Source organism: Agelaius phoeniceus, chromosome 1 (assembly GCF_051311805.1).
Source record: "Agelaius phoeniceus isolate bAgePho1 chromosome 1, bAgePho1.hap1, whole genome shotgun sequence".
Classification (NCBI taxonomy): Eukaryota; Metazoa; Chordata; class Aves; order Passeriformes; family Icteridae; genus Agelaius; species Agelaius phoeniceus.
In genome coordinates this window covers 1,257,642-1,400,503 of record NC_135265.1, presented here as the reverse complement: position 1 = coordinate 1,400,503, position 142,862 = coordinate 1,257,642, and the positions used below count along the sequence as shown (strand labels likewise).

General features: G+C 49.2%; 1 protein-coding gene across 1 annotated transcript; it reads left to right on the top strand.

The window, feature by feature from the left end:
* The first annotated feature begins 26,380 nt into the window (after positions 1–26,380).
* On the top strand, positions 26,381–117,963 carry PTH1R (parathyroid hormone 1 receptor). Its single transcript, XM_054643637.2, has 13 exons — positions 26,381–26,844; positions 68,455–68,560; positions 80,610–80,720; positions 81,330–81,448; positions 91,414–91,508; positions 93,954–94,140; positions 97,489–97,642; positions 104,556–104,616; positions 106,509–106,575; positions 109,827–109,921; positions 112,463–112,604; positions 113,055–113,096; positions 114,451–117,963. Exons 1-13 carry the CDS (start codon positions 26,770–26,772, stop codon positions 114,811–114,813), a joined length of 1,617 nt encoding a protein of 538 aa, XP_054499612.2. The 5' UTR covers positions 26,381–26,769; the 3' UTR covers positions 114,814–117,963.
* Positions 117,964–142,862: the final 24,899 nt, after the last annotated feature.

Below are 142,862 nucleotides of genomic sequence, written 5' to 3'. Positions count from 1 at the left end.
TCCCAGGCTATGAACCAGCTGTAAAAGGGAGCAGTGAAGAGTTAACCTTTGGAGGTGTCAAATCCGTGATTCCCAGAAAGGAGGCTTCCTGTTCCCGATGACAAAAACCCTTTTGCTCCCAGATGAGATCATTCCTGGGAGTTGCAGGGATTGCAGGATAAGGGCTCATAAGGATTGACATTTATCATTTAAAGTCCTGGGATGTCACGGACACTTTGGGGCTGGGATAAAAGCTGGAATCTGGCTGAGAGGAGCAACACTGAATTACTCACAAGGGCTTCTCCCAGGGCGGGAATTGTCTGTTCCTCCCTGGAATTCGCTGCCCTCTCCTTGATGTGGTTGGAGGGGAGGATTATCCGTAGGAATATTACAAATCCTTGCTGGCTTTAAGGAAAGGAAACATTTACATTGGCTCCGTGTCTGGGATAATAAATCCCAAATTCAGCAATCCATTAAAACAATGGCCGTAGGAACTGGAGGCGGATTTTGGGACACAATTCTGAGCTCCTGTTGGAGGGAAATGATGGAATAGGAGGGTGGGGAATTTGGGATACCTCTGGTGTTGTTTAAAAGTCATCTTTGGACGGACACAAAGGATTTTCCCTCCCTGTGAGTGGGTGTGGAGTTGTTTCATCAATTCCGTCACCTGCTGCGTCCTTATCCCACAAAACCACAGGGATGAGACCTCCCAAATGGCAGAGCCTCCTGCCCCCTCTTCCACACTCTTCCCACAGTAGCTGGATCCAGGAAAAGCCAGGAGAACAGGGAATTCCAATCCTGTAGGATCATGGAATGGTATCCACCAAAACCACAGGGATGAGACCCCAGGATGGCAGAGTTTCCTTTCCGCTTTTCCATGTTCTTCTCACTGCAGCGGGATCCAGGAAAAGCCAGGAACACAGGGAATTTGGATCCTATAGGATCATGGAATGGTATCCACCAAAACCACAGGGATGAGACCCCAAAATGGGAGAGCCTCCTTTCCCCTCTTCCATGTTCTTCCCACTGCAGCAGGATCCAGGAAAAGCCAGGAACACAGGGAATTTGGATCCTGTAGGATCATGGAATGGTATCCACCAAAACCACAGGGATGAGACCCCAAAATGGGAGAGCCTCCTTTCCCCTCTTCCATGTTCTTCCCACTGCAGCAGGATCCAGGAAAAGCCAGGAGAACAGGGAATTCCGATCCTGTGGGACCATGGAATGGTGTCCACCCAGCCCAAAGGATTCAAGGAATACACCAGGGAGATTTTGGCCCAGCAGGGAGATCTCCCAAATATTGTGAGGGAAACGGATCTGAGATGGAGGGAAAGGAATCCCACATTCCCGACAGGTGATCGGATAAAATCCAGCATGTGCCAAAATTCCCAGCCAAGGGAATTGGGAATTCCAGAGAGGATCCCTTCCCTCCCATCCAGCTGTGGAGAGAGAGAAGAAGATGAACCAAAAATTGTCCAAACCCTCAAACCACCCTCAAAACCATCTGAGAGGGGACAGTGGCACTGGAGACTTTTTCCATTGGAATTCTGGCCTTAGGAATGATCTGGGATGAGCCAGGATCAGTTTTCCACCTCCAGCCAGGATTTCAGGCTCCAGGACGGCCGTGACGGATCTGCTGGAACCTCTCCTGGTCCTTATTTTTAGATCATCTTGTGCAGTCCTTCCCTCAGGATGAGTCACTTGGAATCAGCTGCTCCAGGAGTTACACAGAAAAGTTTTATTTTCTCCCAAAATTCTGGCAAGGGACAGAGCTGAGCACTGTCAGCATTCCTGGCTGGAAGTGATAACTCAGCTCCAGCTGCCAGGAGGAAAACTCATCCTGAAAATGCTCCCGGGGGAAGAGAAGAGCTTTGAAAACTTGTGGAGGCTGGAAATAAATGGGGTTTTTCAGCTGATCTGGGGCTCCAGAGATTCAAAAAAATTTCAGCTGATCAGGAGCTCCAGGGCCTTCCAAAATTTCAACTGATTAGGCTGACAGGAGCTCCAGAGATTCCTGAAATTTCGGCTGATCAAGAACTCTAAAGAGTCTCAAAATTTCAGCTAATTGGGATGAGAGGAGCTCCAGAGATTCCAAAAAATTTCAGCTGATTGGGAGCTCCAGAGATTCCCGAAATTTCAGCTAACTGAGATGACAGGAGCTCTGGAGATTCCCAAAATTTCAGCTGATCAGGAGCTCCAGAGATTCCCAAAATTTCAGCTAATTGGGCTGACAGGAGCTCCAGGGATTCCCAAAATTTCAGCTGATCAGGAGCGCCAGGGATTCCCAAAATTTCAGCTGATCAGGAGCTCCAGAGATTCCCAGAATTCCAGATGATCAGGAGCTCCAGGGATTCCCAAAAATTTCAGCTGATCAGGAGCTCCAGAGATTCCCAGAATTCCAGATGATCAGGAGCTCCAGGGATTCCCGAAATTCCAGAGGATCAGGAGCTCCAGGGATTCCCAAACTGATTGGTCCTGGGGAAAGAAACCCAAGTCCAGGTTCAGGATAAAATTCTGATTCTGAGTTAAAATCCGTGAGAGATCCAGGAAGGAAACGGTTCCACCCATTATAACGTGGATAACGGGACTGATAAGGGGCCAGCTCTTATCTCCTCCCTTAAGGGGGGGCCTTATCAAAACAGATCCAAGCCACTGAGGAAAAACTTGGGAATGTTTTAGATGAAGGTTGAGGTTTTCCTAACTCCCTGTGGAATGTCACCAGGAGAGCGATGCTTTGTGAAGGGTTTTCCTGTTGCGCTGCCCTTCTGAAACGGGGCACAGGGACAAAATCCATGGAATTCAGCAGGATCGTGGATTGAAATTCCCGGAATGTCAGCCTTTGGATCGGTCCTGCAGCTCTCAGATAGATTTTATGGAGAATTTTTTTAACGTTATTTTTTATATTTTTTCCCCCCTTCCATAGGAAACCTGCCCTGATTTCGGCATCTTGGAGGCACAAGAAATCAGGGAATGGAGGGAAAAAGAGAGGGGAAAAAAGGGGGAGAAACCTCCCAGTTCTTCATCCCATTGGAATCTGGCTTTCCAGCTGCTATGTTGGAAGTGTGAAATTCCTTCTGGAGATAAAAACATCTGGATCTGAGGCATCTCTGTCTCATCTGAGGCTGGGCCTCATTTCCAGCTTCCCAAGAATATCCCTATGGAATTCTCCTTCTCCTGTTTGCAGGTGACAACGCTAAAGAAATGAAGGAATAAATCAATCCCTGGGATCAGTTACCTGTTCAGGGATTCCAGGATCCTGCTTCAACCGGCTCAAGTATTTTATCCAAATATCCACATCTATCCAAATATTCCCTTTAAACCAATATCCAGCTGAAAATCCAGATGTTTTATTCCCTTTATCCCAATATCCAGCTGAAAATCCATATGGTTTATTCCCTTTATCCCAATATCCAGCTAGAAGTCCAAATGTTTTATTCCCCTTATCCCAATATCCAGCTAGGAGTCCGAATGTTTTGTTCCCTTGATCCCAATATCCAGCTGGAAATTGGGATGGTTTATTCCCTTTATGCCAATATCCAGCTGGAAATCCAAATATTTTGTTCCCTTTATCCCAATATCTAGCTGGAAATTGGGATATATTATTCCCTCGATCCCAGTATCCAGCTGCAAATCCTGAAGTCCATCAGAAAACGAAGGCAATAAATAAGGAAGCATCCCATGGGATTTTTCCCTGTTCCCTGTGCAATGCACATCCTGCTTTCCAGGGCCTCTGGGATCCCATTGGGAATCCCATTTGGGATTCTCTTTATCATGGAATCATGGAATGGTTTGGATTGGGAGGAACATTTAAAGATTTAAGGTTCAGCCCTTTCCCATGGCAGGGACACCTTCCACTATCCCAGAGAGCTCCAAGCTCCATCCAAGCATCCAAGCTGGCCTTGGACAATTCCAGGGATGGGGATTAAGGCAGGAAAAGACTTCTAGGATCATTGAGTCCAACTTCAAATATCCTTGAGGGGCACCTTGGCCCCAGAGGGACTTTTAAGGAATTTTTCTCCGTTTGGATGTGGATGAACAACTCGGACACTCCCAGGCGTGAACCTCCTGCCCTCTGCGCCTTCCCAATTTCCATGGAAAGAGATAAAAATAACTCCATGGAAAAGCTCCGTGGGCAGGGATGGCCTCATTTGTCAGGGGTGATTAACGCCATGAATAAATTATCTCCCAGTGCATTAATTAACGTCCTGTTCTTTCCATTCCGAGGGGCATGGATTGAACCTTGGGATTGAGCTCCCAGCCAAAAAAATGGTTAATCCCAAAAAATGGGCAGGAGCGGGAGCCAAGGACACAACCTTTGTTTTGCCAACAGATCCAGCAAAACAAGTGTGGGGCAGGAAGAGAAATCCATGGAAGAATTCCCAGTGGGAAAGGAGTTACTCATTTATCCTGAAGGTCGTTGTTGGCACTGGAAGAGGAGTTAAAGATTGACCCGGTCTGAGCTGAGGTTGGAAAACAGGAGGGGAATTCAGGATTGGAGCCTGATCCCAGGCTAGGTGATCCCAAGCCACGGGAATAACTTCCTACATTTCCAACAGGATCCTGGGAGCACTTGGATAACACCTGGAGCAGGGACAGGCACTCCCGGAGAATCTGGAGAGCAACAGCCTGCCTGCAGCTCCCTGGTGACTCTGGAATCCCAGATTCCTGGAGTCCCAGAATCCCAATATCCCAGAATCACAGAACCCCAGAACCCCAGAATCACAGAATTCCAGAGTCCTGATATCCCAATATCACAGAATCACAGAACCACCGATTCCAGGAATCTCGGAATCCTAAATCACAGGGTTCCAGAATCCCAATATCCCAGAGTACCAGAATCCCAATATCCCAGAATCATAGAATCACAGAACCACAGACTCCAGGAATCTCAGAATCTCAAATCACAAGGTTTCAGAATCCCAAAATCCCAGAATCCCAGAATCCCAAAATCCCAGAATCACAGAATCCCAATATCCCAGAATCACAGAATTCCAGAGTCCCAATATCCCAGAATTCCAGGATCCCCATATCCCAGAATCACAGAATCCCAATATCCCAGAATCACAGAATCCCAGAATCCCAGGATTCCACAATCCCACAATCCCAGAACCCTGGAATCCATATCCCAGAATCACAGAATTCCAGAATCCCAGGATTCCACAATCCCAGAACCCCAGAATCCACCATGGGAACAGCTGGAAGGGAGCACGGTAGAACCCAAACTCTGATCCAAGCTCCCTGCTCCAGCAGGACCGTATTTTTCCCATCCCTCCCAACTTTTCCAGCTGCGATTCCTCACAGCTCACTTCCAGAGGATCAGCTGGGATCAGCTCCAGATCCACGTCTCATATTCAGGGCTCTCTGTCCCATATTTCACTGGCAGGGGTGGGAATTGTCCCAAAAATACCAAAATCTGGTGGACCTGGAAGTGCTGGTTTATGGCTGGACTCAGTTCTAGAGGTCTTTTCCTCAATAATTTCCTTAATAATTCCCTGATTCCACAATTTTTTATCTAATTTATGGGATAAAAGATGCAGAAACCACTTCAAACCCTCGCAGGACTCATGTGGGGATGGCGGCATTCCCAGAAAACAGCTGAGAAATTTGGAATGTTCTGCTTGGAAAATTTTCTCAGTAATCCTTTCCAAAATGATGGAATTTTGAAGTGTGAGGATGAGGAATTGGAGAAAGGGCAGAACTTGAACTCCCCACCCACAGGAATTTGGGATGTATTTCATATTCCTGCCAGGAATGGGCAGGATTGGGATCCTGGGGCTGCTTCCATAGGAATTCCTGACTGGGATTTCCCTTGCCTGTATATCCCACTTATAACTCAATTTAAAAAATTGAAATTTTAGCTGCTTTCCACTCCCCCAAATCCTTTCCAATGAGGTTTTTACTTTGAAAGCTGCAAGGAGAGTTAAACTTGAGCCGGGCAAGAGAGCTGAGCCCAGCTCAGCCGTGAAAAGCCAGGCCTAAAATTAAACTCAGGCAATAAATTCCTTTTTAAAGTTGGACTTTGAGTTGAGGTGAGGCAATTCCCATAGAGGGGCTTTTATTGGGAACTCTATGGGTGGCTTAGAAGGTTTTGATCCATTTCTGTTCTGCTTTAGGTTGGAATTCCCTGATTTTGGAAAAGAGCTTTTTCCTGAGGTTTCTGAGTGTCCAGCAGCAGGGACTGGAATTCTGTCCAAGGACTGAGGGCACGGATCACGCCCAGAATCACCTGGATATGAGCCCCAGCACCTCCACAGCCTCCCTGCCCTTTCCTGATGATGCAAACACTCCCATTCCAACAAATATTTCCAGGGATTCGAGGACAGGGATCCTAAAGCCCTTCCCAGAATTCCGGGATGAGGACACAGCCGTAGGATTGCAAATTCCCTTTCAGCCAGGCCCAGCCACACCTGCTCTTGGGAAAAGCTGCAGCAGTCAAAGTTGCTGGTGTTGGCCTGGAAAATCCTGATTTGTCTCTTTATCCAGAGGGGATAAAGATGGGATTTGTTGGACCTTCCTGTCCGAATGGAATGTTCCACATCCCGTTATCCACGAACTTTGCGCTCTTCTCAGTCCCACCAAACTTTTCCAAGCGCTGGGAAACTGAATTTTCCTCATTGGCTAAAAAAATTGGCAATCTCTGTTTCAGCAGAAGCACACCTGGGATTCTCCGTGGGTTTTGTTTTGAAATGGAAATATCCAGGTCTGAGCTGCTCCAGGGATGATATTCCCTGATATTCCCTCTGTTTCCCAGCCCTTGCCGAACTGTGAATTCCCAGATTTGTAGCTCTTGTGTGAAAATCTTCACCCAAGAAGGTTTTCCTGGAGCTTTTCCTGTCCAAAATTGAATTTCAGTCCAATGCAGGATCATTGAAAGGGAAATTCCCCCATTTCAGCTCCCTTCCATTCGTTTTCCTCATTCCTGTAAAAGCCTGAATGCTTCCAAGTGCTTGGAATGCTTCTTTATTCCCATTTTTTGCAAATCAAAAGGCAAATCCAATGTTGCAAGATGAATATAAAAAAATGTTTGGAATTCTTCTTTATTCCCATTTCCTACAAATCAAAAGTTCCCATTTCCTACAAATCAAAAGTTCCCATTTCCTACAAATCAAAATGCAAACTCAATGTTCCAGGATGTATTTAAGTGTTTTCAATTCTTCTTTTTTCCCACTTTTGCAAATCAAAAGGCAAAAGCAATGTTCCAGGATGTACTTAAATGTTTTCAATTCTTCTTTATTCCCATTTTTTTTGCAAATCAAAAGGCAAATCCAATGTTGCAGGATGAATATAAATGTTTGGAATTCTTCTTTATTCCCATTTTTGGCAAATCAAAAGGCAAATCCAATATTCCAGCATCTATTTAAGCTTCCCCACTGCAGCTGATGGAAATTTGAGAAGTTTTAACATTTTCAGTGACTTTCTCAGGGCACAACTTTCATCCAAGAGCTGCCAAGGATTGTGCAGGACCCTGAATTCCACGTGGATTTGCTCATCCCAGAAGGAAAACTCAGATATCACAGACAGCTGGAATTCCATCTTCAGCCTGAACAGATCTGGAGACTTTTCTTTTAAACACCAGTTTTTAAGCTCAGTTTTATCTCTCATGATCAATTTCTGAGCTGTTTGAACCAAAACTTGATCCCTAATTCTCAGTTTAATCTCCTCCAAGTGCTTTGGGCTGTCCCAGCACCTCTTGGAGCTCCCCCATCCCAAGCCCCCAAATCCCAAGCTGCTGTTCCCAGCCCTAGGGAATAATTCTTGGAGTCAGCTGGGATTCCCCAGAGAGCCAAATACTCACGGAAAAACTGGAATTTGTTAAACTTCCAAAATACTGAAGGAGGAGTTGGACTTTTATTGTCCTTGTGCGTCCCTTCCAAGCCTGGATATTCAATGGGTCTATGATTCCACATATTTGGAATCTCACTTTTCCCAAAATTTTTCACTTTTTCTGCTGCCCAACAGGTCCCATTGCCTTTCAGGGAAAGTTTGGAATCCATGGATGCACTGAGCTGCAGATGACCCCAGGAACTCCTTTCTCCCTTCTCCATCTCTCTCCATATTCTCTGAGCAATTTCTAAAAAAGTCCCAACTTTACATGAGTTAAAATTAATTAAATTAATCCCATCCTTGCTTCCCAAGCCCAGAGCAACTCCATGAAGTTCAAACAGCAAAAATTGTCACTGATTCCCTCAGATTCCAATTCAAATTTCCATGAAAACAAAGAGGAGCCACATCTGGCCACAAGAAGAATAAAAGCTGTTGATGAAGCAAATCCTTGATTATCCTGGAAAAAGCAAAGCCTGGGCACAAGGCTGAAATAAATCAAATCAGCACATCCTGCCTGGAAAAAGCAAAAGCTGGGATACACAAGATCTGATCCTGAGCTGGATTAGCATTCCCTGGAAAAATGGGAAAGGAGATGGAATTTAAATCTCTTTCAAATGGGGCTTCTACTGATGCCTTGTGCAGGCTGCCCTAGAACAGAGGCTGGACAGAGCTAAAGAATAAAGCAGGGATTTATTCAAAGGCCTCCATGGATGCACCTTGGGCAGCACAAGAGCCCAGCCAGGGCTGCACCCAAGATGAACCAAAATGGCCCCAAAATGCACCAGCGCTCCCGGGCTCTCTCCCTGGGATCAGTTCTGCTCCATTTGCATCTTGCAGTTCATTGTCCCATTCCAGCTTTAGCCCCTGCAGTCCCACCCTGCTTGTTTTTCTCTCTCCAGCCCACGGGGTTTGTGCTCTGGGGCTGAGATTTGGATCATTTGTCCTTGGTGCCCAGCTGGAGCAGGAATTGTTTTGTCTTCCTGCTCTGTGCACAGAGCTCAGCATGCCCTGATGTGAAGCTCAGACCCACACAATAAAGCAGCGCAGAATCTGAAAATATAAAAGAACAGAATAAAATATTTTTAAAAAAAAGAACAGAATCTGAAAAATATAAAAGCTAAAATATAAAAGCTAAAACCTGAGGCATCACCAGTGCTCACATCCCTCAGCACTCCCTGGATCCCAACCCAGGCACTGCTTGAGTGTTCCTGCTTTAATTCCTGATCCTTAGATCATTCTGTTGACTCTGGTTTTGTGTGTGGCCGAGAACAGACCCAGCCTAAAGTCTTCGGAAAAATTTCCTGAGCAGCTGGTTCTGCCTCCAAAAAAATGGGGGGGATTAATTCCCAAGGAATAGGAAATGTTCAATTGTAGACAAGACCAGTGGAGCACTTTAGCCTAGACTGCTTAGGCCTGCTCTGGGCTGCTCAGGTCTGCTCTGGGCTTCTCAGGTCTGGTCTGGGCTACTTAGGCTTGGTCTGGGCTTTTCAGGTCTAGTCTGGGCTACTCAGGCCTCGTCTGGGCCACTCAAGTTTGATCTGGAATTCTTAGGTCTGGTCTGGCCTACTCAGGTCTGGTCTTGGCTTCTCAGGCTTATTTTGGCCTTCTCAGGCCTAGTCTGGGCTACTCAGGCCTGCTTTGGGCTACTCAAGTTTGGTCTGAAATTCTCAGGCCTAGTCTGGGCTACTCAGACTTGGTCTGGGCTACTCAAGTTTGGTCTGGAATTCTTAGGTCTGGTCTGGCCTACTCAGGTCTGTTTTGGGCTTCTTAGGTCTGCTCTGGGCTTCTCAGCCTGATCTGGGCTACTCAAGTCTGGCCTGAACTTCTCAGATCTGGTCTGGACTACTCAGGCCTGGGCTGGGCTACTTGGGCATGGTCAGGCCATCTCTGGGGCTCTGGCCATCTCTGGCCATCTCTGGCCATCTCTGGCCATCTCTGCCCATCTCTGGGCCCAGCAGTTTTCCTCTCTCTCCCCATGTCCCCAGACCATTCCTGGCTGTTTTGCTGAGCTTGCAGCTCGCTCCGGGTCCGGCTGACCCCGGGCTGGCTCATCCCGAAGGAATTGGAAAATTCTCCCTCTCAGGTGTTCATTACCCGCCCTGGGTGAGCTTTGGGTAAATCATCAATTTCCAGCTGGATTTTAACCTCAAGTTTGCTGAGGTTTGTGTCGGTGGGGGTTGATTCTTAAAGAAACCTTTCCACAGGCAGGGAGGAAGAAATCGTGGAATTATGGAATGGTTTGGGATGGATGGGACCTTAAATCCCATCCCAGGGTGCTCCAAGCCCCAATGTCCATCCTGGCTTTGGACACTTCCAGGGATCCAGGGGCAGCCACAGCTGCTCTGGGAATTCAGTGCCAGTGACCAATCTGGAAATATTTTTTAGGTTAATCCCCCAAAGGTGTTCTTAATAAACTTCTGGAAATTAATACATAAAAATATTAATATAAAAATAATATATAAAAATATTACTCTAAAAAGAATATATAAAATATTAATACATAAAATAATAACTTATAAAATAATAAATATATAACCTAACAAATATATTAATTATTGAGATAGAAATAATAAATATATAAATTAATAATATATACTATATAATAATATACTAATAATCTAATATATATAATATAATATGATATGATATAATATAATATAATATAATATAATATAATATAATATAATATTATATTATATTATATTATATTATATTATATTATATTATATTATATTATATTATATTATATTATATTATATTAATATATACTATATAATATATATAGTGATAAATATATAAACTAATTAATGTAAAGATAATTAATATGTAAAATAATAAACATTAGATTAATAATCTATAAAAGAATTAATAAGACTAAATAGATTAATAGATAAATTTTTTAAAAAACATTAAAATATAAATATAGAAAAGGAGCCCTTAGCAGAATCATGACTTGGAAGAAAGGAACCCACACAATTAATTCTGGAAAAAGAAATAAACAGTAGGAGCTTTTTATACAATAATGGGATTTTATTTGCTCTATAAATGGGAATTAAGAGCAATCGGAATTTTGGCTGTGCCAGGATCATTGGAACAGCACAAAATCTCTGTTTATGTTTTGATAAAGCTGGAAAAACTCGGAAGGGATCAACAATAACTTCAGTTTTTTGAGCCGCCCTTGTTTTGGCAGCCAATTCCCAAACTTTGCCCATGGCAAAGTGCAACAGGACACCAGGAGCAGCAGGATGGCTTCTAATAAAGCCTGGATTAATTAAACTCAGCCTTTGCAGAGTGTGGGCTGAGTGACCAGAGAGCAGCTGAGCCCAGACATTCTCAGAATCCAAACAGAGGCACAATCCTTGTTTTTCCACAGCCACTTCCACTGCTTTGCTCCTTGCCTTTGTTCTGCAGCTGATTTTATCAATTAGGCTGTAATTAACGTGATTAATTAATTAATGCAATTAATTTATGCAGCGCTGAGGAGCTGCTGAGGTTTGCAGCAGCCAAACCCTGCAGGTTTGGCTGACAACACGAGAAGTTTCCCTTCGGTGCTGGGAGAACGAGGAGCTGAACCTTTCCTTCTTCACCTTCCTGGATTTGGCACCTCCAGAACTGACAGGAAACTCCCCAAAATCCTGCTACCCCAGTTCCAATGGTTTTTTGGGATGCTCACAAGGATAAAAGTGAATAATCCCAAAGGTGATCAGAGGTTTTCTTGTGTCCCAAACACTGAGATTTAGTCCAGCTGGAATTTTGCATTAAGCAAAACCAAACCCCCAAAAATGAGGAATGTTGGTGACTCTGGCTGGGAAAACACATCCCAGCCTGGCCCATCCCGATGGATGAGAGGCTGGATGTGACCCAGCTGCATGTGACAGCAGCCCAGAGATCCAGTCATGTCCTGGGCTCATCCAAAGGGATGTGGGGAGAAGGTCCAGGGAGGGAATTCTGCCCCTGAGCCCCTGTCCCAGGTGAGGCCCCACCTGGAGCTGCTGCAGAGAGCCCAGGGGAGGCTCCAGGGTGATCCCAGGGATGGAGCAGCTCTGCTGGGAGGGAAGGCTGGGAGAGCTGGGAATGTTCCCCTGGAGAGGAGAAGCTCTGGGGTGAGCTCAGTGTGACCTTCTGAAGGATCTGCAGGAAATGTGGAGAAAGACAATTTCCAAGGGATGGAGGGACAGGACACAGGGAATGGCTCCCACTGACAGAGGGCAGGGATGGATGGGAGATGGGGAAGGAATTCCTGGCTGGGAGGGTGGGGAGGGGCTGGGATGGAATTCCCAGAGCAGCTGTGGCTGCCCCTGGATCCCTGGAAGTGTCCAAGGTCAGTTTGGAGCAGCCTGGGACAGTGGGAGGTGTCCCTGCCCTGGAATGGGGTGGGAATGGATGATCCACAGTGAGGACACCCCAAAGCTTCTCTTCTCCAAGCAGAGCATTCCCAACTCTCCCAGCCTTTTAACATCCCTAAATACTACACACAAATAAACTCTCCCCTTCATCTCATGCCAAGGAAACCACCAAGGGATTTCATTTGAGATCCAGGACCTCTGGGCTCTGACCAGGGCTCCCGACCCACCCGACATGTTTTGGGCCTCGATTTCACTGAGGCCTTAGCGTTTCCCAAATTATCCCAGGCTGACAAATCCTGGGAATTCTCCTGCTGGTGCTGCTGTTCTCACAGCACTCTGGCATTCCAGGACTCTGGGATCTGTTTTCCAATGACCTTCCCAGTGAAGATTCCCGGAAATCCAGCTCCAGACGGGTTTGTCTGGGACCTCTGCCACCCTTGAACTCAGCGAACCGAGGTGGTGGAGGAGCAGGTTCTTCTTATCACCTTCCCATGTTTGTCCTGCCAACCTCCTGGAATTCCATCGGAATTGCAGGGGAGGCAGGAATGGGGCGAGAAGGGCCAAGGGTTGCTGCCATAAAGTCACGTGGGAATTCTGCTCCTGCATTCCAGAAAAAGAACAAAACAAATCCTGAGAAAAACTCACACTGGAAGGTCTAAACCAGCCCTGTGTTGAGATATCCCAGGAATATTCCATTTTTTTTCTCTCCAGGCTCTGCTTTCCTCTCTTTTCAGCAATCGTGGATGAGGTTTGGGTGTTTTCCTGGGATTTTTCCATGAGGAAAGTCACCAAACAACTGGTGACTTTCCTCATGGAAAGTCATCTTTCCATGCTGCCTCTAAGTCAGCAAAAATTCCTTATGTTGACAAAATTAAAATCTCCGTTAACAAAGAAAAGTCAAAAAATTCCAAAGGGAAATCTTTCAAAATTTCAAAGGGAAATTTGGGACAAAGTAGTGAAATCACCATCCCTGGAATTTTTTAAAAACAGTGGATATGGCACTTTAGGATATGGTTTAGTGGGAATTTGGTTGAAGGTTGGAATTGATGTTCCTGGAGGTCTTTTCCAACCTTCATGATTCCATGGTTGGCTGAAACCTAGAAAAATCCTACAGGAGAGGGAAAATAATCCAAATATTTCCTTCCAGTTAAGGAGTGCTGACTTTGGAATAACGATCTCAGGAATAATTGGATTTAGGGAATAATTAGGGAAGAAGTGGGACAGACCCAGCCCTGCAGCTCCAGGAGAAGAATGGAAGCTCTTCCCTTCCTGATTCCTGGATATTCACAGGGAGGAGGGTAGGGTGAAGGAAGAAAATTCCTTTTTCCAGGTTTTTGTGTTTGGTCTTGGGTTAAACATTTCCATGATCCAAATATTTGCACTGGAGCCCAACACCAGGCTGCAGCTCCTCTCCCAGTTGGATCATGGGCACGGATATTTTATTGGCATTGCTCCCCAGCCTGTGGAAGTGGGAAATTCCTGCTCATTCCTGAATTCCCATAGAAATTTCCCCCACATTGGCTGGGTCAAGGAATTTCTGGAGTTAGAACCAACCCCAAATCAATGGAATTTGTTTTATTCTGGATGAGTTTTCCTGCTGGTCCAGTAGGATTGTGCTGGTCCAAACATGAATTGGAGGGAGCAGGAATTCAGAATTAATAGGGAATATTCAACATATATTTATTAATTTTATATCATTTATTTATTTAAAGATGTATTTATTAATTTATGTATTTTATTTACTTAAATATGTATTTATATATTTAATATCCCTTTATTATATATATTTCCCATATATATTTATTTAATATCTGTTTATTCATTTAAAACATATTTATTTAAATAATTTATATTTATTTTATTTATTTAATTAAGAGATAGTTATATTAATTATGAGGAATCTCATCCTAGGATATCTATTAGGAAATTAATAATTCAGCTGGGTTTAAATTGGAAATTTATCTTTCCATAAAATGTCCATCATGGAATTATTTATAAAAAGGGCTCGTGCTGGGGCAGGAAATCCCTTCAAGGCAAATTTCCATGTTCCTTTTCCTTTTCCCATTGTCCAAATCCTTGTTTCCAGTCATGGCAGAGGGATCACTCCGAGCTGGGTATTCCCACCTGAGGATGGATATCAAACCAAACCTCTGGAGCTCCAACTGCTCCTTGATTCGGGAAAAAGGAACCCAGGTCATGGATTTCCCCTGGACACTCCCCTTCCATCAGGAGAAAAATCATGGGCAGCCTCATTTGAAGTCACCAGGCAAGGATTTATGGGATTTGGGATCAACTCCCAGCTCTATAATTCCATTTTTTATGATCCCATGCCATCGCTCCATTCTTGGGTGACTCTGTTCACCATCTGGGAACGAGACATTTTTCCTTGACTCATCCATGAAATTCTTGGAGCAGGAGCCATAAATCTTCCCATAAATGCAGCCCTGAGCCAAACACATTGTCCTGGCTGAGGAGTGCTGGGATTCCTGCTCAGCTTTCCTGGGATTTTCTCTACCCTTTGGGAATTCTCCTTCTCCTTCTCCTTCTCCTCCTCCTCGTCCTTTTCCATCTCATCCTCATCCTCACCCTCTCTTCTTCCTCTTTTCTTTTTCTCCTTCCTTTCCCTTTCCCTTTCCCTTTCCCTTTCCCTTTCCCTTTCCCTTTCCCTTTCCCTTTCCCTTTCCCTTTCCCTTTCCCTTTCCCTTTCCCTTTCCCTTTCCCTCTTTATCCCTTGCATTTCCATCCCATAATTTTGGTGACTGATTTTCCACTGCAGCCTCTCGTTTAGGAGGATTTTTTTCCCCCTGGAATTTTCCCTCCACTCTCACAATTGATTTTGACAGAATTTACACAAAATATTTACGGGACTTTCATCCTTCTGGGAAATTTATTTAAAATTGAGCAACAGGGTCAAAAGTTCCTGGGGCAGGGACTGGGAGGCCTGGAAACCCCAGGGATAAAACACATGGAATAAAATAATTCAATTTCATATTAAAAATAACCGGGATGGACTTGATGGTGTTGATGAGGGATCTGGGAATGTTCATCCTGGAGAAAAGGAACTCCAGGGGCACCTTCTGGGACAGGAGGGGGCAGCCAGAGGGAATTGGGATCTGCTCCCAGGGAACAGGGACAGGAGGAGAGGGAATGGCCTGAGGTTGTTCCAGGGAAGGGTTGGATTGGATATTTGGGATCATTTCCCCATGGAAAGCGTGGTGAGGCATTGAAACTGCCCAGGGAGGTTTGGATTCCCCACCCCTGGAGGTGTCCCAGGAATTCCCGGATGTGGCACTGGAGGCTCTCGTGGGATCAGGCACAGCTTGGAGTCGATGATCCCGGAGATCTTTCCCAGCCTCAGTGATTTTAGGATTCTCTGGATGCAAAAGCTGATTCTCCCAGCTCCATTCCTCCTCCACACCCTCCAGGCCCTCCCTCGGCCCTGCCAAAACTCTCCAGCTGAATTGAGGAACTCCAGGAGAGGATTTGCCTGGGGTTTAATCCCAAACCCCTCAGGATTTTTGGGAAGCAATCCACTCCCAGTTCCAGTACATCTGAGGGAGGCTCAGGTTGGACACCAGCAGGAATTTCCCCATGGAAAGGGGGCTCAGGCCTTGGCAGGGGCTGCCCAGGGAGGTTTGGAGTCCCCACCCCTGGAGGTGTCCCAGGAATTCCTGGATGTGGCACTGGAGGCTCCGGTGGGATCAGGCACAGCTTGGACTCGATGATCCCGGAGATCTTTCCCAGCCTCCTGGATCCTGGAATTCCGTAATTCCATCCCCACCTGCATCTCTCCTAACCCTCAACATGGAAATTGATCCATCCACTTTAATCCGTGGATTTATTCTTTTCCCAGTCCTACACATGGAGAGGAATCCCAAAGCATCCAAAGTCATCCCTGCAAAGACATTTTGGATGCAAAGATCCAAATTTTTTCCCTAGATAAGACCTTGTTTCTGACTACCTGGATGCTGAAATAAAAATTCCTGAGCTGGGAACTTTATTATCATCCCAAATTTCCTTTGCCACCCATTCCCGCTAAAGCAGCACCGTTTAAAACTAAGGATTTTACTGGACAAGTTGGAAAACATTCCTGCAGTGAAAATTCCTGAAATCCTGGCAAAAAGCAAATGTTCCAAAGGCTGGGGTGGATTTTTTTTCTTCCTTTCTCCTTTTTTTTTTTATTCCCATTCTGCTCCTTTATCCTTTTGCTTGGCTGAGTTGTTGGAACGTGCAGGAGCCAACTTCCAGCTTTTCCTTAGGCAGCAAAAAATTTTATGGAGTGAAACCATCCCAGATCCCAGAGTATTTTATAGATGGCCTTTCCACAGTTCATGGAAGTGTGGAAGCGCAGGGATCCCTCTAAATTCCATCTGGAGTTTAAGAAAAATCCCAATTCCCAGTTGCCATGGGCGGAAAAAATGGGAATATAAAAATATATATTAAAAGGAAATATCAGAATGATTTAAAATTATTTAAAAATATTTCCATTCCTGTAAAAAGAAGGAAAAATTAATTATTTTCTATTAAAGCCTGTTTTCACCCCAAAAAAAATTTAGGAATTGCAGCTTCTTTTTCATACAAATCCTTAAAAGAGTGGAAAATGTAAAAATAGGAATATAAGAGCAGCAGGGAATGCTGAATAATTTAATTCCATTTTAATAGGATATAATAAAATAAATCTTTTCTCCCCCAACTCTTGACTTCGAAAAGTTGGGAAGTGACGGATACTTGGAACCTCTTGAGGCTCCTAAATTTCTACAAATCCTTGATAGGAGTTGGTTTGGAGCTTTCCTAGAAAAACCTGTGGAGTTTCTTGGTTAAAAATAGACTTTTAAGCTATAAATGGGAGGAACCTGCTCAAATAAATCAGTTTGGAGGAGCTGGAAGATGGACGGAGAGGACATTTAAACTGGAATCATGGATTTTATCCCTGATAAAATGAATTGTGGGATGCTCAGGCTCAAACCTCTGCTGAAGGAAAAATCACGGATTGAAGCCGTAGCCCTCTTTGGGGTTTGGAGTTTTCCTTGATTTTTCCCAGCTCATCCTTGGCTCTGTATATGGAAAATGAGATTCACGGCCATGGACGCACAGCCGGATATTCCCACTGTCTTATGTGGGCATCTGAACTTCCACGGATCTGGGAAAAGGAGAGCAGAATGGCCTGAAGGACACAGGGAATGGCTCCCACTGCCAGAGGGATGGATGGGATCTTGGGAATTGGGAATTCCTGGCTGGGATGGAATTCCCAGAGCAGCTGTGGCTGCCCCTGGATCCCTGGAAGTGTCCAAGGCCAGGCTGGACAGACTTGGAGAAATTTGGAATAGTGGGAGGTGTCCCTGCCCGTTCCAGAGGGGTTGGATGGGATGAGCTTCAAATTGTTCTGTCCCACTCCAAGAGGGAAATCTGGGATAATCAGGAGATCCTCCAGCAACCTAACCCAGCTCCATGAATCCCAGAACACCTGGAAAAACCATCCCAAGGATTTGTGGAGAATTTAACGCTGAGATTTCCAGAGCCAGGTTCAGACTGATCCCGCCAAACAACTGGGAGAGAAAACAGAGGGATGAGCCCTGGTATTTTAATATTTCCAGGATATTCCACCTCTGGGAGCCCTGAATTCCCAGGAAAGCAGCCAGTGGGACCCACAGGGACTGTGGATGCTCCATGGGCTTGGAAAATCAGGAGCATTCCCTGCTCACAGTTCTGGAATTTCATAGAGGACTGAGCTTGGCCGGGGGGAGTTTTCTACCCGGAAAATCCCTTTTTTCCTGATTTGTTTTTGTTTTACCCCAGAACTGCTGATCCATCTCGGATGGAAATTCCACCCTCTGGAATCTCCTGTCTCCAGCAGCACTGGTGATGGACAACAAGGGAACAACGGGCTGGTAACTCCTGGAAGTCACGACCATGAGAACAGTGGGAACATCCGATGTTTTTCCATGAAATTCCCCAGCCTCCCCAACAACTCCAAACTCAGGGACCTCCCAGGGCACAGACATTTCACCAGGTTTTGAAAGCCTGGAATGTTTTTCTCCCCAACTAATCCCAGTCGGAATCCACACAAACAAAATCCTGCGCAAGGAGCTCCTCGGCTCCAGCACCCACCTGGGAGGAGCCGCCTCCTCCTTGTGCTTCCCACTCTTGGAATTTTCAGTGTGCTGGGTTTCCAACCCTTTATCAGGAAAAGTCCCAAATCCCCATTTCCCTGTGGCGTTTTCCATGAAAATCATTTTTCCACGATTTTCACAGGTCCTTTTCCAGCTTGAAAAGCTTTCCCCAAACCAGGACGGAACCCGACAACCCAAAACCACCCAGGGCTGGCCATGCCTTCTCCAGGACTGATTTTTCCAGGGTTGGAGAAGCAGATCTGCCAGGACAGAGGTTGTGGATCTTCGTGGAATGTTTGGGAATGGGATGAAGCTGCCATCCCACGCTCCAGCCCCATAAAGGGCCCTCGTTGGCCCCGGTAGCCCCGGCAGGTTTGGGGCCGTCCCCTTGGAATGCTTATCGGAGCTCCGGCGGACTCTGAACTCCCGGGAAAACTGCCCTGGAAGCGGCTCGGGACGCGCCTCACGTGCTCCCCACAGGCTCAGCCCAACGGATAAGCGCAGCTTTATCAGGGCCAGGCAGTAAATCCCGGTTTATGATCCCAGGGAACAGGTTCCGAGCTCAAACGGTGAAGAATAAATCCCGTCCCTCGTCATCCCCTGATCGGAGTCAGCGGTTGGGGCGGGGGTGATTCCAGCTGCTTCCATCCTGCTTTTCCTCCTGGATCGGAGCATTCCCAGCCCCTGGGAGCTCATCCTTGTGTCTGGGATTGAAAAAAATCAGGATCCGCCATCAAAAAATTGGGATTTGTCGTCAAAAAATGGGGATTGCTCATAAAAAAATTGGGATTACTTGTCAAAAAATTGGGATTGCTCGTTTAAAATTTGGATTGCTTGTTGAAAAATTGGGATTGATGGTCAAAAGATTTGGATTAGTCATCAAAAAATTGGGATTGTTGATCAAAAAATTGGGATTGCTCATCAGAAAATTGGGATTGATGGTCAAAAGATTTGGATTAGTCATCAAAAAATTGGGATTGCTCATTGAAAAATTGGGATTGATGGTCAAAAAATTTGGATTAGTCATCAAAAAATTGGTGTTGCTCATCAGAAAATTGGGATTGATGGTCAAAAAATTTGGATTAGTCATCAAAAAATTGGGATTGCTCATCAGAAAATTGGGATTGCTGATCAGAAAATTGGGATTGCTCGTCAAAACATGGGGATTGCTTATCAAAAAAATTGGGATGCCTCATTGAAAAATTGGGATTGATCATCAAAAAATTGGTGTTGCTCATCAGAAAATTGGGATTGCCCATGAAAAAAATGGGGATTTCTCGCAAAGGAGCAACTGGACACAGCCAAAGTGTCCCGGCAGCTCCCAAGGCTGCGTTTGGTGCTGTTGGAATGGGAAAACCTGGCCCATCCCAGAGAATCCCCATTCCCAGATTCCCAGAGAAGTCTGGAGTCAGATCCCCGGCTCTCTACAGGCTTCTCCAGCTGTTTGAGCTCCAGGATGATCCTGCTGAGGCTCTATCCCACTTTTTTCCAAGCCTGATTCCCGGGCAGGCAGGAAAGGGCTCCTTGGCTGGGACCAACCTCGCTCCAGGGATAATCCCCTAATCAGAGCTTCTCCCACTGGAAAAACGCTCCCATTCCTTCATCCCAGGCTGGCACTCGGCTCCTGAGGAGTTTTCCCAAATTGTTTCAGTTCCTGACAATTCCCAAGGGGTTTTCCTGCTCACCTCTGGAGTTTTTCTGTGGATCCCGGCCAGAGTTTGGGAAAAGGGAAAGAAGAATAATTTGAGTGAGGACAGGGACATCGAAGCAGGGGAGGGGGAAAGGGAAAATAATTTTAAAAAGAGGGAATAAAAGACTTTTCCAGTCTGGAGAAAAATGTGGAGGCTCCGGGCATTCCTTTTCTTATTAGGTTGTGGAGAAATCCCTGGAATGGAGAAACTGGGATGAGCAGTAGGGACAGCAACAATGGGGAAGGGTAAAACCTCGCAGCTCACGGTGCTGCAAATTCCCGAGAAATTGGATAAATTATTCCAATGAAATGGATGAATTCCAACTGTTTTGGAAGATGGAGCCGGAAAATCAAAGAAGGAAGGAAGCAGGGAGGAAGGAATGATCCACTGGAAGTGGCCCAGGCCAGGCTGGACAGGGCTCGGAGCAACCTGGGATAGTGGGAGGTGTCCCTGCCCATGGAATGGGATCATCCTTAAGGCCCATTCCCACCCAAACCATTCCATGATTCCAGAAGATGATCCCTGACCTCAAACCCTCCTCAACCCCACATTCCTCAGGTTTCTCTTCTCCCAGTCCAGACAACAAAAATGCTGGAAAGCAAAGGCAACTCTGGGAAGGGTTTTAGGAGTTTGAATTCCCACTCCACCTCTCCAGGAGGATTCACTGGAAGTTTTCCCAGGCTGGATGAGAAACACACGGGAATTTCCTTCATCCTGCCCCATTTTTGCAGGGAATTCCCTGTTCCCAGAGTCAGGAATGCTGTTGGTGAAAGTCAGAGTGAGGACCAGCAAGGAAATGACAACGGAACCAGAAAAGGGGAATTTTTCCCATATTTTGGGTGATTTCCCAGTGGTTGGAGCTGTGAGACAAGGGAAGGGGAGCAGGGATGGAATTTTTCATCCTTGGATCTCTTCTCCACCAAGATGAGGAAGTTCTGTTTGCCATGGAATTCCGGAAAGTTTGGGATGGAAGGGAACTTAAGGATGATCCTAATCCACCCCTGCCATGAGCATCTTCCACAATCCCAGGGTGCCCCAAGCCCTTGGACAAGATCCAGCCTTTCCTTGGACACTCCCAGGGATCCAGGGGCAGCCACAGTTTCTCTGGGAATTCCATCCCAGTCCTTCTCCAGCCTCCCAGCTGGACTCAGTCTCTAAGTAATAAATTATTTAGGAATTGCTTCCCAATATCCCCTCTCTCCCTGCCCTTTGTCACTTTGGTGACCAGGAGAGAGAGGACAGAAGATGTTTTTATCCAGAACGGGAATTTCAACTCCCACAGGAGGCAAATGCTCCCCCAGCTGGAAAACAATTTAAAAATCCATGGAAAGGAGAATTTTATCCTTAAATTGCATAAAAATTCTGCCCAGTACGGAGCTGATTCCTAAAAGTGACCATTCCTGGCCCACATTCCAGCAGTTTAAATGGATCATCCCCTTTTTCCTTTTTTTCTCAGGATACTGGTTTCCAACAGTGGAAGCATCCAAACATTTGGAAAGGTTCATTTGAAGCTGTTGGAGAAACATTCCAAGCCCTGCCATTCCCAAGGGGCTCCATAAAACAACAGCGTTACAAACGCTCCTTTTATCCCACATTCCTGCCCACTCCCTTAGATCCCTGCTCATGGATACAATCAGAAAGGGAAGCAAAACAAAAGGGTCTGAACTCCCTCTGAGAGGGATGCAAGGCTCGGACAGGGAATGGAGCTCTCCAGAGGGAAGAATTCCAGGGAAAGACCTCCCACACTTGGCTGCATCATCCCAAACAAAACTGGGATGCACTGAAGAATTCCCTTTGCCCTCCAAAGGCTGCAGAGAGGGAAAAATCCCTCTTGGAAGCAGCTTTGGGATGATGGGAGGAGCCAGAATCCTTGGAGCATCCCAAATTCCAGCAGTGGGGGCTGGGGCTGCTCCTGGAATAAATCTGAGTTTCCAAGGGAAAGTTTCTGGGTGCGGGGCCGGAATTTCTGCCCCTCGTGATCCTTTGATGTGGGGAAAAGCCGGAGAGGCTCTTTGGGATCATGTGGATGTGGAGACGCTCACGTGGCCCCTCTGGAACTGGGATGGGATTCCCTGGGATTATAGGGAAGCTCTCAGCCCCTCCCCAGGCCTGGGCCTGCATTCCCGCTCTTCCCAAAGCACAGGGAATGGGATGAGCAGGGTGGATCCTTCCTCTGGATCTGAGCTCATCCCCAGCACTGGCAGAAGTCCACAGGAATGATGCAGATCTGGGAATCAAACCCTAATTCCCAAGGATCCAAGAGAACAGTGGGAATTGTCCACCCTCCCTCACTCTTGGTGTTTGGGAAAAGGATTCCCTGCAAGAATCCATTTGGCGGGACTGGATTTGAAGCTCATCCCACTCCAGGCCCTGCAATTCCCATTTTTCCAGGAGGAAATGGGGAATTAATCATTCCCTGGCTGCTGGATCTGGCAGGAGGGGACTTTGGATCTAAGGAGCCTGAGGAGTGAGTTTGGATTTTTGTGGATAAAAGGGATCCGGAATTTCTCAGTCTTGGAGTCAGGGGCAGATATCCCAGGAGAGCTTCTGGTGCCAGCATTAAAATGGGAAAAATTCCCTTTTTTGTCAAGGTTAAACTGGGAAAATTCCCTTCTTGTGCAAGGGTTAAATGGGGAAAATGTCCAGTTTTATGCCAGGGTTAAACTGGGAAAATTTCCCAGTTTTTTGCCAGGTTTAAACTGGGAAAAATTCTCTTTTTTGCCAGGGTTAAATTAGGAAAATTCCCAGTTTCATGCCAGGATTAAACTGGGAAAATTTCCCGTTTTCACCAGGGTTAAACTGGGAAAAATTCCCTTCTTGTGCGAGGGTTAAGCTGGGGGAAAATTCCCTCCTTATGCCAGGGTTAAACAGGAAAAATTCCCAGTTTTATGCCAGGGTTAAACTGGGAAAAATTCCCAGTTTTATGCCAGGGTTAAACTGGGAAAATTCCCAGTTTTATGCCAGGGTTAAACTGGGAAAATTCCCAGCTTTATGCCAGGGTTAAACTGGGAAAATTCCCAGCTTTATGCCAGGGTTAAACTGGGAAAATTCCCAGTTTTATGCCAGGGTTAAACTGGAAAAATTCCCAGTTTTATGCCAGGGTTAAACTGGGAAAATTCCCTTCTTGCGGAAGGGTTAAGCTGGGAACCATTTCCTTGTGCAGCTCCAGCAGTTCAGGGTTATCTCCCTTTAATCCCTTGAATATGGGGTGGCAATAAAACAAATGTAAATGTGGAAATAATAAAGGAAGTTTAAATAAATAAATTCGAAAGAAATAACTTGTAAAGGAATAAATTTGAAACAGATAAAGCATAAATAAATAATAAAAATAAATGGCAAGTAAGCATATAAACAAACAAATAAATCAATAAATAAATAATAAAGTGTCTCTAAAAAATAAATTTTCTCTAAATTAGAAAATATGTAGAAAACCAAACAGGATCAGAGGCATTCCTGGATCAAGCCCTGGACACCAGGAACTGGACACGGACAGAACACCACAAACCTGGATGTGGCCATTCCCAAACCACCCCAGATCCCACTTAATTCCCATCCTCTCCTGGCACTGGAATCTCTGGACAAGGCCCCTATAAAATCCTCATTTTTAATGTCTGTAAACCTGAAAATGAGATTTTCCCTGCTTTCCCCCTCTCCAAGGAAGCTTCCACCACAGAGCCCCTGGAATGCTGCAGGGGAGATTTCCCCTCCTTTTCCCAAGGCCCGTGGATCCCTGTGTCCCTAAACCCACGAGATCCTGGGAATCCCTGGCAAGGATTTCCCCAATCCCAGGTCTCCCTCAGTGGGAAAAGCAGCCAGATCCCACAAAATCTCCAGCTGAGGTGGGAATAGCGGCCCAGAAATTCCCAAATTCCCCTCAACCTCCCCCGCTCTCCCTAATGAATAACGTTGGAATTGTTATTTTCCAAACCTGGAAAAGCAGGTTTGGGATCCAGCTGGAATGGGAATGGGGTGGGAGGAGTGTGGGGGCACTGCTCTGAAATCCCTCTGAAATGGGATGGGATGGGATCCATGGGATGGGATGGGATCCATGGGATGGAATGGGATGGGATGCGATGGGATGGGATGCAATGGGATGGGATGCAATGGGATGGGATGGGATGGGATGGGATGAGATGGGATGGGATGGGATGGGATGGGATGGGATGGGATGGGATGGGATGGGATGGGATGCAATGGGATGCAATGGGATGCAATGGGATGCAATGGGATGGGGTCCATGGGATGGCATGGGATGCAATGGGATGCAATGGGATCCATGGGATGGGATGGGGTGGGATGGGATCCATGGGATGCAATGGGATGCAGTGGGATAGAATGGGATGGGATGGGATGGGATAGGATGGGATGGGATGCAATGGGATGGGATCCATGGGATGAGATGCAATGGAATACAGTGGGATGCAGTGGGATGGGATCCATGGGATGGGATCCATGGGATGGGATGCCATGGGATGCAATGGGATGGGATCCATGGGATGCCATGGGATGGGATGCCATGGGATGCAGTGGGATGGGATCCATGGGATCCATGGGATGCGATAGGGTGAATTCAGAGCCCCTCCCCCCTTCATTCCCAGCCCCTGTGCCCTGGATCCTCTGCAATCCCCATCGGGAATTGGGGGCTTCACCCCGGCGCGATCCCCCCGCAGCCCGGGAGATCCTTTGGGATTCCGGGCCCGGGGAAGGCGGAGCAGGAGGCGGAGGAAGAGGAGGAGGCAGGGATCGCACCAAGAGCGGCCCTTTTTTTATCCCTTCCCCTCGCTCCCTCTCACAGGAAGCCCAACTCTACCTTCGCTTGGAAAGAGCCTTTCATAAACCCAGCTCAAGGCTCCCATTCACGGCCATGGAGCTGGGGAAAAAAAAAAAAAAACGGGAATTAAAAAAAAAAAAAAACCCAACCCGAGCAAGCAGAGAGTTTGGGGTTTCTTTTTATTTTTTTTTTAATTTTTTTTTTTCGCTCTCTGTCGCTTTTCTTTTTTTTTTTTTTTCGGCTCTCCAAAAAAAAAAAAAAAAAAAAAATAACCCAGAAAATGCTCGCAGCGAAATTTTGATGTTTTTACCGTCTGCTCCCCGAGAGAGGAGAGATCGGAATTTTTCGCTCCTCAGCTCCTAAATATCGGCGAGAAAAAAGCGGGAAATAAAGGGGAGGAAAAGGGTGGGGGGGAGGGGAAAAAACAAAACAAAACACGACAACAAAAAAGATCCCTCCGAGTTTGATTTTTGAAGCGGAGTGAGTCAGCCCCGAGCCCGGCGCCTCTCTGTGCTTGCCCGCGTGGTGCATCCCTGGCAGGGTCTGTAACCCTTTCCCAGCCTCGCTTCTCCTCCTCCCAGCGGGGAAAAACGAGCCGGGAACGCTGGATCCCGCCGCAATTCCCAAATAATTCCCCCCCCGCCCCATTCCACAGCTCGCTCTGGGGGAAGAGCGGGTGGGTTGGAATTTCTTAATTTTTTTTTAATTTTTTTTTTCCCGCAGCGGAGTTTTATGAATGAAAGCTCCCGGCTGAGCTGGGAGTGATATCCCAGCCCTGGAAGTTGGGAATGCTGGAGAAATCCAGGCTGGGAGAAGGCGGGAGCAGCGGGATGGGATCGGGGGAGGCTCAGCTTGGGCCAATCCCGGCAGCTCCAAAGCCTTTTCCCGGTTTTCAGGGATCCTGGGATCTCCCGGAGAACTCTGCGCCCATGTGGGTGGAAAAAAAAAAAAAAATCATTCCCAAAATAAAAATAACCCCAAATCCCGAGGATTTCAGGGAATTTCGGAGTGAGGGCAAAGCGCTTTTGCTCCGGGGGGGATAAATTTTTAAAAAAAACTCCAAAACCCCTAAAATAAATGACGGGAAAGGGGTGGAAGGAGGGGACGGGAATTTTCAGCCCCACGTTTGCAATCGGCTTTTCCAAACTGCAGCTCCTTGGAGGCAGAGAGAGGGAGAGAGAAGCCCAAAATTCCCGATTTTTTTCCCTAATTCCGTGTCTGGCAGAACCAGCTTTGCGGGACAGCCAAGCAAAACCCCCCCAGCGCCGCCGCTGCCCCAAAGGCAACTGCGCAGGGAAAACATTCCCAACTTTTGGGGCTTTGGGGAAATTTGGGATTTGTTTGCGTGCGGCAGAGACAAGGAGAGGCAAAAAAAAAAAAAGAAAAAAAAGAAAAAAAAAGGACAAAAAAAGCGCAAACTCCCCCCAAAAAAATAAAAGAGACGGAGAGCGTGAGGGGGAGAGTTTGGGGTTTTTTGTCCCCTCGGCGAGCGAAAAGATAAAATTACTGCGGCTAAAAATAAAGCGGTGGTTAAAGGTTCCCCCTCCCTCTGGCATCTCCCACCCCTTCCAGCCCTCTCCCTGCTCCCTCCCTCCTTCCCTCCCTCCTTCCCTCCTTCCCTCCCTCTCCCGCTGCCCTCTCCGTGTTTGCGTTTGACAAAGAAATGATTTGAACTTCCCGGAGCCGCGGCGAGCCGGGATCGCGAGGCGCAGCCGGGCCCGTATGGATGCGATTCCCCAGCCCTGTCCCAGATGATCCCGCGGCACCGGGAGCCGCGGCGCTGAGCGCCCCCGCCGCCTCTCCCCATCCATGGGCTCCGCCGCGGGATTTCGGGAGCTGCCCGCCACTCCAGCCATGAGAAAACGAGGAAAAGCCCCGGGATCTCTCGTCATGTGCCTCTCGGGCTGAAAAGCTGGGGAGCCGGAGGAACAAATTCCCTTTCGCGGATCCGGGAGGGCGAGGAGAAACCCGCGCCGCTGGAATTCCGAGCTCGCCTCCTCCTCCCGCTTCCCTGCGCGGGGCTGGATGCTGGAAGCAGCCCCTTGGATATGGGATCATATCTGGTGTATCCCAGCCTGGGTTTGATCCTCTGCTGCTCCGTGCTCAGCTCCGTCTACGCGCTGGTGAGTCCCCCTTTTTTCCTTTATTTTTCCGTCTTTTTCTTTTCCCCGTGGTTTTTTCCCGGAGGATCCGCTCGGATCCTGCCGCCAGGAGGGATAAACGAGGGGGTGAAGGATTAAAAAGCTGTTTTGGGGGTGTTGGGATCCGCTGGCGCCGCAGTGAAAATGTCTGTGCTGCTTCCCGGGAGTTGGGATCGCTTGGGAAGCTGCGGGCAGGACGTGCGAGCTTTGACAGGGATCTGGGACAGCGTCTGGGGCAGGATTCGGGATCTGCCTGTGGAGAAAGAACAACTTGGCTTCCTTTTTCACATTTTTATTTCTTTTTTTTTTTCTTTTTTAATTTTTATTCTGCTTTTATTTTTTTTTAATTTCTCTTTCATTTTTTCTCTTTTTCTTTTCTTATTTTTCCCTATTCCTTTTCCTTTCATTTTTTTCCTTTTCATTTCTTCCTTTTCCTTTCCCTTCACTTTTTCCCTTCCCTTTCCCTTCCTCTTTCCCTTCCCTTTCCCTTCCTCTTTCCCTTCCCTTTTCCCCTCTCCTCCACCTTTCCCTTTTGCTTCCCTTCCTCTTTTCCTTCTTCCTTTCCCTTTCCCTTCCTCTTCTCCCTCTTCCTCCTCCCTTTCCCTTCCCTCCCTCTCCACCCCCTCCAAGCCAATTTCATTCCCAATTCTCCTTTCCCTGCAAATCCCAATGAAACTGAGCCTCTCCTTCGGAATTAAATTTGGGAAAAACAGAGAACTTGTAGGAACCCTTTGCTCCTTGGCACTTTCCACCCCTTCCTGCACACACCAGGATTTCCAGGGCTGGAAAACTGGGATAAATCCATCCAAACTGGATGGAAATGGTGTGAGACCTGCAGCTCCAAAAGCTCCAGGAAGCAGGGAAGGGACATTTCCTCAGGAATCAGCCCCTGGATGTGGAGCCAGTGCTGGGATTCCCTGTGACAGGAGCTCTCCTGGCTTTCCCCATCCCTGGGATCCTCCCTGCTGCTCCCATTTCCCAGCGTTTTCCAGGAGGGAGCCAGGACACCCATGGGAAGTGGGATCTGCTCTCCAGGAGGGATGGAAATGGGATTTGGGATTTGGGATTTGGGATCAGGATCGCTCTGTCTCCAGTCAGGTCCTTCCCGACCCTCCAGGATCCACCAGCCTGGGCCTTATCCCTGGATTTGGTAGTTTGGAATCTTGTGCAGAGCTGGGGGGGTTTTCCAGCTTTTCCAGAGGGGAAATTTCTCCTCACTAAATGAGACGGAACAGCCCCTTGGAAAACCATCCCTGTGTGAGCCCATCCCTGCTCAATGTCTGGTGAAACCTCCCAAAATCCAAAGAAAATTGGGGAAATCAGGAGAACCGCTTGGAGATTTGTTGGGATTCCAGGGATGGATGAGGCTTTTCCCAAACTCCAGGGCTGGATCAGCATCTCCTGACTCTGGGGCTGTGTCCAGGTCCTGCAGCACCTGCTGCCCCCTGCTCCAGGATTCCTGCAATTCCTGCTGCTCTGGGACTGGGAAAATCAGGATTGGGAACCAGCCAGGCTGGAGCTGGGGAAATTTCAGGATGCAAAAAAACCCTGGGCAAGGCTGCATCTCCCAGTTCCATTATTCCCATTATTCCCATTATTCTCATTCCTGTTCCCATTCCCATTATTCCCATTATTCCCATTATTCTCATTCCTGTTCCCATTCCCATTCCCATTATTCCTGTTCCTGTTCCCATTCCCACTATTCCCACTCCCATTATTCCCATTCCCATTACTCCCATTCCTGTTCCCATTCCCATTATTCCCATTATTCCCATTACTTCCATTACTCCCATTATTCCCATTCCCATTCCTCTTCCCATTCCTGTTCCTATTCCCTTCTTCCCAATCTTCCCATTCTTCCCATTCCTGTTCCCATTCCTATTCCCCTTATTCCCATTCCCATTATTCCCATTATTCCCATTCCCAGCTCACTCCCCTCTCCCAGTATCTCCCAGTATCAGGAATTCACGGTGGGATTTCTTTGGGATCCCCCATCCCAAGAGATCCGTTCCATCCCAAGGGATGAGCTGGGAGGTGCCCCCATGTCCCCAGCACCAGCTCAGGGCGAGCTGGACCTGGCAAAAATTGGGAATGAGCTCTTCCCAAATCCCAGAGTGCTGAGAAATCCATGGGATTTGCTGGGAAAGCACAAGAGATTCCCTAAAGCCCCTCCTGGACCTGGATTTGCTGATCCCATGGATCCTTCCCAACTCGGAGTTTTGCTGCTTTCAGGTCCTGCCGCTCCAAACCCTGCTTGGTTTAGTTAGGCCAGGCTTAAATCCCTGTTTTAGACCCTTCCCTTGCTTTCCCAACTGCTCTTGACAGCAAAAGGAATTCCCAGGGGGTTCCTGAATCCATCCTGGCAGTCCGGGAGCTGCAGAGATCCCGAGTGTCCCCCCCAGGCAGGACAATGTCAGCCCTGTCCAGGAATCCCCTAAAGCCTGGGTTCTGCTGGACTCGTCGCTTCTTTTCCCAGCTAAATGGAATTTTAAAGGGACTTTGGAAAGAGGGGTTGGGATCCAGGGTGGACAGCAGGGAGAGATTTTACGGATTTGTTCTAAAATTGGTTATTATTATTTATTACTATAAAAAGCGTTATTAATATTTATTATAAATGTTGTTGTTATTTATTACAAAGTGCATTGTTGTTGCTGTTGTTGTTTATGGGAGGGCCATAAACATGTTTGATACTCGGCTCTGAGGGAGCTGCCGCCGTAAATTTTCCCTTTCCTAGGAGCAGCGAGGAAAAACCCAAGGATGGATGGGGATGCAGGGGTTTAATCCAGGCTCTGGGCTGAGCTTAAAGCGCTCCCGAGCTTTTCCCGCGGGCACAGCAGAGCCGGGCTCAGCCGCGGGCTTGGATCGGGAGATTCCCGCAGCCAGAGGCGGCTCCAGGGCACAATTCCCGGCTGAGCCTTGGGAATGCGGGCCGGGATCGCCGGGATCTCTGCAGCTCCGGGGTGCCCGGGTGGGGCAGAGCCAGGATTGTCCCAAAGCCGGCGCTGGCATTCCCGGAATTCCCCTTGGAGCCGGCAGGAATCGTGCCCAAGGCGCTTTTTGAGGGAATTGTTCTGGAGCGGGGCTGGGAAATAATTTCTGGGATATCCCAGGACTGGGATATGGGTCTGATCCTTGGGATATCCCAGGATTGGGAGCTGAGCTCTGGGATATCCCAGGACTGGGATCTGGATCCCTGGGATATCCCAGGATTGGGAGCTGGTCCCTGGGATATCCCAGGATTGGGAGCTGGATCTGGATCCCTGGAATATCCCAGGATTGGGATCTGGGTCCATGGGATATCCCAGGATTGGGATCTGGACCCCTGGGATAACCCAGGATTGGGATCTGAGCCCTGGAATATCCCAGGATTGAGAGCTGAATCCCTGTGATATCCCAGGACTGGGATCTAGGTCCATGGGATATCCCAGGATTGGGAGCTGGATCCGGATCCTTGGGATATCCCAGGACAGGGAGCTGGATCTGGTCCCTGGAATATCCCAGGATTGGGATTTGAGCCCTGGAATATCCCAGAACTGGGATCTGGATCTGATCCCTGGAATATCCCAGGACTGGGATCTGGGATATGTCTGGGATATCCCAGGATTGGGAGCTGGATCTGATCCCTGGAATATCCCAGAACTGGGAGCTGGGATATGTCTGGGATATCCCAGAACTGGCATCTGGATCTGATCCCTGGAATATCCCAGGATTGGGAGTTGGGATATGTCTGGAATATCCCAGAATTGGGATCTGGGATATGTCTGGAATATCCCAGGATTGGGAGCTGGAGCTGGATCCCTCTGCAGCAGCCTTGGCTGCCCCTGCATTCCAAGCAGGGAGGGAAATCCAGCAGCAGGAAAAATCTCTGGGAAGGAGAGAAAAGTCTGGGAAGTCAGGGCCTTCTTCCCTGAGGCTCAAATCCCTCTGGGATCAACTTCCCAAACCTGGGGGTTTAGGGCCAGACTTGGGCAAGGCTCGGCTTTGTTCCGGCTCTCCGGACAATCCAGAGAAACCTTCCCAACATTTCCCTGGAATGGCCCAGTAACACCTGCCTGGCGACGGGTGGAATTCCACCTGGATGGAGGGCCTGAAATCCAGCGGGGTGAGGGTGGGAATCTGGGATAATTCTGCTCTTTAGCCCCAGGATTAAGGAATTAAGCCTGGCCTAAGGCGGAGAGCTCTGCAGGGCGGGTTTGGGGAAGGTTTGGGGCAAAAGGAGCTTTGAAAGTCAGGTCTGACACCGGCAGAGTTTGGGAGAAGGGGAAAATGTGGGAATGGTTTTAATTTGGGAGGTGCTGGCAGAGGGAAAGTCTCCCCATGTCCTAAAAGGTTGGATTTTAGGATCTGAAAGATCTTTCCAACCTAATCCTGCGATTCACAGAGCCAAAACCTCCAAGGTTTTGTTCTTCCAACCCTTTTTATTTTCCCCTTGTTTCCTCCTCTTGCTCAGCCTGGGAGATCCCAGCCCTGCTGTCACTGCAGCAGATATCCTGATTAATCAATCCAAGGGTTAATTATCAATAATTACAATCCAGCAGCCTCCTGCAGGGCTTGGGACCAGAATATCCCATTTTTTTGGGAAGCAGCTGCCAGGCTGCAGCGGGCTGAGCTCAGGGAAGCAGATCCATGTGGGAGAAGGGTGGGAAAAGGAACCATTCCCGTTTTTTTTCTTGGCTGCCCTGGCCTGCTCAGGGTGTTTGGGTGATTCCTGAACTTCCCTCTGCTTTTGGAATGATCCCAAAAATTCCAATCCCGATCTCTGGGGGATTGGGAATCTTTTCTGGCACAGCTGGAGAGAATTCCCCGTTCCACATCCATCCCTGTATCACTGGAGCAGATATTCTGATTAATCAATCCATGGATTAATTATCAATCATTATAATCCAGCAGCCTCCTGCAGGGCTTGGGACCAGAATATCCCATTTTTTTGGGAAGCAGCTGCCAGGCTGCAGCGGGCTGAGCTCAGGGAAGCAGATCCATGTGGGAGAAGGGACCATTCCCACTTTTTCTTGGTTGCAGTCCCAGCCCTGGCCTGCTCAGGCTGTTTGGGTGGTGCTGAACTTCCCTCTGCTTTTGGGATGATCCCAAAAATCCCAATCCCGATCTTTGGGGGATTGGGAATCTTTTCTGGCACAGCTGGAGAGAATTCCCCATTCCATGTGCACCCCTGATCCCTGGAAGTGTCCTCAGAAAGGTTGGATGGGGCTGGAGCAGCCTGGGATGGGGGAAGGTGTCGGGGTTGGAATGGGATCACCCTTGGGGTCCTTTCCAAGGAAAAGCGCTCTGGAATTCTGCACTGTTGAGAGAGGTTTGGATTAAGGAGGTGCTGGATGGGGTTTTCCCCTTGGACTCGTTCCCTGTTGCTCGGATCAATCCCACAGATCTCCAGAAATCAGGAAAAGGGAATGGTTTGAAGCTGGGTAGAAGGAAGGAATGATAATGCTCGTCCTCAGAATTCAACCCATGTTAAAAATGTAAAAACTAAAACTAAAATAACAATTAAAATAACAATAAAAATCAAAATAAAAACTTAAAATTATTAAACTATATTTATATATTAAAATATATTAAACTATTATTAAAATTATTCTAAATTATGAAACTATATTTATATATTAAAATATATTAAACTATTATTAAAGTATATAATCAATTATATACATATATAAACATATAAACATATAATATACATAAATATATAAATATAAATATAAATATATGGTTAGGGTTAAATAAATAACAAGAATAAAAATAAAAATAAGAAAGGAATAAAAATAAAATTTAAATTAAAATAATATAAATTAAAATAATATAAACTATATAGATGATAAAATAATTAAATAATAAAAATTAAAATAATAAGTAGTTCTGCATAAAAATCCCACAAATCCTAGCCAAGATAGGCCCCAAACAATGGGAAATGCCGTTTTCCCAAGCACATTCCCTGGAAGGAGCCCATCCCTGCTCCCAGATTTCCAAGGGATTCTCCCGCTGTTACTCAGGATCAGCCAAAATCCCTGGTTCTGAACCCCTGATATCCCTGGATCTGAACCCCTGATATCCCTGGCTCCGAACCCCTGATATCCCTGGATCCGAACCCCTGATATCCCTGGCTCTGAATCCCTGATACCCCTGGATCTGAACCCCTGATATCCCTGGCTCTGAACCCCTGATATCCCTGGATTTGAACCCCTGATATCCCTGGATCTGAAGCTCTGATATCCCTGGCTCTGAACCCCTGATATCCCTGGATTCGAACCCCTGATATCCCTGGATCTGAAGCTCTGATATCACTGACTCTGAACCCCTGCTATCCCTGGATCTGAACCCCTGATATCCCTGGATCCGAACCCCTGATATCCCTGGATCTGAACCCCTGATATCCCTGGCTCTGAACCCCTGATATCCCTGGCTCCGAACCCCTGATATCCCTGGCTCCGAACCCCTGATATCCCTGGCTCTGAACCCCTGATATCCCTGGCTCCGAACCCCTGATATCCCTGGATCCGAACCCCTGATACCCCTGGCTCTGAACCCCTGATATCCCTGGATCCGAACCCCTGATATCCCTGGATCTGAACCCCTGATATCCCTGGCTCTGAAGCTCTGCTATCCCTGGCTCTGAACCCCTGATATCCCTGGCTCTGAACTCTCCAGCAGCAAGGGCAAAACCAAAAACCCCTGGCGGGGTTAAAGCCTGGCCTGGCAGCTCGGCCCTCACCAGCCAAGGAAATTCCAGCAAATCCTCGCTGGATTTCTGGGAGCTGCTGGCCCTGGGAGGAGGAGAAGCAGGAGCCGAGCGGAGAACCCAGGGTGGCCCGGGGTGCCAGCAGTTGTTGTTTGGTTTATGTTGTCCCAGAATAGCCCGGAGCGGTTTTTTGGGATCGGCGGGGTTATCCTGGTGGGAGCGTGGCTGTGCCTGCAGGGATGCCCCGGGCAGGGACAGCTGGAGCCACGCCCTGTCCCTCCCGGCAGGGACATCCCAGAGCTCTGCCCGGGCTGAGGGATTGTCCCTCGGCAGGATTCCCATCCTTCCGAGAATTCCCTCCGTCCATCTCAGCTGGAATCAGGCCCTGTTTGCAGAGGGATTTGGGACACAAAGGGCACTTTGGTCACCCTGAATTCCCGGCTTTTATGGGGTTTTATTGGATTCTGTATGGATTTATGGATTGTTTATGGTATGGGGGTTTTTTGGCTCCTCTTATGGCTGTGGGGTGAGGGGGGAAACTGTCCTGGCATTGACATCCCATCCCATCCCATGGATCCCATTCCATGGATCCCATCCCATAGATCCCATCCCATCCCATCTCATGGATCCCATGGATCCCATTCCATGGACCCCATCCCATCCCATGGATCCCATGGATCCCATTCCATCCCATAGATCCCATCCCATAGATCCCATCCCATCCCATCACATGGACCCCATCCCATCCTATCCCATGGACCCTATCCCATCCCATCCCATCCCATGGACTCTATCCCATCCCATCTCATGGATCCCATGGATCCCATCCCATGGACTCTATCCCATCCCATCTCATGGATCCCATCCCATGGACCCCATCCCATCCCATGGACCCCATCCCATCCCATCCCATCCCATCGCATCCCATCCTATCCCACTGCATCCCATTGCATCCCATTGCATCCCATGCATCCCATCCCACCCCATCCCATCCCATCCCATCCCATCCCATGGATCTCATCCTATCCCCATTCCCATCCCATCCCATGGATCCCACCCCATCCCATCCCCCTGACCCTCTCCAAGTGCAAACCATCCCCCAAATCCCAAGGTTTTTGGAGCCTTTCCGCCGTAACAATCCCAAGGATTCAAACTTCTCCCAGAAAAACTCATCCAAAGGAACCCTGGCCTCTGGGAAACGATCCCAGGATCCGTGTCTGGGGCAGGGAAGGGGTCAGGAAGTGCTGACTCAGCAGCTCGGGCTCCTTATCTGGTTTTCCACTCGGCTGCTCCGGTGCTGATCCGGGCTCCCGATGTTATCTCGGCTCCCTCCCCCTCTCTCCGAGAATTCCCAGGGGTTTCTCCAGCCCCAGTTGGATCTGGAAGGGCAGGATTGGATGTTTGAGTGTCCTTAGGAAACCTTCTCTTCCCTTCCCTGAATTTTGGCTGGGGACTGACATGGAATTTGGGGCTTTGGGGCTTTGGGGGTTTTTTTTAATTTAATTTTTTGGCGTGTTTTAACAAAAGGCCCAAAATTCAGCTCGAACTTTTCATGGATTTGGGGATGAGAACTTTGTGGTGAATTCCCACCTAGAAGAGGACAAATGATCCATGAACTGCCACTTGTGGGATTTTGGGATTCTCTGCCACTTTTAGGTGATTTTCCTGCTCATTCCAGAGGGGATGGATAAAGTGGCCTTTAAATGTCCCTTCCAACCCAGATTATTCCACAATTCCATGATTTAATCACTTCATTGCCTGGATTTATCCTCCTGGCTGTGAGGATCGCAGCATTCCAGGAGACCCTGGGCCCATCCCCTGCAGGAAACCTGGGAATGGGGCTGGGAGCTGACCTGGAGCAGGATATTCCTCAGCTCTTCCTGGAAAGGCTGGGATTGCTGGATCCGGGAACTCCCTTTGAGCCTGGATTTGTCCCATTCCCTTCACGATTCCCGTGCTCCATCTCCCGTCGGGATCAGACCCTGCTCCAGCATTTCTGTCCCTGGCTTTGGCCCTTTTGTCACAATTCTGGGGACAAAGATTCGACGTTTCTGCCCTGGAAGGGCCTCGGAGCTGAATCCTGCCTGATCCATGGGGGACACGGAATTTCCCCCAGGAAAAGCTGTCCCTGGCTCATCCTCAGCTTCACCCACGCCCAGCCCCATTACTTCATTTTCCATAACCCCAAAACCTGGGAATGGTCTGGAACACAGTTTAGGGATACAGAAGGACCTGGGGCTCCAGGGAATGCTCAGCTGCAGGAAACAATGGCATCATTAGTTAATTAATTAATTGATCTTCTGAATTAAAGCACCTTAAAAGAGCTGAGGGCTAATTTGCTCGCACAGAATCCCAGATTTCCAGGAGGAAGGGACCTTAAAGTTCATCTTCACCCCACTATTCAGGTGTCTTTTCTTTTTTAAAGCCACAAATCAAATTCCAAAATTCCCTGAAAACTCTGGACTGAGTTCCATGGTCTTTAATTGCCTGAAGTCACCTTGACTTCCTTCTCTGATCCCAATCCATGTTTCCTCTTGGACAGGGAGGAATCCAGGTGGCTCTGGGACTTTGAGCAAGGACACGAGCTCCTTGTCCCGGGTTTATTCCGAGACTCGGATCAATATCCATTACCAGCAGCTTTTATTTTGTGGGCTGCAACTCGACTCCGCTCAATAAAAATGCAGGAAAATGATCCCTAAAATAAAAGTGGGAGGGAGCTGATAGGGTGATGATACATGGATCTGTAATGGCTTTGAACTGGGAAAGGTGAGGGAGAGATGGGAGATTGGGAATTGGGAATTCCTGGCTGGGAGGGTGGGGAGGGGCTGGGATGGAATTCCCAGAGCAGCTGTGGCTGCCCCTGGATCCCTGGCAGTGACCAAGGCCAGGCTGGATGGAGCTGGGAGCAGCCTGGGACAGTGGAAGGTGTCCCTGCCCATGGCAGGGGTGGAATGGGATGATCCCATAAAATTATTCCAATTTTAGGGTCCCTTCCAGCCCAAACCATTCCAGGCTGATTTTCCTGTGTGCTGATTCCCCAGGACTGTTTATCCAGGATAGCCCCTGGATTGGGATAGGGCCAGGACTGGGTTTTCCTCGGGGTGTTTTTTTCCTTGGCTGTACAAACCCAGGGAATTTGGTACAAAACTGGGATGTGTTTGTGTATCCAAGAGAGTGCAAGGGTGTCCCTGCAGGGCTCGGGATGGGAAGGAAAGGAATTCTGCAAATGGAGAGATCCCAGTTGGATGGGAAGGGAAAGAATTCTCCAGATGGAGAGATCCAAGCTGGATGGAAAAGGAGAGGGTTCTCCCAATGGAAAGAGGGTGGTGGGAAGGGAAAGGATCGTCCAGTGGAGGAGAGGATCTCAATGGAGAGATCCCAGTTGGATGGGAAAAGAGAGGATTCTCCCAAAAGAAAGAGGGTGGTGAGGAGAGGATTCTCCAAATTGAGAGATCCAACTTGGAGTTCTGCAAATAGAGGGTAATGAGGAGGAAGAGGATTCTCCCAATGGAGAGATCCCAGTTGGATGGGAAGGGAGGGGATTCTCCCGATGGAGAGATCCCAGCTGGATGGGAAGTGAAAAGATTCTCCTGATGGAGAGATCCAAGCTGGATGGAAAAGGAGAGGCTGATGGGAAGAGAGAGGATTCTCCAAATGAAGAGATCCCATTTGGATGGGAATTGAGAGGATCCTCCCAGTGGAGAGATCCCAGTTGGATGGGAAGAGAGGGGATTCTCCCAAAGGAGAGAGGGTGGTGGGGAGAAGATTTTCCAAATTAAAAAATCCCAGTTGGAATTCTCCAAATAGAGAGAGGGTGATGGGGAGGGAAAGGATTCTCCCGATGGAGAGATCCAAGCTGGATGGAAAAGGAGAGGATTCTCCCAATGGAAAGAGGGTGGTGGGAAGGGAGAGGATCGTCCCAATGGAGAGATCCCAGTTGGATGGGAAAAGAGAGGATTCTCCCAATGGAGAGACTCCAGTTGGATGGGAAGGGAGAGGATTCTCCGGATGGAGAGATCCCAGTTTTCCAGCTGCATCTCCAAGCCCTGGTGGTCTCCAGCAGCTCCTGTGGCTCCTCCCTGCCCTGAGCAATAAAACCTTCCTGGAATGATTCCAAGCAGAGCCGTGCAGGGGCTCAGCAAGGCAGGAATGTCCCTCCTGACCCCGGGAAGGAGAATGGACACACTGGAACCATGGATTTTCCAAACCACAGGACAGGGCTGGATCCTGTTCTGGACATGAAGCTGTTTTTAAGGGCTGCCAAATCATCCTGGAAATTCGGGCAAATTGAGTTTCAGTATTTAAAGCAGATTGGTCAGGAAATTACTTTTTTCTTCTCTGCTCCCCAGTTTTTTTTCCTAATTTTGTCTCAGTATCATCAGCAAAGTCCCTGTGATCAATAAATTGAATTTAATCGCCTTTCCATGGATTTTGGAGGTTTGGATGCAGGAAATCAGCGCCCTGTGCTGTGCATTCCCAGTTTTCTGTGCCACCAGCCAGAGGAGCCTCAGGCTGCGGGAAAAGGGGAGGGGCCAGAGCTCAGGTGCTGGCAAAGCAGCAGAGTTTGGGATGCAGGGAAGGAGCTGGGGCTGTGCCAGGGAATGGGACCGCAGGGAGAATCTCCATGTGGGATAATGCAGGCTCCCCTGAGTCAGCACCCCCAGGGCGATGAGGGCTCTGATAAGGCTCTGATAAGGACAGCAAAGCCCCAGGGTGACCCCGTCTGTCACCCCCTGGATGGGCGGAGGAGAGGCCGCAGCAGGGACATTCCCGTGTCCTTCTGCTTCCCAGTTTTCCTGTTCCTGCTCCCGCGGAGGTGAACTCCCCATTCTCCCACCCCTCCTGTCACTCCAGCAGATACTGGGAATTCTCACCTGGAGGAGGACAAATGATCCATGAACTGCCCTTTGCGGGATTTTGGGAATCTTCGCCACTTTTAGGTGATTTTCCTGCTCATTCCAGAGGGGATGGATAAAGTGGCCTTTAAATGTCCCTTCCAACCCAGATTATTCCACAATTCCATGATTTATTCACTTCATTGCCTGGATTTATCCTCCTGGCTGTGAGGACTCCCAGGATTGGAGATCCCTGGGCCCATTCCCTGCAGGAAACCTGGGAATGGGGCTGGGAGCCGACCTGGAGCAGGATATTCCTCAGCTCTTCCTGGAAAGGCTGGGATTGCTGGATCTGGGAACTCCCTTTGAGCCTGGATTTTGCCTTTTCCCCTTCCCCTTCCCCCTTCCCTTCCCTTCCCTTTCCCTTCCCTTCCCTTCCCTGGATTTGGTTTCTTCCAAGGGGTCACAGCCAGGTTTTCTCTCTCCAGGGATTTTCCTTTTCCATCCCATAATCTCCTGTGGAAAAAGCAATCCAGCTTTTCTCCTCTCCTGCCTTATCCCGGAGCTTCCCTCAGCTCCAGGAGCAGCATCTCCACTGCTTTCCCAGAAAAAGGAGGAAAGGAGGGAATGCTGGAGCTGCCTGGGTGGAGGAGGAGATGAGGGAATACTGGAATTGAGCAGCTGGAGTGAGAGGATGAGGAAATGTGGGAGCTGATCAGCTGGATTTGGGATATGAGGGGATCCCAGAGCTGATCAGCTGGATTTGGGAAATACAGGGATCCCAGAGCTGATCAGCTGGATTTGGGAGATGAGGGGATGCTGGAGCTGCCTGGCTGGATTCAGGAGAAGAGGGAGATTCTGGAGCTGATTGTCTGGAGCTGGGATATGAGGGATGTCCTGGATGTGCCTCTGGAGCTGGGATGTGAGGGGTGTCCCGGAGCTGGGATTGTGAGGGATGTCCTGGAGCTGGGATGTGAGGGATGTCCTGGATATGCCCCTGGAGCTGGGATGTGAGGGATGTCTTGGAGCTGGGATGTGAGGGGTGTCCCGGGTGTGCCTCTGGAGCAGCAGCAGCACGTGGAGCATTCCCTGCGGGCCCCGCACAGAGCCGCCCTTGTTGTCCTGAACATCCCAATCCCATTCCTGCTCCGCTCCCGGGCACTGCTGGCCGCTCCCGCCCGGTTTTTTTGGGAACAGAAGGGCCCTTCCCAAGAAAAGGGAGCGAGAGGGGTCTGCAGGGAGCAGAGGGAGAGCAGGGGGGTTGTGAATCGGGACACGAAGCAGCATTCCAGGGATCGGGATGGGGTTGGATACCTGTGGTTTGAGGCGTTGCTGGAGCCAGAGCACCAAACTCTGCTCCTGGAGTGGGAGCTGCAGCTGGAATCCAGCTGGGAAAGGGTTAAAGAGGGGAAAAAACAAAGTGAGAGAGGAAAGGAGAGGGGAAAGGAAAAGGGAAAGGGGAAAGGAAAAAGGGGAAAGGGGAAAGGAAAGGAAAGGAAAGGAAAAAGAAAAGGAAAAATAAAGGAAAGGAAAAAGAAAAGGAAAAAGGAAAGGAAAAAGGAAAGGAAAAAGGAAAGGAAAAAGGAAAGGAAAAAGGAAAGGAAAAAGGAAAGGAAAAAGGAAAGGAAAAAGGAAAGGAAAAAGGAAAGAAAAAAGGAAAGAAAAAAGGAAAGAAAAAAGGAAAGAAAAAAGGGGAAAGGAAAAAGGAAAGAAAAAAGGAAAGGGAAAAGGGACAAGGAAAAAGGAATTTTTCCATGGATTTCCCAGCTCTTCTCCAGGATTCTGGGAGGACTCCCTGGTTTTTGACCTGCTTGTTGAGCCTTTTCCTTGATTTCTTTTCCTTTTTCTCCTTTTATTCTGGTCCTCTGGAATTCATCTCCAGCTTCTTCCTGTTGCCGGGGCAGGTAAATTTTGATTGGGAATTTTGCATCTCTCCATAAATAACTCTGGAAGTCGAGGTTGGAGGAAAACCACTCCTAAAACCCTGGCAGAGAAAGGAATGAGAGCCCACAATCCTGACATTCCCCGTGTCCTTGAAGGGGAAAAGGAGTAAGGAAACGCCATCATCTCCTTCGTGTGCATCCTTCAGCAATTCCCCCTCTGAAGGCAGCTCACAAGGGAGACATCCAAAGATCCGGGGGGGAATTCCTGGAATTAAAAGCTCTCTTGCTGCTGTTGTTTCGATTTCTTTCACCTTATCCCTTTGGTCGCTGTGGGGTGGAGGGAAGTGCCAGGGCAAATTAGGGAGATCCAAAAAAATCCACATTTTCATTCCTGTGGGGATTTGCGTGTACAGGAGCTGGGATCCTCCTGGAATGAGTTGGATTTGTTCGGTGTTTTGGGCATGGTTTGGGTTTTTGGTGCATTTGTGGCGATGAGAGTGGGAAGATTTGGATGTCAGAGTTTTTGTGGGAGTTTTTGTGGGATTTTTCCCAAATCCCCTCGGATTCTGGAAATGCACCTTTGGAAAGAGCAAGAGCTGCAGTCTGGGTGTGAATTAAATTTCAAAATATTCCCAAAAATGAGTCCTGAAGGGAATGAAGGGGATGGTCCCAGCCAGAACTTTAGAGCTGAAAGGAATCAGAAAATCCTGGAATGGTTTGGGATGGAAGGACCTCGAAGCTCATCCCATTCCCAAAGGCAGGGACACCTCCCACTATCCCAGGCTGCTCCAAGCCCCAGTGTCCAACCTGGCCCACGGATCCAGGGGCAGCCACAGCTGCTCTGGGAATTCAATCCCAGCCCCTCCCCGCCCTCCCAGCCAGGAATTCCTTGTCTGGATATGAAAAACTGGGAGAATCTTCCCAGAAAAGCCTCAGCAGCTCCCCAGGCTTTGGTTCACCTTTTGTCTTGCAGATATTCCCATGGAACTCTGGAATTTCAGAGCTTCTCCTTCCTGGTTTGGGGATGTGGCCCAGAGAGGCACTTTAAAGGATGGAATTGCCAAGGAATCCTGGAATGGTTTGGGTTGGAAAAGATCCTAAAGCCCATCCAGGGCCACCCCTGGCATGGCAGGGACACCTCCCACTGCCCCAGGGTGATCCAGCCTGGCCTTGGGGACTGCCGGGGATCCAGGGGCAGCCACAGCTGCTCTGGGAATTCCATCCCAGCCAGGAATTCCCAAATCCCTCCTCTCCTTGTTGTCCCTCAGAGCCTTTTAGGGATTGCAGAGACCATCCCGGTCTGAGTGAGCCCAGACATTCCATGGAGCTGCGTGAGCATCTCCCGGCAGGACAATTAGGGCAATTAGGATAATCAGTGCAATTAGGATAATTAGGAAGCTGCTTTCTCCTCCAGGTGCTCCTGGTTCCTCTTGGCTGGAATTTTTCTCCAGGCAGAGACTCCCTCACGCCCTGCTCCTGGTTCACCTCCTGGGAAGGAGATTCCCTGGGATGTCCGGGTGTCTCCCGGGCGCTGTGGTGGGAATTTGTCCACGGAGCTCCTGGGGAGGGATCCAGCTCCTTCCACGGGGGCACTGAAGGCTCCATTCATCCCTTGGCCTTCCCAGAGTCACCCAGGGTGTCCAAAAAACCCTTCCCAGGGAAGGCAGAGCTGGCTGGGCACCAGCAGGAGCCCGTGGGGCATCAGGCAGCACTCGGCACCTCGCTCCCAGCAGCCTCTGGAAAAGCAGGAGCCGGGATTTTCCCGGCTGTGGTCGGGAGCAGGGCAGCCCCTGGAGAGGGAGCAGCGCCCTCACAAGCAGGGCCTGTCCCTCTCTGTTGGCTGAGCTGGGCCTGCCCCAGCGGGACGGCTCCGGATTTGGTGGAATTTCGCTCCAAGGTTTCCAATTCCTGCTCCAAGTGTGCAGTGATTCCGTCTTTATCCCAATAGAGAAATCCCTCTGAAACTGCAGCAAGGGTGGGAATTTTATCCTTCCTTTCTCTCCTGAATATTTGGCTTCAGATTTAACGGTGTCTTTTCCAACCTTGGTGATTCCATGAGATCAAATGTCCAAAATGCTTTTGGTGGGGGGAAAAAGCATCCAGAATCCAGGGATTTGTCTGGTTGTAAACAAAATTCAAAGAGCAGAAGGAAAACACTCAGTCGAGCAGGAAAATCATGGCACATCCCTGTCATCTCCATGCATTTTCATGGAATGCTGGAGAGTGGTTGGCCCAATCCCAGAGACGGAACTTCAGGAATATTCTCAGAAACATCTGGAAGCACAAATAAAATCTGCTGCCTCCCTGGGTTTGAGCTCAGCTCCATTTGCCGTGGGGAGATTGGAGAAAGACGGATAAAAATTCCCAGATCCATCATTAATAGACACAGGCTATGAGACAAGGTCCACATCTCCCAAAAAATGATGGATAAAGGCTGAAAGCCTCCACTCTGTCCACAGTTAATCCTCAATATTCCCTTCAGACCCCTGGGATCTGAAACCTCCGACCTTTAGCTCCAAATCCCAGTGGCTACTCAGGTTCTGGAGGGAAATTTGGGATCAGTTGTGGATCATGGCCTGGGAGCAGCAGGAGGTGACCTACAGGAGAACAGGGATGAGAATATTCCATCTCAGTTGATCCAACTTTTATAAATCACGGAGGTTTTTCCTATGGTGTTCCAGAGTTCTCATCCCATGGGATTTTGTGTGTCCTGCTGCTCATTCCTGCTTTTCTCTGAGATCCATGGGAACACCCTGGGCTGGATGTTCAGCCTTTGGGTAGCTCCAACCCTGCTCTTCATTTCAGGCCCTGGGGTGACTTTGAGAAGCTCCTTCCCTTTTTTATTTTTGGCCCTCCCTCCCTCCCTCCCTCCCTCCCTCCCTCCCTCCCTCCCTCCCTCCCTCCCTCCCTTCCTTCCTTCCTTCCTTCCTTCCTTCCTTCCTTCCTTCCTTCCTTCCTTCCTTCCTTCCTTCCTTCCTTCCTTCCTTCCTTCCTTCCTTCCTTCCTTCCTTCCTTCCTTCCTTCCTTCCTTCCTTCCTTCCTTCCTTCCTTCCTTCCTTCCTTCCTTCCTTCCTTCCTTCCTTCCTTCCTTCCTTCCTTCCTTCCTTCCTTCCTTCCTTCCTTCCTTCCTTCCTTCCTTCCTTCCCTCCTTTCCTTCCCTCCCTCTTGGCTTTGGAAGCATCCAGGTTTTCCCTGAGATCTGAGGGAATTCTCCCCAAAACAACTTCCCAGCCAATTGCTGGCCCCTGAGCCAGGAGTTCATCCCAGAGCAGAGATGTTTCCTGTGGATTTGTGGGAATTCGGAGGCTCAGGGCAAGGCAGGAATGATTTCCAGTGAGGAAGGATCCTCTGTGGATCCAGAGGTGTGGAATTCAGGGGCACTCTGAGATCCAGCTGCCAAATCCTCCTCACTTCCTACAATTCCCTGAAATCAGCTGTGATCAGGTGGGGCTTGGTCCTTTCTTCCAAAAAAATCAGCGGTGGAAGGAGAGGAAAAGCCTCCAGATGTGCCAGGTTGGATATTGGGAATATTCCTCATGGAATATTATATCCATGGACTATTATATTTAACACCCACATGGATGTGGACCTGGGAATGCCAATCCTGGTCCAAAGGCTTTGCCAGCAGCAGAGGCACAGCGGGAATCTGAGGGAAAAACAAGGATAGGGCTGGAATTCCCTGTGGAGAACTCCGTGTCCCTGGGCTGGATGGAGCCTGGCCAGGGAAGCTTTCTGCTCCCTGCAAATGAGCCAAGATGGGAAGGAGGGGGAGAAAGGAATCCCAGCTAATGGATTTGAGGGATCATTAGGACAGGAACCGGGACCAGCAGCGCCGTGGCTTCCGCAGCCGCTCGAAAATTCCCATTTTCCCTTTCCCCCCGCACCAGAGTGCTCCTGGATACTGTTTCAGGCTGAGCAGGAAAAGCTGGGTTTGGAGTTGTTTCTCTCTTGGTTCTCCTTGTTTCCCATGGAAAACCTGTGGAATATTCAGGAGGGCCAGGTCCCAGTTCCTTTTGGATCCAACATCCCTCCCTCCAGCAGCCTTTGGATGGAATATCCCTCCCCAAAATCCCCATTTTCCCTCTCCTCCCGCACCAGAGAGCTCTTGGACATTGTTTCACACTGAGCAGGGAAAGCCGGGTTTGGGTTTTGTTTTATCCCAGATTCTCTCCTGGTTCTCCTTATTTCCCATGGAAAACCCATGAACCTGGGGAATATTTAGGAGAGGCAGCTCCCGGTTCCCTTTGGATCCAACATCCCCCCCCCACCCCTCAGGCCATGGCTGAACATTCCATCCCTGGATTTCTTTCCCATAAATCCCTTCATGACCAGAGGTAGGGAAGAATTGTTGGAGAAACCCCTCCAGACCTTTAAACCTCCCTGAGAACATGGAGGCCTCCAAAAAAATCCCAGATCCTTTGGGTTTTCCACCTGGATTCCAAGGCGAGACCTTGCTCCTTTCCTTCCATTCGGAGCACCAGGGAAATTTTTACTGTTGGTGCAGACTTGGAGAATCCCGGGATTTTTGGCTGCCATCATTCCCTGTGTCCAAGGTCACCCGGCTGTGTCCTGAGGTGGCCCCTGGAGCCCCGGGATCTCGTGATCCATGATCCGGGAGAGAGGAGACAGGGAGACGTCGGGGCTGGAGGAGATCAAGGGGACACGTGATCCCAATTCCCAACACATGAAAGGAGAGGGAAAAACCCTTCCTCAATCCCTCAGGGACTGGCTGGGATGGCCTCAGATTGCTGGGAAGGAAACTGGGAGAAAAGTCAGGAGATTCCTGGGAGGACGGTGGGGCTGGAATATTGGGAAGGGAGGGATTGGTTCTCACGGGGGGGGGGGGGGGGGGGGGGGTCTCAGCTCCAGAACCTCATCAAAGTAATTAAAGCAGAGCTGATCCTGGGTTTAATTAGGAAAACGGGCTCGGTGCTTCCCACAGATCCGTGTTTCCAACAGCTAGCAGTGCCAGGATTATCCCAAAATTCCCCCGGCCCAGTTTCACCTCCTGCCCAAAGGAAACTTCCCAGAAAAGGAGGATGAAGGATGTTCCTGGAGAAAAGGGGCTTGGGAAGGACCTTCTGGGTCTCCTCAGCTCCTGACAGGAGGGCACAGCCGGGGGGTCCCGGGATCTGCTCCCAGGGAACAGGGACAGGAGGAGAGGGAACGGCCTCAGGAAAAGGTTCAGGTGGGATATTGGGAAAATTCCTTCCTGGAATTGGCTGTCCAGCCCTGGCCCAGCCGCCCAGGGCGGTGCTGGAGCCCCCATTCCTGCAGGGATTTAAAAGCCCTGCGGATGTGGCACCTGGGGTGGCCTTGGCAGAGCTGGGCTCAATCCAGGGGCTTTTCCCACCTCAGTAATTCTGGGATTGGAAGGAAAAGCAAGCGGGATCTCCCAAACAATTCCCTCTGCTCCAAGGAAGGAGAGCAGGGCACAACCCTGGATAAACCACGGGATGTTCTCCGGAGGCTGGGGATGATGGGAGTGGGATGAGCTGATGTCTCCATCCCAGAGGGACAACGCTCAAGCACGGGGAAACGCTGGGGAAAGGATCTCCTGGAATGAGAGGTTTTGTGGGATTCTCTGAGTGTTCCTGGCTGGAAGGAGATCCCGGGGCTGTCAACAAATCCTCCCTTTCCCAAGCGGAACAAAAGCGCTTCCCCTGCAGCCCGGCTGCTTCTCCTTTGTTTTGTAACTCCCGGAGTTTTAACCATGGAATTGCACTCTCCGGAGCATGGGATTGCAAACTGCCAGCCCGGAGCTGCCAGGGCATTCCAAGGATGCAGAGGACACCCCTCAGTGACCCGAGGAGGCTGCAATCCCTGGAGCACATTCCCGATATTCCCAGCCCCACGTGTGAGGCTTGGCTCATCCCAGATGGTTTTTCATGGGAATGACCGAGCTCCAGCTGCTTTCCATCACCAGAGCCCCGCAAGGCACTTAATGCAGGCCAGGCAAAGCTTTCCCTGGAATATTCCCGGGGTTTTCCATATTTCTGGGATTTCAAGGACGTTTAGATCTGCTTCACCTTCTGGTTTTCCTGGTAGGAACAGTCAGGCTCTGTTCCCAAGGAATGGGGGCAGGATAATGGGGAATATCCCCGAGTTGTGCCAGGACAGGGGGAGGTTGGATAACAGGGAAAAGTTTTCCTAAAAGGAACATCCAGGCCTGGCACAGGCTGTCCATTCCTCCTCCAGGGAGTGGAGGAATACTGATCCCAGCAGGATTTAAAAGTGCGGATGTGGGATTTGGGGACGCGGGGTGGTGCCCTTGGCAGTGCTGGACTCCATGACCCTACGGGATCATCCAACAGAAATTATCCTGGGATTTCATAGTGTGACAGAGAGAATGGGAATGTGGGAATGTGGGAATGTGGGAGCAGGGACCTGGCTCCGCCTCTGTTGGTGATCATTCTCCATGAGGAAATCCGGGAATTCCATGAGGAAATCTGTGTTCTCCGAGTCTAGGGCTGATTTCCAGGTGGTTGATCCGTATTTTCCAGGCATCCACATGGATGTGCAGACTTGATTCCACAATGTCCCAGCAAAGCACAGGAATGTGGGAATTGGGAGCACGGACAGAGCTGGGACCTGGCTCAGCCTCTGGTTCTGCTCATTTTCCATGAGGAATTCTGGAAATTCCAAGATGAATTCTGGAAATTCCATTTGGAAGTCTGGAAATTCCATGAGGAATTCTGTGTCCTCTGGCTCTGGACCTGATTTCCAGGTGGTTGATCCGTATTTTCCAGACATCTCCATGGATGTGCAGGCCCTCTGAAGGTGCTGCAATTCCAGAGCCCCAAAAGCCAGGATTTCCTGACAACTCCGGGCCATTTCCACTGGAATAAATCTGGAATCTCCCAAATGGGAATCTTCACAGGGAGAACCTAAACTGGTGCCAGTTCTGCTCCCTCAGTCAGCAGCATTTTTTGGGAATATCCCCAGTTATGGATCAGGATGATCCTGTGCTCCATCTCTCCAAAGTGAAACCAAGGGATTTTTCCAACCCAATTCAGGCTCCCACTCCTCTTTCCCTCTTTTTAATGGACATTATTTCTCCTTCCTGCCATTCTATCCAGGAAATGTTGGGATGCTGCTTTTCCTGGAATTCCCAGGAGCCAGAGCTGATCCATTTTTAATTCCATTCCCTCCCCTTCTCCAGCAGGTTTCTCTCATAGTGCAAAGCACCTAAAAGAGGCAAAAGGCTGGAAAGGGGCAGGTGGGAATTTTAACTCCCAGAATTTTAAGAATAAAGGAAGTCTTAGCTGTAGATTCCTGTTAAATTTTTTGGGGGAAAAGGATTCTTTCCCTGTAAAAGGTTGGGAAATGGGATGGGCCTCGGAAAAGGGAAATTTTTTGTGCTGCACTTCTTAAAACCCAGATCCAGGCCAGCTCCTCAGGGGTGAAGCTGGAATTCCAGAGGGAGCAGGGAATTCAATCCCCCACAAACACAGAACATTCCAGTCTGAAGCTCCCTCAGAGCTCCAGCAGCCCCAGGATCCAAACGCTCCATGCTGGGCTCGGTCGGACGAGATTCCTCCTCCTCATCCCAAGGCTTGCTCCAAAGGCAGGGAATGGCTCTCCTGAGCCTGTGCAAAGGCTGGAATGGAGGCTGAGAGAGGCTCTTGGAACTGAAGTCTGGAACTGCTGGAAAATCCAGTGTTTATCCCGGTGGGAGATCTGCTCTGGCTCCAATGGATCAGGAACAGAAGGAATTCCATCAGTGGTGATAGGATTGCAGGCAGGAAGGATCCCTCCCTCTCCCACACGGGATGGGAACGGAGCAAGGACAGGGAATGTTCGGGCCGTGGATGCAGAACCTTGAGTGGGATATCCCTGGATAAACAGGATCCTTCCCATCCCAAAATCTGCTCCTTCCTCTTGGAGCCCTGGCTGCTGAGAATTTCAGATTTCTGTGCTGCCAGGCACTGACCCCCAAGAGAACACTGCACTGACCTGAGGCCCTGGAGAAGCTTCCAAAATGGAATGACAGAACTGGGATTGTGGGTGTGGAGTTTGGATAGAAGGGTGTGATATCACAGGGTGGGAAACTCAGGGTTTAAGGGTTTAGAATACAGGAATGGATATAAAGCAAGATGGAGGTTTTGGGGTGGAGGCTGCTCCTTCTCCTTCACCACCTTCTTCTTCTTCTTCTCCTTCTTCTCCTTCTTCTTCTTCTTCTTCTTCTTCTTCTTCTTCTTCTTCTCCTTCTCCTTCTCCTCCATGGGTTTGGGTGGTTTTGTGTAATTGGATAAAAAGTCCCCATTGCAGCCATGGGTGGTTGGTTATTGGGCTAAAAGTGAAAATAATTTCGGTGTCATTTCTGAATTGGACAGTTGATCCTTGAAAGGCCTTGCAGAGAGAGAGATGGGCTCCATGTTTAGTTTGTTGGAGTGAAGCGCTGCAGAACTCAGGGTTTGTGAGAGTGTGACAGAGATAAGAACTGATAAACATCTGAGTGCCAACAAGAAATTCCGTCCTGAGAGCTTCAATCCCGACCCTGACCCAGGGTTGGGAGATAAGAACCCCACACCTTCCTTCTCCATCTGCTCCCTCCAGGCAGGGCAAGCCCAGGATTTCTAAAGGCAGAGCAGCTGGAGAAGGGATGGAGAGAGGGAGAAGGGATGGGGGACACTCGGCAGGCACGGCTGGAATTCCCTCTCCGTGAGCTCTCCTGCTATCCCCTATCCACAGAAAAAATCTGGGATAAATATCCCAAGGGAAAAACCTCCTCTGAAGCATCCCTTTGTCCAGCAATCCCCTCTCCAGAGACACAGAGTCACTCCCATGGGAATGCCGAGTCCTGGCGGCTTTGTTTGGGAATCTGGGATATCCCAGCAGCATTTTCTGATCCCATCGGCACCAGGATTCTGTGGCTTGGAGTGTCCCTGGTGCATTTTCAGGCAGCTGATGGGATAGTTGTTTTTAGGGAATTTAGGAGACATTTATTTTTGGGGGAATTTGTGAGATATTTCATTTTAGGGAATGATAAGATATTTATTTTTGGGGAATTTGTGAGACATTTCTTTTTATGGAAATTAGGAAATATTTCTTTTAAGGGAATTTAGGAGATAGTTATTTTTAGGGAATGATGAGGTATTTATTTTTAGGAAATTTAGGAGATATTCATTTTTAGGGAATCTGTGGGACATTTATAAGGAGCATTGATTGGCCCCGTGGGTATTCCAAGGGCAGGAAGGACAGGGAGCAGAGGGAAGTGGAGGGAATGCCAGAATTCCAGGAGGCTGCTCCAGTTCCCTGCTGAAATCCCATCCCAATCCTCCAGGAAAAGTCCTCCTTGAACAGAAACCTTCCCACAGGAATCTTATCCCACAAATCCATTGGCCAAATCCCTGGAAGCATCCTAGGAAAGACTGGAGCACCCTGGGACAGGGGAAGGAATTAAATTATTATTTAATCATTTAATTAATGCTGGAATTAAATGATCTTTAAGCTCCCTTCCCACCCTAACCATGATTCCATGAATATCCAGCTTTATTGAACACTTCCAGGGACAGTCATTCCATCATTTCCCTGGACAGCTTTTCCAAGGCTTTGCTCTCTCGGGGAAGAAGGAAATCCCACAGTTTTCACAGCAGCAGCCCCCAAAACACCCAGAAAATGCCACAATTCCCAGCCCTGCTCCATGAAATATTCCAAATATTTCTGCTCCTCTCTGTAGGTGGCCAAGAGCTTTGGAAACAAATCCCGGGTCAAGGATAATGGAAAACTTCCTTTCCAAATCCAAGCCAAAGTTCGGGGATTTCCTGACCAAGGCTTTATTTTCCCACGGAATTCAGGATCCCGAGTGGGATTTTTGGCGGTTTGTTCCTGAATCTGTTCCCATCAAATTTTAGCATCCACAGGGTTTTTACACCCAGAAGTTTTCCAGCCTTCCCAGAATTCCTGCAAAGCTGGAATTGCCCGGGCGGGCTGGTGAGATGAGGCTGGAGGCAGCTGATTCCTGGATTTCCCAGGGGAGCCCCGGGCACCCCAATTCCTTTTCCCAAAGGAATTGTTGTGTCCAGAATTCCATGTGGGATCAGGACGCATCCTGGTGGATCAGGGATGATCCTTTGGAGCTCTGGTTTTTCCCTGCTGTGCCTGAGCTCCTTTCACTTCCCAGACTCAACATCCCAATTTTTTTTTTTTCCCCTCGGAATAAAGAGCTGAGCTGAGTTAAAAAACCTGGATACCTCGGGATAACTCTGGAGCAGGGAATCCACAAACCTTCCATTGGTTCCTTTAGGATTTGTACAAAGGGAAACATCCCAGGGACGGTTTGGGGCTGGACATGCCAAGATCGCCACAGCAGGAGCGGGAATATGCGGGAATTTTCTGTGGGAATTTCTGTGGGAATTTTCTGTGGGAATTTTCCACAGGAATTTTCCGTGGGAAGAGGGCTCAGGGATCAGCTGTGGAGGAGCCGGTCTCTCCCTGGAGCTGATCCCTGATCCAGCCTTTTTCAGGGAAGCCGGAGGGATGGGGCATTTCCCTGGAGCTCGGAGCTCACCCTGCCACCCAATCCCATTCTCCTTTCCCGGATTTTTGGGATCCAACAGAGCAATCCCACCCCAGAGTGTCCCAGCCAGAGCTGGAGTTTCCCACAGGATTCTCCCAGGTATCAGACCTGGATTTGGACAGGGAAAGGGACCGGCCCGGGGTCCTTTGCTGTCCCCAAAGGGTGTCCCAGCCCTGCTGGGCTTTCCCAGGATCCCAAATCCCTTTCCCTGCCCTTCTCCTGGAAAGGTTCAGGATTCCCTGGAAAGGAGCTCCCGGCGGAGGCGGCTCCGGAGCATCCGGAGGGGGATCCCGGATCCCGAGCTCGGGAAGCGGAGCCTGGCAGGGAAGCAGCTCCGCGGGCTCGGGATCCTGCCAGGACAAACAGCGGCGCTCGGGATTCCCGGGAATTCCACACCGGGAATGCGCTCCTGCCTCGCCGGGAGGAGGGGAGGGACGGGGGCAGGAAGGGAAGCGCCGCCCGCTCCCTGCGCCGATCCCAAATCCCGGTGCTTTCATCCCAAATCCCGGTACTCCCATCCCAAATCCCCGGTGCTCAAATCCCAGATCCCGGTGCTCCCATCCCAAATCCCGGTGCTCCCATCCCAGATCCCGGTGCTAACGCAGCCCTTGCTCCCAGAATTTGGGTCAGGATGGGGGCATGCAAATTCCCGGGGAAATGCTGGTGAAACACCGTCAGGACTGGAAGTTTTCCAGGCATCCGCTCAGGAGAAACAGGGAAAAAGGGAACGAGAAGGAAGGAAAAGGGCAGGAATGTTTTCCAAAGCCTTTCAGCTGTGTCCCCTCTGGGGCAGCGCCATTCCCGACCCCAGATTATCCTGGGAAATCTCTCTCCATTCCCTGCACTTTCTACCCGTTCCTGACGGGCTCTGTGGATCCTGGGATGGAAGTTTTCCATGGAAAAGGATTTCTAGGAATTCCTTTGCCGACAGCTCCTCCCCGCTCCCCCATTCCCCGTTCCCAGCTTTCTCCAAGCGTCCCAGTGCCCAGGAAAATCCAGCCTGGAGCCGGAGCCAGGTCTCTCCCGGCTTTTGCACTATTTGGGATTGGCCGTAGATGGCAGCAAATGTCTCGGAGCTTTCCGCTGAGCTGGCCGCAGCCGGGAAAATTCCTGCATCCCAGAAAATCCCCGCATCCCAGAAAATCCCCGCATCCCCCTGCTGTGCGGGAATGGTCTCTTCTCCAAAGGGAGAGGGATCACGGCCGCTCCCATCCCGGGATCCCCGGAGCAGCTCCGGCACCACCGGCGGCACCTCCAGGCCCCTCAGCTCCTGGATACTGGGATGGACTCGAGGATATGGAGGGAGCCAAGCCTGGGGAGATCCTTGGGAATGGTCCTGGAGCTGATCCAGGAGGGATCGCCCTGCAGGGACAGGATGAGGAGCAGCAGCTTCAGGCTGGGAGATTTATGTGGGATATTGGGAAGGAATTCCTGGCTGGGAATGTGGGGAGGGGCTGGGATGGAATTCCCAGAGCAGCTGTGGCTGCCCCTGGATCCCTGGAAGTGCCCAAGGCCAGGCTGGACACTGGGGATGGATCACCCTGGGACAGTGGAAGTGTTGCTGGAACAAGATGAGCTTTAGGGTCTCTTCCAACCCAAAGCAGTCTCTGATTCAATGAAAAGCCTGCCCAGCCCGAGGCCCTAATTCCACAGGGGATATTCCCAAGTGCTTGAAAAGAGGAATAATAGAATTGTTGGGATTGACCCTTCCCCTGTCCCTGCTGTCATTTCAGGGCCCCGTCTCCAGGGATTTTGGGAAGGCTCCCGGTGTTTCCCAGCCATCCCTCTGTTCTGGGATCATTTACCAGGAGCTCCCTGGATCCTGTTTCCAGAGTGGAGCCATGTTCCAAGTTCCATGGAATCCTGGAATGGTTTGGGATGGAAGCACTTTAAAACCCATCCCGTGCCACGGGCAGGGACAGCTCCCACCATCCCAGGCTGCTCCAAGCCCCATCCAAGCAGGGAATCCGACCCCTTCCCGATCCCTCCCCCACCGAGGAGAGCCCGCCCTGCTGCTCCTCGCTTTGCCTTGGCTTTCCCAAATCCCTGGAGTCTCCCCCTCCAGCTCTTTGCTGTGCATTCCCTTAGCCAGGCTCAGCCCCTGGCTCTTCTCCAGAGCCTGGAATGCTGATTCCTGCCTGATCCCTTCTCCTTTCATTTTCCTCTCAGGAGCAGAACCACCCAGGGAAGGGAGAGATGGGATGAGCAGGAGTCTGGATTACCCCATACAATTCCCTCTGGAATTCCAGAGCGGGAATGCTGTGGTTCCATAGGTTTTGTCCCACAATTAGTAGGGTCTCTGTAATTAGCCCAGAGCAGGAATGCTGTGGTTCCATAGGTTTTGTCCCACAATTAGCAGGGTCTCTGTAATTAGCCCAGAGCAGGAATGCTGTGGTTCCATAGGTTTTATCCCACAATTAGCTTAATTTTCCCACAATTTTCTCTCTGTAATTAGCCCAAGATAGACAGAGCTGGCAAGGAAACTCCTCATCAGCCTAATTCCAAACTGTTGTAAAACCAGGGGATGGAAAAGGGACAGCGTCCATTTGTTTCCAATTGGGAAAAGTGCAGGGTTGGGATCCTTTGCCTTCCTGGGACACTGGGATGCTCCAGAGTCAGGGCGTGGGGTCAAACCCAGTCCTGAACATTCCTTGCTTATTTGGCTGCTCCCTTCCTTTATTTACCTCTTTCCTTGTTCCATGTTTTGTCCTGATTTGGATTCCCAAATCTCGTCCATTCCAGCCACAGGGCTGGTTTTATTCCAGGCAGTTTGCAGTTGGAAAGTGCTTACGTTCATCCCATGAATCAGTGTCAGAGGAGAGATTCTGGTTCCTAAACGTTCCTAAATTTTCTCCTGAGCTGCAAAGGACCCACTGAACTTTGAACTCACCCCTTTCTCAGCTTTATGGCTCTGCTCCCTTCTCCCAGTTTTCTTCATCCCTGCTCTCCTCTCCCACCAAAATTTTTGTTCCCACCTTATTTCCTGTCTCCAGCCATGGAGATGTTCCTGTGTCTCAGGGACTGGAGAATCCCTTTCACCGCCTGGGGCTGCTCTGGGATGGGATGGGAGCAGGGATGGGATGGGAGCAGGGAGGTCACTCTGGCCCTGCCCTGGGCACTGCTGGGGTCACACCTGGAGTGCTGTGCCCAGCTCTGGGCCCTCAGCTTGGGAAGGACCTGGGGACACTGAGCACATCCAGAGGGGACAAGGAGGCTGCAGAGGGGCTGGGAACACAAACCCTGTGAGGAAGCCCTGAGGGAGCTGGGGGTGCTCAGCCTGGAGCAAAGGAGACTCAGGGCTGCCCCCATCGCTCTCTGCAGCTCCTGAAAGGGGCCTGTGCTCAGCTGGCCCTGGGCTCTTTCTCCAGCAGCACTGACACAACCAGAGCACACAGCCTCGAGCTGCACCAGGGGAAATACAGGTTGGATAGCAGGGAAAAGTTTTTACAGAAAGAGTGAGAAAGTTCTGGAATGGCTGCCCAGGGAGGTGGTGGAGTCCCCATGCCTGGGTGTGTTTAACAAAGCCTGGATGTGGCACTGGGGGCCAGGGTTTGGTTGAGCTGTTGGGGCTGGGCTGGACTCGATGACCTTGAAGGTCTCTTCCAACCTGGGCATTCTGGGAATTGTGGGAATTCTGGGATGGTCGCCTCTGGGATCCCTGTCTGGGGATGGAATTGTGGCTCCCAAACGTCAGTTCCCCCTCTTTCCCAAGAAAACCACTCAGAGATTGTCTCAGCCTGGGATTTTTGCTCCAGGGTAGCTCTGAGTCCCCTGTGCTGCCCAAGCCTTGGGCAAAGCTCTGAGGCTCTGCAGCCCCCGGAGATCTTGCCCTTCAAAGCTCAGGGATCAGCTCTGGGCTGGAATTCCTCTGGCTCCACAGGAAATATTCCCAGAATCCAGCAAGACCCTCACTGTTGTGTCCTGGCACAGGGGAACCAAAGGCAGCCTTTGGAATAAAATCCCACCAGGGCAGCTCAATCCTCTTGTTCCAAGCTCCAAATCCCTGCCAGGTCCAACATTCCAAGTTCTCAGAACCTTTGGAGCTCCCCAGGGGACACCATGGGGGGAAAGGGAAGGGCTGGCATTCCCAACGGCACATGGGGATGGCACTGGGAATCCTCTCCTTCAGAAACTTCTGGAAAAGGTGTGGAAAAGCAGGATCTGGGCCTGGCAGAGGTGAAGAGGGAGCAGTCGGATTTATTTGGGACATGAAGGAGGCAGGGAAGTTGTTTTGGTTTATTCCTGTCACGAGAAAAGCCAAACCCAAAATGTGTGGATGGCTCCAGAGTGTCCTTGAGGATTCCTCCCTAATCCAGGCAGGAATTCCAGGCTGAACTGGCCAGCAATGATTTTGTCAATGTTTTTCTAGAAATTCTGGATTTTGACCCCAGATTCCAGCAGAAAGATGAAGAGGAAAGTTCGCACCTGCCCTTAGGGAGAAATCCATCAGGATTTGTAGAATCCCAGAATGATTTGGGTTGGAAGGGACCTTAATGAAATAAATCAAATTTCTTTAGGGAACTAAGTTTAAAAATGCCAACTTTGGATTGGATTCTGGTTTTTATTCAGGAATTCCACCCCATTCCAAGGGCAGGGACACCTCCCACCATCCCAGGCTGCTCCAAACCCCGTCCAGCCTGGCTTTGATCAATCCCAGGGATGAGACAGCCACAGCTTCTCAAGTCCAGCTCAAATCCAGCTTTTCCCAGCAGCCAGTGTGGGCTTCTCCAAGAGGAGCCGTGGCTTGGGCTGGGCTGACTCATCCCACAGAGCCCATCCCTGCCCTTCGTGGTGAGCAGGGGCTGCCGCAAACTCAGCTCCCGATTCCATGCCGTGGGAGGTGAGGGGAGATCAGAGCAGCCGGAGCTGTGGCCGTGGCGTTTTGGAAAGGAAACCAAACCCCTGGATCCCCATGGCTTGGGATTAAAGCCCAAATCCCAATTTACTCCAGAATATTGTGTTCCCAACCAGGAAATCCCGCCTGGTTTCTCAAGGCGTTGCAGCACACGTCTCCACCTCCTGTGGATGGGCTGCACGCCATGATCCAAAATTCCCCCCACACCCCCAGAACCCCAGAATCACTTTCCTGCCATTTCCAAATGCCCAGAAACTCTTCCCAAGTGCCTCAGGATTTCTCCCGGCACAGGGAGCTGCTCCTTGGCCATGGGAATTCCCCCAAGATGGGCTGAAGCCATGTGGAGCCGGGATCTCCTGGCTGCGAACCTCCAAGAGAAGCCCAAATCCATCAGCATGGATTGAATCCCATCACATTTGGCGTGGGGAAGCAAAGTGCTCTTTGATCCCTGCCTAGAGGGAATGCTGCAATCCATTTTCCACCAGAATTCCCATTGGAATTCCATCTGAATTGGAATTCATCCATTGGAATTTCCATCTGAATTCCCATTGGAAGGAATCCCGTTTGTGCCCAGATGGGCGAAGGGGTGGAGGGGCTTCCCTCGGGTCTGCTGTGAACCCACCAAGACCCTGATCCAGCCCCTGTGTCCCAGGAAACCTGAGCTCCCTCCCCTCCTGCCTCTTCCTTTCATCCCTCCTCCATCTGCTTCCCTAAGCCTGGCTTAGAGGCAGGCTCAGGACTAAAGCCCTTTGGATGCTGTCTGGGGCTGTGCTAACAGAGGTGGTTCCCCCTCACAGCTCTTTGTGTCGGGGTCACCAGCCCCAGGTGCCAGAGGCCACATTTCCCCCTCTCCATCCCAATCCCTCTTTCCGTGCTCGTTGCTTCCAGTCGGGATTCGTCACCCGTGGGAACAGCTGCTGTGGGAGTCGGGAGGCCGCCGCTGCAGGGCCCAGTGTCCCGTGGTGGTGACAGGGGACAGCAGTGGGAATTCTCCCAAGGAAAGCAGGCCCAGGCTCAGCTGGACCCAGCTGGGCTTTTCCAACCCCATTCCTGCCTCCAAAGGGGCCAAACTCCTCATTTTAGGAGATACGGAAGAAATTCCGCCGTAAAAATGTGTGGTGTAACATCCCTCCCTCTCCTCCATCCGTGTTTATTTTCCAACCTCTGACTCCTGAATAAAAACCAGAATCCTGAGGAGATTTAATCAATCTAAATTTGGAGGTTTTTAAATTAAACCCTCTAGAGAAATTTGATTTATTTCATTTCGTGTTTGCGCACATCTGGGGTTGGACATGGATCATCTGCAGGGTCCCTTCCAACCCTGACCACGCCATGATCTTCCCTTGCAACTCTAACTTTCCGAAAGCTTGGAATATATTGGAAAACTTGGAATCAATCTGATTTTTAGCTGAGCTACTGAAGCTGGTGAGAGTCTGGAAAATGCCCCAGGAGTGAGGGGAGAGAAATGGAACCGTCGGTGACCTTGAGAGCCTAAAGTTCAAACCTGCCCTGGGTTTTATTATCCAGCGAGGCATCCAGAGTCCAGGCTGGGATAAACTGGGATTCCCTGCATCCATTGTTTACTCACAGATTTGCCGGTGTGAACTATTCCTAGATACAAAACTCCAGACGGAATTCCCGCCGTTATTCCAGAACAAAGCCCATTTCTCACGGATGAGCTCCCCGTCTCTTTTTCGGGAGGCATCCAATCTTTTTTTTTTTTTTTTTTTCAGATGGAGAGGAGTCTGTGCTAAATTTAAGGCCCAGACAGGAGTAAATTCATCACCCCAAAGTCACAGGCCTGGGCGTGCCCCGAAATTCCCGGTGGTGCTCCGAGCGTTTCTAACCGCGGCACCAGTAACGCGATATCCGCACGTGCCGAGGGCCGGCCCCGTCGGGATATTCCTGGACACAAACCCCGGATTGTGGCTGCGGGATTCAGGGCTGGGGTCTCAGTAAGGGATCCTTCCCCAGCTGACGTCAGCGGGGCGGCTCGATTTCCACCAGCCGAAATTCCAGGTCTTTTTGCCGTGTCTCGGAGGGGCTGGGGATGAATGCTGGGAGGATTTGCGCCATTCCCGCTGTGAGAGGGATTGGAAAATAGCACCGAGGGCTGGGAAAAAAACACAGCCCTGCATGGTCCCAGCTCTGGGATGAGGAGCACAAAGGGAAGATGCCAATGGATGTGGGGCTTTTACGAGCCCCAGGCTTGCTTGGGTTTGGATGACTCCAAACCAGACCTGGGAATGTGAGGCTTAAATATCCTTTTTCCCTTGGTTTTAAGGTGAAGGAGGGTGCACTGAGATTGGGTTTGGGAAGGAATTCCTGGCTGGGAGGGTGGGGAGGAGGTGGGATGGAATTCCCAGAGAAGCTGTGGCTGCCCCTGGATCCCTGGAAGTGTCCAAGGCCAGGTTGGACAAGGCTTGGAGCACCCTGGGATAGTGGAAGGTGTCCCTGCCCATGGAATGGGATGGGAATGGATGATTCTTAAGTTCCCTTCCGTCCCAAACCATTCCCTGATTGATTCCTTGATGTGGGACAGCCAGACCAAATTCAGCCAGGCCTGAAGTGCCCAAATCAGGCTCAGCTTTTTCTGGGAATGACCAATGGATTGAGGGACATCCCAGATCTGCAGTGGGAAGTGGCCGGAAGGATTCTCCCCCCAGTGATGGGACGACCCTGGGGAGAATTCCCATTGTCAGGGTGTCCCTGATGTCTGAGAAAAGCGGGATGAACCAAGCTCAGCAGTGACCAGGAAAGCCCAGCAGGACCAGGTGGCCTCAGCTTTGGTGCCAGAGCTGGGATAGCCCAGCCTAAAGTCCAAACAACACGGACAGAGGTGGAAAGCTGGGATCACAGGATGTTGCGGATGGGCAGTGCAAGGAGGGGAACAAGGTGACCCCAAAATTGTGGGGTGGGCACCTGGGGCTGGCTGGGAAGGCTCAGCTCAGGGAATCAGCACTTAAGCCAGACCCAGGGAGAGCAAGGTCTTAGGCTGGTGGGGACAGCTTAAATGCATCTTGTGTTCCAGGAAAAAAAAAATAGGGAATGGCCTTTTCCAGCACACACCCAGAGCTCCTGGCAGCATCTTTACAGCTGTGTCCAAAAATCCCAATCAGGAATAGTCACAATTAAGAATATTCCCTGATGGCAGAACTGGGAGATTTCCAGAGCCATAAAAACTCATTCCTTTCGCCTCTGATTTCCAGAGTTTTCCTTCTCTTGTTTTCTGATGGAAAATCCCAGTTTACCTGCAGTGGAAAAGTGCAGGAGGCACCTGCCCGGCTCAGGTTTCCTTTCCCAGTATTTCCATGTGATCCTGGTCCCAGAGTCACAGAATTCCAGACTGGTTTGAGTCGGGAGGGACCTTGAACACTATCTCCAACCCCACGGGCAGGGAACCTTCCACCATCCCAAGCTGATCCAAGCCTCATCCTTGGACACTTCCAGGGATGGGGCATCCCTTGAGTCCTGCTCCAGTCTCACCTTCTCACAGCTCCCTGACATCCCCGTGATTCCAATGGAATTTTTTCCCCCTCTGGTTCTTGTTGACAGCCAGGTGGAGCCTCCAAAGCAGGATGTGAGCACTGTTTGTTGGAATCCCTGCACCAACCTCATCCCAAAAAAAGTCTGTTTTCATCCAGACAAAAACTCATTACTTGTTTTACGGGCTTGTGGATGGGCACTGGCCTTGTTTTGGAATCCAAGGGGAATTTCTGGAAAAGCTTCCAGCTGGGACGGCGAAACACAGGGAGATATTTTTAGTGTGGGGTTGTTGGGGTTTTTTTTCCTTCCCATAAATCATGAGGATCTGCCTCTGTCCGTGCTGAAAAGGTCACGGGTAGCCGGGAATTTTGGCTGTGCTGGAGGGATCAGCACATCCTTCATCCTGGAAAAGGTGACGGAATCTCAAGTGGGGGGTCCCCACCATTTGCAGGAGAAGCTGGTGATTAATAAGTGGCTTTTTTAGGGAAAGCAGCAGCAGCAGGAAATAAATCCCAGCCCCAGCCAGGTGATCCATGATTCCCCACCACAAAGCCCTGGCTCCGGCAGGGAGCACTTGGAAGGAAAACTCGGTTGCAACACTTTTAAGGAGGCTGTGGCTTATCAGGAACATCTGTCCCTGCCTAAGCCGGGCTGTTGACTTTATAAAGCCCGAGTTAACAGGGCAAAGCCAGGGATTAGCAAGGGGAGCAGCAGCGCTGGGAAGGGCCCGTGGAGAGGAGGGTGCAGGAGAGCGGGAGGAAGGCTCGAGCCCCTTTGGGTGGCGGAGCCGCTCCCTGTGAGCTCATCCCAGGCTCCCTTTACGGCCTCCCAGGGAAAAGAGGCACTTTTAGGGAATGATTTAAGGAATGATTCATGGCCCTGTTTACGTGTCTGCGTTAGGAGGAGATAAATCACTCCTGGCACTGCAGGCACCGCCAGGCTCCAGCAAACCAAACACCGCCTGGATCCGCTCGGGATTTCGCTCGGGATCAAACTGCTCCGGCCTCCGGCAGCGCGTGGCCCCGGCCCAGCAGAGAGCAGGGATGGCGTTCATGCCATGCCCAGGGATAATCTGGGATGAAGGAATGGGGCAGCCCACGGGGCTGGGTGCTGCTCCACAGCCAGAGGGGTTCCCCAGCCGTAACTCAGGAATATAAATCCCAGATATTGTGAGCACATCGGGGCTGGCACGGACACAGCCCCAGGTGCCCGGTTCCAGTGGGATCTGCACGGATCAGCCAGATCCTCCCAAAATGGGATTTTTAAAAGGCTTTGGGCCATGTGGACTTGTCTGTTTTATATGGTTACAAACAGAGTTGCAACTGGGAAGGCAAGTGTGGAGGGAATAGAGGAATGGGGCAGCCCACGGGGCTGGGTGCTGCTCCACAGCCAGAGGGGTTCCCCACCATAATTCAGGAATATAAATCCCAGATATTGTAAGCACATCGGGGCTGGGATGGACACAGCCCCAGGTGCCCGGTTCCAGTGGGATCTGCATGGATCAGCCAGATCCTCCCAAAATGGGATTTTAAAAAGGCTTTGGGCCCTGTGGACTTGTGTGGTCTATTTTATATGGTTCCAAGCACAGTTGCAAATGGGATGGCAAGTGTGGAGGGGATAGAGGAAGGATTAGATGGGATATTGGGAAGGAATTCCTGGTGGGAGGGTGGTGAGGAGCTGGGATGGAATTCTCAGAGAAGTGGTGGCTGCTCCTGGATCCCTGGGGGTGTCCAAGGTTGGACACTGGGGCTTGGTGCAGCCTGGGGTAGTGGAAGGTGCCCATGACAGGAGTGGGCTGGGATCATCCCGAAGGTCTTTTCCAACCCAAACCATTCCCTGATTCCATGATTAAGCAGTAGGATATGTTATTTCCTTTGATAATCTCCCTCACCCCACTCGTTTATTCCGTGTTTTTCATGGAGATGTGTCTGAGCCTGGTTTTCCCTGTGTTTATGGACAGTCTGGGCCAGCAGTGTCCCCCGGAATTTGGGTCACTGATGGATCAGGGGATTGCTGAGTCACAGAGCAAAGCCACCACCACCACCTGCAGCCTCGCGTCTCACAGGGACACATCCGGGGGATTTTCCATGCAAATCCAACAGGGAGGCAAAAATAAGAAACCTTCAGGGATTGACCAGACTGGGGAATTTGTTATTCCAAGAGAGGGATGGAAACCAGGAGCTGGAGTCAGAGGGGGAATCTGAAGAGACAGGAAGTGTCCGAGGTCAGGTTGGACACTGGGGACATTGGGACAGTGGGAATTGTCCCTGCCCATGGAATGGGGTGGCACTGGATGATCCTTGAGGTCCCTTCCAACCCAAACCATCCCATGCTGCTGGATGGATGTTTGGGTTCTCCGATGCAAACCCACAGCCCCTCTCCCAAATGTGATTCCCGGGATTCCTGCCCTGTATAAGATCCAGACCCGGAATCCTTCCCGTGGCTGCAGCGATGCTCCGGCCCCAGCCAGGGAGAGGGAGCAGCCTCTGTGTCACCAGCCTTGCTGGGGTGGCATCCAGGCCAGGAGGGGCCCCCTCCCTCTCTGGAAATCCTCCTTTTCCTGCCCTGACCTCCGGATCTCCGGGATAAGGAGCTCAGTGGTGGAAATGGATGGGCACAGCCCCACCCCACCGTGGCAGCTCCCATCCCGAGGGACAATTCCCCGCCCAATCCACGCTGGAACGCGTCCCTGCTGTCCCAAGCGTCCCCTGGGACGTGCCCTCGTTCCTGGCGGTGCTGCCCACGCTGATGATGATCCCGAGGGAGCGGCTGCTGGCACCGGGAGCTCTCTGAGGTTTCCCTGCTCCCGGCTGTGGCTCCTGGCACGAGCAGAGCAGCGGGAACGTGGCCCGGAGCTGCCCCATGGCCTTGGCACAGCATTCCCAGGGCACGGATCCCACCTCTCCCCGCGGACGTGACCTGGCAGGAGTCAATCCCAAACCCCTGCTGGGGCAGCGGGGAGGGATGTGGGGTTGACCATTCCAGCAGGAATTTCTTGGGATCATCCCCCAAGCCCCTTGAGGGACATCGAGGATGGCAAAGGGAGAGTTTTGCTTCCAGCTCAACTTCTCTGGATTGGAAGGGAAGAAGGGAGGGCTGCTGCAGGTCTGTGCCTCTGGAAAAGGGAATTGCTGGGATTAGGGTGCAGCTGGATGTCTGAACAAATGCTCCAGGGAAAGGAGCAGGTTATCCTGACCTGAAGGATTTGTGCTGTCCCAGGTTTGCAAGCTGCAGCAGGGAAGTCATGCCAAGATTTTGCCTCTCTCCCAAAATCCCTGGGCTGCCCGAGGCCACGGAGTGATCCTCTGTTGATTCCCAGTCAAGGCTGCTGGAAGGTGAGGGGTTGGTGTTTTGGAAGGAGGAAAAACCAGGGAAATGGGGGGGAAAAAAAGGGGAAAAAAGGAATCAATCCCAGCATGGGCTGGAGCAGCTGCATTGGGATTTCAGTCAAACCTTGGGATAATTCACCCATGGGAGGGCTGGAATTTGGGAGCAGGAGCTCTTTTCCCATTCCTGGTGCAGGCAGAGCTCCCCCCAGTCCCAGGGGAAGATAAATTCCTGCGTTTCCAGCTCATTCCTCCCAAATCCATCTTTTCCTCCCCTCCTCCTGAGGCACAGGACCAAAAACTTTGGGATAGTCCAAAGGGATAAGGCGGGGAAAGGGGAGAAGCTTTGCTGGGGAAACTGAGGCAGGATCTGCTTTTCACATTCCCAGATGGAATTCCTTAGGGAGCTTGGGGTCACCAAGGCGCACAGGATCCGAATGTCTGGAGTTCAGTAAGACAAGATCACTCAGAACTCCCGGGTGAATCCTGAGGATGTTTTGCCTCTTGAGGCACATTCCAGGTTTTTACCTGGAGCAGGGAGGTGCAGGACCATGGAGGGGCCACAGGTGATCCCAGACCCTGGCTCTGCTTCTTCAGGAGCCTTGGAGTCACCTCCACAGGTCCCTTTTGGCTTGAAAAGTTGGGCTTGAGGAGGATGAGGACTTCTCCAGGATGACCAGGACGGGATTCCTGGGAATATCTGAGACATTTTGGTTGGGATCAATCATTCCTGAAGCACAGAATGCCATGGGTGTTGTTGATGATCCAGGAATAGAATTCCAACTCCTGCTGATCCCTCTGTACCGGCTCCATGCTCCGATCCCTGGGAAGGACATCTCTGCTCAGGCAGCCTGAGAGGAAATTATGGGAATTTTCTCCTTGCTTGGAAGTTGATTTTTCCATAGCTCAGCCTCTCAGGTCCCACCAATTCTGCTCCAGGGGCGGAAAGCAGGAAATCCTTTGGGACTGACAAATGTTGTCCCTAAATTCCTGTTCCTGGAAAGGCACCACAGATCTCAGTTCTCCTGGATAAGTGGCACACGCTGACTGCAAATCGGAGATTCCCAATCCCTGGAAGTGCCCAAGGCCAGGTTGGACAGTGGGGCTTGGAGCACCCTGGGATGTGGGAAATGTCCCTGCCCAGGGAATGGGGTGATCCTTAAGGTCCCTTCCTCTCGGGGCTCTGGCTGCTCACAGTGACCCTGAGATATGTTGGAAAGTCTCTTTTCCCAGCCCAGCAGCTGGAGTCAGAGCTCTGCATTTCTCGGTCTCAAGGTTGTTTATTGTTCCTTATCTATAAAATTCTTTCTCCTGTCCAGCCCAGCTCCGCTCAGCAGCACAGACAGAGGCACTCTGCCTGCCCCAGGGCTGTGTTATCTTTTTATACTAAAAACTACCTGTGCAATGTTTACAATTCCTTCCCAATACCCATCACCTGTGTTAGACACTGAGCTTCTACTCCAAACCAATCCCAAAAGTGCCACCATCACAGCAGAAGATGGAGGCCAAGAAGGAGAAGGAGAAAGGCTGGACACGCCCAAATTCCTGCATCTTGCCCCCTGAACCCCCATTCTAAAAACCCCAAAAATCTATTTTTCCATCCCGTGATAAATTCACTATCATTCTACTTAAACTTTTGTGGCTTGTAATTCTGCATATAAAGGTTGGCAATTGTTTTTTCCAAGGGCTCCATCAAAGTCCCAGGCGTCCTGGGCTCTGTGCCAGGGTCTCTGAGCCCCCTGGCAGTCCAGGGCAGCCAGAGGGATGTCCTGAATTCCAACACATTCCAACCCAAACCATTCCAGAACTGCAATGGTTTCCCTTTTCCCTTCTTTCTCCTGCCCTACCTTTCCCCTTCCCAGCAATTCCCTGGTGCTCTCCCAGCAGATCCCAGCATTCCCTGCCCTCAATCCCAACAAATCTCTTTGCCTGGAGCTGCTTTTTGAGCTGCTGCCAGGCAGGTGGCACAGAAAGGACCCCGTTATTCCCCAAAATGAGCCCCATAAATGAGGATGATCAGGACCCCCCCAGGGACATTTGGGGTTTGCTTTCATGGCTGGGACATCAGCCAGGGAATGGAAATTCCAGAGGACATCCTCATCCTGCCCCACAGGCTCCAGAGGGGCAAGGAGAGGGGGGGAAAAAGGATCCAAATGGATTTTATAGCCTCGGGATAAAGTTGTTGTGTCCCTCTTCCCTTTGGCATTTCTGCTTTCTCCGGACAAGGAGGGAAAATCAACATTCCCAGATCTTTTCCCCACGAGGAACTTTCATTTTCCAGCAAAACCCAGCCCTGGGAAGAGAGAAGGGGATGGCTGAGCAAGAGGAGCAGGTGGGATTTGATTGGAAAATCAGGAAGCCCAGGGAGGGGCCTCCACCCCTTCCAGGTGCTCCTGGGATTTTGGGAACGAAGGGAAAAACATCCCTCAGGATAAAACTATTCCCTGGATAAACTGAATGATGCTAAGGAACTCAGTGCAGGAATTTCTGCTGGGGAAATTTAGGGAAAGCTGATTTAAAGGGATTTGCTGGCAGCTTTTAAAGGGATTAAGTCTGCAGGGACAGGATAACCTCGACCTCCTCCTCCAAAACAGCTGGATTTGGGAGCTGGACCCGTCTGGGACAATTTCTGCCTGCCCCTGGATGCTCCTCGAGTTCCCATCAGCAAAAATCCCTCCTCAAAAATCTTCTCAGTGCTCCTGAGTGGCAAATTAATGGGAAAAAAATGGGGTGGGGGGGGGGGGAAAAGAAATCCCAAAAAAGGCTGATCCAATTTATTTCAGGTGCTGGTTTGAGGATGGAATAAATTCCAGCTGCTCTGGGCAGGAATATACCATAGGAGGAGTTCTGAGGGAATAGCTCAGGTTGGTAAATCCCATCCTAGATATTCCCAGTTTTTCATCAGGGTAGGGATTATTGGGAGAAATATATCCTGTATTTATTCCTTTCTGTTGGATAAAGGTTTTTACCAGGATGAGAGATTTCTCTGGGGGGATAAAAAGGTGAAGGCATGCGGGAATTTGATAAAAGAGGAGGGAATTTTTGAATATGGGAAACTTGAGGAGGTTTTGGCTCTGGAATTCACTGGGATGAAAAATTCCCAGTGCCTTTTATCTCCTTTTTCATCGTCCTGTGCAGAATGTGCAGGGAGTTCGTGGAATAAACGGAGCAAATTCTGGATATTAATGTGGATTTTGGGATTCTCAGCGTAGCACAGGCGGCCTTAAAGGGAGAGGAAATCCGTGGATATTGATGAAAACATCCCTTTTTTTGGCCAATTTTCCATGCTAGCCCAATGCCAGGAGGTGGCAGTTTAGGAACAGAGGGGACACTCGAGGGGCTGTCACCTCCCAGCTTTGGGGCGCTTTAGGACATTCCAGCCCCCAGAGTTTCCATCCAGGCTCCGGATTTTCCCAGCTCCTGCTGGATTTTGGGCTTTGCTCGTTTGTCTGATCCTGGCTGGGATTTGTTGGGATTTCTCAGTCCTTGCTCTCTTCATCTGAATTTCAAATCCTGCAAAACAGGGATTCATTTCCCTCCTCTCTCCAGATCCTACGGGCATCTCATCCTGGGACCTCCATCCATGTTTTTCTCCCATCCAGAGGGATCCAAACCCTCTCCAAAGCAGTGGCTGCTTCATTCCCAGCACTTCCCACCCATTCCCAAATCCTGGGCACTCCTGGAAGTGAAGCCACTTCTTTTTCTGCCTGGGAATCTCCAGATTCCCAAAAATTGGCACAAATGGTTTAAGCAAGGCCGTCCTCCAGCATTTTTTTTGGATCAGGTGTTGGGATTGTTTTTCCAAGGGAAAGCTTTGGCCAGCCAGAGCCAAACGTGCCTTGGATCAGGAATTTATCACAAGGAAAATATTCCTGCGGATTCCTTTCACCTTGGACAGCTGGGATTTAATTTTGCCTTAAAATCAGGAGATCCAGGGCAGGAAAATCCAAAGAAAATGAGGAGAATGTGCAGTTTGGGAGGTGAAATTCCTCCAGCAGCTGGAAGATCCGAAGGTTCTCCAGGTTTCTGAGCTCTGGGTGTTTGTGCTGTCCCACCTGCTGCCCACTGACCCCAAACCTGAGGATTCCAGGGTTGGATAATCCCCAATCCCTGGGGATCTTTCAGCCCCATGGAGGCACTGAAATGTCCCCACCAGGGGTTGGGACAGACGGAATGCCAAGTTCCGAACTCCCAGCTCCCAGTCTGGTTCTCCCTGGATGTGTAATGGGAATTATCCAGCACCATCCCACAGTTTTCCCAAATGCTTTTGAGAACTGATGTCTTCAAACACCAGATTCGGTGAAAATCTCTGGTTTAACCCATAAATTTATTTACCTTCACATTTCCACCCCTCTGACCAAGGGGAAACCCACAAAGTCAGGTTGTAAATAGATTTTTTTTTTTAATTATCATTTAAACCATTTTCTGGGAGAAGAGGAGGGAATGTGGGGTTGGTTTTGGTGGATTTTTTTTAAGGATAGGGGAGGTTTAGGAAATTAAACCCGAGCTGAGCTCAGAGCTCTGTCTCTGCCCAGCTCCAGGCCCAGCCCTGGGAGACTTTCCCCTTTTATTTCTGGGAATAAAAATGTGTTTTCTGTGCATCCCTCCAAGCACAGCCAGAGCAGCCGAGGGCTGAGCGTGCTTGGGATGGATCCCTTGGAATTCCTGAGGTCCCATCCCTCTAAATCCAGCCTAACTCCTCCAGCTCTGGCGGAATCGCTCCGGCTTTGTACAGCCCCGAGCGCCAGCGGGAGCTGACCCCGAGCTTTTCTGTTCCCAATCCAAGCTGAAATGAGGGATGGTGCCTCAAATGTGGACAGGCCAAACATCTGGGAAGGGCTGGAATTGTTCCCATTAACGTGGACGCGGTTTGGAAGCGGCTCCCGCTTGGGAAGGGTTTTCAGGCTGGACTTGTTCCAAGGACACCAAAACCCAACTCCTGTTTTACTCCCGGCCCCTTATCAGATTTAACTCCACAGCTGCGTGTCCGCTGCCCCCGTTCCTCCCCCTGGGAGCCCGCTGGGAAATGGAATCCTGGTTTATTTGGGAGCTGGGATTCATTAACCCTCGTTATGTCGTTTGGAGGGAGTTTGTGTCGGGAGTTAATTGGCCCTCAGCTGGTTCCTGTTACTGGCTTGGCAAAGGGAATGGACTGGAAAGGAGGGAGAAACCTGGATTTGGGATGGGGATGGTTTGGGGAGTGCAGGGAATCATGGAATGGGTTGGTTGGGAAGGATTTTAAGGATTATCCCAATCCCATCCCATTCCATGGGTAGGGACACCTCCCATTGTCCCAGTGTGCTCCAAACTGGCCTTGGACACTGACAGGGATCCAGGGGCAGCCACAGCTGCTCTGGGAATTCCATCCCAGCCCCTCCCCACCCTCCCAGCCAGGAATCCCTTCCCAATCTCCCACCTAAACCTTTCTTCTTTCAGCCATTCCCTGTGTCCTGTCCCTCCATCCCTTGTCCCCAGTCCCTCTCCAGCTTTCCTGGAGCCCCTCCAGGCCCTGGAAGGGGCTCCAAGGTCTCCTGGACCACAGGGAGGGGAGATGCTGTCAGCTCCCAGCTCTCCCTGGGACAGATCCCTCCACACATTCTGGGATTCAGGCAGGATTTTATGGAGCCTGATGCCTGTGGAGGAAATCTCCGTGCAGAGGAGGAAGCAGCACGGGAGGTTGTAATTCCTAAGAGGAGAGGGGTCCTTGGCATGAAATTATTTAGTAGGAATGTTTTCCTCCTGGAGAGCAGCCTGGGATCCCTGCAGCCTGGGATGCTCCATCCCAAAATTGCTGCTTCCATGTGTGAATGTGCACGATGGGATCAGCCCCAGCCTGTGCTTCCTCTGCTGCCTCCAGGGATGGTTATTCCATGGAGGAGCTGCTCCCTGGGACACAGCTGCAGGGCAAACTGGGATTCTCAGGGCCAGGCTGAGGAAATGATGGATGCAGAGGAAGGTTTGGAACTGGAGTTTGACCTCTCTGTGCCCTCCCTGCAGGTGGATGCCGACGATGTCATCACCAAGGAGGAGCAGATCTTCCTCCTGCTGAAGGCCAAGGCCAAGTGCGAGCGCCACCTGAAAGCCAAGGTGCCCAAGGTGCACGGTGAGTGCTCCCAAATTCCAGGGCTGGGGCCACCCCTGCTCCTCCCAGCCCTTGCCCTCAGCCCCACGTGCTGGGAGCAGGGAGGGAAGGAGGCACTCGGAGCATCCCAGCAAATCGGTTTTTCAGGATAGTCCATGGGGAGGAGGTTTGAAAAGCTAAGCTGTCCCAGACTTGTTCTGCTCTAGAATTCCAAAGGCCGAGGGTCCAGGAGGAGGCAGAATTTGTGGAATTATAGCCCTGGTTGTTATACCCAGTGCACAGGAGAGAGCACCAACCACCAGGGCTCCCGAGATCACAGAATTCCAGAATGGGTTGGGAGGAACCTTAAAGATCCCATTCCACCCCTCTGGAATGGGCAGGGACACCTCCCACTGTCCCAGGGGCAGACATCAGGGCATCCACTGTCCAAAGCTCCAGCCTGGCCTTGGGCACTGCCAGGGATCCAGGGGCAGCCACAGCTGCTCTGGCAATTCCATCCCAGCCAGGAATTCCCAATTCCCAATCTCCCACCCATCCCTGCCCTCTGGCACTGGGAGCCATTCCCTGGGTCCTGTCCCTCCATCCCTTGTCCCCAGTCCCTCTCCAGCTCTCCTGGAGCCCCTCCAGGCCCTGCCAGGGGCTCTGAGCTCTCCCTGGAGCTTCTCCTCTCCAGGGGAACATTCCCAGCTCTCCCAGCCCGGCTCCAGCCCTGCAGCAGCTCCAGGGGCTCCTCTGGACTTGTTCCAGAGCAAAGCCATTATTCCAAATCCCAAAAATCCCTTGCAACCAGTGATAGGGAAAACAAAACATCGCTCCAAGACCTTTCTCCTTCCCCACTCTCTCTCTCCTCGGAAAGGCCCGAGCTCAGCTGAGCCTCTTCCTTCCATTTCCTTTCTATTTTGGGCTGGAAAATCGCTCCCAGCTGTGGGATTGAGGGGGAGGAGGAAGGAGAGAACTCTCTGATGTGGGGAGCGAAGCCCTCACTCCCTGCTGGCTCCTTCCCTCACATTCCCAAGTGTTAATTCCTGAGGGACCCTCCTGTCCCACTTCCCTCCATTTCCCGGGAAAATGGGACAAGCCACAATGTCCCTGCACCTCAGCTCTCCCTTCCCTCGGGGAATGCTGTGGGAAAGGTCCCCAAATCCAGCTTCACCACCTGCCCTCCCGGTGCCTTTGGAAATGCCAGCAAGGGCCATAAAATCCCAGCTTTCCTTTGATTCCCAGCCTCCTGTTTTCCATCGGGAAACCTCAAGCCACATCCTCTGCTGCTCCTTTGTCCCCTCACCCCGTGCCCAATTAACACCTCGTTAATGAGCACATGTGCGAAGGCATTTCCTGCTGGTGTCTCTGCCCACCTGGTCCTGCTCCCGCGCTGCTTTTCCAGCTTTTCTGAGGCAGCATTTGGGATCGATGCCCCTTCCCTGTGGGCTGGGATGGGAATGTGATTGACAGCTGGATTTTGGGCTCTTTCCCAAACGGCAGAGCAAAGGGAGCAGATCCCAGGTGCAGAGAAAAGCAAGGCACAGTTCTTCCCAAGAATATTTCTGGGTTTCGCATTCCCTGAACCTCAGAGAAAGGAAAAACAACATTAATCTCATTTGCTGTGCCTGCGTTTGTGCCACAGCAGAATGCAATGTGGAGATTGTTCACCCGCAGCGATGGTGGTTGGCTTCCTTGGCCTGTCAGGGCCCCACATTTCTCTTCACAGAGAAAAGCAAGGCACAATTCTCCCCAAGAATATTCTTGTCTCATTTTCTGTGCCTGTGTTTTGCAAAAGCATACTGCAATGTGGAGATTGTTCACCCACAGTGATTTGGGTGTTTTGGTTCCTTGGCCTGTCAGGGCCAGGCGTGAGTTTGTGTCAGGACTGAGGGTGACAGCCACGGGATTCTGGGCAGTTCTGTGCAGGGTTGGGTGCTTGGCAGATTCAGTTTGGATGTAATGTAACACAGTGTAATATAGTACAGAATAATATAGTATAATAAAGTAATTAATTAGCCTTCTGATATCAGTGGAGTCCTCCTCAGTGGAGTTCTCCTCATCATTCTCACCCCTGGTCAGAGGTTCCCTGCAAAATTCTGTACCCAGGGATTTGGAGGTCCCGTGGTTTTGGTTCTGGTTTGAGACCTGGGTCTGGGACTGGGACAGAAAATTTCCAATATCCTGTGGTTTAATCCCATGGACCAAACCCTGCCCCTGGAAAAAGCTGTCGTGAGCTCCTCAGACCCCCTGCTCCATCCTCCACAGTAAATCCAGTCCCAAATGGTCCAAGAGGAGGAATCACCTGGATTTCAAGGCTTTGGAGGCTTCACTCATTAGCAGAGGAGAATTAGATCCGATTAATCTGCACTATTCCAAAGGCAGAATTAATTCCCGCTCAACCTTTTGCAAGGAATGTTTTTTTAGGATTTAGCACCCCAGAAATTCCCTTTGGGAGTTCCCAAACAAGGCAGGGATTTGCCAGGCTGCCCCCGAGATGGTTTAAGGAGTTTGTGGTCCCAACAAAGAGCTTTCCAATTTGGAAAAGTTCTTCCTACTTTTAAGAGGAGCTGCCATCCGCAGATTTTGGGATTTCAGATGCCCTTGGACAGAGGGAAAGCAGCTGGGTCCAGTGCTTTCCTCCTTGGATGATCCAGGGTTTGGGATGTGGTGTCTGTTTTGGGACATCCAGACCTGCGCCCTCCTCATCCAGAGGGAGGATCTCATCCTGTTACCTCTTCCCTCACTGCAGATCCCAAAGAAAAATCTGGGAAGGGCAGCAATCTTCACCGTTATGATGCTCCAGCTCCTATTCACAGAAAGGATTTACAAGGAAAAATTTCTGAGGAAAAGTAGGGTTGGCTTGGAGCAAAATAAATCCAGGATGTGGTTTCTGGTTGATCTATGGTCATATCCATGCTGGGTTTATCATTCCAAAGGGAAAAGGACAGGCCAATAAAGAGGCAGCAGTTTTGGGGAGATCCTCAGGAAAACACATCCCACAGTTATCCAAGGATGGGATTTCTCCAGCCTTTCTTAGGGAGTGTTTTGTGGTCAGGGATAAGATCCACGTTCAGCTCTGCTGGAAGGGATCTCCCTGGAGAGCCAGAATCCCTCTGGGATCATCCTGGAGCAGCTCCAATCGAGGGCCAAGCCTGCTGACAGCCCAGCGGTGTCGGATGTTTGGGAAAGGAGAAAGTTTCCACTTAAAATTCCTGACCCAACTTGAGGGGGATCTCTCCTGGGAAGATCCTCACCACAGGGGTCATAGGAAAAGACTCTTTGACCCCATTCCAGAAAGCAGGAGCATGTCCTGGCTGGCAGGGTTGATATTCCAAAGAAAAATCTTAGGGAACAAAAAGATTTAAACCCTCTAAAATTTCAGACTTTCTTCAGCCACTGTTAATGTGTAAAAACTCCAAATCCCCTTTTTTTTTCACCCCCTAAAAAGCTTAAAATTCTGTTCTATGGGAGGGTGAGGTCGCTCCTCTCCTCCTGGAGGGCTCACAGGGATCCTCTGGCCCCTGGCCACCTCCCAGGTGTCTCTGAGCCCTGGCTCCCGATCCCTGTGGCTCCCACATGGATCTGTGCCATGGGGAGCCGAGGCTGAGCTGCTGCAGGAGCTTCCAAAGAGCCCCGGCAGGACTCGTGCGTCATCTCCACCTTTGGCTGAGGCACCGAGGGCTGGAGACCCAAAATATGAAACCAAAAAAAAAAAAAACCCCAAAACCCTTTCCCCACAAGCATTTGGTTTCCTCCTTTTCTCTTTTTTTTCTCCCCCCCTTTTTCCCTTAAATTTAGTCTCCAGATGAAAGCCTTTGGTTTGGGAAAGAACAGGAAACCCGAAAATTTCTCTTCTCCCGACACAAATATTCCATCCCAGCCCTGGTGGGCAGCCGATGCCACCCCAAAGTTAAACCTGGAAGGGGATGAAGTGAAATTCCCAGCCCTGAGCCATCAGACCTGACTTCTTTTTTTTTTTTTTTTAATCCATGAATTAAAAGCTTGTCTTTCCCTGGTTTGGAAAAGGAGATGGGACATTTTGTGGGGAAAGAAGAGGGAGTTTTGCACAACCCTGTCATTAGCAAAGGCCATGGCCAACCCTTTCTCTGAGCCTGAGGTGTTGCAGCTCCAAACTGGGTTGTTTTTTTAATAAATAAACCTATTTTCCCAGGAAAGGCGTTATTTTTAGTTGGGGATCTGGGTCTATTTACCTGGGTTGTGCATCCCAGTTTGGTTTCACTGTCCCTAAAGGACCTAGAGCTGATTCCAGGCTCTCGCTGGCCTTGAGGAACCCCAAAATCTGCTCCTGGTTTCCTCTCCAGAGTGTCCAGCACCATTCCCTGATGCCAGCAGCTCCCAGAGGTTGGGAGAAGCCTCAGGCACCTCAGAAATTAAGGGAGACAGAGGCAGCTTAAGCCCTAAACACCCCAGCCCTCCATAAATCCATAATTTCTCCAGCTATTTCCATCTTCTCCCAGCTCCTGTTCTCAGTCCTTGCAGATGTGGCCCAAATTCCACCAAAAAAACCCAAACCATCCTTTGTGAACGTATTCCCAGCACAGTTTTGGCTTGGAAAAGCCGTCACTGCCCCAGTGGACACCAGCTGGGGGGTCAGCATGGTCCAGGGGAGCTTCTAGGATGGAATTATGGACCGGGAGAGCTTCTAGGATGGAATTATGGACTGGGAGAGCTTCTAGGATGGAATTGTGGACCAGGAGAGTGTCTAGGATGGAATTATGGACCGGGAGAGCTTCTAGGATGGAATTATGGACTGGGAGAGTGTCTAGGTTGGAATTATGGATTGGGAGAGCTTCTAGGATGGAATTGTGGACCGGGAGAGCTTCTAGGATGGAATTGTGGACTGGGAGAGTGTCTAAGATGGAATTATGGACCGGGAGAGTGTCTAGGATGGAACTATGGACTGGGAGAGCTTCTAGGATGGAATTGTGGACCAGGAGAGTGTCTAGGATGGAATTATGGACCGGGAGAGCTTCTAGGGTGGAATTATGGACTGGGAGAGCTTCTAGGATGGAATTATGGATTGGGAGAGTGTCTAGGATGGAATTATGGATTGGGAGAGCTTCTAGGATGGAATTATGGACCAGGAGAGTGTCTAGGTTGGAACTATGTACCTGGAGAGTGTCTAGGATGGAATTACGGACTGGGAGAGCTTCTAGGATGGAATTATGGACCGGGAAACCTTTGAGGATGGAATCACAGACCAGACTGTTCTCCTGAAGCGTGAGGGAGTTCAGCGTCATGGTTATGAAGCGTGATGGACTTGAAGGAGCTGAACCTGGGATGCGGCCTCTTCCTGCAGAGTTTTATGGGCCTGGAGCTCCCAGTCCTGCTGAGGAACGTCCACAGAGCAGCTAAACAGGGTTTGGAGCACATGGGAGGGACAGACCTTGGGAATTACGAGAGACACCAGTGGTCTGTGCTTTAGATTTGTAAAGGAACACAGGAAAAGGGTGGAAAACATTCCAAAGGGTGGCTGAACTCTAATTCTAATTATCAGCCTTGTTTTAATGATTGAGATGGTATTTTGGATGGTATTTTTCCCTCTCAGAGGGAGGCTGGAGGGGTTTGGAAGGACTAGATGTGCTGGAATGAGGAAAGAATGGGATGTGCCAGCAGTGGCAGGTCAGGAGTTCCTAACGGGATGTTGGAGGTTGAGTTTCTGCTCCTGGGTTGGGAAGCTGGGGGGTGGATGGGCAGGGTCCAGAAGAATTGTTTTGGGATAGGAAGGGGGGAGAAATCATTTTGGGATAGGAAGGGGAAGCAATGGTGGCTGGTGAGGTCAGGAAGGTGTCTCCAGAGCTGGGTCGTGGAATTGTCTGGAATGGAATGAGCCAAGACATGTTGTGACCTGGCCCCTGTGTCCATCCCCTTCCAATGTCCGTTTCCTCCAGGGCTGAGCATGGACAGGATGTTCTGTCCGTGAGACACTGGGTAAAGAGCAGAAAAATTCTTTGAGCAGTGACAGACAGAAGCTGCATCCACCCATGGCCATGGAACTTCTGGAGTGGGTCCAACGGAGCTGAGCAAGGGCCTGGAGCATCTCGGTGCCCCGGAAAGGCTGAGGGAGCTGGGGCTGCTCAGCCTGGAGAGGAGCCCCAGCTGAGAGGGGCCCTCAGCCCTGGGTGTCCCTGGGTGCAGGGAGGGTCAGAGCAGGGCCAGGCTCTGCTGTGGGGGGCCCAGCAATGGCACCAGAGCCACGGGCAGGGACTGATCCCAGGAATTCTCCCGGCACAGGAGACAGAACTTCTGCCCTGAGCAGTGCCCAGCCCTGAGCAGAGACCAGAGAGGCTGTGGGGTCTCCCTCACCGGGGATATTCCAGACCTGCCGGGATGTAATCCTGAGCCCTGTGCTCCCTGCTGGAGCAGCTGATCCACTGTGGTCCCCTCCAGCCTGACTCTGTTGGATCAGTGAGGATCCCACTCCTCACATCCTTCCGTTCTGTCCAAGCAACGGGATCCACACACAGCCGGGTCACAGCCCCTCTTCCCCCAGCCACACCCCCTGTAGATCAAGACAGCCCCAAAAGCAGCCCCTCATCCCCCCTGCCCTCACAGCCGGGTTTGAAATCCACCTGCAAACCCCCAGACTTAATTCCTGCCCCTCCAAGTCCCCATTCTTCCCTTTTTCTCTCCCAAAATTATTTCTCTCCCGTTCCAATCCCAAAACGATTCCTCCCCTCTTCCTATACCAGAACAATTCCTCCCCACTTCCTATCCCAAAACAATTCCTTTCCCTTCCAATCCCAAAATGATTTCTCCCCGTTCCTATCCCAAAACAATTACTCCCCTCTTCCTATGCCAAAACAATTCTCCCCCTATCCTATCTCCAAATTATTTTCCCCCTTCCTGTCCCAAAATTATTTTCCCCCTTTCCTATCCCCAAATTATTTTCCCCTGTTCCTATCCCAAAACAATTCTCTCCCTTCCTATACCCAAATGATTTCTCTCCCTTCCCATCAAAAAATGATTTCTCCCCCGTTCCTATCCCAAAACAATTCCTTCCCCCTCCAATCCCCAAATTATTTTCCCCCTTCCTATCCCAAAACAATTCCTCCCCGCTTCCTATTCCAGAACAATTCCTCCCCTCTTCCTATCCCAAAATTATTCCTTCCCCTTTCTATCCCCAAATGATTTTTCCCCTTCCTATCCCAAAACAATTCTCCTCCTTCCTATCCCAAAACAATTCCTTCCCCTTCCTATCCCAAAACAATTCCTCCCCCCTTCCTATACCAAAATGATTCCTTCCCCTTCCTATCCCCAAATTATTTCTTCCCCCTTCCTATCCCAAAAAAATTCTCCCCTTTCCTATCCCCAAATGATTTCTCCCTCTTCCTGTCCCAAAACAATTCCTTCCCCTTCCTATCCCCAAATGATTTTTCCCCCTCCCTCTCCCAAAACAGTTCCTTCCCCTTCCAATCCCAAAATTATTTTTCCCCTTCCTATCCTAAAACAATTCCTCCCCTTTCCAATCCCAAAATTATTTCCTCCCCTTCCCATCCCTAAACGCTGCCTCATTTGTTTCGGTGGCTGCTCCCGGCCTCCTTGCAGTGCTCCAAGTGCCCTTCCCGTACTGGAGTGACCACAGTCGCAGAGCCTATTCCAGCTGTGGTCTCCCGGGGGCCGGAATGAGCCGGGCTGATTGATATTCCGTGCCCCTGGATAAACACCTCCGGCCCGTGTTTGTGTTTGTGCAGCTGCCAAGGAGCCTTGCAGATGGCTTGGATGCCTTCTCCACATGCAAAGTGTCCCGTTCCTGCTGGAACAGGGATTGAGGCTGGGGGAAAGGGAAGGGAAAAGGGGGATGGGATAGGAGCAGGAAGGAGGGAATAACTGTCCATGGACCCTGAGCAGGGATGGCCCAAATCTGCTCCTGCTTTTGTCTCTCCTACCAAAGCAACCTCTGGGATTCTGGGATTCTGGCTTGGCTCAGGTGGGGGAGCAAAGTCAGGGAGCGAAACGAGGGACTCATTTGGGACAGCCCCTTCCCAAAGTGTCCTGGAATTGGCCTTCCTGCCTCCCAGAGGGAAATCCTGCAGCAAGGACATCCAAGAGTGTTTTTTGCTTGTTCCCATCTTGGAATGACTTCAGCTTCCACACCCTGAGATTCCAACCTTTAACGGGAAAGGATTGATCCAAGAGATGTCCTGGTGAACAAGAACCAGTGGGATCTGGAGGGATCCCATGCTTCCCTTCAGGTCTCATTTCTTCAGGAATGACATCCAAGAGTGTTTTTGCTTTTTTGCTTGTTCCCATCTTGGAATGACTTCAGCTTCCAAGCCCTGAGATTCCAACCTTTAACGGGAAAGGATTGATCCAAGAGATGTCCTGGTGGACAAGAGCCAATGGGATCCTGGAGGGATCCCTTGTTTCCCTTCAGATCTCATTTCTTCAGGAATGACATCCATGAGAGTTTTTGTTTGTTCCCATCTTGGAATGACTGCAACTTCCGTGTGCTTCAAGGGGGAAGGATTGATCCAAGAGACATCCTGGTGGGCAAGAGCCAATGGGGTCCTGGAGGGATCCCTTGTTTCCCTTCAGGACTCATTTCTCCAGCACTGAAGTGGTCGGTGATGTCCTCAAATCACAAGGAATTCCAGTGCCATTCCCACCTTCTGTGTCCATATCCATGAGAAATGCAGCTCTGGATTCGGAAGAGGAGGCAAATCCCTGAGGGATAAACAGGATCGCCCCTTCAGCATTGCCTGGATGATGGATACACACCCAAAACACTCTGTGATGTGGGATATGTGTGAGATTTCCTTGTTTTCTTAACAGTTTATGAATTCCTTTGGACTTCCATAATCCTATTGTTCCTTCCAAGGAAAGAAATGTTTGACTTTTCCAGTCCAACGTCCTGAACTACGTGGATCGATCCAAACATCACAGTGGAAGCCTCGAACTCAATTTCACCAAAATTCCAAGAGGTTTTCAATTAGCTTTTCCAACTGGATCCTTTGGAATTCTCTGTGCTTTGGAATATTGTTACCAGTGTCTCAGGAGGGACTGATTTATCATCAGCAGGCCAAGCTTCCACAATTTTCTGCTTTCTTCTTGGAATTCAGCCTGGATCTCCTTGGAGAAAGGACCGGGAGAAAAGGAAAACAAAGGGAGAAGCCAAGTTGTTGATACTGTGAATGTTTTTATAAATTCGTGAAAAAAAAATGTTTGGAGGAGCTTTTTGGGCTAACAGACAGAAAGGAATGGCTTGTTTGGATTCCAGCACAATGGGAAATACAGGATTTTCCCTTCCTGTTTTATCAGAGGTTCATGGAGTGATTTGGGTTTGGGAGGGGCCTTAAAGATTATCCCGTTCCACCCCATGGGCAGGGACAGCTCCCACTATCCCAGGGTGATCCAAGCCCTGTCCGACCCAGCCTTGGACACTTCCAGGGATCCAGGGGCAGCCACAAATTCTCTGGAAAGGCTGTTCCAATGTTCCACCATTATATAAAAAAATTATTAAAAATTCCAATTTTTATAATTAAAATTCATTATTAAAATTCATTATTAAAATTGAAATTGCCATTATAAAAACGTCTTCCTTGTAATTAGTGGGAATGAACCCTCCTGTGGTTTAAACCCATTCCCCCTTGTGCTCCCAGGAGCTCTCCTTAGACAGGAGGACTGGAGGGATTTGGGATAGGAGAGGAGGATGGTGAGGCTCCTCTCCAGGACACAGAGGGGACAAACAGCTTCTGGCTGTGTTAAACCCCAGGAATGTGGATCCAACAATCCCAGAGTGTGGCTGCTCCTGATATCAGTCCATATTTCCATTTGAAAAAGGTTTTCCAAGAGTTTCAGTCACTGTAGGAGCTCCTCACATCATTCCAGGAGCTCCAGAGGCTCCTGGCTTGACCTGTGGATGCTCCTCACCAGGTTCCCCTACCTGCAATCCCTGTTCCCAACCCAAAGCCTCTCTCCTTCCCCCGTGGCTCCCAGGATTTTCAGGAAGCAGCTGTGTTATCCTGAATTTTAGGGAGGTGTGCAGGTGGCAGCTCCCAAATATCCATCCACCCTTCCCTGAACTCATTGTCCATCACTGGGGAATTCCAGAAAGAAAAACCATCACTGAGATGTTTTATCCCTCCTCCACATTTTCCTGGAATGGCTTTTCCAAGCGAGGAATGGGGGAAGAGAGGCCAGAGACGATGGAGAGGAGGGGGAAGAGATTTCTCTGGGGGGTTCAGGTCTTGGTATCAGCAACAGATCCCTCTGTTGGGAAGCTCAGACACTTCCCGAATTTTTGAGTCCCACTGGATTCTTATCAGGACTTAATACTCAGGATGACTCAGGAAAATTCTTTGATGACTCAGGATTAAATCATTTAAGGAATCATTTCCATGCAGAGGTCAAAATTTTAAATGCAACCATCATCTTTTTAACCATTTCTAGGGCAGCTCTTGGCTCCCCGAATTGTCCCCCCAAGGAGCAGCAGTCCAGAGGTGCCCCACCGCCGATCCCTTCAGCTTTTGGGGAGGATTCGGGGGGCTCAAAGTACCCAAAAATCAATGATTGTGTCGTTTGTTATCGGTTTTTCCAGCACAAGGAGGATGCACCCACCACAATATTTAGCACTTTCTTCTTTTCTGGCCGCCTATTTCGGTGGAATGAGAAATGAAACCTCTTAAAAGTGAAACTGCCCTTTGCAAATTGTGAAGATTTTGGAAAAGTGGGAGATTTTCCCTCTCAGAGCACATTTGGAGGACTGTTTTTCTCTTAGTTGTTTCTCCAGTGTGTTTCTTTTAATGTTTACTGAAAATTGATTTATTTCGTCATAAGAACTGACTTTATTTTAGGCAAGAGCACTTTGAGGGCTCCATTAAATCTTTATTTACTTTCTTGTCTGCAGAAAAGACGTCAAGGACATCAGCATTTTGTCCTGAGCCAAATTTTGTGGGGCCCTGTGTTGTTTTTTGGTTTTTTCCTTTGCCTTTTGTACCTTCCAGAGAACTGAGGAATAAATAAACTCTTTTTTTCCCAGTGTAAATTATCCTGCAAATAATGAGCCAGAGGGAAGGGTTTTCCTAGTTTTCATGAATAGGAAATGTATTTTTCTTCTCCTAAGAAGCAGAGAAAGTGCGATAAATTATTTCCCTCTTTTTTTATCACGTGGATGTTGAGGAATTTTTGCTCCTGACCCACACTCCCAGTTGATGCTTTAGAAGAAAGGCTGCGATTTTTCTGGTCCTTTTCATCCACACTAAATTAGAGATAAGAAATCAGCTGCTAAACAAGGAGATTTTCAGTGTTTTTCCCATCCTAAACCCCACCAAACTGAATTAATCCGTGTCGGCTCTGAGCCTGGAGCAGCCAAAGGGCTTTGAAGCAATCCTGGTTTTCCTTTAATCTTGGGGAGTCACGTTGGTGAGGAAGGATGAATTCCTCCCTGGTGGGAAGCTTTGATATCCACGGACCGTGCTGAGATCTTGGCCCTGTTTGGATTTCCACAACTTTGGAATTTTTTTGCAAGTTCCACAAGGAGTTTTTGGCAGATAAGAGCAGGTGGTTGTCACCATCAGATTTTCTGAAAAATCCCTTTGCCCGGGACTTTGCTCCTGGGAAGCTGAGAAGCCTCAGAGAAAAATGAAAACAATAATTATCTGACTGATGTATATTACATTAAAACTATACTAAAAGAATAGAAGAAAGGATTTCATCAGAAGGCTGGCTAAGAATACAATAGCAAAGAAAGATAACAAAGGTTTGTGGCTCAGGCTCTGTGTCTAAACCAGCTGGGCTGTGATTGGCCATTAATTAGAAACAACCCCATGAGCCCAATTCCAGATGCACCTGTTGCATTCCACAGCAGCAGATAACCATTGGTTACATTTTGTTCCTGAGGCCTCTCAGCTTCTCAGGAGGGAAAATCCTAAGGAAAGAATCCTTCATGAAAAGATGTCTGTGACACAGAGCCACACTTTGAGAAGGAACTGACAATATTCCTAGGACAGGTTTCCCAACGGAATGCCAGCACTGGTTCTTCATGGAGAACCCCCCCAAGCCGGGGGGCCCCGGTGCCACCTCGGCAGGTGCAGTGACTCCTCTTTGTCCCCACTCTCTCCCACAGATGGCTTCTGCCTTCCGGAGTGGGACGGCATCGTGTGCTGGCCCGAGGGCGTGCCCGGCAAGGTGGTGGCCATGCCCTGCCCCGAGTACATCTACGACTTCAACCACAAAGGTGGGTGTGGAGCAGCCCCCAGCACAGGGAATTCCCGACAGCCAGGAAATTCCAAACTCCCCTCCCACTGTGCATTGGGTGTTATCCCACCCCAGCAGGCATTTTGTCACAAGCACGCTGATATCAGCTATTTCACTGAGCATAATTAACAACAGAAATAAAAGTTATATCTTTATAACAAAGTTCCTTCAACACCACACATGTAAAATCCATTTCAGTATTTGTGAAAAGCAAATATTATAATATACGGAGCCTATAACAGGCTCCACCTGGGGATGAATTTCCTGCCATTTTCCCTCCGATTCCACAACTCCTCTCTCTCTCTCAGCAGGGATGAATTTGGGATGAATTTGGGATGAATTTCCTGCCATTTCTCCTCTGATTCCATGTCTCCTCTCTCTCAGGGCAGGGATGAATTTGGGTGAATTTGGGATGAATTTGGGATGAATTCCCTGCCATTCCCCCTCTGATTCCATGTCTCCTCTCTCTCAGGGCAGGGATGAATTTGGGTGAATTTGGGATGAATTTGGGGTGAATTTGGGGTGAATTTGGGATGAATTTCCTGCCTGGAGTTTTCCCGCTGACTCCATGTCTCCTGTCTCTTGGCAGGCCACGCTTATCGCCGGTGTGACCTGAACGGGAGCTGGGAGCTGGTCCCGGGCAACAACCGCACCTGGGCCAACTACAGCGAGTGCGCCAAGTTCCTCACCAACGAGACGAGGGAAAGGGTAGGCATTCCCATTCCTGCACACAGCAGGAATTCCTGGCCTCGTGCCGGGCCAGCCCGCGGACCTCTGTCTCATTTAAAACCCCGGATGAGCTCCAGCTCATCTTCCTCCTCTTGGAAACCCGTCCTGAGCTTGCCAAAGCCACATCGTGCTTTGATGGGCAATGATTTGATTGGAAAATTGTCCTCAAAGGCAGAAAAGTTTCCTGCAGCTGCCATGATCCCATTCCTGAAGGGATCTTGGGGAAAATTGGAGCGGTCTCGGGAACGCTCAGAAGTGGTTGGAGGTTGTTCCATGGCATTGAGACTCCCTCTGCCACAGCAGGAAATCCTTTTGCTGCCAGGTTGTTATCAAAAATTCCAATGTTTATGTGGCTGTCTCTGGGAGGGGATGTCCAAACACATGTGGAATCAAACCCGGAGCAACTGGCTGGGAGAGCTGGGAGTGTCCAGGAGAGGAGAAGGCTCCAGGCAGAGCTCAGAGCCCCTGGCAGGGCCTGAAGAGGCTCCAGGAGAGCTGGAGAGGGACTGGGAACAAGGGATGGAGGGACAGGACCCAGGGAATGGCTTTGAGCTGAAGGAAGTAGAATTAGATGGGACATTGGGAAAGAATTCCTGGCTGAGGGGATGGAGAGGCCCTGACACAGGGTGCCCAGAGAAGCTGTGGCTGTCCCTGGATCCCTGGGATTGTCCAAGGCCAGGTTGGAGCAGCCTGGGACAGTGGGAGGTGTCCCTGGCCATGGCAGGGAGTGGGAATGGGATGATCCTGAAGATCCCTTCCCACCCAAACCTAACTGGTATTCCATGATCTTGAATTAATTCTGATGTAGTCACAATTTGGAAACAGTGACACAGCTCAAAGTTATAAAAGGGTTCAAAATATGGAGAGGGTCTGGTGTGCTCCTGGAAAAAAAAATTAATAAATCTGTGAGCCATAAATTTACAAAAATTCAGATAAGGACAAAATAGCAGCTGCCAGAAATTTCCTTCTTCCCCGTGAGCCAGCCTGGGGCTCTGTAATTCTGGAAGTCTGGAAGGAATTCCATCCTAAGGTGACAGCAAAGCTGTCCCTGGTGTCTCTTGGGAGGATGTGGCCTCCTTGTCCCACAGAGAATGATGTTCCCACCCACACGCACCTGTAATTCCCAAAGAATTTGCCCAAACCCTCTGGTTTTTCAGTGGTTCTTGGAAGAGTCCCCTTGGGTATGTGGCATGGCATCAGGGACTGATCAGCTGCAGGGAGGATTATCCCAGACAGATGGAGATAAGGATCTAACCACAGCTTCCTTGAGGATGATCCAGGGGCCCTTTGGGACAATGTTCCTAATTTTAAATTTAACCACAGAGTAGGGTTTTTTGGAGTTGGGGTTGTTTTTGTTTAGGTTTTTTGTTGTTGTTGTTGGTTTGGTTGGTTGTTTTTTTGGTTTTTTTTTTTTGCTTGGGTTTTTTTGTTTGGTTTGTTGTTTTGGGGGGTTTTTTATTTGTTGTTGTTGTTATTGCTTTTTTCTCCTTAAGAGTGAAGCAACTCATGAATGAAGTGGTTTAGGAAAATAAGGAAATGAGGGAAAGGAGGAAATGAGTTCTTGGAGCTGCTGAGTGTTTTCTCTCGAGTGGACAAGGAGCAGAAGGTTGGTGCACCGGGTGCTGCTCCAGCCACTCCAGCAAAGGCCTGGATGACGTTCCCTTCCAGAACCAGTTTGGTGGGATTTTCCCAGTTCATAGTGGAAGGAACTCTTTTGGCCCCGGAGTTTTCTGGGAAGGTCCTGGAGCAGATGTTGGGGTCATGGAGCATCTTGATCAATGCACAAACTTTTGACTTCTCTGAAATCATCTCCCCCATCCCACACCCTGGGGTGGGAATTGTCCAGCTGGTTTCCAAGCTATCCCCCAGGGAAAGGACATCCTTCCTTTTTAACCTCCCACTGGCAGGACTTGTCCGGGTGACTTGCTAAAGGAAGAGCACAAAGAACAGCAGAGAGTTGCCCGTTTTTATTTATTTTTTTTAACCACAAGGAAGAAATGGAGACTTTCCACCTCCAGGGTGGTTTAAAAGGCTGAAAGCAAAATCTCCTGTGGGGGGTTTGATGTGCCTGACTTTGTCTGTGTCCCCTGAGTGGTCACAGGGTGAGGAGTCTTTGCTTCTTTTTGCCAGGGTCGGGATTAAATGTGTGAGATGGAATTTCTTGTTGGGACTCAGATGTTTATCAGTTCTTATCTCTGTCACACTCTCACAAACCCTGAGTTCTGCAGCACTCAACTCCAACAAACTAAAAATGGAGCCCCATCTCTCTCTGCAAGGCCTTTGAAGGATCAACTGTCCAATTAACAAATGACACCGAAATTATTTTCACTTTTAACCCAATAACCAACCACCCATGGCTGCAATGGGGACTTTTTATCCAATTACACAAAACCACCCAAACCCATGGAGGAGGAGGAGAAGGAGAAGAAGGAGCAGCCCCCACCCCAAAACCTCCATCTTGCTTTATATCCATTCCTGTATTCTAAACCCCTAAACTCTGAGTTTCCCACCCTGTGATATCACACACTTCTATCCAAACTCCACCCCCATAATCCCAGTTCTGTCATTCCATTTTGGAAGCTTCTCCATGGCCTCAGGTCAGTGCAGTGTTCTCTTGGGGGTCAGTGCCTGGCAGCACAGAAACTCCCAAATTCTCAGTTTCCAGGGTTCCAGCAACAGGGGTGTCACAGCACGGGGGGCTCGAGCTGTGCTTCGCAGCAGGGACATTTACAGGAGGTGTCACCTCGTTTTTATTCTCAACCTCTTGGAAAATTACTGCTCCTCATGAGCTCTCCCTTAAGGAGTAGTTTTACTAACCCATCCCAAAATCTCAGTCCTCATTATCCTGTAGCCAAAGCTGAGGCATCTTTTGCCAGGAACTTTCTGTCATAGCTACAAAGGCGAATGGAATAATATTTAATATTTAGACAAATTAAACCATCATCACTGTTCAGATTAAATGACCAGGTTGGTCTTACTTGAAGTGGTGCTTACCTAGGGCAAAGAGAACATGGAAAAAAATTGATGTTTCTGCCAGCTTTGAAATCATATCTTGATCCAAAAAAATGCTTTTTAATGACATCTATTTATCAATTTTTATTCTTATTCTAATTATTAATTTTATATTTGCAAGAGGTTTCTTCCTCACCTCAGCGATTCTGTGCCTTGTCACAGAGTTCCCTTATTTTATCACAGAGGTGGCTGAATTTTTGTGACAATCCAATTATTGTGAATTATTGTGACATCCACTGCAGGTCTCTTAGGCCTTGGGCTATGAAAACTACTCTGGAAATAAAAGAGGAGGAAGAAAATGTTCTTTACCCCTCAGTGTTCTGATGCCTTTAGTCATGGAGAGCACACAAGGCCTCTTGTCACACTTAAATGTGGCACTGCAGCCCTGAGATTAATAAACCTTCCTTTGATATTTCTTTTTCATGGGGTAGATTTTCAACATCATCTCATTATTATTATTATTATTATTATTATTATTATTATTATTAGCCTTGTATTTGCAAGAGGTCTTGCCCTCAGCGATTCTGTGCCTTGTCATGGAATTCCCTGATTTTATCAGAGGTGGCTGAATTCTGGTGACAAATGAAGCACTATCTGTGCATCTTCTGCAGGTCTCTTGGGCCTTGGGGTGGGAAAACTATTCTGGAAATAAAAGAGGAGGAAAAAAATGTTCTTTTTCCCTCAGTGTGCTGATGCCTTTACTCACAGAGAGCACACAAGGCCTCTTGTCACACTTAAATGTGTCTCTGCAGCCCTTGGATATCTCTTTTTTTCATGGAGTAGATTTTCAACATCTCTTTATTAATTTTAATATTATTATTATTATTATTATTATTATTAGCCTTGTATTTGCAAGAGGTCTTTCCCTCAGTCCTGCCCTGCCCTCATAGCGATTCTGTGCCTTGTCATGAAATTCCTTGGATTTATCACAGAGGTGGCTGAATTCTGGTGACAAATTTAGCACTATCTGTGCATCCTCTGCAGGTCTCTTGGGCCTTGGGCTATGAAAACCACTCTGGAAATAAAAGAGAGGGGAAAAAATGCACTTCTTCCCTCAGTGCTCTGATGCCTTTACTCACAGAGAGCACACAAGGCCTCTTGTCACACTTAAATGTGGCACTGCAGGCCTGGGATTAATAAACCTTCCTTTGATATCTCTTTTTCATGGAGTAAATATGTCCAGAGATGTCAGAACAGGGGAATTTGGCCACATTGAGCCGTTGTCTTGAGCGAGAGATGGTTTTCTATTATTATTTCCCTCCCTGGGGAGCAGCATCTTTGCGTCACCACCAACAGCTGCATTTACCCAAGGTTTTGCCAGGAGATTGTGGCTGACTCCGAGCAGATGCAACCAGAGGGAATTTTAAGAAACTGGGCTTTTAGGGAAAAAAAAAAGAAAACCAACTGTCTGTGGCTATAAATATATGGATTTGCTGGCTATCTCTGGAAATATGCCTGAACCTATAGATAGCTGGAGATATCCACACCTAAATAAACACCACGTGCGTGCACACATCTCCAGCCAGGGATGTTTGTTTAGGTGGGGAGTTTTCCCATTTTAGCCATGCTGGGATAATTTTAAGATTGACCAAAGCAGCAAACAGAGGGCCCCAGAGCAAGCTGGTGTCCTGCCCCGAATAAATGGGGATTGTTTCACACAGAGCAGCTCGGAAACCGCTCTCTGCAAAGAGCAAAGTGTGTTAAAGCCATCAGAGCCTGCAGAATTAACAGCTCGTAACTGCCCGGGGAGCAACTGCTCCTGGGCTGCTTCCTCAGGGAAAATTGCCACTGCAGGATGGGAACTGACAGCCCTGGAGGCCGAGTCCTCCTTTAGTCAGGTAGGATGAAGCAATCCAGGGAAGTGTTTCCTCAAATTCCTTCCAGATAATGTTAAAGAGGGAGGGAATGATCAGCTGGAAGTGTCTAAGGCCAGGTTGGATGGGGCTTGGAGCAGCCTGGGACAGTGAAAAGTGTCCCTTCCATGAGGGACAAGACCATCCCATCCCACCCCTGCCATGGCAGGGACACCTCCCACTGTCCCAGGCTGCTCCAAGCCCCAGTGTCCCATGCAGCGGCCTTGGACACTTCCAGGGATCCAGGAGCAGCCACAGCTTCTCTGGGAATTTCATTTCCATGCCTCCCCACCCTCCCAGCCAGGAATTCCTTCCCAATATCCCATCTAAATCAACTCTCTTTCAATCTGAACCCAATCCCCTCATCCTGTCCCTCCATCCCTGGTCCCCAGTCCCTCTCCAGCTCTCCTGGAGCCCCTCCAGGCCCTGCCAGGGGCTCTGAGCTCTCCCTGGAGCCTTCTCCTCTCCAGGGGAACATTCCCAGCTCTCCCAGCCCGGCTCCAAAGCAGAGGGGCTCCAGCCCTGGAGCAGCTCTGTGACCTCCTCTGGATTTGCTTCAGCAGCTCATATCTATTGTGGATTTGTTCTGCTCCCACATTCTTCCCTAAGCATCCCTTCCTGGCCATGAAGGAGATGGGGAGCAGAGTTAAAAGGACCTCGGGCCTGGCCCTTCTCCTTTGTTCCCTGAATTCCCTTAAAACCAGGAGGGAGGATGACCTGTATTCCTAGAGCTCCTGAATATTTGGCTAAAATGCAGCACAAATGATGAGTGATGAACCTCAGGCAGGCTTTTAGCCCATTTCTCCCCAAATTCCATACAGCCACAGACTGTGGCTCCCTTACCTTCCACACATCCAGCCAATAGAAGCAGGATCATTTTTCACGTCACTTTTTCCATCAGTGGCAGCAGCAATGGCATGTTTGGGTCAAAACCCAGGGATTCCCCTGATTCCCATCTCCCCCAAAAGAAGAGAGATGCCAAACACAGCTGGTTTTAAAGCAGGTCCAACCCATCCTCTTTCCAAGGGTGAGCTGAAGGGTGAATGGGATCTCCAGCTCCCAAAATCCCGGGGAAGGGGAGTCAGAGCCAGCAACTTGGGAGGTTGGCTCAGCTTGGGAACCACCACCAGCAGGATGGGCCATGCTCAGATCCAACCCCAATCCTGTCGTCATCTTCTCCTGCTTTTCTGTAGCGCGAGGGTTTGACGGCTTCCCGGGAACTCGGAGGGGCCTGGAGAATCCGCCCCCTTCCAAACACAATGGGAAGGGCCCAGCGTGTTGCAGGGCTGCTTTATCTAAACCCCATTGTTCCAAGCAGCAGTCCTGGAGCTCTCTGGGGTCCTGGGAAAAGCAAACAACTTTGTGGAGCCTCAAAGTGACGGCACAGGAACGGGTTTGGGTTGTTTTATCCCCAATTTTCACAAAGGAATGTCAGCGAAGTGTCAGGCGTTTGCAGCAGGACACGGGCAGAGGTTTTAAAGTCTGTGGAGGAATAAAAAATAATTATCTGGGAGATGTTTTGTTCGTAATTTCAATTAACCCCGAGGTGCCATCCTCATTCCATGCCTATGGATTTGGTCTGGTGCGTTCCTGGAAATAGAATCCAAGAATCCTGGAATGGTTTGGGTTGGAAAGGAACTTAAAGATGATTTTTATGGACATGTGTGTCTAAATTGGGGTGTCTGAGAGTACACTGGAGTGTCTGAGGCTAAATTGGGGGTCTTTTATGGGAGCTGATTCCCAGACTGGGAGGATTTCAGAGCCTGGAAATCTGTGGAGGAGGGGAACAGAGTCCTGCAGGAACGGGGTCATCAATACTCAAAGTTTTCCCTGGGGCTTTGGAAATCAGTGCCTGTTCTGTGCCTTCTGTGTCTATCCCATTTTGTGAATATCCCATTTTGTGAATATCCCATTTAGCTTTTTATTCAGTCTCATTTTCCTGTAAAAAAAAAAAAAAAAAAGACAAGAAAAGCAAGGACAGAGATTTTCTGGCTTTGTTTGTCACTCAAAGCAGCAAACCCCCCATTCCAAACGTGTCCTTAACGACACCTGAATCAGCAGCTCAGAGAAACTGCAGAAATTCCATCTGGGAAATCCTTATTTATGCTTCCCTGTGCTGCTGATCCCACCTTTCACAGCCTTCCCATTCCTCAAAAAACACTGGATCCCTCCCAGCTTCACAACCCGAGTGCTGCTGGTGTCTTGCTAAAGGGGAATAAAATGGATGAAAGGAAAAATTTGGATACAGGGCACAGCTCCGTGAAACTCAGGATAGGATTTGCCACCAGAAAATTCCTGCTCCGTCTGGTTTTCCTTTTCCTTTTGCACACATGGCAAGAGTTGAAAGAGTGGAGGGTTCCTGCAGGAATCTAATTCATGGAATCCTGGAATCCTGAATTGATTGGGGTTGGAAGAGACCTTGAAGTCCAGCCAGTTCCAGCTCTGTGTCATGGGCAGGGGCACCTCCACCAGCCCAGGTTGCTCAAAGCCCTGAATATTCTGATTAAATTATAACTAAATTGAAACATGTTGGTTTAGTTATCACACTTTATAGACCAGGCTATTGTGGCAAGGCCAGGTTTGGCCTCTTCCAGCAAGGGATGACCAGGGATGGTCAGTCTCTCCTCAGGGTGGACTTCCAGGAGACTTCCAGGGAACTTCCTGGAGTGGGTGGATCTCCAGGTTGTGTCCATGGCTTGGCCATCGTGGCCTTTGTGGTTTTCTGGGAATTATTTGACTTCCCATCCATCTCAGCTCCCCAGGGACACTCCTCAGACCATGGAGATCATCGTTGCAGCTGGCAGATCATTCAATATTTTCCTACCTGGAGGATCTTTCCTGGTTGTTCATTGTGATTTTCATGGAGCTGGGACCTCCTTTGGGATACATGGAACTCCTGTGGAGATTTTGTCCCCTCGTGGGTAAATCCAGGGAGGAAAAGCTCCTGGGAACTCCAAGTGAGGGAGAAGTGGAAGTGGAGAACCTCAATTTTTTGTTCCAAAGGGTTTCCCCAAGGATCTGAGCACCCCCTCCAAGAAATCTCATTTCCCAGGGGCTTTCCAGAGTGACTCCAGGTGGGATTTGGGGCACCTCCTCCTCCAAGGAGAGCTCCAGGAGAAGCTTTCTGTGTCTTGGCTCTTGGTGCTCAACCTCCTTCCAAAGAGAGGCCCTGTGGGCAGTCAGGGCACTCAACTTTCCAAAACCTCCTGCCAATCCAGTGGCTCTTCCCAAGGACATTCCCGGCCATAGGAACGTGGATCTTCCCGGTGAAATTTCTGAATGGGGCTCAGGGATGTTTTGTTAAGGCCTCACAACTTTTGTTTCACTGAAAAATTCCAACCTTGGAGTGAGATTATTATTACTATTATTATTAATTATTATCCTTTCATTTTTTACTATGGAGGCAAAAGTTTTCCAGCTCCAAGAGGATTCCAGCTTGGCAGCAGGAAAATCACACACCAGGATATTTTTCCCTGAAAGCTTTGAAATCTCTTCTTCTTGGCTTTTCAGGGCCCGCTGCCTGCACAGACAGATCTATAAAAATCTATAAAAATATCCCATAAATACGCACAGACACACTCAGTAAATTAATATTGGCAAGGGCTTCGCTCCTCCAGCGCAAACCGCAGAGAAACATTCCCAAATCTGCGGATTCTGATGTAATAGGGCTGAGGTTTGGCATTCCAGGACAGCGTTCCAAGCCTCAAATCCCAATCAGAGCTGTCATTCAGAGCCCAGCATTCCTGACATTACTGCAGCCCCGTGGGCAGGGCGAGGGAGAGGAGGGAATGAGGAGAAAGGTGCTGAATTGGTTGGGTTTTTTGGGATTTTTTGCTAAAATCAGTCTGGGAAAGGCAGGGCAGGCTGGGATGGGGGGCAGGCATTTTAACCCTTCCCAGGAATCCCTGAGTTCAGCTGCAGGATCAAGGAAAACGTCCTGATATTTAATGGAAACCTCAGGGTTTCAAGGGCAGCTTTGGAAAATAACAGCCTAAAACTTCCTAAATGATTAATTATTAAGCACTGTTCTGTGACAGAGCCTTTTCCAATGGGATTTTGGCAAGCTCAGGTTGTGTCTGGATTGGATAACCACGGGCAGAGGCTGCTTGGGATTTAAAAGAGGGAAAAATAAACGCAGGTGATTTTTTCCCTCATATCCCATAGCCAAAGTATTTCCTTCCCCAGTTTTCTGGTGTGGGTTACGCTCCCCCAGGCTGCACATCAGTCATCCAGCAATGGCTAAATTGTGCAATTCCAGCAAAATTCCCAGCTCAGCAGGCATTTTGTCCAGGTGAAAATTCCCAAGTGATCCCTGGACTGGGCCGAGGGTTTGTAAAGCGCTTTGGGTTCCTTTGGGATGAAAACACTGCGAAATTCCCAGGCATGGGATTAACCCCACTCCATTGTTAATCCCTTGCAAAAATCCCAGCTGAGAAGAGATTTTGTCCAGGTGAAAATTCCCAAGTGATCCCTGAGTTGGGCCAGGAGTTTGTTGGTTTGTTGGAACCACTTTGGGCTCCTTTGGGATGAAAACGCTGCAAAATTCCAGGGATGGGATTAACCCCATTCCATCATTATTCCCTTGCCAAATTCCCAGCTCAGCAGGCATTTTGTCCAGGTGAAAATTCCCAATTGATCCCTGAATTGGACCAGGAGTTTGTAAAGCACTTCAGGTTCCCTTGGGATGAAAATGCCGCACAACTCCCAGGTACGGGATTAACCCCACTCCATAGTTAATCCCTTGCAGAATTCCCAGCTGAGCGGGCATTTTGTCCAGGTGAAAATTCCCAAGTGATCCCTGAATTGGGCCAGGAGTTTCTTGGTTTGTTGGAACCACTTTGGGCTCCTTTGGGATGAAAACACCACAAAACTCCCAGGCATGGGATCAACCCCACTCCATCATGAATCCCTTGGGAAAATCCCACCTCCCCACCTCAGGGAACACAAACCCCACTTCCCAAGCTGCCAAAAAAGACGGGATTCCCGAAGGATCTGGGCTCTGCGTGCTGCCAGGGTTGTGTGGCGCAGGAGGGCCGCGTTCCCCATGTGACGCTGTTTTCTCCATCGTTTCTGCTGCAGGAGGTCTTTGATCGCCTCTATTTGATTTATACTGTTGGATACTCCATCTCCCTGGGATCCCTCACAGTTGCTGTCCTTATCCTGGGATACTTCAGGTAGGCGGCTCTGTTTTTACCTAAGCGACACCGGAGAAGCCGCGGGTTTTTCCGGAAGGATGAAAACTGGGGTGGCGCAGTTCAGGAAGCCACCAGTGGTGGTGGCATCGGTGATTTGGGCTGCTTTAGGGTATCCCAGGGCAAACTTCCTGGGGGATGGCGGGTGGGATTTTGGAACTCCTTCCACTTCCCTCAGGTGGAGTTTTCCAGGCCCTCTTCGTAGCAAATGGGAAGAGGAGCATCTCCAGGAATCCCTTGGAATACTGTCCAGGATTTTCTGTCCCCATTGTCCCTGCAGGTGACTGGCTTAGCTTTAGATGGCTGATTTGCAGAGAAATAAGATTCTCTGAGGGAAATCCCACTCTAAGTCCGAATGTTCGTGAAGGATAACCCGTTGAAAGGGATGGAAAACTCCCAGGCTGATTCCTCCAATCTCCCCACACTGCTGCTCTTCCCAGGGATCCAAAACTGACCCTCCTGACTCCATTGTGTCCCCTCCCTTCCCACCAGCCCTTTGAAGGGATTTAGACCCCTAAATGCCACTTTGAACCCTCGTTATCCATTCCTCCATCCACTGTTGCAGCTTCCATCCCTGGAAGTGTCCAAGGCCAGGTTGGACAGGGCTTGGAGCAGCCTGGGATGGTGGAAGGTGCCGGGGTTGGAATGGGATGATATTTAAGGTCCCTTCCAGCCCAAATCATCCTGGGATTCTGGGATTCTTGCTGGCACAGACAGCATGGGATGGGAGGGATGAAATGTGTCACCCACATCCAGGGATTTGTCCTTTGGGAATGTTCTAGCTGGTGACCCCATAGAGCAGGGTGGCCCCAAACCCTGAGCCCCTGATTTGCTTCCCTTCAATTTCTGCTCGTGTCTTCTCCTAAAAAACCAGCAGGACTTGGACAAGAGCAGGTGGGGGCCAAAACAGCCACGTGGTGTCTGCAGAGGGATTTGGGAAGCTTGAGCCAAGCCCCAAGGACCCGGAACACTGGGAATGAAATGTGTGGCTTTGGGCTCTGAAAGTGCTCAGAGCTCTCAGCAGACAGCAAAAGGTGTCAGGGGGGTTTGCTTAGACAGCAAATCCCAAATCCATGACAGACCCAATCCAAAGGGCACTGCAGACCCCAGCCCTCCACCACACTCCTGTTCTCCCAACTTTTTCCCTCCACTTCATTTCCCACTGGACACTGGCAAGGTTGTCAAAATATTCCATGTCCACGTGTGCAACAGAATTCCTGTTTTTTCTTTATCCATATCTTTATCCCACTTCATTTCCAGCCCAGACCACCTGGGCAACTGTGCAGGAGCATCTTTATCCCAAGGATCAGAGCAGCAGCAGGAATCAAGCCAGGTTTTATCCTCAATAATCCAGAGATTCATTGACTCCCTTTCAAATGCAGGGAACAAAGCCAATCCTCGTTTAAACCTCATCAGTTCCACTTGGAGTAATTTGGATTATAAAAGTGCAGAGAACAGCTGGTGTTGTTATCATAACAACCTGCAAAAGGGATAAAAACACAGCCTTTAATTAGTGCAGATTATTGGGATTTAAGAGGAATATAAATCCATTCATAAATCCAGGCATGGCACCAGAGCTCCAGAGGACAAAGGGGACTCAAAGAAGTCAGTCCCTTCTTCCCAAAATCCTGATTCCTGATTCCAAAATACACCTCTTCCTCCTGGTTCTGACCCATTCACCTCTCACCATCCCTGAAAAAGCTTTTCCCCCAAAAAGGACCTTAAAGCGCTTTACAACTGGGATTTGTGGGGTCACTGCTGCCAGTGCTGGGGTGCAGCCCACAGACTGCTCCAAAGGATGACATTTACACCAGGAAAACAGGAACAACTGCCCAGCACACCCGAGTTACTGCTGAAGTTGCTCCTAAATTGAGCTGGACAAAAAATTTAATGGTTTACAGGAAGTTCTGCGAGGTTTCCAGTGGCCCCAGGTTCTGGAGCTTCTGGAATCCAAGGGCAGGAGTGGATAGGAGAGCAGGAATGGCTTTCCACTCCCACAGGGCAGGGTTAGAGGAGATTTTAGGAAGGAATTCCTGGCTGGGAGGTTGGGTTGGGAGGCCCTGGCACAGGTGCCCAGAGCAGCTGTGGCTGCCCCTGGATCCCTGGCAGTGCCCCAGGCCAGGCTGGACAGGGCTTGGAGCACCCTGGGACAGTGGGAGGTGTCCCTGCCCATGGCAGGGGTGGGATTGGATGGGCTTGAAGTCCCATCCATCCCAAACCATTCCATGATTCCCTGAAGGCCCTGGAGAAGGTGCTAATCCACTTCCCAGCCCCATGGGAGAGCAGGGAGCCGTGACCCTCACTCTGCTCCCTCCCCATGGGGACACGGTGCCGGTGGGAGGAGCTGGGGCTCTGCAGGGCCAGAGGTGGCCCCGGCTCCATCCAACAGCTGGACTGAACTTGCCAATCCTTCTTCTCCTCTTCCAGACGTTTGCACTGCACTAGGAACTACATCCACATGCACCTGTTTGTGTCCTTCATGCTGAGGGCCGTCAGCATCTTCGTGAAGGACGCGGTCCTGTACTCCGGGTCAGCCCTGGAGGAGATGGAGCGCATCTCCGAGGAGGACTTGAAATCCATCACGGAAGCACCTCCAGCGGATAAATCGCAGTTTGTGAGTACTCCCAGAGCAGTGATCTTCCAGGATTTGTGTCTTTGTCCTCTCTGTTCAACACTTACCCTCTTTTGGGGAGTTTTCCCACCCTACTCATCTTTCACAGCCTCTTCCTGTCCTTTCCCATTCTCAGTCCATTGGTTCAGAGGGATTCCCTATTCCTGAGCTAAGGAAAAGCTGCTCCCATGGCAGTCAAGGTTGATGGTTTGATTCCCATCTACATTCCCCTGATACCCCCTGGAATTTATGGCTGTGGAAGTATTCCTGACCATCCCAGCACAAGGCACATCCAGCCTGGCTCACAGCACTTCCACAGATGGGGAATGCACGACTTTTCTCCCTCCCATATGGAAAAAAAGACATTTTGGAAGGGAAAATGGGGGAGGATGGTCACAGGAAAGGGTGGGGCTCATCTACAAAGAGGAGGTGGTGTCTATGAGAGGGACCTCAGACAGAATCATTGAGTTGGAAAAGAATTCCAAGGTCATCCAACCTTGGAATTGCTGGTGGGTCCCCAATCTCAGCCTTGTCCCCAGTCCAGAGTTCCACCTCCAGGAATTCCTTGGACACTTCCAGTGATGGCAACTCCAAACCTCCCTGGCAGCCTCTTCCAAGGCCTGAGCACCCTTTCCATGGGGAAGTTCCTGCTGGTGTCCAACCTGAACCTCAGGCTCCACTCATGGTGGCTTGAGTCAATGCAGTCAACCCAGACTGCAGACGAGTCAACATCCCACAATAAAAATGGAAGAGACATCAGTTGGACTCTTCTCCGAAATTCCATGGGGATTTCACCGTATAGAAATCTCTGATGGCAACATCTGCATTGCCCATGTGCACGGGGGGATGAAGCCCATCCTCAATTTCCCACATCCTGAAGGTCTTGGCTCTCCTTGTCATGGGTTCCCTACTAGATTTCCCATGGAAACCCAGGAGTTTGTAAAGGGACTCCAAGGATATCCTTTGGGATGAAAACACTGTGAAATTCCCAGGCATGGGATTAACCCCACTCCATAGTTAATCCCTTGCCAAATTTCCAGCTCAGCAGGCATTCTGTCCTGGTGAAAATTCCCAAGTGATCCCTGAACTGGGCCAGGAGTTTGTAAAGCGCTTCAGGTTCCCTTGGGATGAAAATGTCGTGAAACTCCCAGGCATGGGATCGACCCCACTCCATCATGAATCCCTTGGGAAAATTCCACCTTCCCACCTCAGGGAACACAAACCTCACTTCCCAAGCTGCCAAAAAGATGGGATTCCCAAAGGATCTGGACTCCGTGTGCTGCCCAGATCCTTCTCACCTTCTCACTTCCCACAGCTCCTGACAGGAGGGCACAGCCGGGGGGGTCGGGCTCTGCTCCAGGGCACAGGGACAGGAGCAGAGGGAACGGCCTCAGGATGGGCCAGGGCAGGCTCAGGGTGGGCACAGCAGGAATTTCCCCATGGAAAGGGGGCTCAGGCCTTGGAACTGCCCAGGGAGGTTTGGAGTCCCCACCCCTGGAGCTGTCCAAGGAATTCCTGGATGTGGCACTTGGCGCTCTGGTGGGGATCAGGCACAGATTGGACTCGATGGTCATGGAGGCCTTTTCCAACCTCAGGAAGTTGATTCTGGGATCAGCTGTGGATTTCCTTGGCTTCTCAAGTCTTTCCCAGCTTGTGCTACAACCAGGGACCAGCAACAAACACCCTGTGAAAAATCAGAGGGTTTGGGAATGTCCCAGTGTGCATCCAAGTGTCCCAATGGAACTTTGTCATTGTGTTCCTTTCCCACCCCGGACATCCATGTCATTAATTTACCGATTCTCACTCAACGCGCTCCAAAACTCTCATTTTTTTGGAAAGAACACAAAATGTTTCACTGCATTGTTTGGTGTTTCTCCTCTTGCTGGGCTCATTATGAGGAATAATTAGGATAATATATGGCATTCTTTGGATATTAGCATTTAATGGCATTTCTCGCTCTTTGGAATTGCATGGCAAACAAGCAATGAAGGCGACAATTAATGGATTTCTTTTGTTTCCAAACGAAGTGGGAACTTCGCAATTAGTGCCTCACATTCCCTGCATGAGGCAATAAATATAAAAAATAAACATCGAAAATATCATCAAAACTAGATGGGGATTTTTTATAAATATAAAAAATATTAATTAATTTGGAGGGGGGTTTAATTAATCTATTTTAACTCCCTCTGTCTATGAAAGCAATGAATGTAATGTGAGCATATCTTATCAATATGCAAATATATGTATAGATGTATATATTGATGGACAAAAATTAGCATAAGAACTGTGCCAGGATTTAAAAAAATTCTCTTTTTATTTCCAAGATATTATTGGCATTTTCTGTCAGTCCTTTGCATTCCTCTTAAAGGAAGGGACAGCACAAAGATGGACAAAGGGATGTAGCAGCCACAGAATTCCTGGGAAATCCAACTTCCCAGACTCCAAGGATATCCACATTGACAAGAGCTGGCTTTGTACTGATTCATCCCAAAGTGGCACCAATGTTCTGCAGCCTGTCTCTACCGGGGCCGAGAAATTGGGAAGAAAGGTGGCTTCATCCCACTCTGTCCCATGGGAGTGTTGGGTCATGGTCGGGGTTTTGCTCCCAAAAAATTAAAGTATTTCAGCTCAGCATGGAGTGACAGCTCAGCCTTAACTCCACAATGTCCTGGAAGTCTCTCCCAGATCTCCCATCTTGCAGTTCAGGTGGGACACCTTGGGATATCCAGGGAAAATCCTCCAGGTCCCCTCTTGGAACACCTCTTGCTCCGAAAGCAGCAGGAGCCTTCCCAAGAGTTCCCAATTGTTGGGGACAGACAAATAGCCCTGGAGGACCCTGGCACGGACATCCATGACAGGATGGGTGACTCCATCCCACCTTGGTCTCTCCATGAGCTGAGGAAGGAGCTGAAATTCCAAGTGCTGTGACTTCAGCAGGACACCCAGACCAGGACAACTTGGCCAAGGCCCCTTGGCCTCCAACATGGGCAAAGGAGCACAGGGAAAAGATGAAACACGGGGAAAAGATGAAACACAGGGAAAGATGAGCCCCAACTGCTCTAGGAAGTGTGTGAGCCCCTCACCACCACGTTGGGAGAGAGCAGGGCCAGGCCATCATCTCTTTTTCTCTACTCACCTGCTGTAGGAAAAACCGTCTTTGGCTCAGGATTTTTTTCCCAACAGTTCATCTTTCCTGCTCTTCCACAGGTTTTCCCCCCTCACAAAAACCCCCGAGACAGAATTTTCTGATTTCATTTCCTTTCTCCACCTTGTTCCCCACCCCACCTCAATGTGTTTGCGCAGCACAAGAATTTCACCCCGTGTTCCTTCTCTGTCCTGTGGTCGCTGCAGGTGGGCTGTAAAGTAGCTGTCACCTTCTTCCTCTACTTCCTGGCTACCAATTACTACTGGATCCTGGTGGAAGGGCTCTATCTCCACAGCCTCATCTTCATGGCATTTTTCTCAGAGAAGAAATATCTCTGGGGATTCACATTATTTGGCTGGGGTAAGTCACATTATTTGGCTGCTCCTGGAAGAGCCTCTTGGGGGTGGTTCCTGAAGGAAACTGTGGATGTACAGAAACATGGGAGAGGGGATAAAGGCAGGATGAGCAGTTCTTGCAAGGACGGGCTTTCCATCCTGGGATTGATCTTTTTTTTTTGTGGGGAGTTTTGAATAAGTTAGAGATGGGACTTTTGAGTTTTAAAAAATAGGACTTTTCTTTTTAAAAAATCACAAGGCCTTTAATTATAAGACTTTTTAAGGAGTTATTGATTAATAGAACACTATTAATAAAAAAATTCTATTTTTAACCTAATCTTTAAATATTGTTACTTACATTACAGGATAAACTTTCTTAGTTAATTATATTATAATACACAAACTTATAATACTATATTCTGATATTTTTGTTTACTTCTATAACTACTTTAATTTTTTCTATATCTTAAACTCTAAAATTCTAAACTTCATTTTACTTAGTTTTACATATCTTTACTTTAAACTATAAATCTACATTTTTATTTTTAATACCTAAATTTAAAAGCTTTTCTAAAGTCTTAAATCAAATCTCGTGTTAAACTTTGACTTACAAATTCAAAATTCTAAGAATTCCTTATATTTCGAATTACAACACTGGGAAGCCTTTTTCATTCCGGAACTGTGGTGTTACCATTCTGGAACTGGGGTGTTATCATTCTGGAATTGGGGTGTTATCATTCTGGAATTGTGGTGTTGGGTGTTATCATTCTGGAATTGGGGTGTTGGGGTGTTACCATTCTGGAATTGTGGTGTTACCATTCTGGAATTGGGGTGTTCTCACTGTGGCTCCTCCCAGGCTCTCCAGAAGGATCAGCCCAGGCTCGGAGAGGCAGCGCAAAGACACAGGGAATCCCAGGATGGGCTGGGGTTGGGAGGGACCTCAAATCCCATCCAGTGCCACCCCTGCCATGGGCAGGGACTGTCCCAAGGTGCTCCAAGCCCCATCCAACCTGGCCTGGGACATGTCCAGGGATCCAGGGACAGCCACAAATCTCTGGTGGTGCCTCACCACCCCCAACATTTTGCCACCCTTCCTGGGCAGGGAATGTGAGGGCTAAATTTGGGATGAGACAGCCAACTTCAGGGGTTTATCCCCACCTCTTCCCAGGATCTCCTGCTGAGAAACCAGTGCTGAGCTGGAGGGGCAGGAATCTGTGGGAGGTTTTGAGCATCTGCTCCCAATGAGAGCCCCAAGCTCTGATTTCCTCCCTCAAACCTCAGCTGGTTCAAATCCTTGAGGTCTCCTGGGCCTTGGAAGACCACTGGAAACCTGCAATTTGTGGGGAAGAGTTTTTTATTTTCCTTTTCTTTCAACTTGGGCATCTTTTCCCCGAGTAACGAGAAAGGGGCGGGATGTGGGTGCAGGGAAGGGGCTCATTAGGAGAAGACGTTTTGGGCACACACATTTCAGAGGAGAATGGGATTTCTGTTCACTCCTGGCTTTAATTTTGGCTTCCCAGGAGTTACGAGGTGCTGGGACAATAAAACAACTGCCCACAGTTGTCTCGGAGTCTGGAGGTTGGGAGGAGAGCAGGGAGTGTTTCCGATGATCCTTGAGGATGTAAGGAAGGATAATGGGGTGTGGGTTTAAACAGGAATTAGCAGGAAAACCTGTTCAGAGGTCCGGGGGGGGCTGTGGTTACCTGGCACAGCCCCACTTCCCAAATCCCAGATCCCAAATCCACCTGGCCACATCCTGACTGCATTTTTAGGACAAGGTTGAGGTGTGCACCACCCCACCCCCGTTTCAGAGCAAGATTTTTATGGAAAAAAGTTAAAGTTGGTGGCTGTCTCCAATGGTGGAACTCAGAGCAAGGCAGGGAACCCAGAACTGAGTCCATGAAGGATTGCAGATTTTTGGGATTCAATGCTCCAGGGCAGGGCTCTCTCCAGCCTTTCTCCTTCCCCAAATGAGGAGGAAGCTGCTTCCAAACCTCCTGTTCAGCTGCCCCATAGGTCAGAAACTGCTGGTGCTGACAGATGATAACGAGGGGAACTGTAAGTAGAGAAATATTCCAAAGTGGGAATCCATCTCTCAGGAAAAGCCTGGTCCTGGACAGCTGGAAAAATTTTGGGAAAACCAACAAATTAGGAGATATTTGATGGGGTTTGGAGCAACCTGGGACAATGGAAGTTGTCCCTGCCCTTGGCAGGGGATGGAGTGAGATGGGATTTAGGGTCCCTCGGCACCCAGATCGTTCTGGGATTCTATTTTGGGGATTTGGCATTTCTTATCTCAGCTGCTGAGGGCCGGAGAGGGCTTTGGATGGCACCTCCTTGCTAAAGCAAATGAACAAAACCCCAACTAAATTAAATTAGAAAAGAGAAATAAACTCATCTTCCTCCAAACCTTCAGGCCCTGTAAAAATTCCCCCTCAAAAAACAACATTAAACTGCAAAGAGCAGACTTAAAGAAGCAATTCCCCAGAGGGAATTCGGGAGGAGAGGGAAGCAGCTGGAAAATAATGCCATGTGTTTAACAAGCAAAACCAAAGGGGAAAAAGTTGGGACAGGCAGGGATTGCTCTCGTCAGCTCTCCCAAGCTCTGCCAGGGAATAATCATTTTATCGGAGCGACCACAGGGCTGGAGTCACACCTGTCACAACAGCCAGCATCCCTGGGCTTCCAGGAGCCTGAGGCTGCCCCGTGGAAATTCCTCTGGAATGAGAACACACGATCCCTCCGGGGGCAGTTGGGATTGCTTTGTTTGGATTGGGATGATAATGTCCACACAGGCACCCGCTCAGGCAGATTGTTTGGATAATTTTTGGGCACTGGAAAGGGCAGACCAATCCAGGAGCCACTGGAGACAGTGGAAAAATTCCAGTTCCCTGCAGCGGGCACCAGATCCTGCCCACACCGCAGCAATGAGTGACAGGGAATCAAGGATAAATAGTTATTCCACAGAAAAGACAGATTTGCCCCCAAAACTGAAATATTCTGGCAATAATCAGCATTGAATTTGTCCTGCCTGGAAATCTCCAAGGTGGAAACAGGGAGCAAAAATCACCCCGAAACATCTTATTTCTGGGAAAAACAGGACAAAGAGCAATTCTTTGATGTCATCTCCGTGGATTTCTATCCAGTATTTTCAATCCACATCCTCACTGGCACAAGCTCCATCAAAGTCCTCAACTCCCTTCTTCCAAGGGAGACCCTGCTGATGGAAAGGAACTCATTCCATGCCAGCACCCACCCAAAATAAATAAATAATGGCATTATGGGCAACAATAAATCCCTTGGGAGACTCCCAGCTCCCTGCAGCTGTTTTTTGAAGGAAGTTTAGGAGCCATGACCAATAGGCAGGAAACTCGAGCTGATTCCATTGGCGTTTTCCCTTCACACCATGTTAATTCCCATACACATGGCTGGGCCGCCCTGGATTTCAGCAAAGTGGGGATTGCAGGGACACCTGGGAAAGATAAAAGGATGGTGGGAGGTGCTCTGAAAATCCGTGATGACAATGATGAGGCCTGCATGTTTATCCAAGCAGGAATAATCCTGCCCTGAAAAATATGTACCAAGCAGGACCAGAGGACTTAAAAGTATTATTGTTATTCCCATTAAACATCAGGAAAAAGGGACACAGAGGGACTCATAAAACACAGGCATTGTTCCTCAGAGAAGCTTTTAAGTCCCAGGGAATTGAGAGCAGAATTCCCAGACCTACACAAGGTCTTTATTCCTAAAGTCCCTTCCAGCAGTCGCTCCCTCACTCCACGTGCATTTTTCCGGCTGCTGGGAGACGCAGACACAGGAAAAGTCCTCGAGGGGGTGGGGTGGCCAGCACATCTTTCCCATTTTCCGGCTGCTGGGGAGATTCCTGACTTTATAGCACCTGCATTGTACACACTGTGTGTGTGGCTGGAAATGCACAGCGCATACAATGTGGATTCTGTACAAGTCGCTCACGGCACGGCGGGGCTGGGCTGGAGTCAGGCAGCACATCCATCCGTGTATCCATGTATCCATGCATGCATCCATCCATCCATGTATCCATCCGTCCATCCATCTACCATCCATCCATGTATCTGTGCATCCATCCAGGCATCCGTCGATCCATCCTTCCATCCATCCATCCATCCATCCATCCATCCATCCATCCATCCATCCATCTACCATCCATCCATGTATCTGTGCATCCATCCATCCATCCATCCATCCATCCATCCACCATCCATCCATCCATCCATCCATCCATCCATCCATCCATATACCATCCATCCATGTATCTGTGCATCCATCCATCATCCATCCATCTATCCATCCATTTGTCCAACATCCATTCATCCATCCATCCATCCATCCATCCATCCGTCCATCCATCCATCATCCATCATCCATCCATCCATCCATTTGTCCAACATCCATTCATCCATCATCCATCCATCCATCCATCCGTCCATCCATCCATCCATCCATCCATGTATCCGTGCATCCATCCAGCCATGCATGTATTCATGTATCCATATATCCATCCCTCCATCCACCCTCCATCCACTATCCATCCATCCATCCATCCATCCATCCATCCATCCACCCATGTATCCATCCATCCATCCATCCATCCATCCATCCATCCATCCATCCATCCATCCCTCCCCCCCCCCTCCATGCACATGCTGGGATTTTTAGGGATAACTCTTTTCCCACGGGTATTTTATCATTGCTTGGGAGCTGGAAGTCGGCACAGGATTATTAAGAATGGGAATTGTGTCTCTTCTGAAGCTCAGGACAGGCAAGAGAGGAACAGATTCCCGTCAAGTATATCCAAATCTCCCAAAAAATCCATCCTTTGCACTTAGAACTTCGCTGTAGTGGGAATATCCAATATTCCATGGACGGCCTTTCGACATGGCAGCTCCTCAGTGGATATAAACTGAAAGAGCACAAAAAAATTTAATCCATTTAAACCTCAGATGATTTTCCAGAGACTGGAATGGGTGGATGGCAGGAGGAGGAAAGAGCTGGTGCCTGTCACCTTCCCCGAGCCCTCACTTCCCTCTCTCCAAGTTCCCAGTGTGACGGGTCAAGGATTTTCCTCCCAGTGCCAGCAGCACAGGGAATTGTGGAGCGGGATGAATTCCTTATAAATGTGGCTTTGTAGGAGCGCTGGGCCTGAGTGAGGCTCTGTGTTTAATTATTTATGCTTTCTTATATTACCTCGGCATTCCCAGCTCCCCAGCCTGGATAAGGGCCCCGTTGTCCCTGGGTTTGGGACACAGCCGTCCCTGCTCCACACCCCGTGGTCAGGAAAACCTTTAAGCACCCTAATGAGACTTAAGTGCATGCTGAAAGTTAAGCCTGGGCTTATCCCCGAGCCCCAGTGAGCTTAGACTGGGAACAGCCTCTTCACAGTCCCCGCTGATAAATGTCGCCTTTATTTATTTTTTAATAATTTTTTTTTCCACCTGAAAGGGGTCATTCTTCCCAAATTTGTGGAAGCTACTGTGGATTGGATCCTGCTTTTTAAGGGAAGCCAGTAGGGGACTCGGTTGTACAAATAACTGGACCCTAAAGAAAAATAAATACAAGGTTGCATTTGGATATTGGGGAATTTTTTTTTTTTCCACGTTTCATAGGGAAAAGATGATGGCCTGGGGTAGCTGTGCTGAAATCAGGATGGTTCCTTTGGGAATGAACCTTTGGCTGGATATTTTGGAAGCATAATCCTAAATTTTAGCATTTCTCTGCTTTGTGCAGCAGCTCTCTCGTATTTAACAGAGCTTCCAATCCACCCAGGGATTTTCTGGGAGAAACTGTCGGAGCCTGACTCCTGCTCTACCTTCCCTTGATGTGAAGGAAGGGAGGAAATATCTTGGAGAAGGTGTGCTGCATAAAACCATTGGAATCATGGAATCATGGAATAGTTTGGGTTGGATGGGGTCATGAGGATCATCCCATTCCACCTTCTGCCATGGGCAGGGACACCTCCCACTGTCCCAGGCTGCTCCAAGCCCTCTCCAGCCTGGCCTTGGGCACTGCCAGGGATCCAGGGGCAGCCACAGCTGCTCTGGGAATTCCATCCCAGCCAGGAATTCCCCATTCCCAATCTCCCATCCATCCCTGCCCTCTGGCACTGGGAGCCATTCCCTGGGTCCTGTCCCTCCATGCCTTGTCCCCAGTCCCTCTCCAGCTCTCCTGGAGCCCCTCCAGGCCCTGCCAGGGGCTCTGAGCTCTCCCTGGAGCCTTCTCCTCTCCAGGGGAACATTCCCAGCTCTCCCAGCTCCAGAGCAGAGCCATGGGATCACCCATGGGATGAGTTGGCCAGAGACAGTTTCAGCCTCTCAGGTCCCAGCACTCTCAGACCTCAGAGATCACCGAGTCCAACCATCCCCAGCACTGCCAAGGCCACCCTGACCATGTCCCCGAGTGCCACATCCACAGGGATTTAAATCCCTCCAGGGATGGGGACTCCCCCCTTCCCTGGGCACTCCCAATGTGTAACAGCCCCTTTTGGGAGAGGAATTTTCCCAGTTTCCAACCCAAACCTGCCCTGGCCCAGCCTGAGGCCGTTCCCTCTCCTCCTGTCCCTGTTCCCCCTGACTGTGCCCTCCTGTCAGGAGCTGTGCAGAGCCACATGGGCCCCCCTGAGCCCCCTTCTCTCCAGGCTGAGCCCCTTCCCAGCTCCCTCAGGAGTTTTCCAGCTCCTTCCCAACCCCTTTTCCTTCCCTGGACACACTCCAGCCCCTGAATGTCTTTGCTGTGAGCCCCCCAAACTGAACCAGTTCAGCTCTCAGATGTGAAAGCTCAGCTTCAATTACGCCTGAATAATTGAAAGCTGCTCCTTCCACCTTCCCCTGACCCACTCCACCCGGAATTTTGGTGCCGGAGCCCTCGGTCCCCACTGACCTCGTGTCCCCTGTGTTCTTTTGCAGGACTCCCTGCTGTGTTTGTCACAGTGTGGGCCAGCGTCAGAGCCACTCTGGCCGACACAGAGTAAGTCCCACTGGGTTTCCTTCTCTCCCTCTTATGTGCAGAGTTTTGGGGGATTTATGGGTGAATGCAAAAGGAAAAATAACCAAGCAGAGCTGGAATTCTTCTCTGACATCATTAATTTTTGGAGGAGGATGGTGGATGGAAGGGAAGGATAATTTTTCCTTTTTTTTTCTGCAGGATCCAATAAATGGGAATACCTGCAATTGTTATCCCTGGGGATAAAGGGACTGTGTTACGGCTGGGCAGGGACGAGACAGGGATCCTGAAAATCCTGAATGAGCAGGAATGAATTTGGGACACAGCAGCTGCAGTACAGTCAGAGAATTTGGTGGTGGGGTGCTAGAACTGTAACTCCTCCACGGATTTTAAAATCCCAGGATGGTTTGGGTTGGAAGGGACTTGAAAGCTCATCCCATTCCACTCCTTCCACTATCCCAGGTTGCTCCAAGCCCTGTCCAACCTGGCCTTTCCCCCAAAACTCACAGGCTCGACCACACAGGCGCTTCCATGTCCCCGGGATCCTCCATCTGAGGGTTCCTGGGCATTCCCAAATGGCTCTGCCTGGGAAGACACTGCTTTCCAAAGGGGATTTCAGCTCCAGGCTTGGGTGGGCTGCTGGAGGGTGGCACATCCGTGACACCGGCTCATCCTCACAGAGGTTCCAGGGAGCACTGGTGGCTTTCCAGCCTCACCTTCCCTGAGGAGCTGGCCTGGGAAAACTGCCAAAGCCATGTGGGGGTGACCTGGATCAGATAAGGAAAAGCTGTGGCATTCCTGCCTCCAGAGCTGGAGAGAATTCCAGCAGAATAATTAACACTGAGTCAGCTTTTCCAGGGGCTGCTGGAAACTCCTGGGAGCAAACAGAGCCCATCCCTTCTTGGCAGATGGAGGATTGCATCCCAACATCCCAACATCCCAACAACATCCCAACGTCCACGTCACCAACTGGCCCTCCCAGTCCTCACTGGGATAAGGCCTGAAGGTGGATGGAGATAAAAGATTTTGGGGGATTTTGGTTGAAGGAAACTGCCAGGAAGAGAGTGTGGAACCCCAACATTGTCCCTATCACCGCCTGTCCCCATTGTGCAGGTTTATTCCAAGGGGGAATCATGGAATGGTTGGGTTGGAAAACACCTTTAAAGGTCACCTAATCCAACCCCCTGCCATGAGCAGGGACACAGCCAGGACTGAAGAGGCCTACAGGGAAGCTGAAGGGATTGTTCACCAGGAACGGGAGGGACAGGACACAGGGAATGGCTTCCCACTGCCAGAAGTCAAGGGTAAATGGGATATTGGGAAAAATTCTTCCCTGTGAGGGTGGGGAAGCCCTGGCACAGGTCACCCAGAGGAGCTGTGGCTGCCTCGTCCTTGGAAATGCCCAAGGCCAGGTTGGACAGGGCTTGGAGCAACCTCTCTCCCATGGCAGGGATCTGGAATTAAATCATCTTCAAGGTCCCTTCCAACCCAACCCATTCCAGGATTCTGTGATCCCACATCAGTTCAGTCTCTCCTGCCTTCATGAAACCTGGATTACTTTTAATGGAGGGATTTTTTTTTTTTCTGGTGAGGAAGTGACGAAGTGGAAAAGGATCTGTTCCTGACTGGAAGGGACAAATCTGGATGGATGTGGAAAGAATTGGAAAGAGCTTCACCCTCTGGAGAGCAGAACCATCCCAACCATGGGGAATATTCTCATTTTTTAGTAGCATTACAGCAGGAAAAGGGAAAAAGGGATATTCCCAAGTCTCACTGAGCGCAGGCAGGGTTAGTGCAAGGTCCCTGCACAGGCTTTGGAGGAGCTCATCCTTCCAGGGGGATTTTTTTCCAACAGATTTTTCTGGAGTCGGTTGCTCTTCCAGTGCTTTCCTGACAGGATGTCCATCTCTCCTCAGGTGTTGGGACCTGAGTGCTGGCAATTTAAAGTGGATTATTCAGGTGCCCATCCTGGCAGCTATCGTGGTGAGTATGGGATGGGTGAGGGGCTGGGAGGCCTTTGGGTCCTTGGGAAGAGCTGATCCAGAATTTCCTACTCTAATCACTCTGTTACCAAAATTTCTGTCCTACAATAGTCCCTACGTGTCCACTTTGAGGGGTTCATGTTTGTCCTGCCTGGAATTTTGGCAGCTGAATATGGCAGAATGGTTTGTGAGTGACTCCAAGGAGAGAAAAACCCCACATTTTCAGGGCTAAGACCCTAAAATCATCAAGGAAACCAACATTCAAGGCAATATTTCCAACCCAGACGATGCTGGAAGCTCTCAGGGGTCCTAACACGTCTTTACCAGGCATCTCCAGTGGCAAGAGATGGAATCTGGGACCTGTAGCTGGACCAAAGCTTTTCCCAGGAATGTTTCAGGGTCATCCCATCATTTCTGAGCTGGTAAAAGCTTGGGAAGCCCGAGGTGGGAAGGGAAATGAAACCATCCCAGCTTTGACTGGATCTTTAATCACTGAGGGTGGATTACTCCAACCCCCACCCGGGAGCCAGAGGGGAAAGGAAGGATCCAAGTGACATTATCCCAACACAGGAGGAGCTCTCCAGAGCTGGAGAGGGCACCATAAGAGTTAATTGTCTGCACCAGGTGAATTCAATTATGTCCTAATTAAAGAACCCATTAATTACCCTCTTCCCCCCTCACCCCCCCCCCCCCCCCTTTATTTGGGGTTCTCCATTGCTCATTCTCCTGGTGGAATCCTGCCAAAGAGCTCATGCACTCCCCCAGATCCCATCTCCCCTTCCACTCATCCACGAGTGGAGCCAATAGGAATCTCTCCGCGGTCCAGAGGGTTTGGAATCTTCCAGGCTCTTCCCCCTGCCTCCCAAATCAGGAGGCCATGGAAGATGATCAGTGTGGGTGAGAAGAGCACCAGACGCACAAAGAGCCAGAAATTTTCTGAGGTGGATGTGCTGATCTGTGCCGTTAGGTGAGATTTTTGGGGTTTGGCGTGGGGCTGGATTTCATCCTTTTGGTGGAAATTCTCCACCTGGCTCCCGCAATTCCTCGGAAGAAACGCATCACCGGGACCACACCTTTGGAAATGGAGCAGCAGAGGCTGGAGAAGGAAGTTCAGATGGTTCAATTAAATTCACTCCAGCGACCCCATCGCATTTCATTTGAAGGCCAATTAGCAGAGGAGAAAGAGCCCAATCGAGGCTCATCCTTGGAAAAATAAGTTTTCTCCAGGAGCCTCTTCCTGTGCCCTGGCAATTTGCGAATCCAGCTGTTTACTATGCAAAAATATTCCATGGGTTGTGTCAGTTTAATTTCTGTGGGTTCGTATTGTTCTCTTGGCTGCTTCTGCCATTCCCACGTTGCTGGACTAAGTCCTGCATTTTCTGGATGAGATTTTGGAGGCTGAGGGGTTTAAAATCTCTCCACTTTCTGCTAATTTGGACGTAATTCTTTTGTCTGGATTTCTTTTCAAATGCAGCACATTTGGGGAAATCAGAGGAGTTTCCCTCCTGGGTGTGATAATGTTGGGCATCTTTAATTTTGCCGACAAATGCAGTACAAAATCCCACTTTGGAGTCTTTAGAGCTGGAGAAGCTCCTCTAGAGACATAAACCTGCTTAGTTTTTCCCTTTCTGATGGTTTCCAAGGAATTAAATGCCCCCAGGCTCTGTCCTTCCCTGCCTGTTGGTCTGTCCGTTCTTCCCTTATAATTCCTGTGCCAGTCAGGAAATTTCAGCCAAATGGAGCTCAGGGAATGGGGTTGCAGGGATGTAAAATTTCCACAAACCTCATGAAATCAGGGAAATGGACGTGGGAGAGAATTTTCACTCATATCCCAGTGAGGGAGAGGGCGTGGCACAACCTTCCCTGCTTTTTCTATGGAGAGCAGTTCCAAACGAGCTTGCACCTCCTCAAAGGAGGCGGAATCCAACCACAGGAGACAAAGCCATGGCAGATCAGCCCCTGCTGGCTCAGCAGCTCAGGGAATTCCTGGTTTTACCAGGGGGGATAACTGACCATGGGAGCAACTCTCCAGTGGTTGTGGTGGGATCTCTGTCATGGAAATGCTAGAACATGGATCTGCTCTGGCTCCAGCCAAAATGAATCCAAGGAGGTGTCCTGGATAATCCAGTTTGAGGTTCACAATGGTTCCCTCCCTGAAACTCTGAGCTGGTGTGTGGTGCGGTAATTCTGTGTCTCAAAATGCTGGAGGCTCCAGGGGAATCCGGAGGCATTATCCAACAGCATGGATCTGCTCATCGAGGTTATGGGATGGTCCTGCCTCTACCCTCTCCATAATCCCATGGAAGGGTTCGGCTGGGCCAGCAGCTGGTGGAATCCAGGGAAAGCAAGCTCTGAAGGGCTCTACAGAGATGGGAATCTCCCCAGTGCCACCCCATTTTTTCTCTCCATCAGGTGTGGCCATTAAATTCTCCCCAGAGTGTTCCTGTAGGACAGAATCGGAATTACGGAGTTATGAGGGTTGGAAATGTTCTCCCGGGTCAAGTCCAACCGTTCTCCCAGCACCACCATGGTCACCACCAACCCTTGTCCCCAAGTGCCACATCCACATGAGATTCCACCATTTCCCGGGATGGGGATTCCACCATTTCCTGGGATGGGGATTCCACCATTTCCTGGGACAGGGATTCCACCACTTCCTGGGGCAGCCTGTTCCAAGGCACCACTGGAATTATCTTGAGCAGCTGGCCACGAGTTGGGTTCACAGATGTGTCTCCCTGAAAGGCAGTAGATAATATTCCCCGACTGTCCTCGCCTGCTCCATCCTAAACACTTCCCAAAGGAATCTTGGCGGCAGAAATATGGGAGAAATCCAACAGTTTCGTTGCCTTTCTTCATTCTTGAGCTGCCATCCCCAGTTAGCTTCACTCTGTCCTCACCGTGGTGCCTTGGGCTTGTTCCTCTTTCCTTTTGCACATGGAGATGTGGGAAGACATCCTACAAGTGTCCCTGGTATCCGAGGGGATCTTAATCCCAGCTGGGCTGTAAAGACAAATAAAACCTCATTTTGGCCTCCTCCTCCAGGTGCCTGCTGGGCCATTCCATATTCTCCCTGAAGGTTAAAAACCTTGGGATCATTCCAGGAACACTCATCCCTTCCACAGGAGGAGCTTCCTCCCCAATCCCAGCCCCTGCCTCACCTGGGGGAAACACCAACCAAACAACTCCACCATTTTCATCGATTTTTTTTTAACAGCTCTCGTTTCTTTGTTGTTTGTTTTCTTTCCCCTGCAGGTAAATTTTATTCTCTTTATCAATATTATCAGAGTCCTCGCAACCAAGCTCCGAGAGACGAATGCAGGGAGGTGTGACTCGAGACAACAGTACAGGTGAGTGTCACCGGCCCTGTCCCCTTTCTGGGATGGGACAGGGTCCTTGCTTCACCCCCTTGGCTGTGGAGAAAGCCCAGGGTGACACTGGTGCCGCCTAAAATAACTCAAAAAGTTTGTTGTCTTCCAAGTGTGGTAATGCAGAATGAACCAGAGCAATTTAAAACTCTCCTAAACCTTTCACATCCAGGCTGCTGCGGGAGGTTAGGGAGGAATTCCAGCTCCTCAGCCAGTTTCTGAACCCAAAGTGCAAAAATAAAACGTTGTTTGTGCTGTTGAAGGCCGTAAAACTTGTATCAGTTTATTTGCTTATTTTTATTTCCGTCCTGTGCTTTGTTAAGCTTGGCCTATTGGTTAAACCTGCCCTTGAGCGGGTGTTTTCAGTGCCTTGGCTGAACTGAAAAAAAGATTCCAATTTCGTTTCATTTTTTGTTTGGTTTTCCTTTGTCCTGCCAAGCTCGTCTCCCTTGATAATTCGGGTTATTTGTAGCATGGTCAAAAACTGGACGGGAAAATCAGATTGCTGGGACACCACGGCTGCTTGAGAGCTCCCAGGGCTCCTCAGGATCTCCTGGGCTGCCCAAGAGGACGCTTGGGAAGGGGGGAGAGCGGAACGGTTTGGGATGTAAACCATGAGCTCATCGCTCCCACCCCCCTCTCCAAACACACATTTGAGGCAGGAGGGGGATTTGGCAGGAAAACACCTCCCAGTTCTCCTCGCTGCCCTGTCAGGGCTCTGATTTATCCATTTATTTACTTCTCCCTGGCCGAAGCTTTGCCATTAATTATGGTTTGGATGGGGCCTGCTCCTTTTAAAGTGTTAAATTCCCCGGGTGGTTTGCAGGACAGAGGCGGTGCCGGCCCTTTCTGGGAGCCATTCCTGCCCTTCCCCATCCCTGCTGCACTCGGGCACTTGCTGGAACTCTTGGCACGAGGTCTAATCCCTCAATTAATGGCACTTCCAGGCAAAGCTGATTCCCTCCGGAGCCAGCCCAGCCAAATTCTCAGGGCTGTGGAGTTGTGGTGCCTCCGTGGAGTCCCCAGCACTGATCCTGTGCTGAGGTGGAGCTGCTCCCTGGAAAAAGGAGCTTTTCCAAGTGATGCTGAAGCCCAGGGCACCTCCTAGGAGTGTTCACCCCGCTCTGTCCTCCTCCGCTGGATTTCTGGAGTAATTCCACTCCTAACTCACCTCCCTCTGCTCCAGAAATGTTGAATTTGCAGGCAACCCCGACAAGGGAAGAGATGAGAATCCTGACTCCATGTTTCAGAAGGCTAATTTATTATTTTGTGATATATACTATATTAAAAGAAAATACTAAAAGAATAGAAGAAAGGATTAGGAAAGGATAAGGAAAGGATTAGGAAAGGATAAGGAAAGGATAAGGAAAGGATAAGGAAAGGAAAGGATAAGGAAAGGAAAGGATAAGGAAAGGAAAGGATAAGGAAAGGAAAGGAAAGGAAAGGAAAGGAAAGGAAAGGAAAGGAAAGGAAAGGAAAGGAAAGGAAAGGAAAGGAAAGGAAAGGAAAGGAAAGGAAAGGAAAGGAAAGGAAAGGAAAGGAAAGGAAAGGAAAGGAAAGGAAAGGAAAGGAAAGGAAAGGAAAGGAAAGGAAAGGAAAGGAAAGGAAATCTTGTGACTGCTCACAGCCTCGGCACAGGCAGCTGTCATTGGTCATCAAGTAAAAACAATTTCACATGCTGGGCAAACTATTCTCCAAATCACGTTCCAAAGCAGCAAAACGTGGAGAAGCTGAAACTTCTCAGGAGAAAAGATCCTAACGAAAGGATTTTTCATAAAATATGTCAGTGACAGAGATCTGCTCTGCACTGGAGCCACTGAGCCAGGGTGGATTTTCCTGCCTGGCCTCAATGGAGTGTTTAAGGTTGGAAAAGAGCTCTGGAAGTGAATTCTCCACCTCCTGCCCAAGCAGTGGCAGCCACTGCAGGTCATGTAGGACCACAGGAAGATGGAGAACCATTCGGGATAAGGGGATTTGGTGGATTTTAGTTGGAGCCTGAGGGCTGGAGTTGCAGCACAAATTCCTTTCCTTCCTTTCCACCTTCTCCCCATGATCCTGACCCAAGCCTGGAGTTGGAAAAGTCCCCTCAGTGTTGTCACCTCCAGCATCACACAGGGCCATATCCAGGGTTGGACTGGCCCACGCTGGAGCGTGAACCGAGAGCTTGGAATTCCAGGTGGAATTCCACAGCACCTGTGTAGACATCCCGTATCCAAGGGGACAAGGAGAAAACCACGAGCATCTCGTGCCCAGTGACAAGCCTGGCTGGGCTGGTGATGCTGGGGAGGCTTATCCATGCACTAATTCCTTTTTTCCCCTTTTATTTCCCCCCCTTTTCCCCCCCTTTTTCCCCCCTTTTTCCCTTTTTCCCTTCCCCCCCTTTTCCTTCCCCCCCTTTTCCTTCCCCCCCTTTTCCTTCCCCCCCTTTTCCTTCCCCCCCTTTTCCTTCCCCCCCTTTTCCTTCCCCCCCTTTTCCTTCCCCCTTTTCTTTCCTCCTTTCCCCCCCTTTTTTTTTCCCTGCAGGAAGCTGCTGAAATCTACCCTCGTCCTTATGCCTCTGTTTGGCGTTCACTATATTGTTTTCATGGCTATGCCATACACAGACGTGTCAGGGATTCTTTGGCAAGTTCAAATGCACTATGAAATGCTGTTCAACTCTTTCCAGGTACTGGAACTCTGGGAAAAACGGGAATTTCAGCGGGGAGAGGAGGGAAATGTGGGTGCAAGGCTGCCTTTAGAAGCAGGGCTGGGTTTACAGTACGCTAGAATTAATTCATGAGGGGATTTGAAAAATATTTGAGCCTCAAATCTGTTTTCTTCTTGCAAAATGCAACAAGAAAATGGGAAATTTGTCCAGCAAAAAATGTTGTTCCCAATTCTTGCCAATGCACCCCAGGATCCCGCTGGCCTCTTGTCCCCCAGGACACCCTGCTGGCTCCTGGTCCACCAGGAGCTCCATCCACAGGGAATTTCCTCTGTTTCCCTCTCCTGCCCCACTGAACAATCCCACATTTTGAATGTCCCCAATCCCAGAGAAGCCTGGGGGGTGCTGGGCAGAAAAGAGACCCAAATTTCCCTAAATTCCCATTAATTTGTTGTTTCTTCCTCCCTCCAGGGATTTTTTGTTGCCATCATATACTGTTTTTGCAATGGAGAGGTGAGTCATGAGCGTCTTCATTCCCTCCCTTCTTGGGTTAATTCCTCACCCAGGTGGATGCACATCAGCACATCCTCATTTTTCTGCAACAAACAACTTTATTTTGCAGTCCAAGGTCTCTCAGTCCCCATAAAAAATTCAAATGTCCTTTTTTTTTCCTGGTGGAAAACCCCCAGGTCAGCATGGCACCAATAAATGAGCTACTGGAAGCAGCTAATGGAGAAAAAATGTGGAATTTTTAATTTCCTAGCACAAGTGCTGCTTAGTGCAGCTTTATTTCAAATTAGGAAGAAAAACAGATTGATAGAGTCACTGATTAAAAAAAAAATCTGTATTTTTCCAGGCTCTTTTTACTTTTTTATCTGTTTCCAGAATGATATACTTTATTTTCCTCATTTCCATTAATTCCCTCTATTGCTGCTAATTAAGAAAGTGGACGGTCAGCGACTGCACCCCAGAGAAGAACTTCCACAGACTGGGATAAAATGAAATTGATTGATTTAAAATGGAATTTATGACCTAAATTTATGTATTTTAAGGGGAATTTATAACTTAAATTCATGTATTTTAAGGGGAAATAAAACTTAAAAAATCATTGTTTGTGTTCTGCAGATAAAATGAGGATAAAATCTAAGGGGAATTGATCTCATCCTAAATTTAGCAACCTACTTTAGACCCAGTCTAAAATTCCCATTCCAGGGAAATTTCTCAGTATTCAGGTGCCTCTCAAGGTGTTTTTCCCACTGACACTTGATTTTTATGGGACATTGAGACAATTCCCTCCTGGATGTGCTGCTCTCCATCCCTCAACCCTTGGGCAGAGCTATCCCACCTTTCTGGCCAGATGTTTTCGGCCATTCCAGATTCCCAGTGTCCAATATTTCATTTGGAAATGTGAGTTTATTTATTTAATGCAAATTTATTATTTATTTAATGTGTATTTATTCCAATTTCATGGAATCACAGAATCTCCTGAGTTGGAAGGGACCCATAAAGACAATGGAATTCCAAGTCCCCACAGAGTTTCCCACCCATTCCATCTATGGACGCCACATTTTTCTGGCATTTTTCTTCTCTCACTCATGGGGTTTTTTTTTTCCCCTCCTTTTTTTTTAAATGTGAATTTATTATTTATTTAATGTGAATTTATTATTTATTTAATGTGCATTTATTCCAATTTCATGGAATCACAGAATCTCCTGAGTTGGAAGGGACCCATAAGGACCATGAAATTCCAAGTCCCCACAGAGTTTCCCACCTATTCCATCCGTGGACACCACATTTTTCTGGCATTTTTCTGGCATTTTTCTTCTCCCAGTCATGTTGGGTTTTTTCCTCCTTTTTTACCCCTCAGGTCCAAGCAGAAATAAAGAAGTCATGGAGCAGGTGGACTTTAGCACTTGACTTTAAAAGGAAAGCCCGGAGTGGGAGCACAACCTACAGTTATGGACCAATGGTTTCCCACACCAGCATCACAAATGTAGCCACGAGAGGAGCACTTGCCCTCCACCTCAACACGAGACTTATTCCAGGGACCCTCAACGGCCACAGGAATTTGCCAGGTTATGTGAAAAATGGCTCCATTTCAGAGAATTCCATGCCTTCCTCCGGCCCGGAGCAGTACAACAAAGATGAGGAATACCTGAACGGCTCCGGGCTCTACGATGGAGACAGACCCACGGTCCTGGTGGAAGAGGAGAGAGAGACAGTGATGTAAAGACAGGAGGAGGAAAGGAAAAATTCAGCCAAAGGATGAAAAAAAAAAAAGGTTCCTGGAGAGCATTCAGTGGGAAAAGACCATCAGGCCATGCAGCGGATTCCGAGGGTTTCCATGCAGCTCCTCTGTTCTGTGGAATGAGAGATTAAGTTATTTGGGGAAACAAAAAAAAAAAAAGAAAAACACCAAAAAGTGAGCCACCAGCGTGGCCAGTGGGTGATGCCATCCATGAATTCCGTGATCCACGCTCTCCTGGTGATAACAGAGCCCTCCAGACCTGCTGGACACCGGAGATCCCGGGAGCTCGCCAGGGAGGGCTGCAAAGCCCTGCGTGGTCCTTGGACCCCTCGGGGAGCGTGGGCGGCCGAGGAGGACGGGAGCGTCCCCCAGGAAAGCAGGAGGCGCGCAGGGAGGGTGCAGGGCCATCGTCCTGGGAGGGGACAAGCCACCCTGGGGGGCACTGGCGTGGGCTTGGTTTGTTCTCTGCCTGTGGATCTGCCTGGCGACACACACAGCGGTGGGAAAGGCCCCGCCACCCGTCGGTCAAAGGTTGTGTTGGGTGTAACCAGCCCCCTGTTCTTCTTCCCTTGGGAATTCTCACTCCCTGGCAAAATGCTCCTCTGGGGTGGGGAGGGTTAACAGCTCATGGAGGCAGGCAGGGATTGTCCTCTCCTTTCCCCGGGTTCTGGGGGCAAGGCAGGAGCGGGTACAGTTTTAGGGTTGGATGTGGTTATCGGCATGTGCGGCATTCCTGCTCTTCCAGAGGGGCAGGTGGAGAGGGAACCGCCAAGGGCACGGAATTTGCACGTCCCAGAGGGGTGATTGTGGCTAAAATCAGCCCCCAGGGTGGATAACTCGGCCCTGCCTTTTTGTGGGTGCTCCTGGAAAGCAGCTTCCATCCTTTCTTAAAACTCGGGAATGTTCCTCGCTCTGCCCTCTGAATGTCCTGCTCCACAGGGTCGTGGAATTCTGGAATGGTTTGGGTTGGATGGGACCTTAAAGGTCACCTTGTTCCATGCCCTGCCATGGCAGGGACACCTCCCACTATCCCAGGTTGCTCCAATTCCTTCCCAGTCTGGCCTTGGACTCTTCCAGGAATGGAGAATCCACAGTTTCTCTGGACAATTAATCCAAACCCTAATGAGGAAAAAGACTCCACCAGCGGTTCTTCTGAGGGCTAATTAAGGATTCATTTCCCAGAATCTGAAGGGAGTCAGGAAGGGCAGGTGGGATCCTGAATTGGTGTCCCAAACTTTTATCAACCTCTCAGAGTAGGGCCTGACCAAAACCCGGTGGAATCCAGGGAAAAGTCTCCTCCCTCTGACATGCCCAAGGTTTGGATCCAGACCTGGGGGAGGATGTGGTGGCTGTGAGGTTCTGACAGGAGCTGGAGCTCCTCTCCATCTTCACAGAATCCCAGAATCCCTGAGGCTGGAAAAGCCCTCCAAGGTCATCAAGTCCAAGCTGTGCCCAATCCCCACCACAGCTCTGAGTGCCACATCCAGGAATTCCTTGGACACTTCCAGGGGCGGGGGCTCCAAACCTCCCTGGGCAGCTCCTTGTGAGGCCTGACCGCCCTTTCCATGGGGAAATTCCTGCTGGTGTCCACCCTGAGCCTGCCCTGGCCCAGCCTGAGGCCGTTCCCTCTTGTCCTGAACAGAAATCCTTGACAGCCAATATTTATTTGTGATGTTCTTTTCTTGTTTCACCTCATCAAAAGAAGTCAGACCTCATCATAACCATTTCCCACCAAATAAGAGTTATCAAAATAACAACTTTTCAAAAATCAAATCATTTTCCTGCTCACTTCTTCTACCCCTCCTGATTTTCTGGCTCAAAGATATTTCTAAGTTATAATTTCACTGCTGGAACAAAACAAAAACACCAAAAAACCCCAAGCAGTGACTCACTCTTTGCTTGTGTTTATTACTCAAGATTGAGAACATTTGACAATCCCTCAGAAATTCAAGGAATCAGCAAAAGCCATAAATTTATTTATAAACAAACATAACCCCCCCTCCTAAAATGCAGCTCTCATGGAAATGAATTCAACACTGGATTATTTAGGATTAACATAAATCAAACCTCTTTTTAAATGTAGATTAAAATTACAGGCACTAGGGTTGTGCAGGGGGAAGAAATATTTTTAAAAATCCTTTGAATTGCAAATCATAGATAGATTTTTCTTTCCTGGATGTTTCTGTGCATGAGCAGCATCCATGTAAAAACGGGGATAATGCTGAGACCAAAACAGAGGGAAAACTGCCACTAAGGCCCAGCAGGATCTGTTTGTCACAGTGTGTTCCCATCATTCCTGGGCGGATCCCAAACTCTTGATTGAGTGTATGGAGCAGTGTTATCTGGAGATCCAGGATCATCCCTCCTGGATTTTAGTGAGGAAGAACCAGAGCTGGGATGTCTGGAAAGAGAGAAGGAGCCCCAGTTTTGGGTTGGGATTTGCCCTGGAAGGACAAATGGAATGATCCTGTTGGAGCTTAGCCGGAGCCTTTGGATCCAGAGGAGGTTCCTCTTCCCTTCCTCCATCTCCAGGAGCTGAGGACATTTCCCAAGGAGTTTGTCCTCATCCAAAGGTCTGCGTCCCCCTGGGATGACAGTTCCTCCCCTGTGGGATTTTCCTGCGGAAACACAGCCCCAAAGGCCACGGGAAACAAAAACCTTGGAGGGGAGGATTCATTGGTTCGGGATTCAAATCCTGCAGGTTCAAATCCTGCAGGAACGACAGGGCTTGTGCCCATCCCAGTTGAGATCCAACAGGGGAGAGTGGAGCAGAGGGAGCAGAGTGGAGCTGGGGTGTTATTGCATTTGTGGGGTGCCCCGTGGCAGGGAGGAATGATGGATCTGACTCCACGCTCTCAGAAGGCTAATTTATTATTTTATTATCTGTATTGCATTAAAGAATACTGAACTAAACTATACTAAAGAATACAGAAAGGATACAGACAGAAGGCTAAAAGATAATATGAAACTCGTGATTCTTTCCTGAGTCCAACACGCCTTGGCCCTGATTGGCCAAAGAGTCAAAACAATTCACAGGAAACCAATCAAACAAGCACCTGTGGGTAAACAATCTCCAAACACATTCCAAAGCAGCAAAACACTGGAGAAGCAAATCAGGTAATTATTGTTTTCCTTTTTCTCTGCGGCTTCTCAGCTTCCCAGGAGAAGAATCCTGGGCAAAGGGATTTTTCCAGAAAATATGAATGTGACAGGGTGTAGCAAACGTGGCATGAAATCATTGTCATGGAATCTTTGTCATGGAATCATCCCAGAATGAGCTGGGTTGGAAAGGACCTCAAAGCCCATCTCATTCCATGGGCAGGGACACCTTCCACTATCCCAGGTTGCTCCAAGCCCTGTCCAACCTGGAAAACAGGGGAAGAAACTTTCCCAAGTTCACTTCAAGGAGGAGGAAAAGATCCAAAATAGCTGTTCCCTGGTTTTCCCTGGTTTTCCCTCCTCCTTTGTGTCAGATCTGTGCCCGTTTTCCTCTCATCCTAGAAAACATCTGGCAATACTCCATGGCGTATTTCCATGGAGCCTCTCACTTGCCCAAGCCAAGCTGTGCATTGCAGTATCCTGGCTGACTGGCTCACGTGGAATCTCCCTGGAATCTCTTGGATCATCATCCTCTTCCCCAGAGCCACACGTTGGGCTTGGACAGGGAACCTCACCCCTGGCAGGTTCCTCTATCATTCCTCTTCTATTCCCATCCACAGCAGCAGAGTTCTCCTCGGGATTCCTTGCTCCTTGATCCCGCTCTTTCCCGGGATTTGACAGCTGTTTAATCTCCCTTTTATTTCTTTGGGATGACTTTTGGCAGCGGTTTCACCATTCCTGCTTCTCCTGGATAAGGGCAGACAATTGTTTTTCTGCCTCCTCCATTCCCCTTGGTCTGGGTTCAGATGAGATCATGTCTTGTCCTACCCCTCATCATTCCTCAGCTCTGCTCCTTGTCTTGTTCTGGAGCCAAAAAAGTTCACAAAGATCTCCCAAAATCGAATTTTTTCAGCCAGGGATTGGCTTTGTTTATCTGTTTATGGGCAATCAGCTGGAGGTCAGGGAACATCCACAGTGCTGGGAAGAATTTTCCACTTTATAAACCATGAAAATCCACAGAGAGGGAAGATCTCCAAAGTTTTTATTCCTCTTGGTTGTCTTGACAAACTCGGTGGCCAAAAGGGTTTTTAATTTCACATTCAGACGTTTCAAAAAGTTAAGAAACCTCATTTATAGGTTGGGTTCTTTTTCTCACATGTCCTCCTTGGTGATCCCATGTCCTCCTTGGTGATTCCATGTCCTCCTTGAGGTTTTTGTGTCCTCCTTGATGTTTCCATGTCCTCCTTGGTGTTCCCAGGTCCTCCTCAGTGTTCCCAGTTCTTCCTTGGTGATTCCAGGTCCTCCTTGGTATTTTCATGTCCTCCTCGGTTATTCCAGGTCCTCCTTGGTGTTCCCAAGTCCTCCTTGGTGTTTCCAGATCCTCCTCAGTTTTCCCAGGTCCTCCTTGGTATTTTCATGTCCTCCTCGGTATTTCCACGTCCTCCTCAATGTTTCCACATCCTCCTCGGTGTTTCCAGGTCTTCCTTGGTGTTCCCAGTTCCTCCTTGGCCATTTAAAGCTCAGAGACACCAAACAAGCTTTGCTGAGACACAAATCTTTCAGTTGAGCTTCATTTAGTGATTAACTCCAAACTAATTTGCCGTCAAGGCTTTTAATGGCCCTTGATGAATCTCCTAATCCTGGTTTTCCTTCCCTCAGTGCTGACAGGAATCTTCACTGGCTGCTTTTTGCTCTGTAGGAGGTTTGGAGCCGGGATTTTCTTCTGGGAGTCATTTCCCACACTTCAATTCTTTTTTTCTAAACTGTCCCTCCAAAACAACCCCAAAACCTTATTTAAATAACTTAATTCAGCATTTAATGTCCTCTTTTAACTGGGTGCAGATTTGGCTGGAGGAAAGGGTTTATGGTTCAAAGCCAATCTCAGCTGGCAGTTCCCAAACCAGTCCAGGGCTTTGGGATGGGAATGGGATTTCCTTGGATCACCTTGGATCACTCACTGTACTCATCACACCTGGGGCAGAGTTCAGGTATCCCGAGGTGGGAGATGACTCCCAAATAGTCCCAAATCTTGGTGGATTTATGGGAAAAGGGCACAGAGAGCAGGGAAAACATCCATTGTGTTTGTGCCCCACTCCAGGAGGATTTCAAACAACAAAATAGAAATCTTAAGCTATTTTTGTTTATTTTCTGGGGCCCTGCTGAGAGCTCTGCGGGGCTCTGGACAGTGTCTGGAATTCTGGCTTCTCCCAGTTCTCTGTGCTGGATGAAACCTCCCCAGTGAGTGGGCAGAGATGTTCTGAGCTGGACTCCAGGGCAGGACAGCTGGAAGCAGCTCCAAGGTGGATTTGAGATTCCTTGGCATGAGGCAGGAGCTGCTGAAGGGAATTGGGGTAACTCAGAGCAGGGAGAAGGCAGAACAGCTCTGGAGCTAAAGCACAGCTCGGGACTCGTGTCCAGTTTGCAGAATGGATTTCAAAGCCGGTTTCCAACTGCAGCTCCAGAAATGCTCTGCTGAGAATTACAGACCAGGCTCGGAGTTGGGATTAAATCCAAGGACACCCAGTGATCAGCTGGACATAAAACAATCCCATTTATCTGTTCCTTTCCTTTCCTTTCCTTTCCTTTCCTTTCCTTTCCTTTCCTTTCCTTTCCTTTCCTTTCCTTTCCTTTCCTTTCCTTTCCTTTCCTTTCCTTTCCTTTCCTTTCCTTTCCTTTCCTTTCCTTTCCTTTCCTTTCCTTTCCTTTCCTTTCCTTTCCTTTCCTTTCCTTTCCTTTCCTTTCCTTTCCTCTTCTCCTTCCCACCTTTTCATGTCGACTCAGATCCTCCGAGTTTTCCAGGTTCCCAGTAGCCCCAGAGCACTCCAAGTTCCCAATAATATCAACATTTTGCCAGGATTTGAGAGTCAAGTGGAGGAAAGATGATCCTGGGGGAGCATTAAAAGAAACATTAACTCAGGTTCCTCTGGAATCTTTCCCACAGAGCAGGGAAGGGTTTCCAGCCCAGCACTTCCCCCTCCAAGTGAACTCCTGTTTTCCTCAAGGATCTCAGTGTTCCAGAGTTCCCAAGAATCTTTCCAGCATGCCCAGGGGTTTGGGATGAGAGCTGGTCCAATATTAAATATTCATATTTAATTTGAGTTTCACCTTCTCATCTTCTCACATCCCAAAATCTGCCCCCGGAGAGGCATTTCCAGGGCTGGAAATCAGCTGAGGGATTGGCAAGGCCAGGAATGAATGGAAACGTTCTGGAAAACTCACCCAGTTAATCAGGAGCTACTCCAATAAATCTGACTTCTTTCCATTCAGACAGATCTGACAGGGGTAAATTAGTGCCTAATTAGGATTTATCCTAATTGGAGGAATAATAAGAAAGCAAAAGGGGGAAGGTGGGGTGTGACAAAGTCAGTACAACTTCCTCTTCCTCTTTGTCCTCACTGCCACTTTTCCTTCTATTTTTTCACTGGAAAAAATAGATAAATTAGAACAAACTCAGCTTGAGAACATGGAATTTTGACCCGTTTCTCCTGGGTCCCACAGAGAAACTTTTCTCTTTGACTGTAGCAATGGTTTTCCTGGCACATTAACTAAGGAATTCAATGGAATTTAATTATTTCCTCTGACTGGGGGTTAATGATTCTGGGGGTTAATTGATGGGGTGAGCCAAAACCAGAGGTGCTGGCACATCTTGGGATGAAATCCTGATCCCAGGAAAATCAGCACCGAGGTGTCTGTGGATTTCCATGGAGTGGCCTTCACCCATAAATTCTGAAGAGGAAAAGGGAAATTATTCAAATAAATTCCCTGTTCCCAAAAGCTTGACTGGCACTGGGATTTCAGGGTGTCTTCATCCTTTAGAGTCACAATCCAGCAGGATCCCTGACATCCAGAGGTAGGAGAAGGTCTGAGGGGAAACTTCCTCTCCTAAAATTCTTCATTTTCTCTTGGTATCAGCTTCCCCATGTGGAGATTCAGGATGTGGGAGACACTTGGCTGGAAATACTTGGAATTAAAATGTTTGGGATGGAGGGATCAGTGTGTGCCTGGTTTCCAAAATGCCCAGGGTTGCATCCTCTGAAATAGGGATACAAAATCCACTGGAAAGGCAGCTTAAGCCCAGCTTAACTGAAGAGTGGCCCAAGCAGGCAGGCTCAGGTGCCTGAAGAGGAGACAAAACCATGACAAGCAGCATTGATTTAAAACAGAGCTTTATGAGACTTGAGCCAGCCTAAAGACAGAGCTGAGCTTTTCTTGCCAGGCCAATCTTTTACCTCATCCTCTATCTAAACAAATCCTTCTTCCTTGAGAGCCGCAGGAGAGGAGCAATCAGAGAGTCCCAGGATGGGTTTAGGTTGGAAAGGAGCTTTAAAACCACCCTATTCCAGTTCTATGGAACTGTCCCAGGTTCTCCAAGCCCTGCCCCACAAGGCCTAGGACAAGAAGCCATTTGTTGTTAAAGGTGGGATCTTTGGCAGGCCAGGTTGGGTGAGATGGAGCTGGTGGGACAGAAGTGGTGGGAGAAGAGGAAGGACAGGCACAGCTGAGCACTAACCCATCCCAAATCCATTCCAAATCCTTGGCCAAGCTCTTCCCATTGGGATCCATGAGGAGACAAACCTGCTGCTGAACCCCTTTGCGGCTTCAGGGTGACCCAGGCCTGGTGGTCACCACAAATCACAGGGCCTGGGCTTTGGGAAATGGGGTTTTTCCAGGATAGTGGCTCCTTTTTCCACTCGGAGCAGGAGGGAGAGGAGCAGGGGGGAGTTTGTCCCTCTGCAACACTGAAGTGGGTTTCAGGACCTTGTTCCCCTCCAGAAGAGGGACAGACCCCAGAAAACTACAGGATAAAAGTGTGATTCCAGGGGCTTTGCCGTGTGTGTGTGTCTCCAGGCAGGAATTTGGTTCACATTCCTCCACTTCTGCTTTCTGCATGGACCAAAGTAACGAGCGGGAAAAGGCAAACCACAGGTGTATGTAAAAGGGAATTCCAATAAAAAAAGAAACCTTTATTGATTCTCATGGAATCTTTCTGCCGTGTCTTTTCCTGTCTCTTGGACTCAGAACCTCAAAAATCCTGTCGGGAACGCTTGGATGGGCGTGGGTTAATTACTCCTCTGAGGAAGGAGCTCCATGGGATCCTCCAGTTCCTTAAGGACACAGAAAGATTGGAACCGGTTTCTCTGGGAATCCTTCAGAAAAATCTCACTCTGGGTGGCTTCAAAACCTCCTCGGGCTTGTGATTTTCAGGGGCACTGGGAACAACCCTGGTCAGCTCCCATCTGTTTTTCCAGGGGTTCTGGAGATGTAATTCCACTGCTGACATCCTTATCCTTATGCCTGGTTTGGTTCCTTCCATCAGAGAATCCCAGAATGGTTTGGGTTGGAAGGGATGATCCAGCGCCACCCCTGCCATGGACAGGGACACCTCCCTCTATCCCAGGCTGCTCCCAGCCCTGTCTAGCCTGGATATAGAAGGGCCCCAATCTCACTGAAATAAAATTCACCACCAAACCAGGCCTGGCGAGGTTGTGGATTCTGGAGCCACTTTGTTTTGGGATGACAAATCCAGGGGGGAAGGGCTGCAGGAGCAGTGAATTCCAGGGAGGGCTTGATGGTCCTGAGCAGCCAAAGCAGTGGGAACGACATTCCATGAAGCACTGCCTCAGTTTCCCTGGGATTGTATTTCACGTGTACAGAGGAGCAGCCTCTGCTCGTGCCCTGTTCCAGCCTCCTCCCCGTGCAGGGCACAGCTCCAGGGGATCCACGAGGTGCCCCCAATCCCAGAGGATATCTGGGAGCTTCCTTCAAAATGCAGGGCTCTGTGCTGTGGGACATTTGGCCAGTTCAGCTTTTCCCACTGTTTTCTGTTTTATTCCTCCATTTCTCCTGAATTCTCCAGCTGGGATTTAGGGCCATGCTCAGGCAGATGCTGTGCAGACTTTTATCCAAGGAAACTTAAGGAAAATTATGTGGGAAAGGCTCAGTCTTAACGTGAGGTGAAGGAAAGGCTCAGATTTACTGAACTGAGCCTTCCAAGAAATTGTTTTCCCCAGGGTTGGTTCATGGAAGTGGCTCTGGAGTGATCCCGCTGTGATCCGATACAGCCAGGGCTGGGAGAAGGGTTTTTAACTAAATAAGGGAAGATTCAGACTGGATAAAAGGGTTTTTAACTAAATAAGGGAAGATTCAGACTGGATAAAAGGAAGATCATTTTAAGGTGAAGGTGGGGAAGGGCTGGGATGGAATTCCCAGAGAAGCTGTGGCTGCCCTTGGATCCCAGGTAGTGTCCAAGGCCAGGCTGGACATAAACCATGGATAATTTTCCCCCTGAGAAACAGGAATTTCAGTTTGAAACAAGGGTTTCAAACAGATTTTCAGCAGCTCCAAATCTCTGCAGCTCTCTCTCGAAGAACAAAACCTTTGGAAAACATTTTCCATCTCTCTTGGCTCCAGGGAATGCCACAAGGATTAACAAGTAATATCAGCTCTGCTGAAGGGCCTTCATCTGCTCCTGGAAAAGAGGGAACATCCAGGCAGGCCCTGGAAAAGAGGGAACATCCAAGCAGCCAAACTTGGAGCAAGAAAACGAAATTCAATCCAAACAAAGCCTGTTTGGAATCAAGAGCCCTTGGAGAGGGGAAGGGTCGAGGTGTGCCAAAGCGCTGACAAACAGCTGGGTTCCACACGCAGCACTGCTCGGGCTTTCTGCAGGAATCCTGCGGGATGCAGGGATGGGGAATGCTTTCCCTGGAGCAGCAGGTGGATCACAAAGCATGTTCTGAGCTGGTTTGGGTGGCAGGGGTGAGGGTCTTCAGCCGGGGGTAAATCGAGGCCGTGGATGCAGCCGACCAGGCCATTCCATGAGTCCATCCAGGGTCTGTCCCTGAGTTCCAGCACCCAAACAGCTCATGCAATATTCCATGGATGTATTTGATCCTGTTTGGGAGATGGCAAAGCAGCAAAATCACCATGGTAAAGGAGGAACCTGGAATTCTGACTTTGAGAGGCTCTGTTTGACCTGGAGCTCTCTTTTGAAAGGCTGCTCATTCCCAGTGGATGCAGTTCCTGTGAGTTTGGGAAGGACATGAGAGGGATAGAGAGCCTTTTCTATGAGGAAAGGCTGGGAGAGTTGGGAATGTTCAGCCTGGAGAGGAGAAGCTTTGGGGTGACCTCATTGTGCCCTTCCAGGACCCGAAGGAGTCGCCAGAAAGATGGAGAGAGACAATTTCCAAGGGATGGAAGGACAGGACACAGGGAATGGCTTCGGACTGAAAGGGAGTAGCTTTAGATGGGATCTTGGGAAGGAATTCCTTCCCTGGGAACGTGGGGAAGCCCTACAGGCACAGGTTCCCAGAGAAGCTGCAGCTGCCCCTTGAGGGCTGGAAATTGGATTTTGAAGGAAATCCACCCTCTTTGGGAGCAACCACAGGACTCCAAAAGCAGAGTCCTGAATTTTCCTAAATTCTCATGGAAAAGCTGCAGTAAGTTCAGAGGAACCAGCAAGGCCTGAAGGGCAGCAAGAGTTACTTGAGGGAGTGACTGGCGAGGAAAAGCCGAAGGGAAAGAAGACACGAGACCAATCCCGAGGGATCCATCCAATCCAAAACAATTCTTGTTGTTTGTTATTGTGCACATTCCCTTTGTCAGCTCCGATCTGCCAGCAGGATCCAAAGGAAAAACAACTTTGGTGTATTCTGAATCATTTTCCTTGACAAAAACAGCTGGGGGATGTGGGAAACGGAGTCTTGAGTTTCAGGCAAAAATATTCCAATGTTAAAGAGCCAGGAATGCTGCCAAGGGAATGCTGAAAATCCCTCTTTCCCCCAGTCCCACTGTTAACCCCAGTGATGTTTGGAGGTTTTGACTTCTCTTGGATTTGTCTCTTCCCTGCCTTGTCCTTTCCTGATCTTGGTGTGGGACTGGGGTAAAGAAACTTCCATAAATCTCCATGTCCTTCCAAGATCTTGAGAAATGGGAGCCCTGGGGAGGGTCCCGAAACACGAGGGGGTTTTATGAGATGGAAAAATTGCAAAAAATGATTGGTTCAAGAAAAGGACTTGGGATTTTTGCAGTCAAAACTGGAACGTGCTGAAAATCCAGGATGATTCCTAATAAAGGTTTGTTTCCAATAATTTCATGGAACACTATAAAAATCAGGATAAGTTATTATTATTATTATTATTATTATTATTATTATTATTATTATTATTATTATTATTATTATTATTGTTATCGTTGTTGTTGTTGTTGTTCCTTTAAGTTTGACATCAAGGTCTCCATGCCTCTAAATGACTGAAATTCTGGGAATGTCAGCTCTGGAATTGACTCCCAAATTTTAGCCAGACTGGATTCTCTTATTGTCCCCAAACCCAAGGCATGGGGGGGACACTGAAGGGACAGTGATGTCACTGAGGTGAAATTTGGGAATTAAATTATCCCATTTCTTTTAAATCCCACAAATCCACAAGAGGCTGTTCAGAGAATTTTATCACAGAGACAAAACTGGTTTTTATTCTCTGCCCAGACAACTCTTTTACAACAGGTAATAAACAACCTTATTTTTATCCTTTGATTGGATTATCTCCTGGATCAAATCCAATTCCATGGGCAGCTCCCGTTTCCAAACATCTCTGATTAGTTTATGCTGTCTGAAATTATTCATTTCCTCAATAAAGTCCTTTTCCCTAGTAAATTCCATATATTTAATACATCTCCAGCTTCATTGGCCCAGTACGGGGCAGGAGAAGCTTTTCCATCCCCCAGAATCAGGAGATTCCATGAAATCTCTCTCTGCACCAGAGTGAGGAGGTTTTGTCCTCATTCTCAGGGCTTTGGACACCCAAAAAATTCCAGCCAGCTCCAAACATTTCCCTTTGTGCTTTCCCCTGTCCTTGCCATGTCTTTATCCAGCCCAATCCACAGGGGAGATTCCCAAGAGCCCAGAAGAGATTAAAGGCCTAAATCCATATAAAGTCCTATAGAAATTGATGCTTTGCACTCCTGAATTTTCCCTGGAAAATGTCACTGATGGCATTTTCCAAATTCCCTTTCTCCTCATCACACAAACTTCCCAGGGTATTTATGGGAGCACCAACTGCTCTTATGGGAATATCCACCTGGATACCTTTAACAGATGAATTTAACCCAATCCATGCTTATTTTGTTCTCTCTTCCCAGTCAGGAATCCCTTGAAAATTCTGGAAACATGGAAAATTCCCTTGAATTAGCGGGAATTAGAGGTTAAAGATCCTTTGTTCCCTGAAAATCTGGGAAATTCCAGGTGCCACCACCAAAGGAAGAACTCCAGCTGAGAGACCAGGAGTGAACCTGGCCACAGCAGAAGGATGGGAATCACCACATCTCCAGAATGGGAAAGACATGGATCTGTTGGAGCAGGACCAGAGGAGGGCACGGAGCTGCTCCAAGGGTGGGAGCTGCTCTGAAGCCAGGCTGGGAAAGCTGGGAATGTTCCCCTGGAGAGGAGAAGGCTCCAGGGAGAGCTCAGAGCCCCTGGCAGGGCCTGGAGGGGCTCCAGGAGAGCTGGAGAGGGACTGGGGACAAGGCATGGAGGGACAGGACCCAGGGAATGGCTCCCAGTGCCAGAGGGCAGGGATGGATGGGAGATTGGGAATTGGGAATTCCTGGCTGGGATGGAATTCCCAGAGCAGCTGTGGCCGCCCCTGGATCCCTGGCAGTGCCCAAGGCCAGGTTGGATCACCCTGGGACAATGGGAGGTGTCCCTGCTCATGGAATGATCCTTATGAACCCTTCCAACCCAAATTACTCTGGGATGTTGAGATATTCCCTTCATATTCTGGATGTTGCAATATTCAGAGCATGACTACTCTTTTAATCCAAAATTTCTGATTTTCTCAGCAAAACTCTCCACAACCAGCCCATGGAAAAGCTCTGGAAGAGCAGAGCAGGTTCAGCACTCCTGCAGGAAGCTCATCAACATCCCAGCTGATCCCAGCCAGGAATAACACTCTGATTTGTCCCAAAAGAGGGAAAATTCTAGTTCCCATTCCATTCTAAAATATTTCCTGGCCAAAACAAAGAGAAGGAATTCCAGGGCTCTGCACAGTTGGGGAGCTGTCAAAAAAAACAAAAAAGAAAAATATTCCAAGCCAATTAAAAGCCAATTAATGGTAATTTGCTTGTATCGCTAAGCAAACCCTGCTGAGCTCCAGGGATAATATTCCAGGAGAAGCCAGGGAGTGGGGATGTGAAGAGATTCCCTTTCCTTTGTCTGAAGCTCCTGAATTTTTCATTACTCTGCAGGAGGAGGGATCCCAGGGACGTGTCCCTGACTTCACCTTGTCTGACACCATTCCTTCATTGGGAAACAGAGGAAAAAGGGGATGTTTCTCCAGGGTGCTCTGTATCCCACTGGGATGAATCCTGGGATTCGTCCTGTGTTTGAATTTTCCCTTCAGACAGATCCAGGAAGGAGGAAGTTCTACCTTCCCTAGAGCCAGAAGGTCCCAGGTTTTTCTGGGATCTCCATCCCTCTCCATGCTCTCCCTGAGCATGTCACACCCATATCCCTGGATTGATATCCATGGATTGATATCCCTGGGTTGATTCTCTGGATCAATATCCCTGCATTGATATCCATGGATTGATATCTGTGGGTTGATATCCGTGGATTGATCTCCCTGGGTTGATATCTATGGGTTGATATCCATGGGTTGATATCCATGGGTTGATATCCCTGGATTGATATCCATGTGTCATTTTTTTTTCTTCTTTTTCTGCCAGGGTCAGGATTAAATGTGTGAGATGGAATTTCTTGTTGGGACTCAGATGTTTATCAGTTCTTATCTCTGTCACACTCTCACAAACCCTGAGTTCTGCAGCGCTTCACTCCAACAAACTAAAAATGGAGCCCCATCTCTCTCTCTGCAAGGCCTTTGAAGGATCAACTGTCCAGTTAAGAAATGACACCGAAATTATTTTCACTTTTAACCCAATAACCAACCACCTATGGCTGCAATGGGGACTTTTTATCCAATTACACAAAACCAGCCAAACACATGGAGGAGAAGGAGAAGGAGAAGGAGAAGGAGAAGGAGAAGGAGAAGGAGAAGGAGAAGGAGAAGGAGAAGGAGAAGGAGAAGGAGAAGGAGAAGGAGAAGGAGAAGGAGAAGGAGAAGGAGAAGGAGAAGGAGAAGGATCAGCCTCCACCCCAAAACCTCCATCTTGCTTTATATCCATTCCTGTATTCTAAACCCTTAAACTCTGAGTTTCCCACCCTGTGATATCACACACTTCTATCCAAACTCCACACCCACAATCCCAGTTCTGTCATTCCATTCTGGAAGCTTCTCCAGGGCCTCAGGTCAGTGCAGTGTTCTCTTGGGGGTCAGTGCCTGGCAGCACAGAAATCTGAAATTCTCAGCAGCCAGGGCTCCAACATCCATGGATTGATATCCCAGCTCCAGGACAGCTCTTCCACCTCAGCCCATCTATTCCCCCCACAGTTGGCTCTTCCCAGCAGGAAAATATAATTTTTCAGTGGAATAATTGTCCTTTTTATTTTGTTTTGTTTTCCCTGTCCTGAGGCTCCAGGCAGAGTCAGGATCCTCCATGTTCTCCCCACGAGCTGTGGAACCAGGGAAGAAAGACACCCCTGTTCCCAGGAATGCTGAGCTCCTGCAGCATCAGTGAAAATCCAAGGATTTTAATTAGGAATGGGATAATTAATAACCACCAGATTTTCTGCTGACAAGCCTTAACTCCAACAACTCCTGCAAATCCATGAATTTCCACTCCTCCTAAATCTGGCCTTCTGGGCCCTCTTCCATGGCGACAAATTCCATTAAGCCCCCCTCAGGCACGTTCCCTGTTTTAATCAGGAGATTAACTAGACTCAGCCCTTGGCCTGAGCTCCAGTTTAATCCCCCTCAGCCCTTGGTGTGCTGCTTTCCTGACAGTTCCTTCTGGAGACGCTGCCAGAGGCTGGAGAAGCAGCAGCTCTTCCTAAAAACATTTGTTCCACTCCCGGCACGGAGCGCCCAGCGGGAATCTCGGGATGTAAGACCAGCAGCCAGCTCTGGATCCTCCCTCTCCATGGAAAAACAGCATCCAGACAAAAGGGAATGGCTCCCAAGGAAGAGCAGGGCTCTAATGCACTCACCGAGTAATTACAGTGACAAAGCTGTGCCCCGAGCTGGGAATTCTCCTCCCTGGAATAACGAGGAGAGCGGAGTTGGGGCCTTTTTGTGGATCTTCGCTGCTCCCTCTCCATGTGGGCTTTGGGACCTGCCCAGAGCTCCTCACGGGGAAAGAAACCACATCCAGGAAAATCTCTCCCTCTTCTTCATGCAGATCCCAAAAAGCCCAACCTCCAGGACAGTGAAAAAGGGCACAAAGACAGAGGGAATTGTGAAGGTCCCTTTGGAATTTCACCTCCAGAATCATCACCTCCCTCAGTTTTCCATTTTTTTCCTTTGCAAATCTCACCCTCAGGGATGAATTTCCTCCCCTTGGATGATGCTCTAAGCATTCCTCTGGGTTGATGGTCTCGATTTGGGAAGCAGAGTGTCACTAATCCAGGGAGAATAATTCCTCTCCCTTAAAACCCCTCTGGACTCACCATCCCTGGGGATTGCCATTTCCCATGGAATGCTAAAATAACACATTTAGGTGAAGAGATCTTGTGACACAATTGTAAAACCTCTCCAGAGAGTAATTCAGGGTGGGAATCAGAGAATCCTGGAATTTTTCTGTTGGGAAGGACCCCAAAGCCCATTCCATGGGCAGGGACACCTCCCACTGTCCCAGGCTGCTCCAAGGGTCCAACCTGGCCTTGGGCACTGCCAGGGATCCAGGGTTAGCCACAGCTGCTCTGGGAATTCCATCCCAGGGCCTGAAACCCTTCTGGGATGAGTCCATGATCCAAACAGGGCCTCCCAGTAAGGCCCCAGCTGCTCCCTCAGCCCTGCCGTTCATGGAATTTCATCCCATGTCCCTTTTTAGGGAGCCAGCCATGGATCACTGGCTCTGGATCCACAGTTTGTGTTGTGAGGGTCAGGTCAGCCAGAGCCAGGAATCTTCATTCCTGGGAAAATGGGAAAAGTGTTCTTTGCTGCCTTGTTCCCCTTTTCTGCCTGACTGGATTTGCCAGATCCCTTTCCAGGGCCCCTCACCAAAGCCAGGCCCACTTAAGCTCAGCTCTAATTTAAGCAGGGAAGATCTTTCTAGCTCTTTCCAGCCTGGATCCCAGCACACTCCAGTCCTCCCTCTGGCTCTCTTCTTGTTCCCTTTCCCTCCTTTTCCCTGTGTTCTCCACAGAAAGGACGGAACATCAGCTCCTCCTCTGTTTACAGCTCCAGTGACTCCACTCCATGCTTTTCCCTGGCAAAACTGACACCATTCCATGAAAAAAAAAAAATAATAAACAAACCCTCAGCCCAGCATGTTCTTCTGAACAGGACAAAAAGTCCAAACCCTGTCCTTGGAGGCAGAGGAGCACAAACACACAGCAGAGGAGGTCAGTGCTGATCCTGGAACTCCCTCTCCTGCTCCTTAAGAGCAGCATTGTCCTCGAATCCACCGGGAATGGCCGCGGAGCTGGGGCACGAGCTGGGATCAGCTGGGAGGAATTAGAGGCAGGAAAAGCTGCTCAGAGTTCCCACAGAGCTCCCGAGGCTCCAGGCAGCAGCCCCAGCTCCAGAGCCCAGCTGCTGCTCCAGCCCAGGAGCTCGGGACATTTCATTCCTGACTCTTCGTTATAGATACACGTTATAATATTGGCTTTTTGCAAATATTGACATGGATTCTATATGTGGGATGTTGAAGTAACTTTGCTATAAAGTTTTTATTTCTCTTGTTAATTAAGCTTGGACATAGTGAAATAGCAGCTATGCGTTATAGATACACATTATAATATTGGCTTTTTGCAAATATTGACATGGATTCTATATGTGGGATGTTGAAGTAACTTTGCTATAAAGTTTTTATTTCTCTTGTTAATTAAGCTTGGACATAGTGAAATAGCAGCTATGCGTTATAGATACACATTATAATATTGGCTTTTTGCAAATATTGAAATGGATTCTATATTTGTGGTGTTAAAGAAGCTTTGCTATAAGATATGGTTTTTATTTCTCTTGTTAATTAAGCTTAGACATAGCAGTGAAATAGCTGATATGTGGTATAGATACATATTGTAATATTGGCTTTTTGCAAATATTGAAATGGATTATATATGTTTGGTGTTAAAGGAACTTTGTTATAAAGATACAGTTTTTAATTCTGTTGTTGATTAAGCTCAGTGAAATAGCTGATATAAGTATGTGTAATAGATACACATTATAATATTGGCTTTTCACAAATACTGAAATGGATTTTATACTTGGGGTGTTAAAGGAACTTTGTTATAAAGATACCTGTTGTTAGTTAAGCTTGGACATAGCAGTGAAATAGCTGATATGTGTTATAGATACATATTATAATATTGCCTTTTTGCAAATATTGACATGGATTCTATATGTGGGGTGTTAAAGTAGCTTTGCTATAAAGACATGGGTTTTATTTCTCTTGTTAATTAAGCTTGGACATAGCAGTGAAATAGCTGATATGTGTTATAGATACGTATAATAATATTGGCTTTTCACAAATATTAAATTAAATATTATTAAACAAATATTAAATATTAAATATTAATTATGGATTCTATATGTGTGGTGTTAAAGGAACTTTGTTAGATAAAGATATAGTTTTTATTTCTGCTGTTAATTAACCTTAGTGAAATGGCTGATAAGTAAGCTTGTGTTAAAAGGCCTGCTAAAATGTTAAAATGTTTTAAATGTTAAAATAAGTGTGTTTTTGTTGAAATGCCTGCTGGGATGGGATAACAGCCCGTGCACACAGGATGAGCACACCTGCACAGATCTGCCACCCATCAGCACCCAGTGTCTGGAGGCAGAGTGGACCAAGGCCCAAAAACTGAAGGTGATGATAAAAAAGGACCAAAACCACAACCAAGGAATGTGCATGCTCTAAAAAGGTGAACCCAAGATGAGCCGTGCTAAAAAGTTCTTGGAACATGTAGAGTAGTTTGGGGGAAGTTTGCTGTGCATAAAGGTCTATGAATATGCAACATGCTGATGTAATTAGAAGGTAATTAAGGGGTACCCCCAAAGATCACAGGGTGCTCTTGGCTGATGCCACAACAACCTTTGCTCTGTGGCTCTTGTCTCCCATTGTCCTTTATTAAACTTTTACCCATTTTCACAGGAGTGTTTTTCACACTCAGCATTCCTGGGAGCATTTCCCAGCCCTGCCCCTGCAGGGACACTCCCAAACCTGCCTTGGGCCTCTTTTCCCAGTTATGGCCAAGGAGCTCCGTGTCCCGCCTGGCACAGCATTCCCAGTTCCCACTGCTCTCCAGCTGGGATGTCTCCAGGGAGTCCTGCTCCATGCTGGTGGCTCCCAGCTGCCCAGGGGGACTCAGATCCCTGGAGGTGGCACTTGGGGACATGGATCCATCCTTGGCAGTGCTGGGCTCAGTGATCTCAGAGATCTTTTCCACCCTCGGTGATTCCACGGCCTCTCCTTGCCCCCAGCACAATTCCCGGTGTGGGATGGGAGCACCCAGAGCTGCCAGCAGCACCCAAGGGTCTGGATGGATCCAAATGGGAGCTGTGGGACACAGGAGCTGCTCTGGAGCACCAAGGAGACTCCTTGGCCAAGCCCACAGAGTCAGGGAGCATCCCCACCTTTCCTTCAGGAACTGCATTCCCACCTTTCCTTCAGGAGCTGCATCCCCACCTTTCCTTCAGGAACTGCATTCCCACCTTTCCTTCAGGAGCTGCATTCCCACCTTTTCTTCAGATGTTGCATTCCCACCTTTCCTTCAGGAGCTGCATTCCCACCTTTCCTTCAGGAACTGCATTCCCACCTTTCCTTCAGGAACTGCATTCCCACCTTTCCTTCAGGAGCTGCATCCCCACCTTTCCTTCAGGAACTGCATTCCCACCTTTCCTTCAGGAACTGCATTCCCACCTTTCCTTCAGGAGCTGCATCCCCACCTTTCCTTCAGGAACTGCATTCCCACCTTTCCTTCAGGAGCTGCATCCCCACCTTTCCTTCAGGAACTGCATTCCCACCTTTCCTTCAGGAGCTGCATTCCCACCTTTCCTTCAGATGTTGCATTCCCACCTTTCCTTCAGGAGCTGCATTCCCACCTTTTCTTCAAGAGCTGCATTCCCACCTTTCCTTCAGTTCCTGCATTCCCACCTTTTCCTTTAGGAACTGCATTCCCACCTTTTCCTTCAGGAGCTGCATTCCCACATCTTTTGGGAGCTGCATTCCCACCTTTCCTTCAGCTCCTGCATTCCCACATTTCCTTCACCTCCAGCATTCCCACATTTCCTTCACCTCCTGCATTCCCACTTTTTCCTTCAGGAGCTGCATTCCCACCTTCTCCTTCATCTCCTGCATTCCCACCTTTTCCTTCAGAAGCTGCATTCCCACCTTTTCCTTCAGTTCCTGCATTCCCACCTTCTCCTTCATCTCCTGCATTCCCACCTTTTCCTTCAGCTCCTGCATTCCCACCTTTCCTTCAGGTGCAACTCAAATTCATGGAATTTGGTTCCTGTGTTGAGCAGGGACAGGATGGAAATGGGAAGATTTCCATGGGCGGAGTCAAGGGCTGGGATCCTGGTTTATAAAAAAGGAGATTTGGAACAGAAAGAAAGGGATGCAATCCGAGGAACTCAGTCTAAAACTATCCCTGGATTTATTTAACTGCAAAATCATGGAATAGTTCAGTATTGAAATCTGCTCCTGGATCATTCCCAGATAAAAGGACTGGGAATGGGCAAACTCATGGAATCATTTGGGATGGAAAACAAAGCCTCACTCCCTTTATCCCCTTTTTATGCATCCAGAGGAAAATCCCTGGAGATGTCAGAGCCTGGGGCCAGCTGCTGTTCCTGCGAGGAATTTCACAGATCCCAGGATTTACACCAGAATAACAACGGGGTTTGTTTGGATCCAGGGATTTATTTATTTCCCTATTCCTGTCCTGTCTGGGAGTGGGAAGGTGGGAGGGGATTCCTGGGCTGGTTTTAAAGGAGGCTCTGTGGAGGCTTTTGGAATTCCCGCCCCTCTGGAAAAGAAAACAGACTGAAAATTCCCTCCAAATAGTCCAACAAATAAATGAGCAAACAAACAGGGGTTGTTTTTTGGGAGCAAACAGTTCTGGAATGAAGGGAATGAGGTCACAACCCTGCTCCCAGTTTGGTTTTGTGGGATTTTTTAGGAGAATGGAATATCCAGACTGGGAAAGGAGCAGCTCAGTTTTTGGGGAGCATTTTGGCTGGGGGAAATGGACAAGGAAGAGTTGGAGGAATTTCACCCGGGATTTGGGAAGGGAGGATCGGAAGCCTGACCAGAAAAATCAGGGAATATCCTGAGCCGGAAGGACCCACAAGGATCATCCCCCCTGTGCTTTGGAGCATTGTCCCAAACAATCCCACCCTGTGCTTTGGAGCATTGTCCAAACCCTCCCGGAGTTTGGGAATTCCCCCTTGGGAATGTGCCATTCCCTGGGGACCCTGTTCAGTGCCTCTGGGGGAAGAATCTTTTCCTGATATCCAACCTAAAAATTCCAAAGAATAAAGACCCACAATTCCCAAAACCTTACAACTACACAGCTAAAAATCCAGAATTACAATTCCCAAAAACGCTACAAATACACAACTAAAAATCTGGAATTGCAATTCCCAAAACCCTAAACATCCAGAATTACCAATCCCAAAACCCTACAACTATACAACTAAAAATCCAGAATTGCAGTTCTCAAAAACCTACAAATACACAACTAAAAATCCAGAATCTCTGTTCCCAAAGAAACCTACAAATACACTAGTAAACTCCAGAATTGCAATTTCCAAAAACCCTCCAACTACACAACTAAAAATCCAGAATTGCAATTCCCAAAACCCCTCCAAATACATAGCAAAAAATCCAGAATCCAGGGAATCTGGAGGCCTCCTGTGCCTCTTCCCAGTAGCACAAAGTAAGGAAAGAGTGGAAAAGGAAGGAATTGCCAGGGGTTTGGAAACTTGAGGGTTTTTTCTCTTCCCTTGTCCTAAATTTGGTGGGAAGTGGAACAGAATTCCTTGGCTCTGCTGCTGTTCTGGCCAGTTTAGGGTTTGTTTTTTTAAATATGAAACCCAAATCCAATTATTGCCTCTTTCCCTGGGCTCTCCAGAAGAAATCCCAGCCCTGCTCTGTCCCAGGAAAGGGAAGCCTCTGGATCATCAGGTAAATGTGAGGAACTTCAGTCCCAGATCTTCTCCAGGCAGAACAATTCCAGATCCCTCCAACATCCCCTGCTCCAGCCTCCGGCCATCCTGGTGTCCCTTCACTGGGCTCCCTCCAGTGTTTCCATGGATTTCCTCTCCTGGGAAGCCCCAAACTGGACAGTGCTGGTCCATAACCCCCCCCATTCTTTTCCATAAATCCTTTTTCCAGCTCACAACAGAGCCGTGGGGTTGGGGATCCCAAATAATGGAATTACTCCTTCCAATCCTTTTCCTCAGCAGCTTCCCATGATTTACACCTCAGTAATTCCTTCCTTTGTCTTTCCCTTTTCCAAGCCCTGCCTTGCACTTTTCCCTTTCCCCAAGTCCCTCATCTGTGTTCCATGTGCAACAGCCCTTGGAAATCTTGCAATTCCACTGCCTGGCTCCTAAAATATTTAAGGATGGAGTGAGGGCAGCCAGCTGGAAGTCCTCTCAAGCGTTGGAGTGTTGAAACCAGCTCATTCCCTGCTCCAGACCGGGATTTCCCTCCTTTATCCCTGGTTTTAATGCTCCCTGGTCCCAGATGAGATTTTTGGGATACACTGCACAGAAAGGGCGCTTCAGCCTTCCCAGGAATATCCGTTCATGGATCCAAACCCAGCTGCCTCTCAGATCTCCAGCTGGTGGTGGCAGGACCATAAAAGTGCCTCTAAAAGGGGCTGTTTTTATGGGATTCCTTTGGGAATTCCCTCAAGGTGTCCTGGGATTCATCCCCCACACGGAACACACCCGGGGGGTTGTTCCCAGTGCCCCGGACAGATGGGACACACATTTCGGGAATCCAGATTTAAAAGCTCCATGGAATTCCTTTGTTTGTTTTCTTCCCAAAGTGGAGAGATAATTTAATAACCCAGCCCTTAATTAGTACCACAATTAATTAGATTTAGGAGCTGCAGCATGAGGACATTCCCTGGAGCTCCTACAATCCCTTTCAAGTCCTGTTGCTTCAGCCCGGCCTTGGAAATTCCCAGGGCTCTGCTCCCCGAGCTGCACGAAGCCTCTGGAGCAGGTCCCACCCATCCCAGAGGGTGTTCAGGCTGGAATTTGGCATTCCTGGGTTTATTCTCCAGCAGTGGGAAGAGCCTGGAGTGGAGGTGTGGGTACAGACACAACTGGGACAGCAAGGTGCCTGGAGAAATCCTTCCTGGACTTTTCCTGGAATCCTGGAGGGGCACATCCAGCTCAGGGCAGGACAGAGAGACCCCGAGCTGGGACAGGGCAGAGCTTCTGTGGGGAATCCCAGTGGGACTGGAGTTTAATTCACATTTCCCACAGTTTCCATCCCAAGAGCAGGCGTTGGGTTGGCGTGGCCAGGCTTTGGGAGTGAGGGAAAATCCCCGGGCAGGGACAGCTCCCATAATCTCAGGTTGGTCAGAATTCCCTTCCCTGGCGCTGCCAGGGATGCAGGGGCAGCCACAGCTGCTCTGGGCACCCTGTGCCAGGGATGCCTCACCCTCCCAGCCAGGAATTCCCTCCCAATGTCCCATCCAACCCTGCTGGTTTTCAGTTTGAATCCATTCCCCCTCATCCTGGCGTTCCAGGTTCTTGGGAAAAATCCCTCTCCATCTTTCTTGTAGCTCCCTTCAGGTGCTGGAAGGCTGCAAAAAAAGAATCTTGGAATGGTTTGGGCTGGAAAAGACCTCAAAGCCCATCCAGTGCCACCCTGCCATGGCAGGGACACCTCCCACTGTCCCAGGGTGCTCCAGCCTGGCCTTGGGCACTCCCAGGGATGGGATAACCCCAATTCCTCTGGGAAATCCATCCCAGTGTTTTACCACCCTCATTGGAACCCTCCTTCCTTATCTCCAGTTAAATCCCCCCTCTTTAATTTAACCCCTCCACCCCCTCTCCTTTCCTTGTCCCTTCTGTTCTTCAGGCCCTGATATAAAAGGCCACAGAAATTCCACCTTTTCCAGGCCCATATGGATATTTAAATGACCTGATCTTATTTTAACTCCTGCTACCTTTGTTTGGACACCAGAAGTGATACCTGGAATCCTGCTGGAATTCAAGAGATCCCTTGTTGTCTATTAAATTGAGTTCCAGGGGTGTGGTTTTGATATAAAATGGGATAAATCCTGGTCCCTCCTGCCTCATTTGCTCCAGAGTCCTCCCAATGCCTGCATTAATTCCTTTAAAACAGGTGGCATAAACTCAGTTAGAGTTTATCTAATTCCACGCCCCTGGGATTGAGCACGAAATCTGGGTTAGTCCTTCCAGTGCTGCTCCAAAATCTCCCATCCCTCCTAAAAGCAGTCCCTGACACAGAACCAGGGCCAGTCAGATTTACTGGGGAAGGCAAACAATTCCACACAACTCCAATGAAACTGTCAAAATCCAGGGGAGGATTGAAAAAAGGGAGCCTCGTGTTCTGCCCCAGAACCTCCCAGCACCACCAACAGCAGCAGAGGGAGCTGGGAATGGTTTTTCCTCCCTGCTGGATCCTCTTTGATGCTCCTGGGAGACGCCAGCGTGGAAAGCTGCTGGAAAGCTCAGTGCCTGCTGCAGATGGGAAATCAGAGCCCTTCCAGCTGGAGCTGGAAATCTGGGAGAGCCAGGGATTGTCACAAATTGTGTTTGCCACTCTTGAGTGCCCTGGGATTATTCCCTGCTGCTGCTTGATCACTGCAGACAGGGCACGATCAGCTTGGGATGTAGAAATTTTGGGAATTTCCCTCTGTGAGGGGTAATTTCAATCTATTTATAGGATCAGGGTGTCTGGTGCAACCAGGCTCACACCTCCAGAAGAACAAGTCCGCTTTTCCCTGCAGAAAAGGGAAAAGCAGATTCCCTTATCTCCTTATTCCCTCCCCTATCTCCTCTTCCTTAGGATTTGTGAGTATTTTCCCCCATCAGTTAAAATATTAGGGATTGGGAATTCCAGCTCAGCTGCCTTTTTCTGTCAAGGATGTTTTTCCTTCCTGTGATGTTGTTTGGATCATTAGGATGCTGAGACACTGCAAAAGGGTGTCCAGAGGGGTTGGGAAATCTCCGCTCCTGGAGGTTTTCCCACTGGAAAGCCCTGGGCTGGCCCTGCATGGAGCAGGAGCTTGGATTCCAGAGCTCCTTCCTCCAGCTCTTTCCAGCTTCCACGATTCCATGATCCTTCTGCCCTTCCTTTGTGGCTGCTGCCCTGGAGCTCCTTCCTCTGAGGCACACAGGGATATCTGAATGTCCTTCAAAGCCCAGGATATTTTCCCAAAGCCTCTGTTTAGTGCAGCATCCATAAGAAATCCATAACTGGGATTGCTCAGCAGCCACTGGGAAATATTGAATTGGGAAACATTGAATTGGGAAATATTGGATTGGGAAATATTGGATTGGGAAATATTGGATTGGGAAATATTGAATTGTCAGATCACGGAATTCCAGAAGGGTCTGGATTGGAAGAAACCTTAAGGATCATCCAGTGCCACCCCTGCCATGGCAGGGACACCTCCCACTGTCCCAGGCTGCTCCAGCCTGGCCTTGGGCACTTCCAGGGATCCAGGGGCAGCCACAGCTGCTCTGGGAATTCCATCCCAGCCCCTCCCCACCCTCCCAGCCAGGAATTCCTTCCCAAAATCCCACCTAAACCTTTCCTCTTTCAGCTTTCAGCCATTCCCTGTTTCCTGTCCCTCCATGCCTTGTCCCCAGTCCCTCTCCAGCTCTCCTGGAGCCCCTCCAGGCCCTGCCAGGGGCTCCAAAGTCTCTCTCCTCCAGGCTGGAATCCTCCTGGGTGGGATTCACCTGAAGCTCCAGCCTCTCCCACGCTGCATCCCAGTGGAACAAAGGGAGAGGAGCTGCTGGGTGGTCCCTCCTGCAGGACACGGGATCCCAGGGGTGGAAAAGCTGCTGAGCTTTGGGAAAGCAGAGCCTGCAGGAAGCTGCTGAGGCCTCTGTGGTGAGCACACACATGGCAGCTGGATGAGATTTATTCCAGCAGTGGGAATGATTAGGATCAGGGAAAAAAACCACAGCTCACACGACTTCTTCAAGGAGGAGGGAAGGACCAGCGCAGCACAGCCCCTGCAGAATTCCAGGGAAAATTCCAGAATTCCAGGCACCTTTCTCCCAGGGGTAAGGATGCTGAAGTGCAGATGCCGGGCAGGGTTGGATTGCAGCTCTCCGGTCTCTCCCTCACACCTGGGCCTGGAGCTCCAAATCTCAGCAACATCCCAAATCCCAAAATGGCCCCAAAATGCACCAGCGCTCCCGGGCTCTCTCCCTGGGATCAGTTCTGCTCCATTTGCATCTTGCAGTTCATTGTCCCATCCCAGCTTTAGCCCCTGCAGTCCCACCCTGCTTGTTTTTCTCTCTCCAGCCCACGGGGTTTGTGCTCTGGGGCTGAGATTTGGATCATTTGTCCTTGGTGCCCAGCTGGAGCAGGAATTGTTTTGTCTCCCTGCTCTGTGCACAGAGCTCAGCATGCCCTGATGTGAAGCTCAGACCCACACACTAAAGCAGCACAGAATCTGAAAATATAAAACCTGAAACCTGAGGCATCACCATAACTCCCTGGATTAATTTTTTTATTATTTTTTTGTCCTTCCCCTGTGCTCCCTGTCTTCCCTCCATCATCCATCCCTGCTTCCCAATCCAGCTGGGAAATGAGAGGAGCCCGTTTGGTTTAGGGATTTGCCGTCAGTGTCACATCATGGGACAGCCGGGAATGCCACGGATGGAGAGGACACATCCCAAAATTCCCTCCTCCTTCATTTCCCTCCGCCTGGGTGCCACCCATGTGGATTTTAAGGCTCCGCTCTGCGAGCTCTCAGGCCCCCATTCCGTAGGAATGTTGTTCCCTCTCACAAAGGGAAATAATTGAAACCGAGGAGGGAAAAAAAAAAAAAATAAAAAAAAGGAAGAAAGACTGGAGGGAGAGCTACGGAGTCTCCCAGGGATTCTCTGGAAAACAGGCAGCCCCCTCCAGGCTTGGATTGCATCCCGGCCTCGGGAGCAGGGCTGGGAGGCTGCCACCCAACAGGACAGCGGGCTGGGAAGGGACTGCAGAGCTTTGTGCTGGAATTCCAGGCTGCATCCCGAGCCACGGGGACGGGAAAGCCTCGGGATGAGGGGCAAGAAATGGGATCTGAAGGCAGGGAAAGCAGGAGAGGTGGGAAATTGTGCCTGGAGGAGGCTCTGAATCCCTATTAGAGCCGGCACAGCCTCACTGCCTCGTTAACATCGAATTTGCATATTCATATATTCATTGATGTCTCCAGCCAATCAGCAGCCTGTGTTTATGCTGATGCAGTGCAGGGAAACCCTTGGGCTGCTCAGCAGCTCCATCATCCCGCTCGGAGCCCATGGACATGGGATGGTGTCGGGATATCCCATATCCCATATCCCATATCCCATATATCCTGTATCCCATATCCCATATGCCATATATCTCATATATCCCACATCCCATATCCCATATATCCTGTATCCCATATCCCATATGCCAATCCCATATCCCATACCCCATACTCCATATATCCCGTATTCCATATATCCCATATCCCATATACCACATCCCATATCCCACATCCCGTATCCAATACCCCATACCCCATATCCCATATCCTTTATCCCATCTCCCATATACCATATCCCATATGTCATATCCCATATCCCATACCCCATATCCTTTATCCCATATCCCATACCCCATATCCTTTATCCCATATCCCATATACTATACCCCATATCCCATACCCCATATCCCATAACTTATATATCCCATATGCCATATCCCATATCCCATACTCCATGCCCCGTATCCCATATCCCATAACTCATATATCCCATATCCTATATCCCATATACCATATCCTATATGTCATATCCCATATGTCATATCTAATATACCATACCCCATATATCCCATACCCCATATATCCCATATATCCCATATATCCCATATCCCATACCCCACACCCCATATATCCCATATCCCATATCCCATACCACATATCCTATACCCTATATCCCATATCCTCCATGCCATACCCCATACCCCATATCCCAAGGTGACCAATTTAGGACAATAATCCCAGCTTTAATTCCAGCTGGGAGGATCCTTGGAGTCCTTGATGGATTCTGTCAGCTCTCCCATCCTCTCCAAACAGGAGAATTGCTGAAAACCCCACTCTGCTCTCAGTGTCAGTGATAAACATCCCCCGTTCCTGACAATCCTTTATCTGGAAAAGATGGATACCCCAGCCAAGGAAAGCTGGGCCGTTTATTTGAAGATTTAATCTCTTTCCTCATGGACAGCCTGTCAGAGCATCCAAACACCTCCCAGTCCATCTGTTATCCATGGAATAATGAGGAGAGCAGGACTCACGGCCACAGAGGGATTTTTTTATTGCCACTTCATGGCATTATCCAGCATTTATCCTGTTTTGTCTGGAATTATTAACATCCCCTGTCAGCCCTGCCCTTGCTGTGAGTGATCTGGGATTTTCGGGCTCTGATGAGATTCCAGGGATTGCCATTAAAACCTAGCAGCCAATTAAGGCTCAGTCCTGCCAGGATTGGGAAAATACTGGGGGGAAAAAATATTTGGATGTGAATTTCTTTCTTGCCCCAAGTTGAGATTGTTGTGATTTGAAGGTTTTCTACCACACTGCGACTTTTTAACCCTGGAATCATGGAATGGTTTGGGTGGGAAGGGATCCTAAGGGT

Bases quoted from the DNA above. Each gene is read 5' to 3' on its own strand.
- PTH1R (XM_054643637.2), top strand. From the start codon at position 26,770: ATGGGATCATATCTGGTGTATCCCAGCCTGGGTTTGATCCTCTGCTGC. The intron at 26,845-68,454 runs GTGAGTCCCCCT...CCCTCCCTGCAG, and splicing joins TCAGCTCCGTCTACGCGCTG to GTGGATGCCGACGATGTCAT. The intron at 113,097-114,450 runs GTGAGTCATGAG...TTTACCCCTCAG, and splicing joins ACTGTTTTTGCAATGGAGAG to GTCCAAGCAGAAATAAAGAA.